This window comes from Oncorhynchus mykiss, chromosome 13 (assembly GCF_013265735.2).
Source record: "Oncorhynchus mykiss isolate Arlee chromosome 13, USDA_OmykA_1.1, whole genome shotgun sequence".
Classification (NCBI taxonomy): Eukaryota; Metazoa; Chordata; class Actinopteri; order Salmoniformes; family Salmonidae; genus Oncorhynchus; species Oncorhynchus mykiss.
Genome location: NC_048577.1, coordinates 30,979,706 through 31,123,884, shown reverse-complemented (window position 1 = coordinate 31,123,884; position 144,179 = coordinate 30,979,706). Strand labels below are relative to the sequence as shown.

Genomic DNA, 144,179 nt, shown 5'->3' with positions numbered 1-144,179 from the left:
TAATGAACGACAGAGCAATAGCGCCATTGTGTCCATTATCAGTGTGCCAGTGTGTGTTGGTCCTGTGCGTTGCAGATGAAGAAGATAGCGCGCAGGCAGCAGCAACAGCAGCAGCAGCAGGAACAGGAGCAGCTGGGAGGGTCCAGGAGAGGGCCGACCAGGGGGGGGAGACAGAGCAATGATGACAGTGAGGGTAAGAGAGGGGAGAACAGAGCAGGGGTTTCCCAAAAGCCTTGTAGCTAACTGGTACTTAACTCGCGGGACGGTAGATATAGAAGTGCATAATTTGACAATTTTTGGTCATTCATGCACAGGAAGATTAGTCTTTCGCTACAAAAGTAACAATTAAACAGAGTAGCTTGCCAAAGTAGCTACGTTTCAGGAAACTCACCTCAAGGCAGGTGAAACAATGTCTCTGGAGGTAAAGGGGCAGGACAAGAGGAAGAGATGCAGGGATTGATTCATGTTCTGTCTCTCTCTTCCCAGACGGTTCTAGTGGTCACGGATTGGACGGTCTGTTGTCGTACCCTTCGTTGCCACGACAGCAGCTACTGGCTCTGGACCCCAACATCTACGGAGGAGAGCCCTTCCGCCATGGCCTCACACCCCCTCAGCTGGGCTCTGAACATCTCCACTCCTACGGTGAGAGAGAGGGAGAGAAACATAAAAAGAGAGCGAGATGGACAGATGGACCAAACAGACAGACACACTAACTCTATTTCTCCCTTTAGATTCAGAGACTGTGTTCCACGATCTGGACAGCGACGGGAGCCTCAGTCACCTCGGCGACTGTCTCCTGGCAGTGGCGGACAGTGGGCTCCTGGCGGGGCGGGTGGGAAACCCCATCGACCGCCTCTACTCCATGCAGAACTCCTACTTCACATCCTGACCCCTCACCCTTGATCCCTGACTCACTCCACTAATCAACACTCAGAGAAGCAGCTAATGGCCAGTTATCCTACTAGACCCAGAAGGTCATCACACCAACCATGCTTGAGCTGGGTCCATATCCATGACCAGGCTTATTGTACATGACCAAGTAAAAGCATAATAGGAAACACCTGGTCATGTTCTGTAGGGAGGAAACCTTAGGAGTGAAATAGGGATGTACTACCTCGACTTATCCACTAAGAACACGTTTTTCCATACCAAACACGACCCAGGTAGCCATTTAATGTCTCAACTATGACGTAGGGCGTGAACTAAATCTGGCTTGCCCGTTACTTACTTAAACTGCATACTGTGTACTAATCATATTACATACTATTTAGAACATTGTGTTTAGTACAAACGTATGCAGTAAGCAACAATTATCAAAACACTACTCATCCATACTGAGAAGGCATCATCGAATGCGCAATCGCTTTTGTCCCCTCATCTGATTATCAGTTGTTGTCGAACACGCGGGTGTGAAAAGACGATTATAGTGCCTAGCGAATTCTACTAGATGGAAAGCCAAAATGAGTATGACATCCGGGCATTTAAAGTTCACTAGCTCTTCAAGATTTCACATACTATAAAACTTTTTTTCACATACTCAAACGTCCTACTATTTAGGACGCAAGTATGGGTATTCGAACACGGCCACTCTCTTTTGCTTGATCCCAACGTCCTACCTGTAGCAGACAGATGTGAAATCCTATGACATCATACTTTATCTGATACTCTCTCATTTGTTTCATATAAGGGAGGGGAGGATTGCCCAGGAAAGCTTAAATCAAGAGCAGTTAAAGTATTTTGAAGAGAAGAAATACTATTTGAATCCAGGTCTGTCAGGTCTGTGTGTTTGTGAGTCAGAAACCTATGTTACTTACTTATTAGGTTGCTAATGAATGGGGAATGTTTCATTCATTTAGCTCATGATCTGACCTGCTTATGGTGTCCACATGGTTAGGGAGTCTTCTTGGCAGCTGGGTTTAGGAGCAGAGTGAAGACACATACCAGAGAGGTTACAGCAGGCTAGGGGCAGAGCCGCCACCAGAACATGATTCAACCCAAAAACCGTTGTATTGGAGATGGCCACTGGTTCATAGCACGAATGGGGTCAATTCAGCCAAATCAGAAAGTTAATGGAAGTTGAGCCTAAATTAATGACTGGAATAAAGGTACAGGTAGATCTGGAGGAACAGCTTTCATTATAGGTTGAGATGAGTTGAAGGATACAGAGTGGCACGCTCGATTTGTATGTGAATGAGTGAAGTATGTGGGTTAGGTAACTTAGGTCTAGAGTTTGCGCTCAGGTTAGTGTGTTAGAATTTTTAGCAATGTTATAACAGGAAATTATTTACACATCACTCTAACCCCTGATTAGTTCACATTAGTCAACATAGCGAAAGGAGATATTTAGACTATAGATACAATCAGGGTCCTATAGAGTAGGCTAACAGGGTCCGATAGAGCAGCGCTTCTCAATCTTGGTCCTGGTGGGGACCCAAAGGGGTGCACATTGAAAAGAGAGTGAAAGAAAAAAGAAGCAATGTTATGCCTGGTCTGCTTACCTTTCTGCATGGTTTGGAGGACACCTCGAAGGAGGCCTTGAAAGCTCTGCGCTGCTGTGTGGTCAAGATGGTGCGTTGTCAGGTGCAAAAGGAAAAAAACAAAAATGTGCACCCCTTTGGGTCCCCAGGACCAGGATTGAGAAACACCACTACAGAGTAGGCTGACAGGGTCATTTGGAGAACCTTATAAAGGAAACAGGGTTGTGTAAAGGAAAGTGTAACGCTTTCATGTAGCTCTGGTTCAGGGGTTTATGTGGGGCTTGCTTGGGAATGCTCAGCATCAGCAAGCCGTATGTGATAACATGGACCAGAGCTAGCCTTCATGTAATTATTTCTTTGATACTGTGAAGTATTCACTAATAAAGGTGCAGGAGTTTGTCCTTGGCTGGAAAAACTCTAGGCCCTAACTAAAATGTAGAAGTTGAATACTAATTGGTGTGTAACACTTAAGTAAAAAGTATGATTAGGCCCAGGAGTCTTTCCTGGTCAGGTCATGTGGTCAGGAAAACTACTGGCCCTAGCTACGATAAACAAGTATGTATTCCAATGTAAAATAATTGTGTTAATATTATTGTTGTTACAATGAATAATACAGTACTACTATAGGTATAATCACTGTAATTATTTATCTTTGATCGAAAACACACCTTACAATAGACGTTGTTCAATATTTTGTACTCTTATGGTTAAGTATTTATGTTGTAGCATGAGCTGTGTGCCACACTTTCAAAATGTAAATAATTATTACTATGAACATAGCACTAATGATAGTATTTTCCTATAGCATATACCCACACTGGGACCATCTTGTGGAGTCCGCTTCCTGTATGATTTCTCATAATTGACCGATGATATATATTTTTTACAGTATAGTATTTACGTGGATATAATTTATTGTGGGATACATTTCTCTGGAAGGTATGAGAAATTATTATTCTTAGATTGTCTGAAAGAAATTGTTCCAAGTTTTTGTTCTGTGACCTATTCCAGTGTATGTGCTTTTTGCGTGTAATGTCGCCTTTCTTCAATATAACCTGTCAATTCAGAGTCAGACTAAATATGCCTACATTATTCTGAGTATGTGTAAGATGCTGATGATGCAAGGCTTCTTCTGCTACAATGAGTGCACAAAACATTATGAACACCGGCTCTTTCCATGACACAGACTGAAGAGGTGAATCCAGTTGAACTATGATCCCTTATTGATGTCACTTGTTAAAATGAAGAGGAGACGGGTTAAAGAATGATTTTTAAGCCTTGAGACATGGATTGTGTAGATGTGCCATTCAGAGGGTGAATGGGCAAGACCAAATATTTAAATGCCTTCGAACGGGGTATGGTAGTAGGTGCCAGACGTGCTGGTTTGTGTCAAGAACTGCAACACTGTTGGGTTTTTCATGCTCAAGTTTCCCGTGTGTATCAACAATGGTCCACCATCCAAAGGACATCCAGCCAACTTGACAACTGTGGGAAGCATCTCTGTGGAACGCTTTCGACACCTTTTTAGAGTCCATGCCCTGACGAATTGAGGGCAAAAGGGGGAGGTGCAACTCAATATTAGGAAGGTGTTCTTAATGTTTTGTCACTCAGTGGTATGATAGAGAGCTATAATGTAATTGTAGAAAAGAGCCTCTGCATGTTGTTTGTGTCAAAGTGTTGACCTTTTTGAAGACGGACAATTCTAAGGAAGAAACTCTCCACTTGATTGCGTCTACCTCAGCCTTTAATAATTGAAGCAGAAAAGGTGGCCTGTTCCGGTTAGTAGTCAAAGGGCACATAACTCAACATCCTCCCCCTCGTCTGTCTCTCTATGGTCAAACAGATTATAACTCCACAGCCTCCACCTTCTCCATTTTCCTGGTCTCTGTTCCCTCCGGCCAGTGGAAAGCCTCTTGTTTCATCCACCTTTCCTTAGCTCCTTCAAATTCAAACTTTCCAGCCACCTTCCCCTCCTTCCTGTGCTCCCTCCTTTCCCTCAACAAGTGAGTAGCCAAGGAGAGATGTGTGGGAGAGATATCATACATTCCACGGTTGAATATTCTACCATGACTTATTCCAACCTGAAGAAAATGAGCGTGGGAGCGAGAAAGGGGCACCATAACATCAGAGTATGTATCCAAACTGGATGAGTAATAGGACTGAAATATAGGAGTTTAATGATAAACTTCCCCCAAAATAACATTTACAAGAGACCACTACACCACAAACCAGGGATAATTGGATAACACGCAGTTGTGCACAGATGTGAGGTTGCAAAGCTAACTCCTTTACACACATTCATTATCAATATAAATTGTAGAGGAAAAGAGAACCATTTATGCTGCTATCCGAGGTTACTACAGTGTTATAAATATGTATTACACACAACCTGCTGCACAGTGAATATTTTCACATATAGAAAAGAGGACACCTCTGAATCCCATTGTCAGAGAGCTGTAGCATCGAATAGTTATTAAATAACTTCAAGAAATAACCTGTCTTGAATCTTAACGGTCTCAGGCAGAAATCAGTCCCAGTAACTTGTAAATGTCTAACATTCCGAGTTCTCTTGACAAATCCTAAAGTAGCCATGGACAAGAGTCCACTTTATTAATGTACAAAGTCAGGATGTTATGTTATCAATATGACTTGGGCAGTGATTTATCCATGATTGATAGAGCAGTCCGGCGTTAGTATTGCAGGAAGGAGATATCTTCTCTGAGAGGGATGGATGATGGTCACTGCTGGGTCCTAAGAGGGCTGAGGAACCGGGTTCACTGCTGAAAGAGGAGATCTATTCACTTCTTCAACTACTACACCAAGTATTCAAAAAGGTAATCTCTCAGAAACAGAATACCTAAACAAATGACAAAATGACACAAGATGTTTGTTCTGGGATAACCGAGATTAACAAATACATTATGGTGTACGGACACTGGACAGGTTACACTATGTAGTAAGATAGTGCTTTAATGTTTACCTTTGGGGGTACTTGAAGACCGAATATGAAAGACACTGATGTAAAGCACTCTCTTAAGGCCAAGGAGTACCAGTCTAAAGTTAGAATAATCACAAGAAAAGTGAGGGCTGTGAACGAGCCGGAAACTGATCTACAATCAGTGAACACTCACCCACTCCGGCAAGGTCCACTGTCTCGGCACAGCCGAGGAAGCGTGCCACGTGTGCTGAACAAGAGGTAGGTGAGTTCTGGTTCTCTAGTAAGCAGCGTTCAAACTCTGTGAACTCTTTTGAACAGTCTGTCCGGATCTTCTGGATCACAGGGCTGCAGAAACATTGATCAAGAAGATCTTGAAGAACACATTTTCACATCAACAGTTCTTTACAGTAACCCAACCTAGACCCTCGAAGAACAAGCAGCAGCACAGTGGAAGGGATAGGGCCTGGGCCTAGAAGGAGAACCTGTGCAAAGCCTGTGGTCTAGCGTTAACGCTCCTGGCTAGTCACACATACTGTTCCCCACTGGAGACCAGGGTTCATTCCCCACGTCCACCTTACTGTTCTCCTACTTGCCTGTTTTTCCCCCGTTTAACTGTCAAAATAGGAGTAAACCTAGAGAGGAACCAGAGGGGGCCCACTTTGCTCTGTATCGGGTTTACATATGACCATCTCGGCCAGTCAGTTATAGCCTGGGTACTACCAGTCTGTTTGCTGCTATCATTCTACTCCTTAACATGCAAAACAATGACACAGAGTACAAGGAGTTGAAAGTTAGGTTATGGATTTTAGGCTATTTAGCTAAGACAGTTATACATGCGCAACTGATAGTCAGGGACAACGGCTTATTCCTTACTGTGAAGAGGTACACTGTGCCACCTTCATCTTTAGGTCTTGACAGTGCTGTTGCCATGTTGACGGGTGAGCGGCCACACACTGCCCATAGCTCTCCATCTCCTTATGGCAATACTTGGTGGTGATATCCATGGCAACCTGCCTGAAGGATGACACAGACATGCAGAACAGTTTCTGTGATATGCATAGACAATTACAGTGATGTCCAATCATGGACTGTGTGTCCTCTTCTGTGACAATGACAATTGTGGAAGGAATGAAAAATAAAATTGCCCACTAAGCCTTTGTTTATTGTAAAAAAAGAATTGTCGGAGTAGAGGTCCTTGTGCATTTCAGGTAAAATAACAACTCAGGTAAAATAGCTAAATAGGACAAATAAATTAGCTTGCGGCTCTACGTCTTACAGGAACGCGCTCACCGGGCAAGCACACGCACTGTCATGGATGCAAGGTCCGATCCCTTCTGAAAACAGTGTAATGAAACAGGCAGGGAGCAGGTCTCGAACCCTCGACCTTCTAGCCCAAGGTCCGGTGCGCTATCGACTGTGCCGCAGAGTCGATTTCCGCGCGTATAAACTCAGGGTCGTTACAATATATATAAAAACAAATAATAAATATACAAAAATTATATATATATATTTTTTTTTAAATATATAAACACACATTTTTTTAGTTCTCCCACTTAAAAAGATGAGAAAGGCCTGTACACTTCAACTATGACAGACAAAATGAGAGAAAAAAAATCCAGAAAATCGCATTGTAGGATTTTTTATGAATTTATTAGCAAATTATGGTGGAAAACTAGTATTTGGTCAATAACAAAAGTTTCTCAATACTCTGTTATATACCCTTTGTTGGCAATGACAGAGGTCAAACGTTTTCTGTAAGTCTTCACAAGGTTTTCACACACTGTTGCTGGTATTTTGGCCCATTCCTCCATGCAGATCTCCTCTAGAGCAGTGATGTTTTGGGGCTGTTGCTGGGCAACACGGACTTTCAACTCCCTCCAAAGATTTTCTATGGTGTTGAGATCTGGAGACTGGCTAGGCCACTCCAGGACCTTGAAATGCTTCTTAAGAAGCCATTCCTTCGTTGCCCGGGCGGTGTGTTTGGGATCATTGTCATGCTGAAAGACCCAGCCACGTTTCATCTTCAATGCCCTTGCTGATGGAAGGAGGTTTTCACTCAAAATCTCATGATACATGGCCCCATTCATTCTTTCCTTTACACGGATCAGTCGTCCTGGTCCCTTTGCAGAAAAACAGCCCCAAAGCATGATGTTTCCACCCCCATGCTTCACAGTAGGTATGGTGTTCTTTGGATGCAACTCAGCATTCTTTGTCCTCCAAACACAACGAGTTGAGTTTTTACCAAAAAGTTATATTTTGGTTTCATCTGACCATATGACATTCTCCCAACCTTCTTCTGGATCATCCAAATGCTCATGTACTGGCTTAAGCAGGGAGACACGTCTGGCACTGCAGGATTTGAGTCCCTGGCGGCGTAGTGTTACTGATGGTAGGCTTTGTTACTTTGGTCCCAGCTCTCTGCAGGCCATTCACTAGGCCCCCCCGTGTGGTTCTGGGATTTTTGCTCACCGTTCTTGTGATCATTTTGACCCCACGGGGTGAGATCTTGCGTGGAGCCCCAGATCGAGGGAGATTATCAGTGGTCTTGTATGTCTTCCATTTCCTAATAATTGCCTACAGGAAGTCTACAGGAATTGTTAGCATGCTAGCTGTTTTTTTATCACGACTAGGGAAGTAGATAAGTGGCTTCATTGCCAAAATCTCGAACTATCCCTTTAATATGGAGGAAAATACAATCATTGGAGCTAATTACATAATCTTTCTATATAGAACATTTTTAAGCAAGCCATCTAAGAAGTGGTCATTTTCGGGATGGAAAAGAGGTTTCAGTGTCAACTTAAATTACCAAACCAAGACAGAAAGCAGGCAGAAAAAATATTGAACTATATATATATATATATATAGTTATCTACTTCCCCAGTCATGTGATCAAAAACAGCTAGCATGCTAACGATTCCTGTAGACTTCCAGTCATTGCGCTAAAGCTAGTTAGCATTGGCTCGTGAAACTACCTCTAACTTCCTTCACATTGGACGCAGACATAAAAAAAAAAAAAATGGTATCCACGATGGCATTCTGTACTATATTGAATAAAACAACTGGCCTGGCCTCTACTGTACTGTTCAAACTTGTGAAACGTAGCATAGACGTCTATGATTGGTTCAGGTCCGCACCTATCAAATATGTACTTGTTTGGGGGCGGAGCTCATTAACTTAATACCCAGCATGCTTTGCAAGTGTTTATTTTTTACATTTACAATTTGGTTATTCAGCAGATGCCATTACACAGAGCGACTTAGTGCATGCAACAAAGGTAGATAAAAAAACAACATGACAGTCATAGCAACAACAAAAAAATTAGAACATTAATGAGAAAGTTATTGTAGCTGACGTGGTCTGTTCATTTATTCTTTAGTTGCGACTACTTTGAACATCTTTATTAACAGTTTTTAAGCTTTTTAAAAAGCTAACACAAGTGCGTGTGACAGATAGGAGCAATAATAAACATTCTCTTGCAATCTTCAATTGGATCCTCTTTCCTAACCCGTTACGAAAAGTCAGATTTGAAGATAATTTGACAAACTGTATGGATCCCTTCCAGCCGTGACCATGCAGAAGAGCATTTTTGGGGGGGAAGTACATACTGGCCGTAATGGTAGTAAACTAAGATTCTCATCGAAACTCCATATTTGGTAATCACCGAACGTATCTTGACATTATAATTGTAGTTTGAATTTGAGCTATCTGGACGTTAATGTCTCGAACGCATAGATACTGGTCAAGTCACAACTGTATTTTATTGGTGTAAATGAGTACAGTTTACAAAGTAGATTTACTCAAATAGATAGCTATGAAACTGAATTAAATGCATAACGTTAAGACACTTACATGTTTGTGGTGGAGGTAGTTTGAAGGCTTGTTTAAAAAGAAAGTAAAAAGAGAATCAAGGTTATAAAATGTGTTCACAGCCATACACAGAATATCTACCGCATACACCCTCCTCTATTTCGACTGGTCGAAACACGTTGCATACTGCCATTGTTCTATACCATTGGTCCTGGGTTGTTGTCAATTCCAGATTTGACATCGATTTCTTAAAGGAGAAACAACCGATTGTCCTGTGCTATTTCAACCTGTATTTTGTTAACCCCTGCTTTTAAAATGCTAATTTTAATATGCACTCGATTGAGGATATTTGATGTCAAACAAATGTGTTCAAATCGGCAGGAAGTAACCATACGAGAGCAAAAATGGCACGTTTCCTTACGTGGTTGCGTACACGGAAGCAGCTGTGAGAATGAGCCGATTCAGAAACTGGACCTGACACCGGACTAAAACAACTGGATTGTGTGAAACTGCCTTGCCACCGACACTAATAGCTAGGTGGAGGATAGAGGGTGCCCGGAGAGAGAGGGTCAAAAACGAACGCGACTAAGAAACGGGAATATGGTTGGGGAGGACGGAAATAAGGGGCCGGGGAACCAGCAAAAGCCCCCCTCAATGAACAGCCAGCATGACAGCGCCGAGACTGACGACGAGAATGTTAGCTCAGTGTCGCTGTACCGGCGCAGGCCCCGGATATTCCACGGCACGGTTCTACCTTTTTTAGCCGTGCTGTACCCTGGCTGGTTGTACGTGTGGCTCGGAGTGTACGGTACTTCCGAGTACCCAGAAGCCGGCCTACTTGCTCTCGCCGCCATCGGGATCGCGCACGTCCTCACAGCGCTCTCCGGTTATTGGTCCGTGCACGCGCACTGTTGGCTCACCTGCTCCAAGGTAAAGTGGATGGATCATCTGCAGTTGTTTTGGAATTAGGTGTTGGAGATTGAACTAACACTGCCCAACATAACTGGTGATCACTCTAGTTAGCATTATTTTATGCTCTACACAATGACATTTTGAAATGATGTGTAATAGAGTTGTGCCCTTGTCCAGAAAGTTTTGACCTGATTATAAGGCTGTGTCTGTCAGAGTATGTGAATTGCTCACATGCTGTGAATCGATGTGTATAAACAGGAGCCAGACCCACACAAGGCCACCTTGGCTAAGGTTATACCCACCCCCAACAACGGTTCTGCTGAGCTGGTACAACTGCATAGAGACAGGGTGAGTTTGCCTTGTTCCCCTGGCCTACACCTTGTTTACTTAACCCATGGTTGTGTTCAATGGGGAGAAAACGTTTGTAACTGTTGCAAAACGTTTTGCTGTGGTGTGCTGTGCTGAACATGACCCAGGTACACTGGTTGAAACTTGTGGGCAATGCATGGTGTCAGAATGGTCCTCTTAACATCTCTATGCTAGTCAGTTATACTGCTTTTTGGATGGCACATTTTTGTGTGTGTGTGTTTTAACTCATGTACACGCTTGCTCTCTTTCTATATCTCTCTCTCTCTCCTGCTCTCTCCTCAGGATGAGAACGGTGAGGGAATCCTTTCGTTTGAGTTCCAGAAGATCTGCTACATCTTCGACAGCAAGGAGAGGAAGTGTTTCCTCCCCGTGTCGTTCCCCGTCAGACAGCCAATGGGCTTCTTCCAGGCCTGGCGAGGCTACCAGGAGGAGACAGACCTGCATTCCGCCGAGAAGCGCTATGGGACCAACCGCGCTGAGATGGTGGTGCCGGACTTCCTGGAACTCTTCAGGGAGAGAGCCACCGCTCCCTTCTTCGTCTTCCAGGTGTGTGTGAGCGTGCTTGCGTATTTGCGTGTTGTTTTGTCCAGTAATATGACACGTAGTAAAATCACTCAAGTCTCTTTCACTTTCTATATTGATCTCTTTAAGGGCATATGGGATAGTATTGACTCAATAATAATACCCTTTCAGTACTATCGTGCTAACCTGAACCGTACTGCACAAGCTCAGATATTTTCTTTTCACATGATCCTTTCCAGTACAGTTCTAGCAACTATGGTGGATGCCGATGCGTCAACCAGGCCAGCAAAGTACCGCTCAACAGGTGTACAGATGGACGCTCGCTCTCTCTCTCCTCTCCTCAGGTGTTCTGTGTTGGTCTGTGGTGTCTGGATGAGTACTGGTACTACAGTGTGTTCACTCTCTTCATGCTGGTAGCCTTCGAAGCCTCTCTGGTACAACAGCAAATGAGGAACATGTCTGAGATACGACGCATGGGGAACAAACCCTACATGATCCAGGTGAACTACAGTATCTTTATCGGAAATTATCATGTCGTTTGATATTTGATGATATGATGCATGCACAGGTGCCTGTTCTTCTTGCTCAAGTGCAGATCAACAAGTTCTCACCAGAGCCTTGTTATTCTAGAGTTGTAGAACGAAGGCCCTGACTTCCATTATATACTAGCATCAGACTCATTTACCCAGGGGTTCCTAAGCTTTTTTGGGCTGAGACCCCATTTCGGGAAACTTTTTTTGTATGATGTAATGATGTAATCAACAGCCAATATTTACTTTTTATTTGGGTCTATGGCAAATATGTCTGGCAGTACTTCAATCTGAGAGAAGTATGGTTTGAAGTGATTGAAATGCATCAGAAGATCATCAGCCAATAATTGTGTATGATCTCTGTAGAAAAGAACACCATCATTGCTTTCAATTATGATCATCTTTTCCCCCAGAATATCCCCCCCAGTCTGATTTGGTGGCTGGTTCTGTCCACTCGGTTCTAACGAGTCATGCTTTTCTGCGTGGTAGAGGGAAATAGAAGACACATACTTGTTCCTGAGAGTCTTAGCTTGCAGGTCATAATAGCGTATAGCCCATATCGTTCACAAGTTAGAGCCACAATTGGGGGAAAGGGGGATACCGAGTCAGTTGTAAAATTGAATGCATTCAACTGAAATGTGTCTTCTGCATTTAACCCAACCCCTCTGAATCAGAGAGGTGTGCGGGGCTGCCTAAAATCGACATCCACGTCATTGGCGGCCGGGGAACAGTGGGTTAACTGCCTTGATCAGGGGCAGAACGACAGATTTTTACCATGTCAGCTCGGGGATTCAATCCAGCAACCTTTCAGTTATAGCCTTTCGGTTACTGGCCCAACACTCCTACCCGCCAGGCTACCTGCCGCCCATGTAGGAGTCTTTCGATCCCTAGTTTGGGAAATGCTGAATTAACCAAATTATCGATTTGATCTGGATTCATATTGATCTGTCCGTCTCGTGTTCAGTAGGGCACACCGTGTAAAATGTTTTGAAACGGAAACGAACGTATTTGTGTGTTCTTATTATTGAACAAGTGTAGCTAGTAAAACCCTGTTTTACTCTGTGTCAAAACATTTTCTCCCTACTGAACAGGCCCCTGATATTTACACGTTTGTGCCCATGATTCCCAACAGGTTTACCGCAACAGGAAGTGGAGGCCTGTGTCCAGTGATGAACTAGTCCCCGGGGACATCGTCTCAATAGGTAAGGTTCCATTGCTTGAAAGGCAGCCACGATTCTTCCTTTATTTAAAGGGGGAGATCAAGCTGATCCTAATTGCTATAGACCTATTTCTATTTTGCCCTGTATATCAAAAGTGTTGGAAAAACTTGTCAATAATTAACTGACTGGCTTTCTTGATGTCTAGTATTCTCTCGGGTATGCAATCTGGTTTCCTCTCAGGTTATAGATGTGTCACTGCAACCTTAAAGGTCCTCAATGATGTCACCATTGCCCTTGATTCTAAGCAATGTTGTGCTGCTTTTTCTATTGACTTGGCCAAAGCTTTTGATACAGTAGACCATTCCATTCTTGTGGGCCGGCTAAGGAGTATTGGTGTCTCTGAGGTAGGGATGGGCGATATGGCCTAAAAGTAATATCTCTATTTTTTTTTTAGAGGTGTGGACGATTCACGATATATATCTCAATTTCTTGTTTTTCTCTAAACAAATTAAAAAAGGCCAAGACATAATTCTTAACTGAATTTTCTTTATTAAAATAAAAAATATACAAGTCCTCAAGGCCAATTTGTGCAAAACAAATGAACAACACAAATGAACAACACACACCCACACTTCTATTCTATTGTTTAGGAATGTTTGACCACTAGCTGTTTGAATATGTCATTTATATAATCATTTTGATTGAAATGTATTAATTTAGTTAATTTGTTGTTATAATTAAAACAGCCTGTGGTTATTTCCTATTCGATTGGCAGAATGACACCACTACTAACACATTAGCCTACAGCTGGCCTGAACATAACTTTTTTGAATGCACTTTAATTATCCAATGTCACACTTACCAATGGCGAGGTGATGCCTGTGCCCAAAGTACTGCAGGCGGGTCCAGTTGTTCAATCGCAATGCTTTTATCATGTTGCTCCTGCTGTCAGTTGTCATGCACACCTGCCGGTCTTCGCTCATCTTCCACGATGCCAGAGAGTCTTTGAGACTTCACCCGTATGTCTTTTTAGCAGACGTTTTCGGAATCGGGTGACTGGAATCGGCATTGCGTAGTCTCACGCAGTCCTTCCATTCCACCGCATGTTTCAGTTGCAGGTGATGGAAGGGGTTGGTTGTACTGCTGCTTTTCGTAGCAATTGTCTTTCGACACATTTTGCACAGGACATTCGTTTGCTGAACATCAGACCTCTTGAACCCGAACCACTTCCATATTACTGAATAAACATTGCTGCCCTATTTGGTGATGATTTCATCCTCATGAGAGGCTAAACTCACATCCTCACTTTCCATTTTGGTGGAACGCTTACCGCCGCTACACTTCTCTGGCGTGGTTACAATTTGTTGTAACGTGTTGTCACGCAATTTGGACATGATTCGTCATTGGGTTGACAGAGAAAAGACAGTGAGATGCTGCATTTGTAAAACATTATAACAGAACTTTGATTCTTGCGATACAGGCATTTTCCATATCGTGCTGAATATATTGAAAAAACTCTATATATTGCCCAGCCCTACTCTGAGTGGTATTTGGCCTGGTTTGCTAACTACCTCTCTCAAAGAATGCAGTGTACAATGTCAGAACATTTGCTGTCTCAGCTACTGCCTGTCACCAAGGGTGTACCCCAAGGCTCGATCCTAGGCCCCACGCTTTTCTCAATTTACATCAACAAAATAGCTCAGGCAGTAGGAAGCTCTCTTATCCATTTTATATGCAGATGATACAGTCTTCTATTCAGCTGGCCCCTCCTCAGATTTTGTGTTAAATGCTCCACATCAAGCTTTCTGTGCCCTTAACCCTGTTCTGAACACCTCCAAAACAATGGTCATATGGTTTGGTAAGAAGAATGCCCCTCTCTCTGTGTTGTTACTACATCTGAGGGTTTAGAGCTTGAGGTAGTTACCTCATACAAGTACTTGGGAGTATGGCTAAACAGTACACTGTCCTTCTCTCAGCACATATCAAAGCGGCAGGCTAAAGTTAAATCTAGACTTGGTTTCCTCTATCGTAATTGCTCCTCTTTCACCCCAGCTGCCAAAATAACCCCGATTCAGATGACCATCCTACCCATGCTAGATTACGGAGTTTATAGATCGTAATTTATAGATCGGCAGGTAAGGTTGCTGTCGAGCGGCTAGATGTTCTTTACCATTCAGCCACCAGATTTGCTACCAATGCTCCTTATAGGACACATCACTGCGCTCTATACTCTTCTGTAAACTGGGCATCTCTGTATAGCCGTCGCAACCCACTGGTTGATGCTTATTTATAAAACCCTCTTAAGCCTCACTCCCTCCTATCTGAGATATCTACTGCAGCCCTCATCCTCCACATACAACACCCATTCTGCCAGTCACATTCTGTTAAAGGTCCCCAAAGCACACACATCCCTGGGTCTCTCGTCGTTTCTGTTCGCTGCAGCTAGCATCTGGAATGAGCTGCAACAAACACTTAAACTGGACAGTTTCATCTCTTCATTCAAAGACTCAATCATGGACACTCTTACTGACAGTTGCGGCTGCTTTGCGTGATGTATTTTTGTCTCTACCTTCTCGCCCTTTGTGCTGTTGTCTGTGCCCAATGATGTTTGTACGATGTTTTGTGCTGCTGCCATGTTGTTGTCATGTTGTGTTGCTACTATGTTGTGTTGTCATGTGCTGCTGCCATGCTATGTTGTCATCTTAGGTCTCTCTTTATGTAGTGTTGTGTTGTCTCTCTTGTCGTGATGTGTGTTTTGTCCTGTATTTAATTTATTTTTATTTTTAATCCCAGCCCCCGTCCCCGCAGGAGGCCTTTTGGTAGGCCGTCATTGTAAATAAGAATTTGTTCTTAACTGACTTGCCTAGTTAAAGGTTGTGTGTGTGTGTGTGTGTGTGTGTATATATATGTGTATATACAGTGCCTTGCGAAAGTATTCGGCCGCCTTGAACTTTGCGACCTTTTGCCACATTTCAGGCTTCAAACATAAAGATATAAAACTGTATTTTTTTGTGAAGAATCAACAACAAGTGGGACACAATCATGAAGTGGAACGACATTTATTGGATATTTCAAACTTTTTTAACAAATCAAAAACTGAAAAATTGGGCGTGCAAAATTATTCAGCCCCTTTACTTTCAGTGCAGCAAACTCACTCCAGAAGTTCAGTGAGGATCTCTGAATGATCCAATGTTGACCTAAATGACTAATGATGATAAATACAATCCACCTGTGTGTAATCAAGTCTCCGTATAAATGCACCTGCACTGTGATAGTCTCAGAGGTCCGTTAAAAGCGCAGAGAGCATCATGAAGAACAAGGAACACACCAGGCAGGTCCGAGATACTGTTGTGAAGAAGTTTAAAGCCGGATTTGGATACAAAAAGATTTCCCAAGCTTTAAACATCCCAAGGAACACTGTGCAAGCGATAATATTGAAATGGAAGGAGTATCAGACCACTGCAAATCTACCAAGACCTGGCCGTCCCTCTAAACTTTCAGCTCATACAAGGAGAAGACTGATCAGAGATGCAGCCATGAGGCCCATGATCACTCTGGATGAACTGCAGAGATCTACAGCTGAGGTGGGAGACTGTCCATAGGACAACAATCAGTCGTATATTGCACAAATCTGGCCTTTATGGAAGAGTGGCAAGAAGAAAGACATTTCTTAAAGATATCCATAAAAAGTGTCGTTTAAAGTTTGCCACAAGCCACCTGGGAGACACACCAAACATGTGGAAGAAGGTGCTCTGGTCAGATGAAACCAAAATTGAACTTTTTGGCAACAATGCAAAACCTTATGTTTGGCGTAAAAGCAACACAGCTCATCACACTGAACACACCATCCCCACTGTCAAACATGGTGGTGGCAGCATCATGATTTGGGCCTGCTTTTCTTCAGCAGGGACAGGGAAGATGGTTAAAATTGATGGGAAGATGGATGGAGCCAAATACAGGACCATTCTGGAAGAAAACCTGATGGAGTCTGCAAAAGACCTGAGACTGGGACGGAGATTTGTCTTCCAACAAGACAATGATCCAAAACATAAAGCAAAATCTACAATGGAATGGTTCAAAAATAAACATATCCAGGTGTTAGAATGGCCAAGTCAAAGTCCAGACCTGAATCCAATCGAGAATCTGTGGAAAGAACTGAAAACTGCTGTTCACAAATGCTCTCCATCCAACCTCACTGAGCTCGAGCTGTTTTGCAAGGAGGAATGGGAAAACATTTCAGTCTCTCGATGTGCAAAACTGATAGAGACCTACCCCAAGCAACTTACAGCTGTAATCGCAGCAAAAGGTGGCGCTACAAAGTATTAACTTAAGGGGGCTTAATCATTTTGCACGCCCAATTTTTCAGTTTTTGATTTGTTAAAAGAGTTTGAAATATCCAATAAATGTCGTTCCACTTCATGATTGTGTCCCACTTGTTGTTGATTCTTCACAAAAAAATACAGTTTTATATCTTTATGTTTGAAGCCTGAAATGTGGCAAAAGGTCGCAAAGTTCAAGGGGGGCGAATACTTTCGCAAGGCACTGTATACTTAGTGTTTAATATGATTAAAACAGTTACAGCTGTTCAAAGTGTGAGGAAAGGTCCGTGTGTGTGTGTGTGTGTGTGTGTGTGTGTGTATATATATGTTTTCTTTTAAAGTCTGTTAACCTTTCCCTTTCCAGTGTATTTCCTCCATCTAGAACCTGGCTCTTTCTCAAATCATCTTTCCTTAATTTCACACATCTTATATCCTCGCCTCCTTATTAAAATGCATTGGAGAAAAAGGGGAGGAGAGGGACCTTGGACTTTGTCCTCGAATACTGTGGAGAAGGATGCGAGTAGATGAGATGTGAGAAATCGTGGAGAGACTAATTGAGATCGAGCCCCAGCCAGTTTGACACAGTGTGAGTATGACTTTGTCTTCCCCCCAGGATGCTCACACCAGGACAATTTAGTTCCGTATCTCCTCTGGAATAGCCTTCATTTCTCAGAACAAGAACAGACTGATGAGTTTTGGAAGAAATATCTTTGTTTCTGGCCATTTTGAGCCTGTAAATGAACCCACAAATGCTGATGCTCCAGATTCCATAAAAAATCTGCCGTTTCCAGCTACAAAAGTCATTTACAACATTAACAATGTCTACACTGTATTTCTGATCAATTTGGTTATTTTAATGGACAAAAAAAAAAATTCTTTAAAAGACAAGGACATTTTCTAAGTGACCCCAAACTTTTGAACAGTAGTGTATATATATATATATATATATATATATATATATATATATATATATATATATATATATATATATATATATATATATATATATATATATATATATATATATTTTACCCCTTTTTCTCCCCAATTTTGTGATATCCATTTGATAGTTACAGTCTTGTCCCATTGCTGCAACTGCCCTACGGATATGGGAGAGGCGAAGGTCGAGAGCCATGCGTCCTCCAAAAACACGACCCTGCCAAGCCACACTGCTTCTTGACACACTGCTCGCTTAACCTGGAAGCCAGCCGCACCAATGTGTCGGAGGAAACACCATCCAACTGGCGACCGAAGTCAGCTTGCAGGTGCCCGGCCCACCCCAAGGAGTCTCTATTGCGCGATGGGATAATGAAATCCCGGCCGGCCAAACTCTCCCCTAACTCGAACCTGGGCCAATTGTGTGCCACCTCATGGGTCTCCCGGGCACGGCCGGCTGTGATCGAACCCGGGTCTGTAGTGATGCCCCAAGCACTGCGATGCATTGCCTTAGCCCACTGCGCCACTCGGGAGGCCCCAACAATGCCGAGTTAAAGATAAGATACAAAATTGTAAAATATAAATGATGACGAGGAAGAAATACACAGCGAATAACGAGAAAAATAACATGGCTATCTATATATAGGGAGTAGAAAGTAAAATGTATATATACAGGGAGTGTGAGTATCCAGTTGATGTGCAGGGGTACTAGGTAATTGAGGTAGCCATGTACTGTACATATACAGTGCATTTGGAATGTATTCAGACCTGAACTCAATTTCGAGTCTCATAGCAAAGGGTCTGAATAGTTATGTAAATAAGCTATTTCTGTAGTAAACCTTGTAAAACTCACGGACGATTAGTAAAGCTTAAACCAAGTTCATTCAACGGCATAAGACAAAGACATGGTTCCACCAGTGGTAGTATTAATACCCCAACCACTTAATACTACCACTCGTCCTTTTCTCAAAATATGACATCGTTGTTGCTAGGCAGGAAAGTATGTGATGCAGGCTATAAACTGTTCATTCTCCCTTAATGTGACCTGATCTGACCTCTGCCCCCTTCCACTAAACCACATCTCTCCATCCTTATAAGTGCCTGCCACGTGATTGCACTTCCTTTACTCAATACATTTCAAGCTTACAGGTAACCATTATTCACAGGTATTCACTTCTGGTGTGGAAACTATTTTCAATATTTCAATAGGATACCTGATAATTAAGAATACTTCAAGTTTGTAGTCAGAACTCATCAGTGGTGTTGATGAGGATTTTTATTAGTACATTTTAGAAGAAGTCTAATGTAACAAAATGTGGAAAAGGGTATGGGGTCTGAATACTTTCCGAATGCATTGTAGGTAGGGGTAAAGTGACTAGGCAACAAGATAGATAATAGACAGTAGTAGTAGCAGCAGCATACACTAGTAGCAGCAGCATACACTACCGGTCAAAAGTTTTAGAACACCTACTCATTCAAGGGTTTTTCTTTATTTTTACTATTTTCTACAGTGTAGAATAACAGTGAAGACATCAAAAAAATGAAATAACACAAATGGAATCATCTAGTAACACAAAGTGTTAAACAAATATATTTGAGATTCTTCAAATAGCCACCCTTTGCCTTGATTACAGCTTTGCACACTCTTGGTATTCTCTCAACCAGCTTCATGAGGTAGTCACCTGGAATGCATTTCAATTAACAGGTATGCCTTGTTAATTTGTGGAATTTCTTAATGCTTTTGAGCCAATCAGTTGTGTTGTGACAAGGTAGGAGTGGTATACAGTGAGGGGGAAAAAGTATTTGATCCCCTGCTGATTTTGTATGTTTGCCCACTGACAAAGAAATGATCAGTCTATAATTTTAATGGTATGTTTATTTCAACAGTGAGAGACAGAATAACAACAAAAATATCCAGAAAAACGTGTGTCAAAATTTTTATAAATTGATTAGCATTTTAATGAGGAAAATATGTATTTGACCCCCTCTCAATCAGAAAGATTTCTGGCTCCCAGGTGTCTTTCATACAGGTAACGAGCTGAGATTAGGAGCACACTCTTAAAGGGAGTGCTCCTAATCTCAGTTTCTTACCTGTATAAAAGACACCTGTCCACAGAAGCAATCAATCAATCAGATTCCAAACTCTCCACCGTGGCCAAGACCAAAGAGCTCTCCAAGATGTCAGGGACAAGATTGTAGCTCTACACAAGGCTGGAATGGGCTACAAGACCATTGCCAAGCATCTTGGTGAGAAGGTGACAACAGTTGGTGCGATTATTCGCAAATGGAAGAAACACAAAAGAACTGTCAATCTCCCTCGGCCTGGGGCTTCATGCAAAATCTCACCTAGTGGAGTTGCAATGATCATGAGAACGGTGAGGAATCAGCCCAGAACGACACAGGATCTCAAGGCAGCTGGGACCATAGTCACCAAGAAAATAATTGGTAACACACTACGCCGTGAAGGACTGAAATCCTGCAGCGCCCGCAAGGTCCCCCTGCTCAGGAAAGCACATATACATGCCCGTCTGAAGTTTGCCAATGAACATCTGAATGATTCCGAGGACAACTGGGTGAAAGTGTTGTGGTCAGATGAGACCAAAATGGAGTTCTTTGCATCAACTCAACTTGCTGTGTTTGGAGGAGGAGGAATGCTGCCTATGACCCCAAGAAACCATCCCCACCGTCAAACATGGAGGTGGAAACATTATACTTTGTGCGTGTTTTTCTGCTAAGGGGACAGGACAACTTCACCGTATCAAAGGGACGATGGACGGGGCCATGTACCGTCAAATCTTAGGTGAAAACCTCCATCCCTCAGCCAGGGTATTGAAAATGGGTCGCGGATGGGTATTCCAGCATGACAATGACCCAAAACACACGGCCAAGGCAACAAAGGAGTGGCTCAAGAAAAAGCACAAGCATATTAAGGTCCAGGAGTGGCCTAGCCAGTCTCCAGACCTTAATCCCATAGAAAATCTGTGGAGGGAGCTGAAGGTTCGAGTTGCCAAATGTCAGCCTCGAAACCGTAATGACTTGGAGAAGATCTGCAAAGAGGAGTGGGACAAAATCCCTCCTGAGATGTGTGCAAACCTGGTGGCCAACTACAAGAAACATCTGACCTCTGTGATTGCCAACAAGGGTTTTGCCACCAAGTACTAAGTCATGTTTTGCAGAGGGGTCAAATACTTATTTCCCTCATTAAAATGCAAATCAATTTATAACATTTTTGACATGCGTTTTTCAGGATTTTTTTGTTGATATTCTGTCTCTCACTGTTCAAATAAACCTACCAATAAAATAACAGACTGATTATTTCTTTGTCAGTGGGCAAACGTACAAAATCAGCAGGGGATCAAATACTTTTTTCCCTCACCTCACTGTACAGAAGATAGCCCTATACCGCCGCAGGGAAGGAAGACCCATAGTTACCTCTGCTGCAGAGGATAAGTTCATTAGAGTTACCAGCCTCAGAAATGCAGCCCAAGTAAATGCTTCAGAGTTCAAGTAACAGACATATCTCAACATCAATTCTTCAGAGGAGACTGTGAATCAGGCCTTCATGGTCGAATTGCTTCAAAGAAACCACCACTGAAGGACACCAATAAGAAAAAGAGACTTGCTTGGGCCAAGAAACACGAGCAATGAATATTAGACTGGTGGAAATTTGTCCTTTGGTCTGGAGTCCAAATTGGAGATTTTTGGTTTCAACCCCCGTGTCTTTGTGATACGCGGTGTGGGTGAACGGATGATCTCCGCTTGTGTATTTCCCACCGTAAAGCATGGAGGAGGAGGTGTGGGGGTGCTTTGCTGGTGACACTGTCATTGATTTATTTAGAATTCAAGGCACCCTTAACCAGCATGGATACCACCGCATTCTGCAGCTATACACCATACCATCTGATTTGCGCTTAGTGGGACTATCATTTGTTTTTCAACAAGACAATGACCCAACACACCTCTAGGCTGTGTCTATTTTACCAAAAAGGAGAGTGATGGAGTGCTGCATGAGATGACCTGGCCTCCACAATCCCCTTACCTCAACCCAATTGAGATGGTTTGGGATGAGTCGGACCGCAGTGAAGGAAGTGCTCAGCATATGTGGGAACTCCAAGACTGTTGGAAAAGCATTCCAGGTGAAGCTGGTTGAGAGAATGCCAAGAGTGTGCAAAGCTGTCATCAATGCAAAGGGTGGCTATTTGAAGAATCTCAAAAACAAATCAAAATATATTTTATATAACACTTTTTTTGGTTACTACATGATTCCATATGTGTTATTTCATAGTTTTGACGTCTTCACTATTGTTCTACAATGTAGAAAATAGTCAAAATAAAGAAAAACCCTCGAATAAGTAAGTGTTCTTCAACTTTTGACCGGTAGTGTATGTGGTGAGTTTGAAAGTGTGTGTAATGTGTGTTTGGGCATATGTTGTGTTGGTGTAAGTATGTGTGAGTGTGTGGGTAGAGTCCAGTGTATGTGCATTGTCAGTGCAAAAAAGGGTCAATGCAGGTAGTCCGGGTAGCCATTTTGAATAGCTATTTAGCAGTCTTTTTTTAGAAGTCTTATGGTTTGAGAGTAGAAGCTTTTCAGGGCCCTGTTGGTTATAGACTGTGCGGTAGTAGAGAGAACAGTCTATGGCTTGATTCTTTGACAGTTTTGGGCCTTCCTCTGACACCGCTTGGTATAGAGGTCCTGGATGGCAGGGAGCCCGGCCCCAGTTATGTAATGGGGCATATGCACTACCTCTAGCGCCTTGCTGTCTGATGCCAAGCAGTTGCAATACCAAGCAGTGATGCAGCCAGTCAAGATGCTCTCGATGGTTTAGCTGTATAACTTTGTATTTATTTTGTATTTTATTTTATAAAACATTTTTTTTACCCCGTTTTCTCCCCAATTTCATGGTCTCAAATTGTTTAATAGCTACTATCTTATCTCATCGCTACAACTCCAGTACGGGCTCGGGAGAGACAAAGGTTGAAAGTCATGCGTCCTCCGATACACAACCCAACCAAGCCGCACTGCTTCTGAACACAGCGCGCATCCAACCCGGAAGCCAGCCGCACCAATGTGTCGGGGGAAACACCGTGCACCTGGCAACCTTGGTTAGCGCGCACTGCGCCCGGCCCGCGTCAGGAGTCGCTGGTGCGCGATGATTTGGCCCATGCCAAATCTTTTCAGCTCCTGAGGGGGAGGAGACGTTGTTGTGCCCTCTTCATGACTGTGTTGGTGTGTTTGGACCATGGTATATATATCCTTAGTGATGTGGACACCGAGGAACTCTCAACCCGCTCTACTACAGCCCTGTCGATGTGAACGGGTGTGTGCTTGGTCCTCCGTTTCCTGTAGTCCACGATCAGCTCCTTTTGTCTTACTGACTTTGAGGGAGAACTTGTTGTCCTGGCACCACACTGCCAGGTCTCTGACCTCCTCTCTATAGGCTGTCTCATCGTCGTCGGTGATAGGGCATACCGCCGTCGTGTCGTCTGGAAAACTTAATGTGTAAACAGTCAGTACATGAGGGGACTAAGCATGCACCCCTGAGGGGCCCCCATGTTGAGGGTCAGCATGGCTGATGTGTTGTCGCCTACCCTCACCACCTGGCGGCGGCCCGTCAGGAAGTCCAGGATCCAGTTGCAGAGGGAGGTGTTCAGTCCCAGGGACTTTAGCTTAGTGATGAGCTTTGAGGATACCATGGTGCTGAACGCTGAGCTGTAGTCAATGAACAGCATTCTCACGTTGGTTTGACACAGTATATATCTGTCTTTCTCTTCACCCCAGGCCGCTCTCCCCAGAAGAACTTGGTTCCATGTGACGTGCTGCTGCTGAGAGGGCGCTGCATCGTGAACGAGGCCATGCTGACGGGAGAGTCAGTTCCTCAGATGAAGGTCAGACATACGGGAAGCCTGTCCTATACTAGATAACAACCATGTAAAACAATGCAGTCTATCTGGACAATATACAGTGCCTCCGGAAAGTATTCAGACTTTTTCCACATTTTGTTGCGTTACACAGCCTTATTCTAAAATTGATGTAAATTGTTTTTTTCCTCATCAATCTACACACAATACCCCATATTGACAATGCAAAAACAGGCTTTTAGAAATTTTAGCAAATGTATTAAAAATACAATAAATATCACATTTACATAAGTATTCAGACCCATTACTCAGTACTTCAAATATTCTTGGGTATGATGCTACATGCTTGGCACACCTGTATTTGGGGAGTTTATCCCATTCTTCTTTGCTGATCCTCTCAAGCTCAGGTTGAATAAGCTCAGGTTGAATAGCATTGCTGCACAGCTATTTTCAGGTCTCTCCAGAGATGTTCGATTGGGTTCAAGTCCAGGCTCTTGCTGGGCCACTCAACGACATTCAGGGACTTGTCTCGAAGCCACTCCTGCATTGTCTTGGCAGTGTGCTAAGGGTTGTTGTCCTGTTGGATGGTGAACCTTCGCCCCAGTCTGAGGTCTTGAGTGCTCCAGAGCGCTCTTCGTCAAGGATCTCTCTGTATTTTGCTCTGTTCATCTTTACCTCGATCCTGACTGGTCTCCCAGTCCCTGCTGCTGAAAAACATCCCCACAGCATGATGCTGCCACCACCATGCTTCACCGTAGGGATGGTGCCAGGTTTCCTCCAGACGTGACATTTGGCATTCAGGCCGAAGAGTTCAATCTTCGTTTCATCAGACCAGAGAATCTTGTTTCTCATGGTCTGAGAGTCTTAAGGTGCCTTTTAGCATACTCCAAGCATGCTGTCAAGTGCCTTTTACTGAGGAGTGGCTTCTGTCTGGTCACTCTACCATAAAGGCCTGATTGGTGGAGTGCTACATAGATGGTTGTCCTTCTGGAAGGTTCTCCCATCTCCACAGAGGAACTTTAGAGCTCTGTCAGTGACCATCTGGTTCTTGGCCACCTCCCTGACTAAGGCCCTTCTCCCCCGATTGCTCAGTTTGGCTGGCCGGCCAGCTCTTGGAAGAGTCCTGGTGGTTCCAAACTTCTTCTATTTAAGAATGATGGAGGCCACTGTGTTCTTGGGGACCTTCAATGCTGCAGAAATGTTTTGGTACCCTTCCCTAGATCTGTGCCTCGACACAATCAGAGCTCTACGGACAATTCCTTCGACCTCATAGCTTGGTTTTTGCTCTGACATGCACTGTCAGTTTTGGGACCTTATATAGACAGGTGTGTGCCTTTCCAAATCATGTCCAAGCAATTGAATTTGGTGGACTCCAATCAAGTTGTACAAACTTCTCAAGGATGATCACTGTAGATTGTCAAAACAATGGGAATGTTACTATATATCATTCATAAAGACTTCATAAGCATAGAATATCAAAGATGCTCCACAAATCATTTAGCAAAATCATATGCTTTCTAAATCATAGGCTCTATTTATCCTTTAAAATACGTTTTTAATTTGATGTTCCACCATGTTGTGTGTTTAGGAGCCGGTGGAGGATCTGGACCCAGAGAGGGTATTGGACCTCCAGGGTGATGCCCGCCTCCACATAATCTCTGGTGGGACCAAGGTGGTGCAGCACAGCCCCCCGCTCCGTGCCACTGTAGGACTCAAACGTCAGTTCCTACCTACTGTTTAGTATATTATTCACTTATAAGGCAGAAATGTCCTGAATTTTTTGCACTTTGAGATTAACAGTTCTAATTATAAAGCACTTTAAATCTATATTTAGTTATCCCTTATCAATATAAAAACAAATCTATATTTTAGATCAGTTATGTTTCAACTGTCATCTCCCTCAGCCTCAGAATAGATGGATTGAATCTGCCCTGCTCTTGTCTCACTAAGAGCAAATTATAATAGTTTGTTTTTCTTCTTTTTCATTTTTCTGCAGCTGTGGACAATGGCTGTGTGGCTTATGTGTTGAGAACCGGATTCTATACCTCTCAGGTGAGGGGCTGCTGCCCTTGACTACCGAACTTGTCCAATAAGAACCACTTGTTTTCATTTTCTGTTGCAAAATGTTTTGCTACGGTGTTCAGTAATGAATACAACCCTGGTGTTGTTAACCACGCCTGTCTACAGGGTAAACTGCTGAGGACCATCTTGTTTGGAGTGAAGAGGGTGACAGCCAACAACTTGGAAACATTCATCTTCATCCTCTTCCTCCTGGTGTTTGCCATTGCTGCTGCTGGCTATGTGTGGGTGGAAGGTGAGGGATGCAGTGAAAAACGCAACGAAATCAATCAATTAAATGTGTTTTATAAAGCCCTTTTTACTTCAACAGTTGTCACAAAGTTCTTCACAGATACCCATTCTAAAACCCCATGGAACAAGCAATGCAGAGGCAATGCAAAGTACAGTTGGTCCTACTTAGAGCATTTCTCCATTATACAGTTGTTTATATCTTGGCGGTAGTTTATTAGCCAAGAGACAATTTAAGGAGATAATATTTTATTCAATTAACATTTTTACTGAACATTGACAGTCTTGCCGAAGGGCCCTATTCACAAAAAAACAAAAACATGACCTATTAAACACAAATTCCTCCTTTATAAAATGTTATAAAACAAGTTGTTGAAATAGGCCCTGAGGTCAGGAGAGAGCTGCAGGTTTTTCCTGATTACATGCAGTATAACTGTATTTTTTCTTATTATTAATAATAATAACAATATATGCCATTTAGCAGATGCTTTTATCCAAAGCAACTTACAGGCATGTGTGCAAACATACTGCATAGCTTTCTCTGTGTGAGTAACTATTACGAAAAACTCAGCAAAAAAAGAAAAGTCCCTTTTTCAGGACCCTGTCTTTCAAAGATAATTCATAAAAATTCAAATAACTTACCAGATCTTCATTGTAAAGGGTTTAAACAACTGTTTCCCATGCTTGTTCATTGAACCAGAAACAATTAATGAACATGCACCTGTGGAACAGTCGTTAAGACATTAACAGTTTACAGACGGTAGGCAATTAAGGTCACAGTTATGAAAACTTAGGACACTAAAGAGGCCTTTCTACGGACTCTGAAAAGCACCAAAAGAAAAAAGACAGCACTACAGGGAGACAAGACGGACAGCTGATCGTCCTCGCAGTGACAGATACCCAGGGTCCCTGCTCATCTGCGTGAACGTGCCTTAGTCATGCTGCAAGGAGACATGAGGACTGCAGATGTGGCCAGGGCAATAAATTGCAATGTCAGTACTGTGAGACGCCTAAGACCGCGCTACAGGGAGATAGGACGGACAGCTGATCGTCCTCGCCGTGGCAGACCACGTTTAACAACACTTGCAAAGGATCGGTACATCCGAACATCATACCTGCGGGACAGGTACAGGATGGCAACAACAACTGCCCGAGTTACACAAGGAACGTACAATCCCTCCATCAGTGCTCAGACTGTCTACAATAGGCTGAGAGAGGCTGGACTGCGGGCTTGTAGGCCTGTTGTAAGGCAGGTCCTCACCAGACATCACCGGCAACAACGTTGCCTATGGGCACAAACCTACTGTCGCTGGACCAGACAGGACTGGCAAAAAGTGCTCTTCACTGATGATTTTGTCTCACCAGGGGTGATGGTCGCATTCGCGTTTATCGTCGACGGAATGAGCATAACACCGAGGCCTGTACTCTAGAGCTGGATCGATTTGGAGGTGGAGGGTCCGTCATAGTCTGGGGGCGGTGTGTCACAGTATTATCGGACTGAGCTTGTTGTCATTGCAGGCAATCTCAACGTTGTACGTTACAGGGAAGACATCCTCCTCTCTCATGTGGTACTGCAGGCTCATCCTGACATGACCCTCCAGCATGACAATGCCACCAGCCATACTGCTCGTTCTGTGCGTGATTTCCTGCAAGACATGAATGTCAGTGTTCTGCCATGGCCAGCGAAGAGCCCGGATATCAATCCCATTGAGCACATCTGGGACCTGTTGGATCGGAGGGTGAGGGCTAAGGCCATTCCCCCCAGAAATGTCCAGGGACTTGCAGGTACCTTGGTGGAAGTGTGGGGTAACATCTCACAGCAAGAACTGGCAAATCTGGTACAGTCCATGAGGAGGAGATGCACTGCCGTACTTAATGCAGCTGGTGGCCACACCAGATACTGACTGTTGCTTTTGATTTTGAATACCCCTTTGTTTAAGAACACATAATTCCATTTATGTTAGTCACATGTCTGTGGAACTTGATCAGTTTGTCTCAGTTGTTGAATCTTATGTTCATACAAATATTTACACATGTTAAGTTTACTGAAAATAAACGCAGTAGACCGTGAGAGGACGTTTCTTTTTTTTGCTGAGTTTAGTTGTGTAACTGTCTCTGTGTGCTCTCCCCTGCAGGAACTAAGGACCCTAGCAGGAACCGGTATAAGTTGTTCCTGGAGTGTACTCTCATCCTGACCTCTGTGGTTCCACCTGAGCTCCCTATAGAATTGTCTCTTGCAGTCAACACATCCCTCATCGCTCTGGCCAAGCTCTGTGAGTCAGCAGTGTGTGTGTGGTGGGCGGGGTGGTATGTGGATGTATGTGTTGTGAAAGTGGTTCTGAAACTGGCATAGTAATGTTTGTAGTACTTAATGATGCCAGTCCACCTCGCTGTTCTGCTATTTGACTCACCCCTTTCTTTCTTCTCCCTTGCTTAGATGTGTTCTGCACTGAGCCCTTCAGGATCCCATTTGCAGGCAAGGTGGAGGTGTGCTGCTTTGACAAGACGGGCACCTTGACCAGCGACCATCTGGTTGTGCGGGGGGTCGCAGGACTCAGGTACACTCTCTTTTTTTAGATTTCTTTGTTGCTAATTTTTCCAAAGTCTGACTGGACCTGATGATATTAAGACGTTTTAAAGGCTTCATAATGGCATCATAATGCATTGTAACGGTCTGGGTTAAGTAAAGTGTCTACCAATGCCCTTATGCACTGGTGTCATACTGTGAGTATTGTCATATTGAGGAGTGACATTTAAAGAGAAACTGACACGTTTTTAGCATTAATTAATCATATTAAAATCTTTGGAAGTATATGAAGTACGTTTTTACATTTGTTTGTAAACCTTTTCTAAACTCCTCCAGAAAAGGGAAAGAAGTGATGCCTGTGTCAGAGGTCCCAGTGGAAACGCATCGGGTGGTTGCTACTTGTCACTCACTGGTTACCCTTGACGACGGACAGCTGGTAGGCGACCCCCTGGAGAAGGCCATGCTCACTGCTGCTGACTGGACCCTCACTAAAGGTGTGTGTGTGTGTGTGTGTGTGTGTGTGTGTGTGTGTGTGTGTGTGTGTGTGCGCGTGCGCACGTCTGTACCTCAGGATTTCTGCTCTGTCTCCTCTTTGTACACCAGAAGTGAGAGTGTGTGTGTGTCTCCATATGTTTGCATCATCTCTACCCTTCTGTCCCTCTTTCTCTGTGTGGTGTAGATGAAAAGGTGTTTGCTCGCGGTATAAAGACCCCAGGCCTGAAGATCCACCTGCGGTTCCACTTTGCCAGTGCTTTGAAGAGGATGTCCGTCCTCGCCTCCTATGAGAAGCTGGGCTCCACTGACCTCTGCTTTGTCTCCACTGTCAAAGGAGCTCCAGAGACACTCAGGGACATGGTAAAAATCATTGTTTTAAATAGAATACTAACATTTTAAATGTATAATTGAATATACAGTTGAAGTCAGAAGTTTACATACACCTTACCCAAATATATTTAAACTCAGTTTTTCACAATTCTTGACATTTAATCCTAGTAAAAATTCCCTGTTTTAGGTCAGTTAGGATCACCACTTTATTTTAAGAATGTGAAATGTAAGAATAATAATAGAGAGGATGATTTATTTTATCACATTCCCAGTGGGTCAGAAGTTTACATTCACTCAATTAGTATTTGGTAGCATTGCCTTTAAATTGTTTAACTTGGGTCAAACGTTTCAGGTAGCCTTCCACAAGCTTCCCGCAATAAGTTGGGAGAATTTTGGCCCATTCCTCCCGACATAGCTGATGTAACTGAGTCAGGTTTTTAGGCCTTCTTGCTCACACACGCTTTTTCAGTTCTGCCCACAAATGTTCTATAGGATTTAGGTCAGGGCTTTGTGATGGCCACTCTAATACCTTGACTTTGTTGTCCTTAAGTCATTTTGCCACAACTTTGGAATATAGGTCGACCGATTATGATTTTTCAACACCAATTATTGGAGGACCAAAAAAGCCAATACCGATTAATCGGACAATTTTTATTTTTAATTTACATTTTTTGTAATAATGACAATTACAGCAATACTGAATGAACACTTATTTGAACTTAATATAATATATCAATAAAATCTAAATCAAATCAAATAAATAATGAAACATGTTCAATTTGGTTTAAATAATGCAAAATCAAAGTGTTGGAGAAGAAAGTAAAAGTGCAATATGTGCCATGTAAGAAAGCTAACGTTTAAATTCCTTGCTCCTAACATGAGAACATATGAAAGCTGGTGGTTCCTTTTTGAGTCTTCAATATTCCCAGGTAAGAAGTTTTAGGTTGTAGTTATTATAGGAATTGTAGGACTATTTCTCTCTATACGATTTGTATTTCATTAACCTTTAACTATTGGATGTTCTTATAGGCACTTTAGTATTGCCAGTGTAACAGTATAGCTTCCGTTCCTCTCCTCGCCCCTACCTAGGCTCGAACCAGGAACACATCGACAACAGCCACCCTCAAAGCAGCGTTACCCATGCAGAGCAAGGGGAACAACTACTCCAACTCTCAGAGCGAGTGACGTTTGAAACGCTATGAGCGCACACCCCGCTAACTAGCTAGCCATTTCACATCGGTTACACCAGCCTCATCTCGGGAGTTGATAGGCATAAACAGCGCAATGCTTGAAGCACAGCGAAGAGCTGCTGTCAAAACGCACGAAAGTGCTGTTTGAATGAATGTTTACGAGCCTGCTGGTGCCTACCACCGCTCAGTCAGACTGCTCTATCAAATCATAGACTTAATTATAACATAATAACACACAGAACTACGAGCCCTAGGTCATTAATATGATGGAATCCGGAAACTATCATCTCGAAAACAATACTTTTATTCTTTCAGTGAAATACGGAACCGTTCCGTATTTAATCTAACGGGTGGCATCCATAAGTCTAAATATTCCTGTTACATTGCACAATCTTGTGCATAATTACGTAAAATTAGTTCGCAACGAGCCAGGCGCCCCAAACTGTTGCATATACCCTGACTGCGTGCAATGAACGCAAGAGAATTTACACAATTTCACCTGGTTAATATTGCCTGCTAACCTGGACTTCTTTTAGCTAAATATGCAGGTTTAAAAATATATACTTCTGTGTTTTGATTTCAAGAAAGCCATTGATGTTTATGGTTAGTTACAGTCTTGCAACGATTGTGCTTTTTTTTGCAAATGCGCTTTTGTTAAATCATCCCCCGTTTGGCGAAGTTGGCTGTCTTTGTTAGAAAGAAATAGTCTTCACACAGTTTGCAATGAGCTAGGTGGCCCAAACTACTGCATATACCCTGACTCTGTTGCAAGAGAAGTGACACCATTTTTCCTAGTTAAAATATATTCATGTTAGCAGGCAATATTAACTAAATTTTGCAAGTATAAAAATATATACTTGTTTATTGATTTTAAGAAAAGCATTGATGTTTATGGTTAGGTACACACACAGTCCTTTTTCGCGAATGCCACCACATTGATTATATGCAACGCAGGACACGCTGGATAAACTAGTAATATCATCAACCATGTGTAGTTAACTAGTGATTATGATTGATTGATTGTTTTTTATAAGATAAGTTTAATGCTAGCTAGCAACTTACCTTGGCTTTTTACTGCATTCGCGTAACAGGCAGGCTCCTCGTGGAGTGCAATATAATCAGGTGGTTAGAGCGTTGGACAAGTTAACCGTAAGGTTGCAAGATTGAATCCCTGAGCTGACAAGGTAAAAATCTGTAGTTCTGCCCATGAACAAGGCAGTTAACCCACCGTTCCTAGGACGTCATTGAAAATAAGAATGCGTTCTTAACTTCTTATGGCTGAGATCCCTTTACCGGGAGCGATATAACAACATCCAGTGAAAGTACAGGGCGCCATATTCAAAAGAATAGAAATCTCATAATTAAAATTCCTCAAATATACATGTATTTTATATCGTTTTCAAGGTAGTCTTGTTGTTAATCCCACCACAGTGTCCGATTTCAAATAGGATTTACGGGGAAAGCACCACAAACTATTATGTTAGGTCACCAACAACTCACTAAAATACACAGCCAATTTTACCAGCCAAAGAGAGAGAGAAAAAGCACAAATGGAGATAAAATTAATCACTAACCTTTGATAATCTTCATCAGATGACACTCATAGGACTTTATGTTACACAATACATGCATGTTTTGTTTGATAAAGTTCAAATTTATATCAGAAAATCTAAGTTTACGTTGGCGCGTTAGATTCACTAGTTACAAAGAAATCCAGTGATTTTGCATAGCCACATCATTGAACAGAAATACTCATCATAAATGTAGATGATAATACAAGTTATACACATGGAATTATAGGTATACCTCTCCTTAATGCAACCGCTGTGTCAGATTTCAAAATAACTTTATGGAAAAAGAAACCCATGCAACAATCTGAGACGGCACTCAGAAGTAAAAACACCACAGCTGCAAAGATGGCGTCAACATAAACAAGAAATGACATGATAAATATTCCCTTATCTTTGATGATCTACATCAGAAAGCACTCCAGGAATCCCAGGTCCACAATAAATGTTTGTTTTGTTCGAAAATGTCAGTTATTTATGTCCAAATAGCTTCTTTTGTTAGCGCGTTTGGTATACATATCCAAATGCTAATTCTGCAATGGAACGCAAGTGACTACCACGAGGAATAAACATGATCAGAAAATAGCTAATTTCTATTGATGGTTGACATCTAGTGGAACCCCTAGGCAGTGCAACATCATTCATATCTCAAGGCGATTTCATTGGGGACTCTGAATACATACAAAGCTCAGATTTCTGACTTCCTGTTTTGATTTCAACTCAGGATTTTGCCTGCTATATGAGTTCTGTTATACTCACAGACAACATTCAAAGTTTTAGAAACTTTAGAGTGTTTTCTATCCAATACTAATAATAATGCATATATTAGAAACTGAGACTGAGGAGCAGGCCGTTTACTTTAGGCACCTTAATTCAGCCAAACTACTCAATACTGCCCCCCAGCCATAAAAAGTTAACTGACTTGCCGAGTTAAATAAAGGTGTGTACATTTTTACAAATTTCCGATTGTTATGAAAACTTGAAATCGGCCCTAATTGTCCATTCCGATTAATCGGTCGACCTCTACTTTGGAAGTATGCTTGGAGTCATTGTCCATTTGGAAGACCCATTTGGGACCAAGCTTTAACTTATTTTCTATTTTGTGAAGTGCACCAGTCCCTCCTGCACCAAAGCATCCCCACAACACGTGTTTCACGGTTGGGATGATGTTCTTCGTCTTGCATGCCTCCCTTATTTTTCCTCCAAACATAACGATGATCATTATGGGCAAACAGTTCCATTTTTGTTTCATCAGGCCAGAGGACATTTCTCCAAAAAAGTACGGTCTTTGTCCCCATGTGCAGTTGCAAACCGTAGTCTGGCTTTTTTATGGCGGTTTTGGACAGTGGCTTCTTCCTTGCTGAGCGGCCTTTCAGGCAATGTTGATATAGGACTCGTTTTACTGTGGATATAGATACTTTTGTACCTGTTTCCTCCAGCATCTTCACAAGGTCCTTTGCTGTTGTTCTGCGATTGATTTGCACTTTTCGCACCAAAGTACGTTCATCTCTAGGAGACAGAACGAGTCTCCTTCCTGAGAGGTATGATGGCTGCGTGGTCCCATGGTGTTTATACTTGCGTACTATTGTTTGTACAGATGAACGTGGTACCTACAGGCATTTGGAAATTGCTCCCAAGGATGAACCAGACTTGTGGAGGTCTACAATTTTTTTTCTGTGGTCTTGGCTGATTTCTTTTGATTTTCCCATGATGTCAAGCAAAGAGGCACTGAGTTTGAAGGCAGGCCTTGAAATACATCCACAGGTACACCTCCAGTTGACTCAAATTATGTCAAGTAGCCTATCAGAAGCTTCTAAAGCCATAACATAATTTTCTGGAATTTTCCAAGCTGTGTAAAGGAACAGTCAACTTAGTGTATGTAAACTTCTGACCCACTGGAATTGTGATGCAGTGAAATAATCTGTCTGTAAACAATTGTTGGGAAAAGTTACTTGTGTCATGCACACAGTAGATGTCCTAACCGACTTGCTAAAACTATAGTTTGTTAACAAGAAATTTGTGTAGTGTTTGAAAAATGAGTTTTAATGACTCCAACCTAAGTGTATGTACATTTCCTGACTTCAACTGTATCTTTATGGTCAATATAATACATGTCTACTGTACTACACTTCACATACAAGTACATCATCTCAGTGTTGAGTAGATACGTCACTGCTGCAGTTACAACCTGCTTATTACACTTTCTTTGTGTCATTATCATTATTCTATCTGTTTGTTTCTATAGTTCTCAGAGTGCCCAGCCAGCTATGATCAGGTGCACAGTGAGATGTCCCGAGAAGGGGCCAGGGTTCTGGCCTTGGGATACAGAGAGATCGGACACCTCAGCCACCAACAGGTAACTCTACCTGTCCTGTTTAATTCACCTACCTGTCCTGTCCTATCTAACTCAGGGTTTCTCAAACTTTTTGCGGCTGGGGACCCCTTTTGTGATAGCAAATTCATCAGGGACCCCCTCATACACCTCCGCTGTCTTCAACCAGGATCAAAGCGATCACTGCCTCATTGCCTGTATCCGCTACGAATCCGCAGTCAAACGACCACCCCTCATCACTGTCAAACGCTCCCTAAAACACTTCTGTGAGCAGGCCTTTCTAATCGACCTGGCCCGGGTATCCTGGAAGGATATTGACCTCATCCCGTCAGTTGATGATGCCTGGTCATTCTTTAAAAGTAACTTCCTCACCATTTTAGATAAGCATGCTCCGTTCAAAAAATGCAGAACTAAGAACAGATATAGCCCTTGGTTCACTCCAGACCTGACTGCCCTCGACCAGCACAAAAACATCCTGTGGCGGACTGCAATAGCATCGAATAGTCCCCGCAATATGCAACTGTTCAGGGAAGTCAGGAACCATTACACGCAGTCAGTCAGGAAAGCAAAGGCCAGCTTCTTCAGGCAGAAATTTGCATCCTGTAGCTCTAACTCCAAAAAGTTCTGGGACACTGTGAAGTCCATGGAGAACAAGAGCACCTCCTCCCAGCTGCCCACTGCACTGAGGCTAGGTAACACGGTCACCACCGATAAATCCATGATTATCGAAAACTTCAACAAGCATTTCTCAACGGCTGGCCATGCCTTCCTCCTGGCTACTCCAACCTCGGCCAACAGCTCCGCCCCCCCCCCCTCCTTTACCCAAATCCAGATAGCAGATGTTCTGAAAGAACCTGGACCCGTACAAATCAGCTGGGCTTGACAATCTGGACCCTCTATTTCTGAAACTATCCGCCGCCATTGTCGCAACCCCTATTCCCAGCCTGTTCAACCTCTCTTTCATATCGTCTGAGATCCCAAAGGATTGGAATGCTGCTGCAGTCATCCCCCTCTTCAAAGGGGGAGACACCCTGGACCCGAACTGTTACAGAGCTATATCCATCCTGCCCTGCCTATCTAAGGTCTTCGAAAGCCAAGTCAACAAACGGGTCGCTGACCATCTCGAATCCCACCGTACCTTCTCCGCTGTGCAATCTGGTTTCCGAGCCGGTCACGGGTGCACCTCAGCCACGCTCAAGGTACTAAACGATATCATAACCGCCATCGATAAAAGACAGGACTGTGCAGCCGTCTTCATCGACCTTGCCAAGGCTTTCGACTCTGTCAATCACCATATTCTTATCGGCAGACTCAGTAGCCTCGGTTTTTCTGATGACTGCCTTGCCTGGTTCACCAACTACTTTGCAGACAGAGTTCAGTGTGTCAAATCGGAGGGCATGCTGTCCGGTCCTCTGGCAGTGTCTATGGGGGTGCCACAGGGTTCAATTCTCGGGCCGACTCTTTTCTCTGTATATATCAATGATGTTGCTCTTGCTGCTGGCAATTCCCTGATCCACCTCTACGCAGACGACACCATTCTGTATACTTCTGGCCCGTCCTTGGACACTGTGCTATCTAACCTCCAAACGAGCGTCAACGCCATACAACACTCCTTCCGTGGCCTCCAACTGCTCTTAAACGCTAGTAAAACCAAATGCATGCTTTTCAACCGTTCTCTGCCTGCACCCGCACGCCCGACTAGCATCACCACCTTGGATGGTTCCGACCTAGAATATGTGGACATCTATAAGTACCTAGGTGTCTGGCTAGACTGTAAACTCTCCTTCCAGACTCATATCAAACATCTCCAATCTAAAATCAAATCTAGAGTCGGCTTTCTATTCCGCAACAAAGCCTCCTTCACTCACGCCGCCAAACATACCCTAGTAAAACTGACTATCCTACCGATCCTCGACTTCGGCGATGTCATCTACAAAATAGCTTCCAACACTCTACTCAGCAAACTGGATGCAGTTTATCACAGTGCCATCTGTTTTGTTACTAAAGCACCTTATACCACCCACCACTGCAACCTGTATGCTCTAGTCGGCTGGCCCTCGCTACATATTCGTTGCCAGACCCACTGGCTCCAGGTCATCTACAAGTCCATGCTAGGTAAAGCTCTGCCTTATCTCAGTTCACTGGTCACGATGGCAACACCCATCCGTAGCATGCGCTCCAGCAGGTGTATCTCACTGCTCATCCCTAAAGCCAACACCTCATTTGGCCGCCTTTCGTTACAGTTCTCTGCTGCCTGTGACTGGAACGAATTACAAAAATCGCTGAAGTTGGAGACTTTTATCTCCCTCACCAATTTCAAACATCTGCTATCTGAGCAGCTAACCGATCGCTGCAGCTGTACACAGTCTATCGGTAAATAGCCCACCCAATTTACCTACCTCATCCCCATACTGTTTTTATTTATTTACTTTTCTTCTCTTTTGCACACCAATATCTCTACCTGTACATGACCATCTGATCATTTATCACTCCAGTGTTAATCTGCAAAATTGTAATTATTCGCCTACCTCCTCATGCCTTTTGCACACAATGTATATAGACTCTCTTTTTTTTCTACTGTGTTATTGACTTGTTAATTGTTTACTCCATGTGTAACTCTGTGTTGTCTGTTCACACTGCTATGCTTTATCTTGGCCAGATCGCAGTTGCAAATGAGAACTTGTTCTCAACTAGCCTACCTGGTTAAATAAAGGTGAAATAAAAATAATAAAAATAATCAGAACACAACTCACGTGAGATAAAAAAATGCATACAATGAGTTTTACTATGACTTCAGTATTACTTGGCTGGACGAACCAAATCTTGGGCCCTGAAAGACCTGCCTCTTAGCATCGGAGAGAAAACTTTCGTTTTCAAGTACATTTCCTGCAATTCTACACATTTTGTCATGTGGCAGAGATAATTGTTGTTGTTGCAGCTTTAAAGCTAATATCCTGCAACGCTACATATTTTTCCATGGGGCAGAGAGGAAAACGTAGCAATTTTAAGGATTAAATGACAGTGCACTTGTGTAAAAATACATTTGGGGGAATAAAATAAGTATTGAGTGAGAAATGGATAATTGGTGGAGTACTGAGGATACCAATATCCCTGTTAGCCTCTCAGGCCCATGTTGCCCATGTTTAAGAACAAATTGTAGATGAATAATATTACATTGTATTGTATTGCACTCTCCATACTTATTCCACGGATCCCTTCGTCAAAAATTGTTACATTTTGTTGTTGTTGTTAGTAATATTTTTTTCATAAAATAAACGTTTATTAGGTACACCACCCTGTTCACGAAAATAGATTGTTATATAAAGCAGGGAGACGGGCTTCGAGGTGTTTAGTTACTGTTTGATTGAACGTTGGAATGGGCAAAACGAGTGACCTAAACGACTTTAAGCGTGGTCTGATCGGCGGTGCCAAGTGCGCCGGATCCATTATCTCAGTCACGACCGCCCTCCTGGCCTTTTCATGCACGACAGTGTATATGGTTTACCGAGAATGGTGCGACAAACAAAAAACATCCAATTAGCGGTAGTCCTGTGGTCGAAACGAGCTCGATCATGAGAGTGGTTGAAGGAGAATGGCAATTATCTTGCAAACTATCAGGCGGGCCACAAACAGGCAAATAACGGCGCAGTGCAACAGTGGTGTGTAGAACGGCATCTCAGGACGCACAACTCGTTAATCCTTGTCACGGATGGGCTGTTGCTGCAGATGACCACCCAGATGACCACTTCTATCAACTAAAAATAAGAGGCAGTCTTCTACGGATGTGGATTTCTGGATCTCTCCAACTCTATTCGCAAATAAATTTTGATATCCATAACTGTCTCTCTGGATTGCTCCCAACACAGTTTGACTGTTGTTGCAGGAATTAAATTCCTCTGTTTTAATACCCAATTAAAATCAAACACTCTGTCAATTCATAAGGATATGTATGACCCTTATTAGTATAAAAATGGACAGAGCCCAGTCTTAAAGTCAAACAGCAGCCTTTATTCACGAGAGTACTGCTCCTTACACATTTTACCACAGGTTATAAACTTAAAATGACGTCATTAGTTTCAGTACCAACCCGTGCCATCTCCGTTCTAGTACAAAGGCTGTATGGTTCTCACATCGTCTCCCCCTATTAAGTTGATATACAGTGCCTTGCGAAAGTATTCGGCCCCCTTGAACTTTGCGACCTTGTGCCACATTTCAGGCTTCAAACATAAAGATATAAAACTGTATTTTTTTGTGAAGAATCAACAACAAGTGGGACACAATCATGAAGTGGAACGACATTTATTGGATATTTCAAACTTTTTTAACAAATCAAAAACTGAAAAATTGGGCGTGCAAAATTATTCAGCCCCTTTACTTTCAGTGCAGCAAACTCTCTCCAGAAGTTCAGTGAGGATCTCTGAATGATCCAATGTTGACCTAAATGACTAATGATGATAAATACAATCCACCTGTGTGTAATCAAGTCTCCGTATAAATGCACCTGCACTGTGATAGTCTCAGAGGTCCGTTAAAAGCGCAGAGAGCATCATGAAGAACAAGGAACACACCAGGCAGGTCCGAGATACTGTTGTGAAGAAGTTTAAAGCCTGATTTGGATACAAAAATATTTCCCAAGCTTTAAACATCCCAAGGAGCACTGTGCAAGCGATAATATTGAAATGGAAGGAGTATCAGACCACTGCAAATCTACCAAGACCTGGCCTTCCCTCTAAACTTTCAGCTCATACAAGGAGAAAACTGATCAGAGATGCAGCCAAGAGGCCCATGATCACTCTGGATGAACTGCAGAGATCTACAGCTGAGGTGGGAGACTCTGTCCATAGGACAACAATCAGTCGTATATTGCACAAATCTGGCCTTTATGGAAGAGTGGCAAGAAGAAAGCCATTTCTTAAAGATATCCATAAAAAGTGTCGTTTAAAGTTTGCCACAAGCCACCTGGGAGACACACCAAACATGTGGAAGAAGGTGCTCTGGTCAGATGAAACCAAAATTGAACTTTTTGGCAACAATGCAAACGTTATGTTTGGAGTAAAAGCAACAGAGCTGAACACACCATCCCCACTGTCAAACATGGTGGTGGCAGCATCATGGTTTGGGCCTGCTTTTCTTCAGCAGGGACAGGGAAGATGGTTAAAATTGATGGGAAGATGGATGGAGCCAAATACAGGACCATTCTGGAAGAAAACCTGATGGAGTCTGCAAAAGACCTGAGACTGGGACGGAGATTTGTCTTCCAACAAGACAATGATCCAAAACATAAAGCAAAATCTACAATGGAATGGTTCAAAAATAAACATATCCAGGTGTTAGAATGGCCAAGTCAAAGTCCAGACCTGAATCCAATCGAGAATCTGTGGAAAGAACTGAAAACTGCTGTTCACAAATGCTCTCCATCCAACCTCACTGAGCTCGAGCTGTTTTGCAAGGAGGAATGGGAAAAAATGTCAGTCTCTCGATGTGCAAAACTGATAGAGACATACCCCAAGCGACTTACAGCTGTAATCGCAGCAAAAGGTGGTGCTACAAAGTATTAACTTAAGGGGGCTGAATAATTTTGCACGCCCAATTTTTCAGTTTTTGATTTGTTAAAAAAGTTTGAAATATTCAATAAATGTCGTTCCACTTCATGATTGTGTCCCACTTGTTGTTAATTCTTCACAAAAAAATACAGTTTTCTATCTTTATGTTTGAAGCCTGAAATGTGGCAAAAGGTCACAAAGTTCAAGGGGGCCGAATACTTTCGCAAGGCACTGTATGACTAAGCTTAGGACAGCTGGTGTAGATAAGCCTTCTAGCCAGTTTGGCTATAAGTTCATTCATTTCTACCATGGTACAGACAGTCATTGTTCTAATTCTTGATTATATTTGCACACATTATATTCAGTACTAAGATTAAAAAGATAATTCATACATATACAGTAACATAATAGTATTCTCATTAGTACACATACAGTAACATAATAGTATTCTGATTAGTCAGCCCTGATTGAAATGTATACATAATTAGTCATCATTGATAAAAAATTCCCTTAACACTGTCCATTAGATGGAGCCATTGTTCAATTTCTATTCGACTGTGCTTTTCAACGTACTTTCGAAGTCGTGCTGCATAGACAGCACCACAGATTTCAGCTTTTACTGGTTCTCCCTTTTGGTCCAATGGTGTGAGCTTTGGTGTGAGCTCAACCAGTCTGACTTTGATGCCTTGCTGGGTCTCCCATCTTAAGTACACTACGGCTCCATAGCTCTTGTCACTTCCCCAAGGTTTTCCAATCCAGTTGACTGGTGTGAGGCTTCTGTGAAAGGTGATTTGGCCAACACATGTGTATTCCTCAAATAATTGGATGGTTTCTTCCCTCAAATTTTCAGACAAAGCTTCCTGAAACGCCTTTCTGACAAGAATGGCGCCCTTTTGTTTGGCAGGTGTGGCGAGGCCTATTGGGTCATACAGGCTAGTTACCTCGCTCAGCAGTTCTCTTCTAGTCAGTGGGTTTGGAGTTTTCCCTCTCACCTCTTCATCAAGGAGATTTTGGCCGACTCTCATTTTCTTTTTCCTCTTTGAGAAATTGATTGAAGTCATGAGGTACAGTTTATCTTCCTCAACAAGGTATCCAACTCCAAGGGCTTTATTGTCTCCTTCCCTCATTTGGTTTGGGAGAATGAGTGCTGTGCTTGACTGCGCTCCTTGTTCTGCTGGTACGATCTCCTGCCTCCCACTTTGATCTGACCGGACCCAGGGCTTGAGGAAGAAGCCGCTTGCCTTCAGGATCTCTTCAACCCTTTTGGTGTTCTGGTCCAGCTTTTACAAGTCATTATGGGGAGTCAGGATGTCATCGACATAGGTATCCTCTTCAAGGATCCTACGTTCCTCCTCCAGGTGAGCAAACATGGGCAATTTGGCTGTCTCTCTCATAGCCAATTGCGCAATGCACCCTGCTGGTCGATCGCCAATGTTGACTCTGGTGATCGCATACTCTTCAATCTCTTCCTCCTCAGTGTCTCTCCATAGAAATCTGTGGCGGTGCATCTCCAGGTCTTCCAACCACACAGAATTGTACATTTTCTTAATGTTGCCGAGGGCAGCATGGACGCCTCTCCTGAACCTGAGTAGTACTGCTCGGATGGGATTGAGGACATCAGGCCCTTTCAGCAGAAGGTCATTCATGCTGACCCCTCTAACCTTCTGGCTGCTGTTCCATACCAGTCGCACAGGTGTTGTGACAGAGTGCGGGTTTGGCGCCACCAAGTGGCTGACATACCATACTGGCCCCTTCCAGCTGGCAATGAGCTCTTTGGTGAGTTTCTTTGCTGCTCTTCTCTCCACCACTTCATGGACTTGAGCTGTGTATGCTATTCTCCACGCTGGCTCTTTTTTGAGTTGCTTTTCTGTTCTCAAGAAGGTGGCTTCCACCCCACTCCTGTTGTCAGGAAGGGAACTTGGATCTTGAATCCTGGGGTATTTTGTGTCCCAGTGGGGTTCATCGCTGTGAGCATCTGCTTTGATGTAGTTGAGGCCTTTCCTTATGATCTCCAGCTCTCTTTCCTCACTCAGAGTCATTTCCTTGCCTCCTGGTTGACAGTTGCCGCACCGGCATCCTCCACACTTTGGGTCGCAAGCTGCTCCAATGCTGTCCCATTTCCTCCAATGCAAGAACTCTCTGCGAGCAACTGTGCCTTTGGTTTCAGCTGTGAGCAGCTTAGCTATCTCTTGATACTTGACAGCGGTTGCTCTCATGGATCGAGCAAAGTGTGTTTCAGACCTGTGTGCGGCTATATCCACTTCTTCAAACAGATCTGGATGTGCTCCACCAACAGTCTTTCCTAGCGGGCCTTCCCACAAGACAAGGTCTCCAATCACCTTCACTCTTTGCGGAGCAAGTCTTCCTTCGCGGTGGCTTATCAGTAGCTCAATACTCTCCGGTCTACTCAGATCTCCTAGATTGACTTCTGGGAAGAACTTCTTGAGTTGCTCAGGTTTGATGACTCTGTGGATGTTGGCAATTTCATTCAAACCATAGCACATAAGCTCATGAGCTCTTTCCATGCCTATGGGCGTTTTGACCCTCACTCTGAGGAGATATCTTCTGGTTCTAATCTTCATGGCCATTCCTCCGACTCCATGAACGACTAAAGTGATGTTTTCATTTCGAAGATTTAATCTTCTGGCAGCTCTGTGAGTGATGTAGTTTGTGTCCGATGCCACGTCGATCAGGGTTCCAATTTTTTTTGTCCTGCATTGTTAGTTACCTTGAGCAGCATTAGAATAACTGCCAATTCTTCTACTGCACTTGACTCAGTCACTCCCAGCTGATTCTTTTCGACACAGTTTGTTTTCGCAGTGATGTTGGTGAATGCTTTCTTGAATTTCTCTGTCATCTCTGGGGAGAGCTTAGATACAAATTCCTCCTGCTCCTCTGTACGTGTATACCTTCTCACATTGGATTGTCTTCTGTCTGAGTCACTCCTCTTGAAATCTCCCTTCAGACAAAGAAAGAAATGATGGTCTTTCTTACAGTCTCTTTTCTTGCACAGGTAAGTGTCTTGCATTCATCATCTTCTCCATGACAGACCAAGCACCTCTTGCAGGCCCCCATCTTTTCTACAGCATCCAACTTTTCCACAGGCTTCAGTTCTTTGAAACGCTTGCAAAATAAGATCTTTTCTCTATGCTTTTCATCTCCACAGACAACACAGCCGCCTTTCCTTGTGGAACGTGTGGACGCATATTTTCTTTCCACACAAGCATATTTCTTTTCTGGCTTTTCACTCACTCCCAGCTGCTCTAATTTTTCAAGAATTTCCTCCTGTGTTTTCAGGAATTTAAGAAGGTTCTCAAAGTGATTGTCCGGCGTGACATTATTCCTCGGGTTAACCATGAAGACAAGCCAATCTCGCTTGATGTTGTCAGGTAACTTGCTTTCTATGGATTTGATCACTAGAGGGTTGTTGATGGCTCCTGTGCCTCCAAGCTCTGTGAGATCATCCAGTGCCTTCTCTATAGTTTGGATCATGTCGATAACTTTCCTTGACTGATTTACTCTTAAAGCAGGATTTTTCTCCAGATCCTCAATTATCTCCAAGGCAATTGTAGACTTGTTTTCATACCTGTTCTCAAGCACCCTGAACATGTCCTCAGCAGTATTGTAAATAGACAAACGGAGGTCTCTGCACATTCTCTCATCTATACTGTCAAGGAGTTGGATCTTCTTTACTTCGACTGAGCCTGTTGGTTCCCCCTGGTTCTGTAGACTCTCCCAGTCTCTCCTCCATCGATGGAAATTCCTTTTATACCCACTGAACCTGGGTAAACAGGTTGGTTTTATTCTCAATGTTGGCTGTGGAGCTGGCGCTTTGAGAAATCCTGCCCTCCTTTCTTCAGGGTTGTTTCTGAATGCTTTCAGATCTTTTACTCTGGCCTCCAGCCATTCTTTTTCTGCTACTGGAATCCACATCTCCCACTCTGCTAGGCTTGTGATTGCATCTTGGACTTGTGCCTTCGCACCATCCCACCGTAGCTCGAAGCCATCTCTATTTACAGTAATAACAGGTATTCGAGCAACTCCATCACAGGCGGTCTCAGCTTCTTTGATTGCAAACTTCACCTCGTCCTCCCCGTATCTAGGCCATAGGTTGGACTGGATCATCCCCCTGACCTCATCCAATCGTACTTCGCATTCTTGGAATGTCTTCTCAAGTTCAGTCTGCTGCTGCTTGCTCAGGTCAGGCTCAGGCTTCTTCACCCTCATCGGTTTCAGCTTCAATGTCTGCCAGAAGTCCAGCCCTGTATTCATAATTTGTCTCACTGACCTTCCTTGCCTCCGACGTGAGCTTCTTGAACTCCTCTCGCAGTTCGCTCTTAGTCATGTGTTTTGCACCTCTGCTAAGGAAGTTTGCTTGCTTGGTAAAAGCACTCTTAGCCAAAGTTCTTTCTTGCTTCAGCTCCTTCACCGTTTTCTTGCAAAAGAAGATCTTTTCAGTGTCTCTCCAAAGAAATCTCTGGCTTCCAGCCGTTCTTTTGACAGAGTCAGGATTTGGTGTAAGCAGCATGAATCTATGGCCCCATTCTGCCTAGTGTCAACGGTACAGGCTGGTGGCATGGTGTAATGGTGTGCAGAATTTTTTCCTGGCACACGTTAGGGCCCTTGATACTAATTGATCAACATTTCCATTCCCCGAAGAATTTGGGCTGATCTGGAGGCGAAGGGGGGGTCTGACTCGGTACTAGATGGGTGTACCTAATTAACTGCCCTGTCCTGTCTAACTCACCGGTCTTGCCCTGTCCCCTCTAACTCACCTATCTCACCTACTTGTCCTGTCTAACTAACCTACTTGTCCTGTTTAACTCACCTATCGGTCCTGCCCTGCTCTGTGTGAGGGGATGAGTTTCCCGAAAGCCTCATAGTTAACATGGCACGCTATTTCAATACTCTCAACAACCCAGCTGCTCAGCCAAAAGAGGGGGTGGGGTAGTTCTGGGTCTTCAAGATAAATAAAGTACCACGTTAGCTACAAGGCTTTCGTGAACCTCAGCCAAGCGGTTAGTTGAGGGTGTCTCTCTTTTACAGAAGTGGTTGGTTGTTTGTGTGACTTGCTTTGCTTTGTGGCTGTATGTACAGGTGCGGGAGGTGACTCGTGATGCTCTGGAGTGTGACCTGCAGTTTGCCGGCTTCATGGTCGTCTCGTGTCCCCTGAAGACCGACAGCAAGACTGTCATTAAAGAGATCCAGGAGGCATCGCATCATGTGAGCAGGCTGTCTCAAAATACACACGCACGCTCACACACAATGATACAGATTACAATTATTACAATAATATCAGGCACATCCATGCACGCAGTCACTCAGTCACACGCACACACACACAAACTACACATACACATAACCCTCCTCTCCTCTGTCTCTCCCTCAGGTGGTGATGATAACAGGCGACAACCCTCTAACAGCGTGCCATGTGGCCAGAGAGCTCCACTTCATCCAGAAGGAACACACACTTGTACTGCAGGCCAGACCCAACCAGGGTATGCACACTAAGAGCCAATTTATGCTTGATCTGAAAACTGTCCTGTCGGTTTTCACTCCAACCCTAATCTAGTGCACCTGATTATAATAGCTGGTTGATAAGCTGAATCAGGTTAGTTACAACTGGGGTAGCACAGAAAACAGACAGGATGGTAGCTCTCCGAACATGGTTGGAGGGCTCTGTACTAGACTAATCTACAGACTAATGCACTGATGATATAACCATGTGATTGTTGTAATGAAGGGATCTATAGTGCACAGTGCATGTGTTGTAGACCTGGGTCAAATGCATATATATTATACTTGAGCTGCACTTGATCTACTTCGCCCCAGTGCAATGAAATAATATGCAAACCAAATCAAGCGCACCTTAAGTACTTGAGACTATTTGACATAATATGTATGTTTTTAACCCAGGTGTAGTGTGTCGCTTTTTTAAGAATGCACTATAATATGGTAACTTGTGCCGTTGTTCCTTCCAGGTGAATGGCAGTGGGAGTCTATAGACGGCAGTGTGTGTGTTCCGCTTCCCCCGCCATCTGTCCCCTCGTTGGTTCATCAGTATGATCTGTGTGTGACGGGGGAGGGGCTAACCAGACTGACCAGTGACACCCGGTTGCTCCACGCCCTCCTGCCACATGTCCGGGTGTTCGCACGGGTCAGCCCTAAACAGAAGGTCAGTCTTCTTGCCTCCATGTAGACGTTAGCTAAGTCAGAAATGGCACCCTACTATTTTTCTAGTGCACTACTTTTGACCAGGGCCCATAGGGCTCTAGTCAAAAGTAATGCACTATACAGTATAGGGATTAAATAGGCTTACATTTTGGACACTACCACTGAATTCTATTTTTGTGTCAATAAAGCTTTGTTCGATTTGATTACCCTTCAATTCCAATTGTTCTTATTTTACTCCATTTTTGTTGATGTAATGAATTTATTAGATTATAAAAGATAGACTACATATATTCTTGAGTGTACAAAACATTATGAACACAGGCTCTTTTCCAGGTGAATCCAGCTGAAAGCTATGATCCCTTATTGGGGAGTGTAGATGAAGGGGAGGAGACAGGCTAAATAAGGATTTTTTTTTTTTTTTTTGAGACAATTGAGACATGGATTGTGTATGTGTGCCATTCAGAGGGTGAACGGGCATGACACAATATTTAAGTGCCTTTGAACGGGGTATGTTAGTAGGTGCCAGACGCACTGGTTTGTGGTTTTTCATGCTCAGCAGTTTCCTGTGTGTATCAAGAATGGGGGGGTGCAACTCAATATTAGGAAAGTGTTTTCGGGTTTTGTACACTCGGTGTACAACCAACACACTCAAGAACTGGCGGTACATTTTGAGGCTAGTTTTGTGCTAACTGTGTGTATTCTTATTGTGTTGCAGGAGTTTGTAATCACTAGTCTTAAAGGATTGGGCTATACAACATTAATGTGCGGAGACGGGACCAATGACGTCGGAGCACTCAAACACTCTCATATCGGTGAGGTCACTCGACATGTCAAAGTTGCTGAATATTGTGCACAGCGTTAACGGACACACCTGTCTTAGACCATGATATCTTCAATTCAACATTTATTGTCTCAGTAGGAAAATTTATACCATCCTCTTATCAAAAACAATGTCGCTATATGTGAGTCATTTTGTGACCATTCTCTCTCTCTCTCTCTCCCCTCCCTCCCTCTCCCTCCCTCCCCCTACCCTCTCTCCTTCCCTCACCCTTTCCCCCCGACAGGTGTGGCTCTGTTGGCCAACGCTCCAGAGCGTATGCCTGAGAGGAGGAAGAGGGGCAGAGAGAAGGAGACCCCAGCAGCCGACTCAGGGGTCAAACTGACCTCCAGGGCAGCCAGGCAAAGGGTCATGGCCCAGAGAGAGGAGCAGCTAGCCGCACAGAAGGTGGTGTGTGTGTGTTGGGGGAGGGAGGGAGGGAGAGGTGATTGTGCGTGTTGTAAACCATTTGGTGTTAATTCTGTTGTAGGAGAGGATTAGTCAAGTCTTAAGGGAGCTGGAAGAAGATCAGATACAAGTAGTGAAACTGGGAGATGCCTCCATTGCTGCCCCCTTCACCTCCAAATTATCCTCCATACAGTGCAGTGAGGAACATACATACACATAATCAATACACATTTTATTTTTTTATAAAATGTGTGTTTTTGTTTACACCCACACTGTATACAAACACAAATTAACACTCACTCACTCACTCACTCACTCACTCACTCACTCACTCACTCACTCACTCACTCACTCACTCACTCACTGTCTCTCTCCCTCACACACTGTCTCCCTCTTTGTCATCTCCTCCTGCCTAGTCTGCCACGTGATAAAGCAGGGCCGCTGTACGCTGGTGACCACACTACAGATGTTTAAGATCCTGGCACTGAACGCCCTGGTGCTGGCCTACAGCCAGTCTGTCCTCTACCTGGAGGGGGTCAAGTTCAGTGACTTCCAGGCCACCCTACAGGGCCTGCTATTGGCTGGCTGCTTTCTCTTCATATCCAGGTCAAAGGTGAAAGGTCACATGGCGGGAAAAACACTGTAGTGCTTTCTCTTGATAGTTTTTCCTCCTTCAGTTCCTTTTGTCCTCTCCTCCCTGCCTCCTCAAAACGTCAGAGGGAAGCGTTTGTTTTCCTTGAGTCCTTTCATCAGTTCCCGACAGACATTTTTTAGGAGGAAAGGACATAAGGAATCGAGGAAATAGTATTGCGAAAGAACCTGTGACATCCATGTAATGCATGTACTGAAGTTGTGATTGGTAGGAAACCATACTGTGGGGCAAAAAAGTATTTAGTCAGCCACCAATAGTGCAAGTTCTCCCACTTAAAGATGAGAGAGGCCTGTAATTTTCATCATAGGTACACTTCAACTATGACAGACAAAAGGAGAAAAAAATTCCAGGAAATCACATTGTAGGATTTTTTATGAATTTATTTGCAAATTATGGTGGAAAATAAGTATTTGGTCAATAACAAAAGTTTATCTCAATACTTTGTTATATACCCTTTGTTGGCAATGACAGAGGTCAAACATTTTCTGTAAGTCTTCACAACGTTTTCACACACTGTTGCTGGTATTTTGGCCCATTCCTCCATGCAGATCTCCTCTAGAGCAGTGATGTTTTGGGGCTGTTGCTGGGCAACACGGACTTTCAACTCCCTCCAAAGATTTTCTATGGGGTTGAGATCTGGAGACTGGCTAGGCCACTCCAGGACCTTGAAATGCTTCTTACGAAGCCACTCCTTCGTTGCCCGGGCGGTGTGTTTGGGATCATTGTCATGCTGAAAGACCCAGCCACGTTTCATCTTCAATGCCCTTGCTGATGGAAGGAGGTTTTCACTCAAAATCTCACGAATACATGGCCCAATTCATTCTTTCCTTTACACGGATCAGTTGTCCTGGTCCCTTTGCAGAAAAACAGCCCCAATGCATGATGTTTCCACCCCCATGCTTCACAGTAGGTATGGTGTTCTTTGGATGCAACTCAGCAATCTTTGTCCTCCAAACACGACGAGTTGAGTTTTTACCAAAAAGTTATATTTTGGTTTCATCTGACCATATGACATTCTCCCAATCTTCTTCTAGATCATCCAAATGCTCTCTAACAAACTTCAGCTGGGCCTGGACATGTACTGGCTTAAGCAGGGGGACACGTCTGGCACTGCAGGATTTGAGTCCCTGGCGGCGTAGTGTGTTACTGATGTTAGGCTTTGTTACTTTGGTCCCAGCTCTCTGTAGGTCATTCACTAGGTCCCCCTGTGTGGTTCTGGGATTTTTGCTCACCATTCTCGTGATCATTTTGACCCCACGGGGTGAGATCTTGCGTGGAGCCCCAGATTGAGGGAGATTATCAGTGGTCTTGTATGTCTTCCATTTCCTACTATTTGCACCCACAGTTGATTTCTTCAAACCAAGCTGCTTACCTATTGCAGATTCAGTCTTCCCAGCCTGGTGCAGGTCTACAATTTTGTTTCTGGTGTCCTTTGACAACTCTTTGGTCTTGGCCATTGTGGGGTTTGGAGTGTGACTGTTTGAGGTTGTGGACAGGTGTCTTTTATACTGATAACAAGTTCAAACAGGTGCCATTAATACGAGTGGAGGACAGAGGAGCCTCTTAAAGAAGAAGTAACAGGTCTGTGAGAGCCAGAACTCTTGCTTGTTTGTAGGTGACCAAATACTTATTTTTATTGTAAATAAATTCATAAAAAATCCTACAATGTGATTTTCTGGATTTTTTTTCTTCTAATTTTGTCTGTCATAGTTGAAGTGTACCTATAATGAAAATTACAGGCCTCATCTTTTTAAGTGGGAGAACTTGCCCAATTGGTGGCTGACTAAATACTTTTTTGCCCCACTGTATTATTATGTAGCCCTAGTGCTAACAGGTGTAGTTTCAAGTTAAGCCTTTAATTCAACTTAGGGGGTTTTCACATTAAATGTGGTGCCCTGGTCCGTTTTCCTGGAGAGTGTGAGAATTCTACAAAATAACTTTTGCTTTCACAAGATCTGAAAATACCCATTTCAGGGTGCGATTAGCAAGACGCACATTTTACATGATGTTAGCGAGCTAGCTTGTTTACAACGGGCAAAAATTTCCATGCGACTCCTGATACTCTGGTCCTGCATCTTGGACCCGCTACAAACGCAGGTCCAGGATTTGTTTTAGCCAGGATTAATTTGTGTTTCACACGTGCTTTATAGTGCGGCTCAGGGCACCAAACGCTCCAGGAAATGGATCATACAGGGGAGATGTGAAAGCGCCCTTTTAAGTTTTCATCCTATTTTCTCTTGTCCCGTCCAGCCCCTGAAGACTCTGTCTAAAGAGCGGCCCTTACCTAACATCTTCAACCTGTACACTGTTCTGACAGTACTGCTGCAGTTTGCTGTTCACTTCTGTAGTCTGGTATACCTGTACAAAGGAGCGCAGAGCAAAAGTCCTCCAAGGTACACATACATGCATACACACATGCAAACACACATTCTCTATCACACACACACACTATAGATACCTACAGACTTGTTGACACTGTATTTGCACCCACATTGTACTAACTGGACATGTTCACCTTACAGTTATTGACATTGTCTTGTTTCCAACCTGTCCAAGTATCCCCTCTCATAATCCTCTGTCTGTTGTCCTTTATCTTTTAGGGCGGAGCGGTTTGCGGACCTGTACAAAGAGTTTGAGCCCAATCTCATCAACAGCACAGTGTACATAATGTCTATGGCCATGCAGATGGCTACCTTTGCCATTAACTACAAGGTACTGCTCTTCCTCCTCCGTGTCTTAGGTTTAATGTAGCCTTCATGATCCCTTATAAGGCCTTTCTTTGCATATAAAATATTTTTGAGGCTTCTATGTAGGGCTTATGAAGGCTTCATTAAGCGATACCTAATAAAAAATGTGCCCCATTTTATGCAGTACTTATCCTAGCCATCATTGAATAACACATGTATTCCACTAATACTATGTGTTTTTCTAGGGCCATCCTTTCATGGAGTCTCTGAGTGAGAACAGACCGCTGCTATGGAGTATCGCCCTTTCAGGTCTGGCAATCGTGGGCCTTCTCTCAGGATCCTCGCCTGAATTCAACGAGCAGTTTTCTCTTGTAGATATACCAACAGAGGTCAGCATATATTATACAGATATTGGATCTTAATTTGATCACATAAATGTCCTGCTCATTAGGAAATTCAAATGAGCTTCGTGATTTATAGTAGTTATGTTTCTGAAAAGCAGCAGTTTTCTTTCTCCTTGCGGGAGCAGTCGAGTTTTTCAGACCAGTGGGGCTATATTTGTTCATATTCTGTAGGCTAACCATTAGCCTATCTATTGTCACATAATGAAAGGTGTGAAAACCGATAATAGGCTACTGTTTGTTTCACAGTCTATTGTTACTTGCTAGGTCTGTGCATTTTCTATTAATCAATTTAGCATACCTTGTATTATTTATAATTATGTTTTATGTTGGATGTGCGCTCACAATCTAATTGTTATTTGTCCGATTTATTATTTCTTAAAGGTATTTTTTAAAGAGTGGGGCAATCCCACTCCTTTCGTAATTGTTTTGCTTTTATTGAAGAGGCAGTGGGATGGATTTGAACCAATGCCGACACAGGCATATATGTCCCGGGGTCAGCGGCTGTAGACGCTGGACCACACAGGCACTGAGGCCACCAATAATTGATTTTGCCTATTGCTTGCCTTGAACATATATTAAAACAATTGATAAAAAAAGGATTTTCCCTAATGAAAAATACATATACCCCCTACAAATATGTAAATGTTTTATAATCCACATAAGAATTCACACGAGATGCGCTGTAGCCTGCATAGAGCCTGCATAGGCTACTTGAACTGGCACACAGTGGACCTGCAGGCTAAGGTACACTGTAGGTACTCTATTGCATTGTACATAAACACCGCTTCCAGCTGCCCCCTGGCGGTGATTCTAAATATTTCTTCAAACATTCAAACATAATCAAACACTTGATTATTTTCCTTCTGCAATGAAACGGGTCAAATTAGGATCCAACACTGTACTTTCACACACATTTTGTGTGATTGCTTTATAACTTGTTATAAGCTTGTATGATCCTTTTTATAATGAAGTAACTGAGTTAATGTAAGTTCTCCATTTAACTGCTTTTTAGTCTAGGACTAGACTTAATCTGTGTCGGAAACCGGCGCAAAAGGATGTATAAATTATTATTATGTATGTGTTTTTTCCCCTGCAGTTCAAGCTAGTCATTGCCCGCGTCCTGGTGGTTGACTTTGTCGCTGCCCTGCTGGTCGACCGCGTTCTGCAGTTCCTGCTGGGCAAAGGAACCCCGAGGCTGCCTTCCTGAATCGCCATGCCAACAGCTGCCTTGATCAACCCTCTGCCCTCAGCAACCAATCTGTAAAGGGAAAGGATTGAGGAGACTTGTGGAGGGAGGAAAAGATTAAAGGCTGATGTGATGCACAAGACAGCTGAGGAGATGGACTAGGCATGTCAGGCAGACGCGCAGTACTGTACCCCTACCACACCCCTAAATGTTATCCCATCTCTCTGCTTTGTCCCTCTGTTCCCCCTCTTCACTAATGTATTTAAAATGATATTTCTTCTATGCTAGAGACAAACTTGGGCTCAAATGCTATTTGCTTTCTTTCAAATACTTTGAGCATTTTGGTTGATCCTGCCAGGAGCTCCAGATAAGCAGGGTTTGCACTTTTGGGACTGTTCCGTTGCGCCAGGCAAGCTGAAACAAGTGCAGCTAAAGTATTTGAAAGAAAATAAATACTATTGGATTCCCAGGTCTAGTTAGACTCCCCCTCTTGCCTTCCCGTTCCCCCTCTCCATCCCTCCCTCTATCACCGAAGGCCAAGAAGACAGCAGTATTGTGCAGTATTGTGTGGCGTTTGAGATTGTGTGCCGGCCCATGTGAAATGCACACACACACACACACAACAGGGCGTTCTCCAAGAGAATTGCGAAGTGTTTGATTTTTTTACATTTTGTTTTTTCTTCATTTTGTAAAAAGATAAAAAACTCTTACAGACTTATAAAATACCAAAAAATTCAAGTGGTGCTGTTTGTGTCAAGTGCTACTTTGTCATGTTCCATTTACCTATGCAGTGCACTGCCTACTATACCTACATAGGGATTGAACATATATTTTTTTAATTGATGAGTGAGCTGCATACATTTTAACTGGAAGTTAAGTTGAGAGGCCACAAGAAAAGCCTGATTTATGTTTGAGAGGACTTTAAGTCCCGTGTGGCTCGCTTGGTAGAGCATGGCACAACCCAGGGTTGTGGGTTCTATTCCCATGGGGGACCAGTATGAAAAATATATGCACTCACTACTGTAAGTCGCTCTGGATAAAAGTGTCTGCTAAATGACTAAAATGTAAAAATGTCTGGTGCACTCTTGCTTGCTACACTGGCATTCTATTGGGACAGATTCAAATCTAGTTGATTTTAGTGATGAGATTACTACACTGACAACAGAGGTGGGATGATGTCATGATGACTGTGGTACAGGCCACCCATAGACCAAAAATATAAACATAAAGTGTTGGTTTCATGAGCTGAAATAAAAGATCCCCGAAATGTTGCACAAAAAGCTTATTTCTCAAAAATGTTGTGCAAAAATGTGATAATGATGACACACAGCTGTATATTTCAATGAAACATGGTGAAGCCCCAAAAGCATGTGTTTCAGACATAAGGAAGTGGATGGCTGCAAACTTTCTACTTTTAAACTCGGCCAAAACAGAGATGCTTGTGCTAGGTCCCAAGAAACAAAGAGGTCTTCTGTTGAATCTGACAATGAATCTTAATGGTTGTACAGTCGTCTCAAATAAAACTGTGAAGGACCTTGGCGTTACTCTGGACCCTGATCTCTCTTTTGAAGAACATATCAAGACTGTTTCGAGGACAGCTTTTTCCCATCTACGTAACATTGCAAAAATCAGAAACTTTCTGTCCAAAAATTATGCAGAAAAATTAATCCATGCTTTGGTCACTTCTAGGTTAGACTACTGCAATGCTCTACTTTCCGGCTACCAGGTAAAGCACTAAATAAACTTCAGTTAGTGCTAAATACGGCTGCTAGAATTCTGACTAGAACCAAAAAATGTGATCATATTACTCCAGTGCTAGCCTCCCTACACTGGCTTCCTGTCAAGGCAAGGGCTGATTTCAAGGTTTTACTGCTAACCTACAAAGCATTACATGGGCTTGCTCCTACCTATCTCTCTGATTTGGTCCTGCCGTACATACCTACACGTACGCTACGGTCACAAGACGCAGGCCTCCTAATTGTCCCTAGAATTTCTAAGCAAACAGCTGGAGGCAGGGCTTTCTCCTATAGAGCTCCATTTTTATAGAATGGTCTGCCTACCCATGTGAGAGACGCAAACTCGGTCTCAACCTTTAAGTCTTTACTGGAGACTTATCTCTTCAGTGGGTCATATGATTGAGTGTAGTCTGGCCCAGGAGTGTGAAGGTGAACGGAAAGGCTCTGGAGCAACGAACCACCCTTGCTGTCTCTGCCTGGCCGGTTCCCCTCTTTCCACTGGGATTCTCTGCCTCTAACCCAGGGGCTGAGTCACTGGCTTACTAGGGCTCTTTCATACCGTCCCTAGGAGGGGTGCGTCACTTGAGTGGGTTGAGTCACTGATGTGATTTTCTTGTCTGGGTTGGTGCCCCCCCTTTGGGTTGTGCCGTGGCGGAGATCTTTGTGGGATATACTCGGCTTGTCTCAGGATGGTAATTTGGTGGTTGAAGATATCCCTCTAGTGGTGTGGGGGCTGTGCTTTGGCAAAGTGGGTGGAGTTATATCCTTCCTGTTTGGCCCTGTCCGTGGGTGTCATCGGATGGGGCCACAGTGTCTCCTGACCCCTCCTGTCTCAGCCTCCAGTATTTATGCTGCAGTAGTTTATGTGTCGGGGGGCTAGTGTCAGTTTGTTATATCTGGAGTACTTCTCCTGTCCTATCCGGTGTCCTCTGTGAATTTTAGTATGCTCTCTCTAATTCTCTCTCTCTCTCTTTCTTTCTCTCTCTCGGAGGTCCTGAGCCCTAGGACCATGCCTCAGGACTACCTGACATGATGACTCCTTGCTGTCCCCAGTCCACCTGGCCGTGCTGCTACTCCAGTTTCAACTGTTCTGCCTGTGATTATTATTATCTGACCATGCTGGTCATTTATGAACATTTGAACATCTTGGCCATGTTCTGTTATAATCTCCACCCGGCACAGCCAGAAGAGGACTGGCCACCCCACATAGCCTGGTTCCTCTCTAGGTTTCTTCCTAGGTTTTGGCCTTTCTAGGGAGTTTTTCCTAGCCACCGTGCTTCTACACCTGCATTGCTTGCTGTTTGGGGTTTTAGGCTGGGTTTCTGTACAGCACTTTGAGATATCAGCTGATGTACGAAGGGCTATATAAATACATTTGATTTGATAATCATCCCTGTTAGTGAGCATTTCTCACAAAATGATCCATCCACCTGACGGGTGTGGCATAGCAAGAAGCTCATTAAACAGTATGATCATTACACAGCACCTTGTGCTGGGAACAATAAAAGGCCACTTTAAAAAGTGCAATTTTGTCACACAACACAACACCACAGATGTCTCATGTTTTGAGGGAGTATGCAGTTGGCATGGTGACTGCAGGAATATCCACCACTGTTGCCAAATAATTTAATGTTAATTTCTCTCCATAAGCCGCCTCCGTCGTTTTATAGAATTTAGCAGTACGTCCAACTGGCCTCGCAGACCACGTATGGCGTTGTGTGGGCGAGTGGATTGCTGATGTCACCGATGTAAACAGAGGGCCCCATGTTGGCGGTCGGGTTATGGTATGGACAGGCATGCTATGGACAATGAACACAATTGTATTTTATCTATGGCAATTTTAATGTACAGAGATACCGTGACGAGATCCTGAAGCCCATTCTGAGGCAACATTATTTTTTAAAGATATCAAATCACATTTTATTGGTCGCATACACATATTTAGCAGATGTTATTGTGGGTGTAGCGAAATGCTTGTCTGCAAAGTTGCTTAGGAGCTAGAAGCAGAGCTTCCATGTCTGTCAGTGCCATCTTACTTTTAAACATTTTTTGGTGAACAACAGATCTGTGTTCCCAGTCATGTGAAATCCATAAATTAGGGCCTAATGAATATATTTCAATTGACTTATATGAACCGTAACTTATTAAAATCTTGTTGCGTTTATATTTTTTGTTCAGTATTATAACGGTGCCACCTCCGTTTCCATTTGGTGCCAAACCGTGCTAAAAACTATGGCTTGTTTCAAAAGCTGAATTATGGTAACACTTTGGTTGTTATCTTGAGAGGAGTAGAGCGCAACTCGTCCCCAACCCCCCAAACTCTGCTTAAGGGACGATTCATGCAGAGAAATGGTAACTGGAGCCTAAGTAGTGCAAAGATGCTCCTAGTGGGCCACGTCGCTCAACACTACATTTCCCGAAATGCATATCTGTAAATGGGAGGGGACGATTTTGTTTGTGGCGGGTAGATTTTTAAAATAAATATGGCGGATATTCGTTCTGGAATGCAGTCGGAAAGGTTTGTATCTTTTTAAAATGTATTTTAAGTTCATAACGTTACTGAAAGTTTTCCCGAAGTTCACTGCTTTGCTGTGAAGAATTGGGTGGAATTAGCGCGCTATCTCAGAGGATCGTATTGTGTTTTACATCAAAGTAGGAGCTTGCTAACGTTAACTTTCCTACCTCACTGCCCGGGTAACGTTAGCTACTAGCTAACACCCCCTATTTTAAAGTAGTCTTAGTGGTAGGCACGTCTATAGACAGCAAACTAGCCATTTCAACAAACTATGCTCATGTGGTTATGTTAATCTTTCTCTCTTTTTCATTGATGTTATCAGCAGCTGCGACAGCTCTGCTGAACACCAGAAGGTAAGACAATCAACAGCTGATTGTTTGTGGTGTAGGCGGTTTTGGTTGCACATAAGGGCCAATATACATACTATAAATTCACTAAAATGGTAGCTAGCTGATGAAGTTAGCATAGCACTGACGATAACACACAAATGACCTAAAAGCCCACTTAGTTGATCAAGGTCCACGAGGAAGAAAAGCCTCAGCAGGGACTCAAAATAGTTTGCCCTGGGAGTCCAAGCCCAGCAGCTCTTCACCCCAAATCTCCCTGCAGACACACTCCTGCCTCCACCACCAACATACAGGTGTCAGAAACAAGAGGCACAGATGGAGCAGTGTTCTGGAGAAGAGCGGCATGGAAGGGATCCTGAGGGGGATGTTCTAACAGAGGGTCGGTCGTTGAGCCCCAGCAGCACGCGAAAGAATTCCTGGAGGTTGACCAGGGACCGACGTTCTCTCCCTCCCCAACACCTCCCAGAGTGAGGCCCAAAACCTGTATTTTTCAATATTGACAACATTGGTTGTGGTGTCTGGGATGAGTGACACTAGAGTATTGTTTTAAGTCTTCTTGAGCCGTAAAACATATACTCTTTCCAAGCTATGGCTAGAGTCGGCCACCTATCCCAGGTTGACCCATAAAAACAATGAATGACAGTATGGGAAGGAGGCACAATTGGGGCTAAGTGATTTACAAAATGCTCTCTTGTAACCTGTAAATGCTAAGCTTCTGTCTAAATGCCTCCTATCCAGCTATATGCAGGTCAATCAGCCAATCCCTACCAGAGGAGGAGAGGCAAGAGAAACTGATAGAGGCTTCTATGGAGGTATGTTTAAGTGATTGCAATTCGCTAGTGTCTGTTTTGAAAGTCAGGCTAACTTCAACCTGGAGGTTATTTCAATGTCTAGGATCCTGGCTGACAATTTAGCTGACTTTGTGTCCCATCTCTCTCCTCTTTGTCTCCAGCTGGCAGTCAAGAAGTTACAAGACTCACTGAGCACGACACCCAAAGGCAGTTTAGAGTCACTTCAGACACAAGGTTGGTAGGATCCTCGTAAGTATCAAATAAGTAGTGGTTTTGGATTGTAACATCCAGCAAAAAAAACATCCAATGTTTACTTCTGCCCCCTACTGGTTCGGTGCTGTGTTTTGAATAGAGCTTTAGTTGTGCCTTGCAGTAGGTATACAGTGTATTCAGACTAGAGGTCGACGGATTATGGTTTTTCAAAGCCGATACCGATTATTGGAGGACCAAAAAAGCCTTTTTTTTTTTGTTGTAATAATGACAATTACAACAATGCTGAATGAACACTTATTTTAGCTTAATATAATACATCAATAAAATCAATTTAGCCTCAAATAATGGAACAAGTTCAATTTGGTTTAAAAAATGCAAAAACAAAGTGTTGGAGAAGAAAGTAAAAGTGCAATATGTGCCATGTAAGAAAGCTAATGTTTCAGTTCCTTGCTCAGAACATATGAAAGCTCCTTTTAAAAAAAGTTCCTTTTAACATGAGTCTTCAATATTCCCGGGTAAGAAGTTTTAGGTTGTAGTTATTATGGGACTATTTCCCTCTATCATTTGTATTTCATTAACCTTTGACTATTGGATGTTCTTATAGGCACTAGTATTGCCAGGGTAACAGTATAGCTTCCGTCCCTCTCCTCGCTCGAACCAGGAACACAACGACAACAGCCACCTTCGAAGCAGCGTTATCCATGCAGAGCAAGGGAACAACCACTCCAAGTCTCAGAGCGAGTGACGTTTGTCCCCGCTAACTAGCTAGCCATTTCACATTGGTTACACCAGCCTCATCTTTTTTAAATTTGATTTATTTCACCTTTATTTAACCAGGTAGGCAAGTTGAGAACAAGTTATTTTCCAATTGCAACCTGGCCAAGATAAAGCAAAGCAGTTTGAAACCAACAACAGTTACACATGGAGTAAAACAAACAGTAGAAAAGGTCTATATACAATGTGAGGTGAGATAAGGGAGGTAAAGGCAAAGGCCGTGGTGGCGAAGTAAATACAATATAGCAAGTATAACACTGGAATGGTTGATTGCAAAGTAGAGAAATAATGGGGTGCAAAGGAGCTAAATAAATACAGTAGGGAAAGAGGTAGTTGTTTGGGCTAAATTATAGATGGGCTATGTACAGGTGCAGTAATCTGTGAGCTGCTCTGACAGCTGGTGCTTAAAGCTAGTGAGGGAGAAGTGTTTTCAGTTTCAGAGATTTTTGTAGTTCGTTCCAGTCATTGGCAGCAGAGAACTGGAAGGAGAGGCGGCCAAAGGAAGAATTGGTTTTGGGGGTGACCAGAGATATACCTGCTGGAGCGCGTGCTACAGGTAGGTGCTGCTATGGTGACCAGCAAGCTAAGGGGGGACTTTACCTAGCAGGGTCTTGTAGATGACCTGGAGCCAGTGGGTTTGGCGACGAGTAGAAAGCGAGGGCCAGCCAACGAGAGCGTACGGGTCGCAGTGGTAGGTAGTGGATATGGGGCTTTGGTGACAAAACTGATGGCACTGTGATAGACTGCATCCGATTTATTGAGTAGGGTATTGGAGGCTATTTTGTAAATGACATTGCCGAAGTCAAGGATTGGTAGGATGGTCTGTTTTACAAGGGTATGTTTGGCAGCATGAGTGAATGATGCTTTTGTTGCGAAATAGGAAGCCAATTCTAGATGCAACTTTGGATTGGCCATGTTTGATGTGAGTCTGGAAGGAGAGTTTACAGTCCAACCAGATACCTAGGTATTTGTAGTTGTCCACATATTCTAAGTCAGAGCCGTCCAGAGTAGTGATGTTGGGCAGGTGCAGGCAGCGATCGGTTGAAGAGCATGCATTTAGTTTTACTTGTATTTACGAGCAATTGGAGGCCACGGAAGTAGAGTTGTATGGCATTGAAGCTCCCCTGGAGGGTTGTTAACAGTGTCCAAAGGGCCAGAAGTTTACAGAATGGTGTCGTCTGCGTATAGGTGGATCAGAGACTCACCAGCAGCAAGACCGACGACATTGCTGTAAACAGAAGAGTTGGTCCAAGAATTGAACCCTGTGGCACCCCCATAGACTGCCAGAGGCACAGTATTGTTTCTTATCGATGGAGGTTAAGATATCGTTTAGGACCTTGAGCGTGGCTGAGGTGCACCCATGACCAGCTCTGAAACCAGATTGCGTAGCGGAGAAGGTATGGTGGGATTCGAAATGGTCGGTAATCTGTTTGACTTGGCTTTCGAAGACCTTAGAAAGGCAGGGTGGGATAGATAATAGGTCTGTAGAAGTTTGGGTCAAGAGTGTCCCCCCCCCCTCTTTGAAGAGGGGGATGACCGCAGCTGCTTTCCTTTTTCTTTGGGAATCTCAGACGAGACAAAAGAGATTGTCTAGGCCGGCTGATTTGTAGGGGTCCAGATTTTGCAGCTCTTTCTGAACATCAGCTGACTGGATTTGGGAGAAGGGGAAATGGGTAAGGTTTGGGCGAGTTGCTGTGGGGGGGGTACAGTGCTGTTGATCGGGGTAGGGGTAGCCAGGTGGAAAGTATAGCCAGCTGTAGAAAAATGCTTATTGAAATTCTCAATTATAGTGGTGGTGACAGTGTTTCCTATCTTCAGTGCAGTGGGCAGCTGGGAGGAAGTGTTCTTATTCTCCATGGACTTCAGTGTCCCATGACTTTTTTGAGTTGGTGTTGCAGGAAGAAAATTTCTGCTTGATAATGCTAGCCTTGGCTTTTCTAACTGCCTGTGTATTGGTTTCTAGCTTCCCTGAAAATGTGCATATCACGGGGGCTGTTCGGCGCTAATGCAGAACGCCATAGGATGTTTGTGTTGGTTAAGGGCAGTCAGGTCTGGAGAGAACCGAGGGCTATATCTGTTCCTGGTTCTAAATGTCTTGAATGGGGCATGCTTATTTAAGATGGTGAGGAAGGCATTTAAAAAAAATAATAACCAAGCATCCTCTACTGACGGGATGAGATCAATATCCAATATCCAATCAGTTCACATATGGTGTCCAGAGCACAGCTGGGGCCAGAGGGTTGTCTATAGCAGGCGGTAACGGTGAGAGACTTGTTTTTAGAATTGGATATTTAAAAGTAGAAGTTCAAATTGTTTGGGTACAGACCTGGATAGCGGGACAGAGCTCTGCAGGATATCTTTGCAGTAGATTGCAACACCACCCCCTTTGGCTGTTCTATCTTGTCTGAAAATGTTGTAGTTTGGGATGAAAATGTCAGAATTTTTGGTGGTCTTCCTAAGCCAGGATTCAGACACGGCTAGAACATCCGGGTTGGCAGTGTGCTAAAGCAGTAAATAAAACAAATTTAGGTAGGAAGGCTAATGTTAACATGCATGAAACCAAGGCTATTATGGTTACAGAAGTCATCAAAAGAGAGCGCCTGGGGAATAGGAGTGGAACTAGGCACTGCAGGGCCTGGATTCACCTCTACATCACCAGAGGAGGAGTAGGATAAGGGTACGACTAAACTCTCGGAGTTGATAGGCTTGAAGTCATAAACAGCGCAATGCTTGACGTACAACGAAAAGCTGCTGGCAAAACGCACTAAAGTGCTGTTTGAATGAATGCTTTCAAGCCTGCTTCTGCCTAACACTGCTCAGTCAGATGCTTGTATGCTCAGTCAGATTATATGCAATGCAGGACACGCTAGATAAACTAGTAATATCATCAACCATGTGTAGTTAACTAGTGATTATTGATTTTGTTTTTTTATTAGAACTTTAATGTTAGCTAGCAACCTACCTTGGCTTACTGCTTTTGTGTAACAGGCAGTCTCCTTGTGGAGTGCAACAAGGCAGGTGGCTATTGCGTTGGACTAGTTAACTGTAAGGTTGCAAGAATGGATCCCCCGAGCTGACATTGCCCGAGCTGACAAGGTGAAAGTTAACCCACCGTTCCTAGGCTGTCATTGAAAAGAATGTGTTAACTGACTTGCCTAGTTAATTAAATATTTAAAAAGGTGTAAAAAAAAAATACAGATTTCCGATTTTTATGAGAACTTGAAATCGGCCCTGATTAATCGGTCGACCTCGAATTCAGGCCCTTCCATTTTTCGACATTTTGTTACGTTACAAACTTATTCTAAAATGTATTAAATATATTTTTTAAATAATACATCTACACACAATACCCCATAATGACAAAGTGAAACCAGGCCTAGATTTTTTTTTCTCGCAAATTTGCATAAGTATTCAGACCCTTTCCCGTGAGACTCAAAATTGAGCTCAGGTGCATCCTGTTTCCATAGATCATTCTTGAAATGGTTAACTTTATTGGAGTCCACCTGTGGTAAATTCAATTGATTGGACATGATTTGGAAAGATCCCCCTGTTTATATAAGATCCCACTGTTGACGGTGCCTGTCAGAGCAAAAACCAAGCCATGAGGTTGAAGAATTGTCCGTAGAGCTCTGAGACATGATTGTGTTGAGGCACAGATCTGGGGAAGGGTACCAAAAATTGTATGCAACATTGAATGTCCCCAATAACACAGCCTCCATTCTTAAATGGAAGAAGTTTGGAACCACCAGGACTCTTCCTAGGGCTGGCCGGCCGGCCAAACTGAGCAATTGTGGGAGAAGGGCCTTAGTCAGGGAGGTGACCAAGAACCCGATGGTCACTCTGACAGAGCTCCAGAGTTCCCCTGTGGAGATGGGAGAACCTTCCATAAGGACAACCATCTCTGCAATACTCCACCAATCAGGCCTTTATGGTAGTGGAAGCCACTCATCAGTAAAAGGTACATGACAGCCCGCTTGGATTTTGCCAAAAGGCACCTAAGGACTCTGAGCGCATGAGACCAGATTCTCTGGTCCGATGAAACCAAGACTAAACACCTGGCACCATCCCTATGAAGCGTGGTGATGGCAACTTCATGATGTTTTTCAGCCGCAAGGACAGGGAGCCTAGTCAGGATCGAGGGGAATAATGAACAGAGCAAAGTACGGAGAGATCCTTGATGAAAACCTGCTCCAGAGTGCTCAAGACCTCCGACTGGGGTGAAGGTTCACCTTCCCATAGGACCCTAAGCACACAGCCAGGGCAAGTCTCGGAATGTTCTTGAGTGGCCCAGACTTGAACCCAATAATAGCACCTCTGGAGATGTAAATAGCTATGCAGCGACACTTGCCACCTTACCAAGAATGGGAGAAACTCTCCAAATACAGGTGTGCCAAGCTTGTAGCGTCATACCCAAGAAGACAAGGTTCTAATCGCTGCCAAATGTGCTTCAACAAAGTACTGAGTAAAGGGTCTGAATACTTTGTAAATGTTTTTTATTTTTTTGCAAACAATTCTACAAACTTGTTTTTGCTCTGTGTATAGATAGCTTGGGGGGACAATTTAACTAATTTTAAAAGGCTGTAACTGAAGAAGTTAAGGTCTGAATACTTTCCGAATTCACTAAGAGTTGTCTAATAATAATATTTTCTTCCCTGTTTCAGTGGAGGCTGTACAGAAGGAGTGGTGTTGCCTGGCCAAAGACACGCAATGAGCCGCAGTGTCAGCAACCTCCCACTAGCACAGCCAGGTAATGCTGTCTCGTCACAGCCCTCAACCTCATTTTGTTCCTTGACTTAACGTCCTTAAACATACTTACCTTTTTCCTGAGCAGTCTATTTTACTATTATGTATTTCCAGCACTGATTTTTATTTTTTCCCCTGATCCTTTAACATGAGAAGGGTCCGGGACGATCCGAGTATCATGATACTAGCCCGTATTATGGCAAGGAAACACAAAACCGATTTTTAACTTCTGTTGAAAACAAGCAGCGTCATGTCATCCAGAGTCGTCGTCGTCGTGTCCCCCCCCCCCCCCCCCCCCCCAAGCTATAGCACGCAATATTTTACAAACGGCAGGTTTTTAAAGGAAGGCTTCTTGTTTTTTGGCATGGAAAAAATATTGCGATACTAGTATCGGCACAGCCCAAGAGAAAAAGGGCTGTCATTCTTCTGTATTGTCCTTTTATTTCTAGTTCAGCCCTTTCTGTATTCATTCAGTCATCTGTTATGGCTCCCTTTTGACTCTTTCTCACTAGTGACACTGAAATGCAGAACACCATGGAGCAGGCCAGGAAGACTATACACGGGTAACTGACTTCCTCATCACTGTGTGTGAGTGCCTGTAATAAATATTGTCTGGAATATTTCAATTTTGGAGAATCTCTTTTTATAAAATGGTTTAAAGTTATGTTGAAATGTTAGCTGTTAAGCTAAATTTTAACAATAATATTAAGGGGCTAGTAATCCAGGGCTTGAAAACAAAGGTCATGTTTCCTTTTAAATCCACAATTTGGATCCCTCCACAGCCTCATAGATACTTAAAAAAAAACTTTAAAAAAAACTAGATCCTCTATCTAAAATAACCCTAATTTATAAGACTAATGTTGGTTGGAAACACCTAGCCACAGTAAGGATTTGCCACAATAGTGGACTTTGCTGTTAGCCTTCAAAATAAAAGTGTCATTGACAGTGATGCAAATTAATACAAGCAGTATAATTATGCCATAATTGAATGCATCATGCTAAACGAGATTAATGTTTTATATAAAATCAACAAACTAATTGTTAATTTGAAATCACAATGCAGGAATCCAAGATGGTGTTGCAGTCTTTGTCTTGTATGTATGTAATATATATATATATATTACCTAAACTTCTAAATACTCTCCTGCAACTCACCTCACCCGATGTGGTGTGGATCTGTTTTTTTTGTTAAAGTATTTATATTTACCTCCGAACTGGAATAACTCAACTGAAGCTAGCCAGCTATTAGTCATCTAACCACTGCTAGCGGTCATCAGCTAACCTTTAGCTCGGAAAGCTCTCGTCAGTTCGTACAATGCGTTTCAAACCAGAGCATACTGGACCTATTTTTCTCTCCATATCCCCGGATTCCTACCTCAAACTCTGAACCGATTCATCGCAGCTAGCTAACCGCAACCTGGGTTGACTACTCCTGGCTAACCTTTCTGTCCCGGCGCAAGCACCAACTATCCTGGAGCCTACCCATGCTTAACCCATCTCCTGGACTACTCCTGAAGCCCACTCCTCGGCTACAATATCTGGACCCCTTCTACTGCCGGTACGGGGCACGGAACCCTGCCGATCCTTCATGGCTGGAATACCGACAATCTGCTCGAGGACCCCAACAGGCCCCTCAGGTGCGATGTCCCCTGAAGGCCCATTCTGCTAACCGCGACCTGCAAGCTATCTAGAGCATATTGGATTGTTAGCTGATCCATCGGCCAGTTTCTTGGACCACTATACCCATTTCTCCAATTGGACTTGAACCCCTCTGGTACTTGGAAACCTACTAATTCCAAGACTGGTCTATCGACGACACAGCTCGAGGAGGCAAAAACAGACCCCACCCCATAGCTCGCTAGCCCCGGCCTGCTGTCTGAATCGCCGTGTCCCCTGCCGGCCCAACCACTCACTGGACCCATACGATCACTTAGGTACGCATGCCTCGCCCTAATATCAATATCCCTTGTCCATTACTGTCCTGGTTAGTGATTACTGTCTTATTTCACTGTAGAGCCTCACTAAGCCTTAACCAACCATGTTGTTCCACCTCCCACATATGCGTTGACATCACCTGGTTTAAACGTCTCTGGAGACTCTCATCGTTACTCAATGCCTAGGTTTACCTCCAATGTACTCTTCCTATGATACCTTTGTCTGTACATTATGCCTTGAATCTATGCTATTGTGCCCAGAAACCTGCTCCCTTTACTCTCTGTTCCGAACGTGCTAGACGGCCGGTTCTTATAGCCTTTAGCCGTACCCTTCTCCTACTTCTCCTCTTCCTCTGGTGATGTGGAGGTTAATCCAGGACCTGCAGTGCCTAGCTCCACTCCTACTCCCCAGGTGCTCTCAATTGTTGACTTCTGTAACCGTAAAAGCCTTGGTTTCATGCATGTTAACATTAGAAGCCTAATCCCTAAGTTTGCTTTATTCACTGCTTTAGCACATTCTGCCAACCCGGATATCTTAGCCATGTCTGAATCCTGACTAAGGAAAACCAACAACCCTGAAATTTCTATCCCTAACTAACATTTTCCGACAAACTGCCAATGGGGGCGGTGTTGCAATCTACTGCAGCGAGAGCCTGCAGAGTTCTGTCTTACTATCAGGTCTGTACTAAAACAATTTGAGCTTCTACTTCTAAAAATTCACCTTTTCAGAAAAAAGTCTCACCGTTGCCGCTTGCTATAGACCACCCTCTGCCCCCAGCTGTGCCCTGGACACCATATGTGAATTGATTGCCCCCATCTCTTCTGAGCTCGTGCTGCTAGGTGACCTAAACTGGGACATGCCATCCTACAATCTAAGCTTGATGCCCTCAATCTCACACAAATTATCAATGAACCTACCAGGTACAACCCCAAATCTGTAAACATGGGCACCCTCATAGATATCATCCTAACTCGCCCTCCAAATACACCTCTGCTGTTTTCAACCAGGATCTCAGAGATCACTGCCTCATTGCCTTCATCCTTAATGGGTCTGCAGTCAAACAACCACCCCTCATCACTGTCACATCACTCTCCCTAAAACACTTCAGCGAGCAGGCGTTTCTAATCGACCTGGCCGGGGTATCCTGGAATGACATTGACCTCATCCCGTCAGAGGATGCATGGTTATTCTTTAAAAGTGCCTTCCTCACCATCTTAAATAAGCATGCTCCATTCAAAAAATGTACGCCCAAACGGCTTTCCATGTAATGTTGTGAAGCTAATAGCAATGACACTATTACTGTAACTCCGGTAGGGCGACATCTAAAAAAATTGCACACTTGGTAACGTTAGTGTGTACCTGTGCTCGACCAGTCGCGAAAGCCAACATCATCCACGACAGAACGTTTTCTTGTAATTGGCAATGAATTCCATTTTCTTGGTGTTAATGAGTTTTGTCTTTGAGTTGTCTCGCTGACATGTTCTTACTCTTTCAAATAACTGCTCGACTTGTTGACTGCTCGATCCACACAGCAGACATTGTGGGCTAGGTTAGGAATGATGTGTAGCCTTTACATTTTATGTACAGTCATTACCGACTGTCCCTATGTTATATAGGTATGCACGTCAGCTTTGACATTGGTTTTGCACATCGGCATTAAACTACATATCTGGCCAATACAGATGTTGGCATTTTAGCTAATATCGGCCGATTTCTGTTATGTTCACCGATTTTTATATTGTGCATCCCTATATAACACATGTAACCAAAAAAGTGTTAAAATAACCATCCTTTGCCTTGACAGCTTTGCATTCTCTCAACCTGGAATGCGTTTCAATTAACAGGTGTGCCTTGTTAAATGTTAATTTGTGTCATTTCTTTCCATAATGCATTTGAACATTATCAGTTGTGACAAGGTAGGGGTGGTATACAGAAGATTGCCCTATTTGGTACAAGACAATGTCCATATTATGGCAAGAACAGCTCAAATAAGCAAAGAGAAACGACAGTTTTAGACATGGTCAGTCAATCCGGAAAAAAATCTAACTTTGAAAGTTTCTTCAAGTACAGTCGCAAACCCTATCAAGCGCTATGATGAAGCTGGCTCTCATGAGGACTGCTGCAGGAAAGGAAGACCCAGTGTTACCTATGCTGCAGAGGATGCGTTCATTAGTTACCAGCCTCAGAAATTGCAGCCCAAATAAATGCTTTGCAGAATTAAGTAACAGACACATATCAACTAACTTCAGAGGAGACTGCGTGAATCAGGCCTTCATGGTTGAATTGCTGCATAGAAACTACTATTAAAAGACACCAATAAGAAGAAACTTGCTTGGACCAAGAAACACACGCAATGAACATTGGACAGGTGGACATCAGTCCAAATTTGAGATTTTTGGTTCCAACCGCCGTGTCTTTGTGACGCGGAGTAGGTGAACGGATGATCTATGCATGTGTGGGTCCCACCATGAAGCATGGAGGAGGTGGCGTGGGGGTGCTTTGTTGGTGACACTGTCAGTGATTATTATTTTTTTATTTTTTAACATTTATTTAGAATTCAAGGCACGCTTAACCAGCATGGCTACCTCTGCATTCTGCAGCAGTACTCCATCCCATCTGGTTTGTGCTTAGTGGGACTATAATTTGTTTTTCGACAGGACAGTGACCCAACACACCTCCAGGCTGTGTAAGGGCTATTTGACCAAGAAGAAGAGTGATGGAGTGCTGCATCAGATGACCTGGCCTCCACAATCACCTGACCTTAACAGAATTGAGATGGTTTAGGATTAGTTGAACCACAGAGGGGAGGATAAGTAACCTAGCAAGTGCTCAGCATGTGTGCAAAGTCCTTCAAGACTGTTGGAAAAGCATTCCAGGTGAAGCTGGATGAGAGGATGTCAAGAGTGTGCAAAGCTGTCAATGCAAAGGGCGGCTACTTTGAAGAATGTAAATATATTTTGATTTCATGTGTTATTTCATAGTTTTGATGTCTTCACTGTTATTCTACAATGTAAAAAGTATGTGTATATACTAGAGGTCGACCGATTAATCGGAATGGCCGATTTCAAGTTTTCATAACAATCTGTATTTTTGGACACCGATTTTTGCCTAAATACATATATTTATTTTTCTACTCCATTTAACTAGGCAAGTCAGTTAAGCACACATTCTTATTTTCAATGACTGCCTAGGAACTTTGGGTTAACGACAGATTTTCGCCTTGTCAGCTCGGGGGATCCAATCTTGCAACCTTACAGTTAACTAGTCCTTGTGCAATCCTCAAGGAGAATGCCTGTTACGCGAATGCAGTAAGCCAATGTAAGTTGCTAGCTAGCATTGAACTTATTTTGTCAAATCACTCATCACTAGTTCACTACACATGGTTGATATTGCTAGATAATATCTAGTAATATCAACCGTGTCCTGCACGCTCTGACTGAGCATACAAGTATCTGACTGAGCGGTGGTAGGCAGAAGCAGGCGCGTAAACATTCATTCAAACAGGACTTTCGTGATTATTTAAACCAAATTGAACTTGTTTCATTATTAATTTGAGGCTAAATTGATTCGATGTATATTAAGTTAAAATAAGTTCATTCAGTATTGTTGTAATTGTCATTATTACAAATAAACACAAATTGGCAGATTTGTATTTTTTTATAAATCTGCTTTTTTTTCCCTCCAATAATCAGTATCGGCACTGAAATCATAATCGGTAGACCTCTATTTTGTATGTATGTCTACATATGAATATCCATATGATTGGAATTTGTGCAGACAATTTCATTGATGGAAGCTACCATCTATCTGTAATATTAAAGCTGATCTTCCCCCCCAATGATTGTTCATTGTTCAGAATGGCATGATAACGATACTAGAGTTGGTTACGGCCCATTTTAGGACCGTGGTTTTTGCCTAGTGTAAATGTGTTGGTACATCTCATCTTTCCCTTTGCAGGCAATTTGAGCAGTGCCTGGAGAATGGGGTGATGTTAGACCCTAGCTGCCTGGCCCAGTCCTCACAGCCAGCTCATCCAGAACAAACCTGATTACCACAGCGTGCTCCGCAGACAGCGGTCTGTACTGTCCACTTTGGAACTGGTGGTAATACGGACAAACTTGTGTTATTCGACTTGGGGATGGTTTCTTGAACACAGTTTAGTCCTAGACTAAAAACAAGCTCAATGGAGAATCTCTGTCGTAATAGTTTTGTTGTCCAGTATTTGGCCAGGAAAAAGGCCTTTGGGAGTTTTTTAAATTTAATTTCTATTGAGCAAATCTTAACTTGCATTTAAGTCAGATTTCCACTTAGTCATGCATTGATGGCATTTTTTATTTCACCTTTATTTAAACGGGTAGACCAGATGAGAACAAGTTCTCATTTACAACTGCGACCTGGCCCAGATGACGCAAAGCAGTGCGACAGTTACACATGGATAAACAAACGTACAGTCAATACAATAGAAAAGTGTAGTAAGATTAGGGAGGTAAGGCAATAAATATGCCATAGTGGTGAAATAATTACAATTTAGCAATCAAACACTGGAGTGAGATGTGCAGAAGATGAATGTGCAAGTAGAGATACTGGGGTGCAAAAAGTAATATGGGGATGAGGTAGTTGGGTGGTCTACTTAACAGATGCGCTGTGTACAGGTGTAATGATCAGTAAGTTGCTCTGACAACTAAAGTTGAAGGACTACAATGATCGACTACGAGTAATTACACATTTGACTGAAGTGGAAGTTAGAATTCACCCCTCAGTGTTCCATGTCCCATGCTCAAAGTAAGATGGTAGCTGCAGTGCACACATTATAGTTCCAATGCAATAAAAACATTTGACTACTGTGTGAAGTGTCCACACTTGCCTTTAGGGTAGAGCGATTATTTTATTCTCCATCTTTATCACACCCTTGTGTGTTAATGAATCTAACATATGTCCATTAACAGCCCGAGATGGGGTTAGGCGTTATACTGTATTTTACTAAATACTGGTATTGATGCAGACGAGTTTGGGTCTTTAGTTTACCTTTGTATACCAGTATTTTTAATGTTTGATTTGTTTAAATGTTACTCCACTCCTCTGTGTGTAATGTCAGTTTTTATAGTTTACTCTGTTTGATATTTGAGTCTTGTCTCCTTCCACACACAGCCAGCCAATTGTCACTCAAGGAGACTTGTTTTTGCTCTTCCACTAGTCAAGTTAAAATACTAGCCGTTCACTCGCAGTGACAGTCTACATGGTCAACGCTTCAGATGCAACAAGATGTTGACAACTATGCTGCTTTCCACTTTGCTTTATGTAAATCCACAAACATTCTACAATTACACTTTTAGTTTGTGTCTTAGTGTCTGCAAACGGTTTGACTTTTTTTGTTTTGATTTGTGCCTCAAATTGTTAGCTGCAAATAGCTACTTAGCTGGCAAGCTAGCCTGATACCAAAGATTTTTACAACTAAACCAAGATGGACCAAAGCCTGTTTCCAATGGGAACAATTGAGTCATAGTGGGCAGAGCCAAGCACGACCTAGCGCGATCCTATTGGCGTGTTCTAACATGCATTTGCATATTTCCGTTAGGGAACGCCTACTCAAGTGTGCGTGTGCAATAACTCAATTCCCCTTTGCACTCCTTCTTAAAAAAAAATATATACATATATATATATATATATATATATATTTTTTTTTTTTTTTTACTTTTGCAAAGGGTAGTCCGCTCTGTTCATAACTGATTTAATAGTTTTGGGAACAGAACTGTATTGAGATCAAATGTTCAGTTGATGAGAAATTGTAGAATGTCAGCCAAAATCCATCTTCTCCCCCTGCTGGCCAGTGGGCTTCCAGTGAGTGGAAACGCCAAGCGGATACTTCATATTTATATGTCCGGTGAAATATCTATCTGTGCTGATACCAGTGTGTTTGTACAATGGTATATTCTAAATCTGAGAGGAATTAGGCAACGCCTGGGCTCCCGAGTGGCGCCACTGTATCTCAGTGCTTGAGGCGTCACTACAGACACCCTGGTTCAATTCCAGGCTGTATCACAACTAGCCGTGATTGGGAGTCCCATAAGGTGGCGCACAATTGCTCCAGCGTCGTCCGGATTTGGTTGGTGTAGGCCGTCATTGTAAATAAGAATTTGTTCTTAACTGACTTGCCAAGTTAAATAAAATTCCAAATGTATAACACATTAATATTTTAGCTACATCAAGTAAGAGTGCATGAAACGTAACCTCTAATTAGGATCCACTAGAAAACAGTGACCAACATTTGGTTCATACCCTGTCACCTTGCTTTTTGATTCCTTGTCATGTCAAACACTTCGAAGTGCCCAGTCACTATATTCAATATTTTTGTTGAACTTTGATTTGTTTTATATTGTTCAACCAGAATGGAGAAAGGCCCATTAAAACACTTAGAATTCATGTTGCCACGCTAGTCATGCACATCTAGAAATTGTATTTATTTTTTTAATACAAAAAAGTATTGACATTTTGGCCATATTGCCCAGCCCGAGAGTTTATTTGCCTCAACCACGGTAATGCCCTGGCTTTTGTTGTAGATGAGTGCATATCGAAGGCCGTTTTTTTTTTTTTATTACTGTTGAAGTTGTGAAACGCTTATCACCCTCTTAAAATGTGAGTTGCACGTAATTAAAAAAAAAAAAAAACATCTGTTCCTCCATAGATGGACACCCAGTGTAAGATGGTCAGGGAGCTGCAGTCCAGACAGGAACAGGCTCAGTTACTGGTGAATGAGACAAGCAGCAGATTGGGTAAGGGCATGTCTCGATGGATGGATGGCTGTAGTGGTTCTCAGGGTAGTGTTCAGTAGGGCAGAACCTTTGCAACAGAACATTTAAATCTGTTTCAATTTAGGTAGTACCTTCCCCTTCTGTTTCAAAACGTTTTCTCCCTGCTGAACACTTCTTGACTTAAAGGTCTTTAAATCATCACTGTTTTATTTAATGAAAAATAACTATTTTGATCATTTTATTCCCTGAGCCTCGTTTGGCTGTTTTGAAATGTTCAGTCTGATCTTGTGGGTGTTATGAAGCAAATTTTAAGATATTTGCATACACATCCCTGATAGGATGGTCTAGAGGTTTGATCCAGCAACCTTCTGGTTACTAGTTCAACACTCTAACCACTAGGCTACCTGCAGCCTAGTGAGTTTATTCTCTTTGTTGTGTTTATTAAATGTACACACTTAATACATGATCACAAATACATCTGCTCCCATCAGCGGCTGATGTGGGATTCCAGTATCTCTCCTCTGAACCAGTCAGAGATCTACTGGCAGGACCCGTATCAACCAACACATCATCCACCGTATAATTCTAGTACCTCTGTTTTAGGGTTATCGCAATACAGTATCATGGTACAACCAAACTAGATTTTTCATGGCAAAAAAAGATGACTAAGCAAACCGAATTCTGGCTTTGTACAAGCAGGACAAGGCACACCTTTAATAGCACAGACTCTATTGTGACCTTTGGTTTCATCCAGGTTCACTCAATGAATGAGCTATGAGAAAGATCAGTCTGGCTTTTTCTGTATTTATGTAATGTCTTAACTCTACCCATGGCTCCCTAATTTAGCTGTTCTCTGTGGTGGCTTGTGGTTGTTTGTAAATACGTCTCTGGTATCTTTCTTCACGGGATGAATGTGGATTATTTCAGCGAAAACTTTCTATCTGTTCTATTCCACCACTATACTATTTGGGTCCTCCCAAATGGCACCCCATTCCTTATATAGTGCCCTACTTTTGTCCAGAGTGCTATGGGTCCTGACGGATACCGGTCTCCCTACGAAACGTATGCTGTTGGCCACCAGAGGGCGATCTCATCCTTTATTTAAAAAGCTAATGAATATTCACCTACAGTAAAAGATGTAGAGAAAAATATGAACTTGCAGTGGACGAATTTTGGGGGTTTGTTTTGTAAGATACCTGCTTTCCTTAATTTTCCTGTACATCCTTGTTTATGCTAAAAAAATATATATTTATTATTAAACAGTAATTATCAGAATTTGTCTTGCATTTTCTGACCATTGAATCAGTTGTAAGACCAGGTCCAATCCTGTATTTGTTTTTAACCCTTCATAAACAAGGAAATGTGAAACCATTATTCCATCCCAACTCCTTTGAAACATCTCTTGGTTTCAGTGTGTAACAAGGGGAAGAATTCTCTGTACACACAACTTGATAGTTCTCTCAACACACCCTTGTATAATACTTTACTCCCTGACCCTTTCTTATCCCTCAATCTTTTCTGTTTTGTCCAGAGATTCAGTCCTCTTTTCTCTCCTCCAGCACTGCTGTCTTCTGTCCCTTCTCCTGTCCATCAGGGAGCAGGCCCCTCCCCCACCTCATCTTGACTCCATCCCTTTCTTTTCACCAGGTCACTGGCGCAGAACGAAGGCCTGACATTATGCCTGGTGTGTCATAACCCCCCCCTTTTTTTTTCTCAATCGCTCACTATCACATCTTCAGTTCTCACCATCTTTCATGTTATAAGGTTGAGCCTTCCTCTTACCAGGAGAAACATGATGAACAACTGAATGTGGCCCCAACGAGGAATATTTCCTCAGAAGTTTAACAGTCAATAGGGTTACACTTGCATGAACAAGATGTCTTTTTTTAAAGAAATTGTGTAAAAGGAATCGGACAGGTTCAAGTTCTGACCACCAAATACTGACTCAAATCACCATGATATTTCATCTTATTTATTGCTGTATTACAAACATACGTATTTTCTGTGGGTTGTTCTTGCAGTGGGGGGGTGCATAGTAAGAATGAAAGGATAGAGGAGTGGGAGAAAAGTGAGGTTGTGACCGTGAGTGCTGGGGAATCACGGAGGGAGGGTGGTGCACGGCAAGAGATTGATTCTTATTTAGATTAAAATAAGGCTGGGTGCTTGTGGGATGAGAGAGGGCTTCTCCTGCTTACAAATTGAAAGTAGTCAAGACACACATTCATGCACTGGAGAAAACAACATTCACAGCAGGGATATAAATAGAAAAATAACCGAACTAGATACAAAATATGGATTACTTTATTTATTGATCATGTATAGTTTATTTAGATATTTTGACATCACTGCTTAACATTACTCTTACAATATAGAGTTAGCAAATGGACCAAAAATGTATTCAAATAAACAGGGTTAAACGTGATGGTTTCTTGTGACCATAACAGGCCTGGGCCTACTTCTGATGTGTAAATGCCTGTTGGTGCTGTAAAAATGATTTTTCTCCCTGTTAGGCCAGGTCTTTGTAAAAATCTACCCCCTCTCCCTTCTCTAACTTCAGATTGATTAGGCATAGACTGTAGAAGATGGATGCGCCGAGCATCAGCATAATCCACAGCCAGTTTTGTCCTGTGCACTCCCCTTCGTGGTGTATACACCCATCATTCCAGCACAGCAGTCAGCCTTCCCTCCATGTCTATTCAGTCTCCCAATTCATCTAGTGGAGCTGCTCTCTCATCTGAGTGATAAATGACAGCAAAAACGTCCGCGTTTGTGTAAAAAAATAAAAAATGAAGACGCTTGTATTCAATCTGTGCTGTCCATATTTCTCACACTAAAAGAGGAAGTTTCATTCATTGAATGTTTCTGAACACAGCCTGTTTAATAGTGGCCTATTTGATGGTGTGATTTGTTCCAATTTGACACATTTGTTGTAGATTAATAATAAGATGCTTCAATATGGGTCCCAGTACTGTATGATTGTCATTGATTTGGTCAATGGGTTGAGCGTGGTGGTAATTCAATCGATTGACATTTCAGGGTTGAGGTGATCTTGACAGTAAAGCAAGCTTGCACTACTAATTACAATTGTCTCAGACTGTCCAATAAGTACACTTATTCAAACTCATCCCCTTGATCTGTCCCCTGCAAATGTAGTGTATCACCTGTGCCACTGAGGTCAAGACCTCTTGGCAGTATACTATTGTAGCAGAAGTGCTTCCTTGAAGTCCTTTGACATAAATAGGAACCATGCCTGTAACCTGAATGCCTAATTGCCAGCCTTAGCTCAGTGGGCTAACACTGTTCAGTGTCATACAGATGACATGGGTCATCTGCATGTCAGGGAAGTGGTTCAAAACAAAAGTCTAAAATAGCCGACTGAAGTTTTTCATGTCGCCCTGGATTAGTTTATATGAAACAGGAAAATATTTCAATAAAATGGACGGTAAATATCTCATCAATAAGATCTGACAGCCTAGGTGCGGTGACGCAGTTGCATGATGAATTGAACGCGCGATATTGTATAGTCAGTTTGCTGTGGCTTCGTAAGCAGAAGGGAGGAAATGACAACCTTTGTCCTGAAAAAATAAAAGGATCAGAGAAAACACACACTCTACTGCAACCGAGAGTGTAATGGCATTCAACTTGCCGTGGCTGACCGGTGGAAAATGCCATTATAACTTTCAGCAAACACACTTTTTTTCCCCCCTCAAACGTGGTTTTTATGTGGGAGGAGAGTGACTGTCCCACTGAGGACCCGTGAAAATACACCGGTGATCATCCTGTTAGCTAACTATTTAGCATGCCAGTGTCGTTGCCTTAACTAGTATTGCCCACTTGCTAAATTTGTTTGGAATTGATCAATAATTTGCGATGATGTGATTCTATTTTAGCACACATCAACTTAGCTATGTTTTGAGCTTCAGCATTGTGGTCCCACTTAATATATATATATATATATATATATATATATATATTTTTTTTTTTAAACTTAGCTAGCGTTATTTACTTGCGACAGCATAGTTATCTAAATGAACCCACATGTTGCCTGTTATTTGCATAGCTAGTGTTATCAAATTATAATCAGTTATTTTCTTTACCGATGCCATACGAGTTTGTTTTCTGCACAAGAAGTGTCTAGCTAACTGGCTACTTAGCCAGCTAATTTGGTCATTAGCTACACCAGCTAGCGCGAGCTGGTATGTGAACGACGCACACTTGTCCTCGCGCAGCTTTTTCCCTGTCTGGGTAAACAATATATATTTTTTTTTGATAAGCCCCTTCTGAACCACCGCGAGTGTGATTTATTGATGTATGCATCTAGCTAGCAAGGTGTTGCCACATTTAGTTTTGTCTTTATTTTTTGCATTATTTTGAATGCATATTTTATTTGCCGGACATTTTCTTGTATTAGCGCAAGGCGCTGTCTGCCAGCTCCCTACTTAGGTGCATGTGTCCGTTGCTTTTTTTCCCCCCTGTATATTTCTTAGGGCTACACAGCTAGCTTGACAGTTGCTTAGCTAGCAGCATTTATTCGCTATAGCAGCTTGCCCCGGTTGACATCGGCGAGTAGCACAAATCGTTTATGAATGTGGAACTGCTTTGGAATTCTTTTTTTTAGGTTAACTAACGTTAGCTGGCTGTAATTAATTACTATCAGCCAGTGGCGTATGATTTGTGCTGGGGGTTTCATTGTTAGCTAGCTATCTGGCTAACTGTGTGAATTCGATTGTGAGGAAAGGACCTACGTTTTTTTAAGTAGCTATGGATGATCAAACGCGAATGCTGGCGGGTCTCACCGGACTCGGCGGGTTATCACAAGGCGACGTTGGCGACCCAGACTCGGTTAGGAAACAGCTCGGTCAACCTCAACAAGACATTGGGGATATTCTACAACAGATCATGGCCATCACAGACGAAAGCCTGGACGAGGCGCAGGCCAGGTAAGAAACGAGCTGCGAGGGAAATTTGGAGCGAAGATGAGACGATATGTTTTCGTCGTGTTCTGTTGCTCGCTTGTTGCCTGGTACAGTACAATGATGGACATTTTTTGATGTGATGCACGCTGCTTTATTCAGTCACTTGTGGTTTGTCAACAGAAGATTTAATTTCTGACTAATAATTTAATGGAGGGCTACACGAATAAAGAAAGCAGGCTCCTCACACACAGAATATTTATATAGCCTAGCCCATTGGTGCCAAACATACGGCCCAGGTGCCATATCCGGCCCACGAGGGGTCCAATCATGCATGCGTTGAGTAAAATCGTTTGTATTTGTGTGGAGGAAAACAGTCAAAATAATTTAAATTACTAAAACAAAATCTTAACTGTATAAATGATAATGGAGCTACACTCATACAGTTTGACTGTATTTAGGTCATTTATGAACATTTGAACATCTTGACCATGTTTTGTTATCTCCACCCAGCACAGCCAGAAGAGGACTGGCCACCCCACATAGCCTGGTTCCTCTCTAGGTTTCTTCCTAGGTTTTGGCCTTTCTAGGGAGTTTTTCCTAGCCACCGTGCTTCTTCACCTGCATTGCTTGCTGTTTGGGGTTTTAGGCTGAGTTTCTGTACAGCACTTTGAGATATCAGCTGATGTACGAAGGGCTATATAAAATAAATTTGATTGATTGACTGTCGAGCTCTCAAAAAAATAAATAATAATAATAATAATAATAATTAAAGCTAAACAGAGCATCAAATTCCGATTTTTGAAGGCAAGGAAATATAACATTTTCAGTGCAGCTCTCCGTACCTCGTTGAACACAGAATGCGGCCCTGGGACAAAATTAGTTTGACACCCCTGGTTTAGCACATTCATAGATGCTAACCACCTTTAACGCCTAGTGACAATGGTGTCTTCTGGCTAGTGGAGTTGCGTTAGGTGCCCCACGCATAAGCTAAACGGTAACATGCATCGCTTGTTACAGTTTTGGAAACATAATGATTGTAGCAGTTTTCATAGCAGCAAGAAATCATTTTCAAAAAACAAAAGGTTAAATTACCGCTCACTTTTTTTTACTGTGCTTTAGGGTTCCCACGTGGCCATATTTCAAAGTTAAAGCGCTTGTTTTACGGAAGACAGTTGACTACCTGTGCTAATTGGCAGCGTATCCAAACACCTGTGTGTAAACAGAAGACTGACGCCACACAAACGTGTTGTCACTGAAAAATACTTTCGGCTGCAACTGTTACAACCGGTTAAATCAGTATACAGCAAGTGTAAATTTAGCATTTGTGAAAAATGTTTTGATGTGATATGAAAGACTGCTTTATGTTTCTCGAAACGTACCGCAATTGAGAATCTATTCACGTTTAGATGGAGTATTTGGTTGTTTTTGGCTGGCAGAGCCAAGGTCTTTTGGACTAAAGAGTTAACGTTAGGCTCCTATTTTACAGCTCAAGATTAGAACATCTCTCATTGCATTGTGGTTTTCACACATCGTGGCATCTTTGCCTGATTTCATGTTTTGATTTACAGTTACAGTTGAAGTCGGTACTTTACATATGCCTTAGCCAAATACATTTAAACCCAGTTTTTCACTATTCCTGACATTTAATCCTAGTAAATATTCCCTGTTTTTGGTCAATTAGGATCACCACTTTAATTTAAGAATGTGAAATGTCAGAATAATAGAGAATGATTTATTTCATGTGTTTATTTCTACACATTCCCAGTGGGTCAGAAGTTTACATTCACTCAATTAGTATTTGGTAGCATTGCCTTTAAATTGTTTAACTTGGGTCAAATGTTTCGGTTAGCCTTCCAGAAGCTTCCCACAATAAGTTTTGGGGAATTTTGGCCCATTTCTCCTGACAGAGATGGTGTAACTGAGTCAGGTTTTAGGCCTACTTGCTAACACAGGCTTTTTCAGTTCTGCCCACACATTTTCTATAGGATTGAAGTCATGGCTTTGATGGCTACTCCAATACCTTGACAATGTTGTCCTTAAGTCATTTTGCCACAACTTTGGAAGTATGCTTGAGGTCATTGTCCATTTGGAAGACCCATTTGCGACCAAGCTTTAACTTCCTGACTGATGTCTTGAGATGTTGCTTCAATATAATATAGTCCCTCCTGCAGCAAAGCACCCCCACAACATGATGCTGCCACCCCTGTGCTTCACAATTGGGATGGTGTTCTTTGGCTTGCAAGCCTCCCCCTTTTTCCTCCAAACATAACATTGGTCATTATGGCCAAATCGTTCCATTTTTGTTTCATCAGACCAGAGGACATTTCTCCAAAAAGTAAGATCTTCGTCCCCATGTGCAGTTGCAAACCATAGTCTGGCTTTTTTACAGCGTTTTTGGAGCAGTGGCTTCTTCCTTGCTGAGCGGCCTTTCAGGTTATGTCGATATAGGACTCGTTTTACTGTGGATATAGATACTTTTGTACCTGTTTCCTCCAGCATTTTCACAAGGTCCTTTGCTGCTCTTCTGGGATTGATTTGCACTTCTCGCACCAAGTACGTTCATCTCTAGGAGACAGGACAGGTCTCCTTTCTGAGCGGTATGACGGCTGTGTGGTCCCATGGTGTTTATACTTGCGTACTATTGTTTTGACAGATGAACGTGGTACCTTCCAGGCATTTGGAAATTGCTCCCAAGGATGAATCAGACTTGTGGGGTCTAAAAAAATGTTTTTTTCATCTGAGATTTTGGCTGATTTCTTTTGTTTTTTCCCATGATGTCAAGCAACAAGGCACTGAGTTTGAAAGTAGGCCTTAAATACATCCACAGGTACACCTCCAATAGGCTAATTGACATAATTTGAGTCAATCAGAAGTTTCTAAAGCCATGACATCATTTTCTGAAATTGTCTAAGTTGTTTAAAGGCACGGTCAACTTAGTGTTTGTAAACTTCTGACCCACTGGAATTGTGATACAGTGAAATAATCCCTCTAAACAATTGTTGTAAAAATGACTTGTGTCATGCACAAAGTGGATGTCTTGACCGACTTGCCAAAACTGTAGTTTGTTAACAAGAAATGTGTGGAGTGTTTGAAAAACGAGTTTTAATGACTCCAACCCCAGTGTACTTCCGACTTCAACTATGCAAATAGCACGTCTGATTTAGCTCCTAGGTAGTTGGAAAGCCAGGGCAATCAGTGTTACCCGGGTTATGTAAAATGTAACATTCAGATCTATGATACCTTGTTGGTTCACCTCGATCTCTTGAAGAGTGGGCATGACTACATGAAAGCTGAAGTTTTCCCCAATGTGTTAAGTTTAAACACGTTTTTGGCTGTCGTCAAATGACCATGCCATGTGACAGTGCGTGTAGTATAAATACATTTTCAGTTCACACTTTTAAAGACACATTTCAACTTGTTTAACTCTGCTAAGGGTTAGTATTTAATCTTGACAGATTGTACTATCTACGATTGTTCAACCTACATCCTAATGAAGGTGTGTCAGACCACCATTTTTTAAAATAAAAAGTGGATGAAGGTTGTGAAGTTACTTTTCCTCTTTCAATTACATTAGCATTCATTTAGTGTTTTTTTTTATATATATATTTTTAAATTATTTTGGGTTACATCACTGAACACATGCAAGCGCAATCAAACCATTTGTTCCCATCACAGGCCTGCCAAATTGTTAGCCCTGCTAAATAAATGGTGTGTTATTGCTATCCGGGATCCCATAAGTCTTACCGAACCTTAACTCTTACCTTAGCCATTGTAAATGTTAACATCCATGTGGTAAGGACGTCCCAAAGAACCCAGATAGCAAGGACCATTTAGGAATGCGTCCCAAATGGCAACGTATTACCTATATAGTGCACCATTTTTTTTGTTGCATATTGCACTATATAGGGTGCACGTTTGGACACATAAATACACTTGATTAATCTCCAACATTGTCATTAGCATAGATAATCAGGTTGCCTTTAATTGAGCCGTCGCTGTCGTTGATCTTTTGAAATTCAAATGGTCGTTAGTTAAAATGTTAGAGGGACTTCACTTGTGTGGGCTTGTAAAAGTTATTTCTATTGCCAGATCTGATATGACACATCAACATGACTATGGAAATATAATAGCATGGTGTATTTATAGGACATGTTAATCAGTCACTTGTTTTGACAGAGCAATCATTCATATTTTAGGTCTTTCACTTCACTTGTTAATGCATGCATAATATATGTTTGCATATCATGACTCTTGGTGTGTGCATGACAATAAGCAAATTGCCCATATTCATATGCCATGTGACTTTGAGGAGCTGTAGGTTAGCTGAATTCAGGGGGGGGTTCAGAATTGTGAACAAAAGATTGGGCTGTCCCAATACGAGACCAGTGTGTGTGATGTCATTTGCTAGTGATTTTCCACCACACATTTGACCACCTGGTTCTCTTAATTAATTCACTCCCTCCCGTCCTCGTGGTGTGCATCCTTTTCATTTTGCAAGGGGTGCAATCAATTCTCCTAAAACGTGTACGGGAGTGCAGCTGTCCGAAAATCTAGTTTCTATTAATGAGATGGGGGTGCTGGACGCTACACCCACAGCTTATGATGATTCTGATGAACTCAAGGATATTACCTTTTACTGTTAAGGGTATAACTTTGAAGACGTAACTAACTGGAATATGTGTTCAAGAAAAAAATTAGGCCCAAAATAATGTTTGTGTGTACAATGTTGAAGACCTTTCTTTTTTTTTTTTTTTTTTTTTTTTTCTCCCCCCAATGTCTATGGTGTGTGCATGATGTGGTTGTGAGTTTTTGGATGTCTGTGCTATAGATTTATACTCTGTCTGAGAGATGTTCAGAGTTAAGCAGTTAGTTCATTTTTTTTATTTATTATTTTTACTTGCCTAGCATTTTTCGGCGCATGATTAGGTAGGCCTAGCTTTTTTTTTTTTGAGTCTGGGATTGGATTAGTCCATCGAGTAGAGGTCGACCGACTGATTAATCGTAATGGCCTATTAATTAGGGCCTATTTCAAGTTCTCATAACAATCGGTATTTTTGGGGGACGATTTTTTTATACATTTTTTTTATTTAAAAAAATATATATTTTTATTTAACTTGGCAAGTCAGTTAAGAACACGTTCTTATTTTCAGTGACGGCCTAGGAACGGTGGGTTAACTGCCTTGTTCAGGGGCAGAATGACAGATTTTCACCTTGTCAGCTCCAATCTTGCAACCTTACAGTTAACAAGTCCAACGCAATAACGACCTGCCTCTCTCTCTCGTTTCACTCCACAAGGAGACTGCCTGTTACTCGAATGCAGTAAGCCAAGGTAAGTTGCTAGCTAGCATTAAACTTCTCTTATAAAAAAACAATCAATCATAATCACTAGTTAACTACACATGGTTGATGATGTTACTAGATATTATCTAGCGTGTCCTGCGTTGCATATAATCTGACTGAGCATACAAGTATCTGACTGAGTGGTGGTAGGCAGAAGCAGGCGCGTAAACATTCATTCAAACAGCACTTTCGTGCGTTTTGCCAGCAGCTCTTTGTTGTGCGTCAAGCATTGCGCTGTTTATGACTTCAAGCCTCTCAACTCCCGAGATGAGGCTCGTGTAACCGAAGTGAAATGGCTAGCTAGTTAGCGCGCGCTAATCGTTGTTGTGTTGCTGGTTCAAGCCCAGGGAGGAGCGAGGAGAGGGACGGAAGCTATACTGTTACACTGGCAATACTAAAGTGCCTATAAGAACATTCAATAGTCAAAGGTTAATGAAATACAAATGGTATAGAGGGAAATAGTCCTATAATTCCTATAATAACTACAACCTAAAACTTCTTACCCGGGAATATTGAAGACTCATGTTAAAAGGAACCACCAGCTTTCATATGTTCTCATGTTCTGAGCAAGGAACTGAAATGTTAGCTTTCTTACATGGCACATATTGCACTTTTACTTTCTTCTCCAACACTTTGTTTTTGCATTATTTAAACCAAATTGAACATGTTTCATTATTTATGAGGCTAAATTGATTTTATTGATATATTATATTAAGTTAAAATAAGTGTTAATTCAGTATTGTTGTAATTGTCATTATTACAAATAAATACATTTTAAAAATCGGCCGATTAATCGGTATCGGCTATTTTGTCCTCCAATAATCGGCATCGGCGTTGAAAAATCATCATCGGTCGACCTCTAATCAAGAGGATACTTATAATTCCCACCCCCTACCAGACTACAGCATGCCAATCCATATCAGGGCATCTCTGGTACTAATTAAAGAGTTGCACCACACCACCACTACTCTGACTTGGATAGCATTTTTGGAACAATTAAACATAGGCAACATTTTTCTGAGAAGGAATTCAGTGACTCCGTCAAGAAGGCTCTTAATGTTTGCCCTAGGATAGACCGAGCATGCGTCTCTGGCACTCCTAAAGGAGTTCTACCACTACTCCTACTCCTGTTGTTTACATGTCTCCGGCCTTCTCATCTGAGGATGGAGTCAGAAACTCTTAGGCAGCAGCTAAAGCCTATTCTGAGGTGTAAGGTTGTCACGATACCAGTATCAGACTGAACTCTTGGGTCCTTTTAAGAAAAATCTACTGCATGTAAAATATTGTGTGCTATAGCTTGGGAAATAAACATGATTATGGGTGACAACGTAAGGCTATTTGTTTTCAGCATTAGGACTGTTTTCTTTAGAAAATGTAGTCCGCTTCATGTTTTTTGTTTTTGCCATGATACTGCTGAGTATCGTGACAACCCTAATTAGTTGTATATGCAGGTCTGAAGACCTGAGATGCTCTAGATCAGTGAAATTACTCACTAGTAGTTTCTCTCAGCAGAGGTAGGCTAGATTGATTCGTTTTTTATTTGAAAGTTTAACAAAATACAAACACAGTATACATTTGAAAACGTGCCAGGGATGAAAGTTAATTACGTATTTCAATACAGCAGCAAGATGGAGAAAGTCAACTGTTTTTGACTTGGACATGATATAGCCCATCATGGATTAGCCCTAGTCCATGATTTTAGATGGTCTGATAAAGGCCTATTCAATCCTATGATTTACATTTTAGCCTTTGATTTTGGACTAATTGCTCTCCTATCACTCAAACTTTAGACGAGAGGGCCAAAGAGGTGACCTCCACTTTTTTTTTTGGCGTATCTCTGCACACGCAGACACACGCCATCAAATGTAGCCTGCCTAGGCCACCTGTGGGGCCCCTTGCATGCATGCATACATACATAGTCCCCCTCCCCGGGTCAGTATAAGAGCTGTCTGGGCTGGGTGGCAGGAGAGAACAGATGAGATGGCTGGACAGCACAGTGCCCTGCTGGTGCACTATGTACCGGGTCTGACCCAGTGTGGTAGGATGGCTGTTTTTCTATCTGGGGTGGCATCGGAGATAACAAATGAGGAGGAGACGACGACGACAACAACAGTGCCATACTAGTGCACTACCACTCAACCTGTCCTGCCCGCCCCTCACCCTCTCCCCCTATTACCCCATATCCAGATGCTGGCCAGAGGAGTCGCCGGCGCACTGGGGCAGATCGGATGACCCCGCAGAGGGAGGGGGAGCTGGGGGGGGCACGGCAGGGGGTGGCCTGCCACTCAACTTCCAGCACAGGTCAGTAGTGTACAGGACCCACAGGACTGACCGCATGCCCCATGAGAGCACGAGCACCACACCAGCTCCTGCTCATACCCCCCCTGACCCCCATCTCCCTCCATGGCCCCCCTCCCACTGAAATCCTCTCACTTGCAAAATAAAAAATGTTGCTCAGTGAGACAAACCTGTGTAATTAAAGGTTAAATAAAAATATAGAATTAAGACTGACACACAGGTGGACATATTTATGCACTCGCTCGAACAAGTAATGTAACGAGCAATTCCCTCGTTATCGGCAGACACATCAATATACACTTCTTCTCGGCGTATAAATACTCACGCATTTCCCCATATGATATAGCCGAGGTTAGGCCTCCTACATGGTAGGGTGTTGAGGTTAGGCGTTGCCTACTCATTCATATGTTGTATCATGGTTGTTTCCTTCTCTCTCTGATGCCTGTGTCGGGAATGTTTCAAAACAGCTCATCAGTTGAACACCTTTTTACCTTTGTCATGCTCCCCTTTTGGGTAGTATTATTTTGACCTGTATTTTTTGGTCAACTTATTTTATCCATCAAATCCATGACTGTATGTTTTAGCTGTTGCATATTTCAGCACGTGATTCCCCAATGTATTTCATGAGTTTGAGTATGAGATGTTTTGTGGTTTTATAAATAGGCATAGATGCAAAAAAAATAAAAATCAAAGGTTCCCTTCAGTTGAGGATCACAGCTCTAGGGAGTTATCATGACACTCTGGAAGGGCTCAATATTAAGCTCTTCACTGACGCTGCACAGATCAGAGCAATGAGGAATATGTGAGTTATGTTTCTGTGTGTGTGTTGTGTCAGGGATTTTCAAACTTTAATGTCAAGGCCTCCTAAATATTATGAGCCCCTGGGCAAGGACCCCCTACTAAAATTGAATTTTCAAGAGCTGCCATTTAAATTCCAGAGCCGCATGCAGCTTTGCAATCTTTGCGATGACTACCAGTGGTAAACCTGCAATCCTACACATTTTGCAATGAGGTTGAGAGAGAATTTAGCCGTTTTAAAGCAAATTTCCTGCTATTCTAAACATTTTGCCATGGCTTATGCCGTGTTCATATGCTATCCAAGCAGTATTGGGTACCTAACTAAGTTTTGTTTGGGTGCCCGCCGCTGGAAATAATAATCATTTGGATGGGTACCCTTGGAGGTTGGGGCCCCAGGGCACATGCCCTGCGTGCTCGTTAGTAATAAGGCCCTGGTCTACCAGTGATGGCGCCTGGCCCATTTTTAGTTTGTGTTTGCATAATTTAATTTTCTAATTGAGAGTTTATAATATAATTAAAAGTCAAGTGTCGCTGAGTGGGTGTTCAGCAGAGTATGCTTTCACCCAAAAATTACTGTGTGTATAAAAATAACATGGCTTTGGCGGTAACTTAATAACAGTGCTTATGGGGGACCAAGATATTAAGCTCAATGTGAAACTGAGTGTGTGATAATATAACTACTTTTTTCTTTTTTTAAATGAGCTTTTATAAGTCCATTAATACAGAACCTTGCACTACTAGATCAATGCAGGATGGACGAACCTCATCGACTCTAATTTAGCTCGCTTTTCCATGGCGCGGCATATGCTATGAAATGACTAGGACAAGCAGGCATATATTCTAATCTTACCTCCAACTCCCTCTCTTCCTCGCTCTCTTTCTTCTCCCTCTCTCGCTCTCTCTCCTTTCTTGCCGGCAGGAAACACGCCCTGAACTGTCACAGAATGAAGCCTGCCCTCTTCAGCGTTCTGTGTGAGATCAAAGAGAAGACCGGTGAGTCTCCACTTTTTGTTCTCAACTATCATCCCAGTCTGCCTGAATCTCAGTTCTACTAAAATGTGCACTCAATAGGAATTGTTTTATAACTTAAACCCACATTTCTGTGAAAATAATACAATTTTATTGTCAGTTACCTTACTTCTCTCCACACATTTCAAAGCATTGGATTGGTGTAAGCATGAGCTGGGGAGTTTCCACAATCTCTTATGCCAGTGCTTTCCTTTTTAAATCGATGAAGGGAAGTGCAGAACTTGAACGAGCACTCGTTCACTGGGTCCATTAGGCCCTGGTCAAAATAAGTGCTCTATATAGGGAAGAAGGTGCCATTTGGGTTGCGGACCAGAACTCTACACCAATATTTTCAGGTTGTTTCAGACATATAGGCCTTATGGGTGCTTCTATTGGTTTGTTAATGGAAACCTTGGCACCTGGTTCATTACCTATTGATACCTCCGAACACTATTGACTGGATATTGATTTCATTGGTTGATTTGGTAACTAAGATTTGAAAGGAAAGTAGGTGGTTGTTTTTGTTATGCTGAGCTGATCTTAACCTGCTGGAAGCAAACGAGCTAATATCATCAATTTGAACTACATGTTCTGTGTCTGAGCAATTTCAAAGGGCAGGGATAGAATCTGCGACAGTATGCTATATATACAAAAGTATTTGGAAATCCCTTTGAATTAGTGGATTCGGCTATTTCAGCCACACCTGTTGTTTACAGGTGTATACAGTTGAGCACATAGCCATGCAATCTCCATAGACAAACATTGGCAGTAGAATGGCCTTCCTGAAGATCTTAGTGGCTTTCAATATGGCACCGTCATAGGATGCCACCTTTCCAACAAGTCAGTTAGTCAAATTTCTGTCCCGGTCAACTGTAAGTGCTGTTATTGTGAAGTGGAAATGTCTCGTAGCAACAACTGCTCAGTTGCTTCGTGGTAGGCCTCACAAATCTCAGAGTGGGACCACTGAAGCGCATAGCGTGTAAAAAATAATTTGTCCTTGGTTGCAACACTCGAGATCCAAACTGCCTCTGGAAGCAACGTCAGTACAAGAACAGTTCATTGGGAGGTTCATGAAATGGGTTTTCAAGTCCGAGCAGCCGCACACAAGCCTAAGATCACCATGCGCAATGCCAAGAGTCGGGCTGAGTGGTGTAACCACCGTTGGACTCTGGAGCAGTGGAGACGCGTTTGATGAATTGATGAATTTCGCTTCACAATCTGGCAGTCCGACAGACAAATCTGGTTTTGGCAGATGCCAGAAGAACACTAACTACCCAATGCATAGTGCCAATGATAAAGTTTGGTGGAGAAATAATGGTCTGGGGCTTTTTTCTATTTTTTTTTTCGTGTTAGGCCCTTTAGTTCCAGTAAAGGAGAATCTTAACGCCACAGCATACAATTACATTCTAGACGATACTGTGCTTCCAACTTTATGGCAACAGTTCAGGGAAGGCCCTTTCCTGTTTTAGTATAACAATGCCCCCTTTCACAAAGCGAGGTCCATACAGAAATGGTTTTGTTGATCGGCGTGGTAGAACTTGACTGGCTTGCACAGAGCCCTGACCTCAACCCGATCGAACACCTTTGAGATGAATTGGAATTCTGATTGCGAGCCAGGACCATTTGCCCAACATCAGTCCCTGACCTCCCTATTGCTCTTGTGGCTGAATGGAAGCCAGTCCCCGCAGCAATGTTCGAACATCTAGTGGAATGCCTTCCCGGAAGAGTGGATGCTGTTAAAGCAGCAAAGGAGGGGACCAACTCCATATTAATGCCCATAATTTTGGAATGAGATGTTTGATGAGCAGGTGTCCACATACTTTTGGTCACGTAGTGCAGCTTTTCCAGACCAGCCATGGCTCTCATTAAAAAGTTCTTAGTTCCTATCTTATTAGCTATTCTAGTCAGCTAGCGCTCTCTGGTATGGTTCAAAGGAGGAGGCCGGCTCAGGAGTGGAGGGATGGATGGATGGCAGATTGATGGTTATGGTGGCTAGCGTGGGAGGAGAGAGGCTGGGCTTTAGAGCTACCTGCCCTCCTCCTTTCTCCACTCTTACCTCTCCTTTTCATGGATTCTCTCTTTTCCCTGCCTTAATTACTTCCCCATCCTCCTCTACTCTCCCCTTCTCTTGCCCTCTCTCCTCTCCCCTTTATGTCGCTCTCCTTTTGTAATACAGTTAGAAAGTGCTGCTGCACTGCTGCCTGTTATGGCAACCTGTCAGCAGTGCATTATTGCTCTCTCCTCATAGGAACAGAGTAGGCTGGAAGGGGTAGGATAGCCTGTTGCCCAGGCAACCCGCGGCCTTGTTTACCCTGATGCCTTTGATTTTTCACATAAGCTTTCTGGTGGACAGAGGCCTGAAAATGTGTGGCTGGATGGAATGGAGGCATAGAGCACCAATGGTTATAGGTTAAATCAGTTTGGTTTGGATGTCACCTTTAGCTTTGCCATGGTTATTACTTGAAATACACTAAACAAAATATATAAACGCAACATGCAACTATTTCAAAGATTTTACTGAGTTACTGTTCATATAAGGAAAACAGTCGATATTAAATGAATGCATTTGACCCTAATCTATGGATTTCTTATGACTGGGAATACAGATAAGCATCTGTTGGTCACCGATACCTTTTTTTAAAGTAGGGGTGGGGATAATAAGTCAGTATCTGGTGTGACCTCCATTTGCCTCATGCAGCGTGACACATCTCCTTCTAATAGAGTTGATCAGGCTGTTGATTGTGGCCTTTGGAATGTTGTCCCACTCTTCAATGGCTGTGTGAAGTTGCTGTATATTGGCGGGAACTGGAACGCACTGTCGCACACATCGATCCAGAGCATCCCACACATGCTCAATGGGTGACATGCCTGGTGAGTATGCAGGCAATGGAAGAACTGGGACATTTTTAGCTTCCAGGAATTGTGTACAGATCCTTGCGACATGGGGCAGTGCATTATCATGCTGAAACATGAGGTGATGGCAGCGGAGGAATGGCACAATAATTGACCTTAGGATCTCGTCACAGTATCTTTGTGCATTCAAATTGCCATCAATAAAATATTTGTTCATTGTCCATAGCCTGCCCATACCATAGCCCCACCGCCACCATGGGGCACTCTGTTCACAACGTTGACATCAGCAAACCGCTCGCCCACCCAACGCCTTACACGCTGTCTGCCTTCTGCCTGGTACAGTTGCAACTGGGCTTCAACCCTGAAGAGTACACTTCTCCAGTGTGCCAGTGACCATCGAAGGTGAGCATTTGCCCACTGAAGTTGGTTACAACGCAGAACTGCAGTCAGGTCAAGACCTTGGCGCTTTGAGCTTCTCTGAGACGATTTCTGACAGTTTGTTGTGCAAACCCGCAGTTTCATCAGCTGTCTGGATGGCTCATCTTAGACGATCCTGCAGGTGAAGAAGCCGTATGTGGAGATCCTTGACTGGTGTGCTTACACGTGGTCTGCGCTTGTGAGGCCGGTTGGACGTACTGCCAAATTCTCTAAAATGACATTTGAGGCGGCTAATGGTAGAAAAATGAACATTAAATTCTCTGGTGGACATTCCTGCAGTCAGCATGCCAATTGCACGCGCCCTCATATGTGGGTTGCGTGACGACTAGAGGTCGACCGATTTATGATTTTTCAACGTCGATACCGGTTTTAATAGGCCAGTTTTTGTATGTGTGTGTAATAATGACAATTACAACAATACTGAATGAACACTTTTTTAACTTTAATATAATACATAAATAAAAATCTATTTAGTCTCAAATAAATAATTAAACATGTTCAATTTGGTTTAAATAATGCAAAAACAGTGAAGAAAGTGAAAATGCAATATGTGCAGTAAAAAAGCTAACGTTTCAGTTCCTTGCTCAGAACATGAGAACATATGAAAGCTTGTGGTTCAATATTCCCAGTTCTTCAATATTCCCAGTTAAGTTTTAGGTTGTAGTTTTATAAAATGATTCATAGGACTATTTCGCCCTATACCATTTGTATTTCATATACCTTTGACTATTGGATGGTCTTATAGGCACTATAGTATTACCTGTCTAATCTCGGGAGTTGATAGGCTTGAAGTCATAATAATAAGTCGCCGTATTCAAGCATTGCGAAGAGCTGCTGGAAAGTGCTGTTTGAATTAGTGCTTACGAGCCTGCTGCTGCCTACCACCGCTCAGACTATACTATCAAATCAGACTTAATTATAATATAATCAACACACTTGGGTCATTAATATGGTCAAACTATAATTTCGAAAACAAAACTTTTATTCTTTCAGTGAAATACGAAAACGTTCTGTATTTTATCAAATGGGTGTCATCCATAAGTCTAAATATTGCTGTTACATTGCACAACCTTCAATATTATGTACAATCTGGCAAATGATTTACGTGTTTTGCTAGGAAGAAATGGTTACACAGTTCGCAACGAGCTAGGCGGCCCTAATGTTGCATATACCCTGACTCTGCTTGCATAGAACGCAAGAGAAGTGACACAATTTCCCTAGTTAATATTGCCTGCAAACATACATTTCTTTTAACTAAATATGCAGGTTTAACTTCTTCGGGCTAGGTGGCAGTATTTGGGAGTTTGGATGAATGAGGTGCCCAAAGTAAACTGCCTGTTACTCAGGCCCAGACGCTAGGATATGCATATAATTGGACATATTGGATAGAAAACACTCTAAAGTTTCCAAAACTGTTAAAATAATGTCTGAGTATAACAGAACTGATATATGGCAGGCGAAAACCCGAAGACAATCATCCAGTTTTTTTCCCCCCCTCCAGCCCACCTCTAATTACAATGGATGGGAATATAGAAAGAAGTCCTCCCAGATTGCAGTTTGCCCTTCCACTAGATGTCAACCGTCTTTAGAAAGAGTTTCAGGCTCGTTTTTTTTTTAAAATGAGCTAGAATTTGTAGTTTTTCTAAGTGGCTCCCATTTTGGCTGTAGTGTGCGTTCCGGTGAGTTATTTATCTCCGGTGTTCTGTCTTAAATTGTATCGTAATATTTACTTAATATGGTACATGACGATTGAGTAGGAATGTTGTTTGACTTGTTTAGAAGTTTATTGGTAACTTACGGGATTCATTTGTATGCATTTTGAACGAGGGGAAACCGTTGGATTACTGAGTCAAGCGCACCATTGAAATGTACTTTTTGGGGGATATGAAGAAGGGCTTTATCGAACAAAATGACCATTTGTTATGTAGCTGGGACCCTTGTGATTGCAACCAGATGAAGATATTCAAAGGTAATTTATTGTATTGCTATTTCTGACTTTCGTGACGCATCTGCTTGGTTGGAAAATGTATGTAATGATTTTGTGTGCAGGGCGCTCTCCTCAGATAATCGCATGGTGTGCTTTCGCCGTAAAGCCTTTTTGAAATCTGACAACGCGGCTGGAGTAACAAGAAGTTAAGCTTTTAAATGATGTATGACACTTATATTTTCATGACTGTTTAATAATACGATTTCTGTCATTTGTATTTGGCGCTCTGCAATTTCACCAGATGTTGGCCAGGTAGGACGGTAGCGTCCCAATGATCCGTAGTGATGATGTTAAGATTTTTATTTATAAGGTAAGTTTAATGCTAGCTAGCAACTTACCTTGACTCCTTGCTGCACTCGCGTAACAGGTGGTCAGCCTGCCACGAAGTCTCCTCATGGAGTGCAATGTCATCGTCCATAATCGGCATCCAAAAATGCAGATTACCGATTGTTACGAACTTGAAATCGGCCCTAATTAATTAGCCGTGCCGATTAATCGGTCGACCTCTAGTGACAACTGCACATTTTAGACTGGCCTTTTGTCCCCAGTACACGTTTGCACCTGTGTAATTATGCTGTTAAATGGGCTTCTTGATATGCCACACCAGACAGGTGGATGGATTATCTTGGCAAAGGAGAAATGCTCACTAACAGGGATGTAAAGAAATTTGTGCATAAAATTGGAGAGAAATTAGCTTTTTGTGCAAAAGGAAAATGTCCGGGATGTTTTAGTTTAGCTCTTGAAACATGGGACCAACACTTAACATGTTGCGTTTTTATATCTTTGTTCAGTGTACTTGCATCCATGCAAAACAGCTTGTTAAAGAGTTACAATACCTGTGGTTGTATGTAGGCCTATGCTATTGTCAAGAATCTCAGCCACTGCTCCAGTCTGCCGGCTATTTTGTATTTAGTGGCCCTCTTCCTACCAGCTCTGTATAGGCCTACCTGATCTGCCATTTCCCTGTTCCCTTCTTCTCCACAAGACACCCTGCAGGCTCCATTATGTGTCTCTGGAATAGTAGAAGAAGGCATCCCTTCCTCCTGCTCTCTGTATCCCTTGCTCTCTCTCAATTCAAACATATGTTTACATTGCCAAAGCAAGGGAAATTAACAATCAGAAATTAACAGTAAACATGATACTCACAAAAGTTTAAGGATAGACAATGCAGATGTGCAAATAGTTGAAGTAGGAAGAGAATCAATAAATATAGGTTGTATTTACAATGGTGTTTGTGCTGCACTGGTTGCCCTTTTCTTGTGGCAACAGGTCACACCTTGCTGCTGTGGTTGTACACTGGTATTTCACCTAATAGCTATGGGAGTTTATCATGATATGAATTTGTTTTCCAATTTTTGGTGTGTAATCTGAGGGAAATATGTGTCTCTGGTCATAAATTTGGCAGGAAGTTAGGAAGTGCAGCTCGGCTTCTACCATATTTTGTGGGCAGAGGGCACATAGCCTGTCTTCCCTCGAGAGGTCTACTTATAGCGGCCTCTCTTGATAGCAAGTGCATGCTCACTGAGCCTGTACATAGTCAAAGCTTTCCTTAATTTTGGGTCAGTCACATTGTCAGGTATTCTGCTATGAAAGTAGAAAATACGTTAATTTATAGACATCAGTTTGGGCAAAATCAAAGCTGTTCCAGACTGAACAAAATCTGAACCACAGATGGTCTCTGACTGGTTTGGACTGGACCAAAAACCAATGTCCGTGGATGTGTAAATCAACGCCAGTTCGGACTGCACCAATAAAAATGCCCAAAGGGTGTTGGGCTGTGCTTACTGAGGTGTAGCCTACACTGTTGCCTGAAGAGCATTCATGAAAATCAACATCTTATGTGGGAAGCCTACCATTTGTAAAACACAAAAAAAAGAACATCTGGACAAGACCAAAAAAAGGTCAAAAGTCGTTGGCTCGTATTTACTGGGGTGTAGCGTACCATTTCGGCCAGCAGTGGAATTTTATGAATGCCCATCCATGTGGTAGGCCCACCATTTGTAAAACAGTCAGTTGCATTGGCTTTATTAGTCCTGATTCCTGTGACAAATGGATTTGTCTATTTAAGTTCTGAATATCAGCTACACAAATTTATCATGAGCCTATTTGCAATGTCTTTACACAGTGGGAAATGCAGATTTTTCTTTTTTGCTATGATCAGCTTGTCAAAAATGGACACATACAAACTTGAAACTACAAATCATGACAATGGAGTGAAACTCCTGGAAAACACTATTGTACATTTTACTTTAACCCTGACCTGTTTTTAAGGATATGTTGTTTGTTAACATGACGGTGCATTTTTTTGTTGATAGGGCGCCGTTTGGCTATTTGATCGGAGAAACCTGCATGATGTAAAAAGTGTCCGTCATACATTTTATCTCCAGCCTCTAGGCTACAGAAAAGGCCACATACTCTTTCTACCGTATTCTATATCTGCAATATGATTTATGCTAGATCATTATTTTTGTACTTCTTACCCCATTTTCTCCCCAATTTTGTGATATTTAATTGGTAATTAGTCTTGAAACGCCATACAGCTGTTGACTGAAGTCAAAGTGCACGCGCCAGGCCGCCGAAAGGAGTCGCTAGAGCGCAATGGGACAAGGACTTCCCAGCCAGCCAAATCCTCCCCTAACCCGGATGACGCTGGGCCAATTGTGCACCGCCTAATGGTTCTCCCGGTCACTGCCGGCTGCGACACGGCCCGGGATTGAACCCGGATCTGTATTGACGCCTCAAGCACTGCGATGCAGTTCCTTAGACCGCTGCACTACTCGGTAGGCCCTTAGATTTATTTTCTTTTTTTCTGGAATGTTGTTGGAGCGCCGCAGTGATGTCTCTCCAACAGCACCATGGAAAGGTGCGCTGGGAATAGACAAGTAAAATATTTTGCACCCCTGTGTATCATCAACGCTCACCTTAACCAGCAGCATAAGGGCTTCTGAGAGAGATGTCAATGTTTTGGGGCAGAATTATGTGAGGTTTTATGTGTTGTTGGAGGTGTGTCATGTCTCCCTCGTCAATCTGCCACCATTGGCGGGCACTTAATGAGCGGGCTGACCGTGCTTGTAGACAAGCACCATGTGACTGGGTACTACCGTAAGTTTCAAGATAAAAAATGTATGAAATTAACACACTCTTTATCACCTAACGTATAGCACAAGTTGACTGCAATTTTTTACTTAGTAGCTACAAAAAAAAGTCAAGTAAATCGTTTTAACGTTATTAAAAAATACCATCAGGCTGTAGATGAAGGAGAGGAAACTGGTTAACTTAAGGATCAGAATTATATCAACGAGACAGTTGTTAATCATGCAGCTCGTTATGTCAAGATCGCAGATTTTAGAGAAACAAATGTCGGTACCTATGTCTTATATCGGCTGAAAGCTTAAGTTCTTGTTAATATAACTGCACTGTCCAATTTACAGTAGATATTACCGCTAAAAAATGCCATGCTATTGTTTGAGAGCTCCTAACAACAAAACACTTTTTTTCCACTGCTCTAGGTTTGATAAATTCACTTCTGAATGTGAAATGTGTACTTAAATTAGGGCAAGATTTCAGAATGTATCATCCAAAGGGTCCCATAACATGAACATTGTCGTTTTGTTAGATAAAATCCTTTTTCATACCCTAAAAAGGTCCATATAGCATGCGCGATTGATTTTGTATTTCCACTCGTTCAATTAGCAAAAAAAGGAATCTGTGAAAATCTCACCCTAAACGTTGTTTCAACAAGTCAAATCACATTTGTATCTATTCCTCAGAGATCCAAGAAGATAAGACTTCACTATTTCATTAGGGGTGTAGTATATCCTATAGGATGACATATTTGGTCAGAGAGTGACGCCTTCATGGCACGCCGATGACGCGTCAGCCATCACTTGAACGACTATCTTTGTCAAATGAGCAATCGGGGGCAAACAAAGCTAGCTAGATAGCCAATGAGCTGGGATTTACAGGAAACCATGTATATGTCGTAAAATGTAACTACTAATCTTGTACGACAGCATGCCTTTTCATTTTGGACGAAAACTGGTTTTGCAATGGCTACTAATACTTGGAAAGCTAAATCAAAGTCCAAGTATACATATTTGATGATATACTTGCAGAAAATGGAATATGAATGTGTCTCCTTCACGATTAGCCCAAATGTACCTGGGGAAGTCTTGTAGTTCACTCATACTTCCAAGTTTATCCATCTGAAACGTTGCACGTACACTACTGCCATCTTGTGGACACGATTGGAATTACAACCAGAGTGATGGCTAGAATGATGACCTTTCTCTTGCATTTCAACGATGGTGGTAGAAAATTATTTTTTTAAACGGGTATTTATCTTTATTTTCTACTACCAGCTCTTGTGTGTTATTCTCCTACATTCAATTCACATTTGCACCAACTTCAAAGTGTTTCCTTTCAAATGGTACCAAGAATATGCATATCCTTGCTTTAGGGCCTGAACTACAGGCAGTTGGATTTGGGCAAAAATTGGAAAAGGGGGGCTATCCCTATAAAGTTTAAAGAAGCCTTGTGTAAGCCCTATTTCCAAATATCCCGGTATACGGTATGCCACCAAAGCCTAAATTACATTGAGCTGATTTCTGACCTGTTCTTTCTTTTTCCTTAGCATGTTACTTTACTGTTTGTTTCAATATAGTGAAGGCGTAGCCTCTCTCTCCTGCAGCCTATGGAAGGCCCCAATCAGTAGTCCTCTAGTATCTCTACTAGATTTTCTGCAGTCTTCACACACACACACACACACACTGAACAGCAGGGATAAAAGCAAAGTCCGTGCTCTGGTCTACTCCTGCTGCTTCGGTCTTGTCCTCTACCCCTCCTTCTCTCGCTTCGCCTAGCTCCTATTCTTGAAAGGGAAGACTTGCTCTGAACTCCGGGCTTTGATATGGTAATAATGGAGGAGGGGAGGTGAATTCCTCTGAGTGCTGCAGTTGGGTAGATTGTTTTCATTGTTAAGGAAATGTTCTGCTCAAAATACCAGGACCCCCTCTCCCCCTTCACTTCTCCACCAGTCTCTCGTTCTTTATTCTTATTTTTCTATTTTCTTCTCTCTCTATCCCTCTTTCTCTCACATTAAACATTACCTTCATACGTGTGAACATTTCATTTTGTTAAAATCTTTTGAAGACTCACTCTGACACATATTAAAAGCCATCGGAAGGGAGAGACAGGAATTGATCAAAGTTGAAGAGAATTCCTTTGCTTCCATTCTGGGTTGACGGCTTGTTCTGTTCCTTCTCTCTCTCTTGGGCATTGGCAGTGAAAATAGCTGCTGGGGAAAGTTTTGTCAAAGGCCACTGCTATTACTTTTTAATGTTAGTTTGCTTGCGTGCTCTCTTGCCTTTTCTGCAGCTAAGTTCTCTCTCGACATGACACTACACATTTCTTTAATTCCTCCACCCTCTCTCTGCACTGTTGTTTTTCCTGGTTAATATGCCATTTAGCCGAGGCTTTCATCCAAAGCGACATGCATGCATGTGTACATTTTTACGTATGGGTCAGCTGGAAACAAACCCACGTCCCTTGGCGTTGCATGTGCCATGCTCTACTGAATAAGCCAGCGTAGAGGTTTGACTGAACCAGTGTTGTAGAATGTTTTCAAGATCTAAGCCGTAAAAACTAATGGCGGAACATGACTAACTCAAGCACGTCTATTTATTGAAATATTTCTGCCGAGGTGCAAGCCAGGGTTTTGAAATCGACTTCAAGCCACTTAAGCAACAGCCATGTTGTTTTTTAGGCTCCAGATGAAGTTGTTTTTCTTTTATTGGTGGTTGATTGAAAAAAGCAATAAGCTGTCATTTTTTCCTGAAGTGAGCCTAGTTGTCTAGTACTAGACAATTTAAAATCGATAATATAATGTATGTGGTTTAGCAGCTGCTTTTTATATAAAGCGACTTAATAATGTGTGCAAACGTTGGCTTGAATTGAATCCACAATCCTGGCGTTGCAAGCGCCATGCCCTACCAACCGAACCATAAAGGACAACACCGTTAAATATTGAATGTCTCCGACCATAGACATCCTTGACTGTTCTAGATCAGTGTTTGTCAACCTCCAGTCTGGATCGCTACTGTTACCTAAGATGATGCTGATCGCTGCTTGAGCTAGTTCAGACACTTATTTAGGCGGCTTTCAAAAAAAGCTTTCGGCTTTTTTAGGCCTAGATTTATTGTAAAATGTTCTCCAAGGAGCAAAAGCCCTATCTTGCCCGGTTAAGTACAGAAAATGTTGAGAAACTTGTCTATGGCTGTGTCCGACCAGACTAGTCATCAGCCCTGCCGTCCAGTGAATCACAGGACTAATTAAGCCCTTTTAATTATTATTATTATTTTTCAAAGAGCTTCATTTGAACCTAGCTGTAAAACTTAATGAGTTGTTGGAGAAAACTCAGACTTTTAATGCGTTTTTTACGAGGTTGAAGCTTTAGGTGTCTGTTGGCTGAAGAGCAGGCCGAGCCCAAGGTTTGGGTAAAGGGAAATTCATATATGCCTTGCACAGTATGCCACTTGGGACAAAAGAGAAACGCAATATTTACAACACATTAGGACAACTGGGTTGAAGCTTGTTAACTGAATGTAGAACAGAGAATTGTTCTCAACTTGGTTTGTAAATGAAACCCTTTACAACTTGAACAAAGCAGGCTGACTACTAGTGCTGCACGGTATACTGAAACTTCTGTACTTTTTCTATACTAGAAAATTAAATATGGTTTGCTACTAGAATTTGGTACTTTTGGTTCCTCTGTCAAATGGCTCATGTCATATACGGAATGAGAGGATCGAGACGGTCTAGTAATTTTTCTGAATCTTCTCAAGGGGGTTGTAGTAAACTAGCCAGGCTACTTGCGCATGCAGTTGACACAGCGCAAGCCACTTTTGAAAAGCGAGAGGAGAGATAGAAAATACTGACGGCATGGCTTCTTATAACAAACATTGGACCTCCACGCCCGCAACTTGACAAAGTTCGCTTCTGGAGCTAGTTCTGGGAATACTTTGCTTTCAGAGCAGATGAGGGCCAGCCCATCAAAACAACTATGTGGAAGGAGTTACAAAGCAGTACAGTGCAAGGGAGGTTTTGTTGCGACAAAACGACAAACTATTTTACACATGACATCTGCATTGTAATGTTATTCTACTAGCAACAACATTTGATTAAGGTTTGAGTGACAGTGACCATGTTTTTATGTGAGGTAAGGTCGTAACGTAAAAAATTAATCACAACAGCTCTGATGGAAACGGGAAGTTTCGGTACATTTTTCTAAATGTCGACAGATCATGTTTGTTCGACGTGTCTGTACAATTAATTGTGCGAGGGGACGGTGGAAACTCCTTTTATGCACCAATACTGAAATAATAACCATATTGAAGTAAACTTGGAATCACGTGATCTGGTGTGTTGTCCTCCCATGTCGACTTGGGAAAACACAGTTTATTAGGCTACAAGATTAAATAAATTATGAACTTCAGAGTGGTGAAAGTGCACAGTGGTGTGTATGGCCATGATGCTCTTTCCAATAAATATCCAGGCTCTTATTCTGGTGACATAATGATTTCACGTTTGGCTGCCGTTTTGTCAGATAAATAACGTTCTTCGTCTTATCAATAATATTCTCATGTAGACTAGCCTACCTGCGCAGTATCTGCAAGCTTTTGGCTAGAGCACACGTGCTCCGACCAGAATAGGCTATTTAACGCAACAGTTTTTGTAACAACTATTGGTGGAGTTGGAAATGCAATGGAAACACATTGAATGTTAGCTTTTCATTCGGTAAATGAAAACTTGAGCGAAATAATACATTTTGTGTGCATGTCATCAAGCACAGATTTGTATCCATAAGTCTGTTTGGTGGAAACACCGCTGGTGGGAAAATATGCATATTTCCTTTATGCTGATTCTAGAATATTGTCATATCTGTTGCCAATTGGATGGAAACCTAGTTGGTGACATGAACATAGTGTATTCAGCATGACATTCATGTGAGCATTATACTATGATTACAACCCAAAAGTTTTGGGAAATGCACTCATAACTTATCTATAATAGCAATATATTAAGACTACTTTGCGTTTGTCTGGGCTTGCTAGCAGTAGCCACTAGCCAGCCAGCATCCCATGGGAGTTGAAATGCACTCTGGAAATCGTAGCATGCTGTGTAAAATCCATTGTATTTCTAGGGTGCGTGTGTAGACTATTGCAATATAGACACTTAAGAAACGAGCTAAAGTGTTTTTATGTTTTGGAACTAAACTATTAATTTAATACAATAATAAGCTGTAATGAATCAGGTCTAATGTAATTTTACCTAATAGTATGGCCATAGAAGAGCAAATTAACCCTGCTATATGTATCAAATTAAAAAGTTAAAACGGTTTTAGATGTAAGACTATTTTGTATGCGCTGTGTCTCACAGTTTTAAATATATTCTGTTATTTAATAGGGTGTTTTTATTTTTTTGAAATAAATGTAATATAGAAGATATTCTATTTGTTCTACCAGTTATCAACATATTCAAATTTATTTATATAGCCCTTCGTACATCAGCTGATATCTCAAAGTGCTGTACAGAAACCCAGCCTAAAACCCCAAACAGCAAGCAATGCAGGTGTAGAAGCACGGTGGCTAGGAAAAACTCCCTAGAAAGGCCAAAACCTAGGAAGAAACCTAGAGAGGAACCAGGCTATGTGGGGTGGCCAGTCCTCTTCTGGCTGTGCCGGGTGGAGATTATAACAGAACATGGCCAAGATGTTCAAATGTTCATAAATGACCAGCATGGTCAAATAATAATAATAACAGGCAGAACAGTTGAAACTGGAGCAGCAGCACGGCCAGGTGGACTGGGGACAGCAAGGAGTCATCATGTCAGGTAGTCCTGAGGCATGGTCCTAGGACTCAGGTCCTCAGAGAGAGAAAGAGAGAATTAGAGAGAGCATACTTAAATTCACACAGGACACCGGATAGGACAGGAGAAGTACTCCAGATATAACAAACTGACCCTAGCCCCCCGACACAAACTACTGCAGCATAAATACTGGAGGCTGAGACAGGAGGGGTCAGGAGACACTGTGGCCCCATCCGATGACACCCACGGACAGGGCCAAACAGGAAGGATATAACCCCACCCACTTTGCCAAAGCACAGCCCCCACACCACTAGAGGGATATCTTCAACCACCAACTTACCATCCTGAGACAAGCCGTGTATATCCCACAAAGATCTCCGCCACGGCACAACCCAACCCAGACAGGAAGATCACATCAGTGACTCAACCCACTCAAGTGACGCACTCCTCCCAGGGACGGCATGAAAGAGCACCAGCAAGCCAGTGACTCAGCCCCTGTAATGGGGTTAGAGGCAGAGAATCCCAGTGGAAAGAGGGGAACCGGCCAGGCAGAGACAGCAAGGGCGGTTCGTTGCTCCAGAGCCTTTCCGTTCACCTTCACACTCCTGGGCCAGACTACACTCAATCATATGACCCACTGAAGAGATGAGTCTTCAGTAAGGACTTAAAGGTTGAGACCGAGTTTGCGTCTCTCACATGGGTAGGCAGACCATGCCATAAAAATGGAGCTCTATAGGAGAAAGCCCTGCCTCCAGCTGGTTGCTTAGAAATTCTAGGGACAATTAGGAGCCCTGCGTCTTGTGACCGTAGCGTACGTGTAGTTATGTACGGCAGGACCAAGTCAGAGAGATGGGTAGGAGCAAGCCCATGTAATGCTTTGTAGGTTAGCAGTAAAACCTTGAAATCAGCCCTTGCCTTGACAGGAAGCCAGTGTAGAGAGGCTATAGCACTGGAGTAATATGATACAATTTTTAGGTTCAATGTTTTCAAAAATAAAGCCCAGTGGTTATTCTGTGACTAAGCTAATACATATTATTTTTGCCATGGTATCGTTTCGGTATTGAGTATCGTGATACTTAACCTGGTATCAACGTTCTGCTAACATTCTGCTATCGTGAAATTGTGATGCACCGATATTACATTTTTGGCCGATACGATATCCAATATTTTCCTTGCCAAAAAAAACAATACCGATATTTCAAATTTTAGCAGCCTATTTTAAGCATTCTCGTACAGTTAAAAAGTTAGACCGCTGCGTCCATGTGTGTTTTAAGGCACTGCATCTCAGTGCAAGAGGCGTCACTACAGTCCCTGGTTCGAATCCGGGCTGTTTTACATTCTGCCGTGATTGGGAGTCCCATAGGGCGGCGCACAATTGGCCCAGCTTCGTCCGGGTTTGGCCGGTGTAGGCCGTCATTGTAAATAAGAATTTGTTCTTAACTGACTTGTCTAGTTAAGTAAAAGGTTACACACACCACACTGACCCAAAAAATATTTTGTTGGCATTTAAAGTGGCTAGTGAAAAATGTATTACATAAAGATGGCAAGATGCAGTAGATGGTACAGAGTACAGTATATACATATGGGAAGGGTAATGTATAGGGGTCGGCCGATTATGATTTTTCAACGCCGATACCGATTATTGGAGGATCAAAAAAGCCGATACCGATTAATCTGCCAATTTTTATATATATATATATAATTTATTATTTTTATTATTTGTAATAATGACAATTACAACAATACTGAATGAACACTTATTTTAACTTAATATAATACATCAATAAAATCAATTTATCCTCAAATAATGAAACATGTTCAATTTGGTTTAAATAATGCAAAAACAAAGTGTTGGAGAAAAAAGTAAAAGTGCAATATGTGCCATGTAAGAAAGCTAACGTTTCAGTTCCTTGCTCAGAACATGAGAGCATATGGAAGCTGGTGGTTCCTTTTAACATGAGTCTTCAATATTCCCGGGTAAGAAGTTTTAGGTTGTAGTTATTATAGGACTATTTCACTCTATACCATTTGTATTTCATATACCTTTGACTATTGGATGATCTTATAGGCACTTTAGTATTGCCAGAGTAACAGTATAGCTTCTGTCCCTCTCCTCGCTCCTACCTGGGCTCGAACCAGCAACACATCGACAACAGCCACCCTCGAAGCAGCGTTACCCATGCAGAGCAAGGGGAACAACCAAGTCTCAGAGCGAGTGATGTTTGAAATGCTTTTAGTGCGCATCCTGCTAACTAGCTAGCCATTTCACATTGGTTACACAAGCCTAATCTCAGAAGTTGATAGGCTTGAAGTCATAACAGCGCAATGCTTGAAGCATTGTGTAGAGCTGCTGTCAAACTCACGAAAGTGCTGTTTGAATGAATTCTGACGAGCCTGCTGGTGCCTACCACCCCCCCAGTCAGACTACTCTATCAAATCATATAACCTAGTTATAACATAACACACAGAAATACGAGCCTTAGGTCATTAATATGGTCGAATCCGGAAACTATCATCTCAAAAACAAGATGTTTATTCTTTCAGTGAAATACGGAACCGTTCTGTATTTTATCTAACGGGTGGCATCCATAAGTCAATATTACTGTTACATTGCACAACCTTCAATGTTATGTCATAATTAGGTAAAATTCGGGCAAATTAGGCGGGCCAAACTGTTGCATATACCCTGACTCGGGGGGCAATGAACGCAAGAGAAGTGACACAATTGAACCTGGTTAATATTGCCTGCTAACCTGGATTTATTTTAGCTATATATGCAGGTTTAAAAATATATACTTGTGTATTGATTGTTTTTTATAAGAGAAGTTTAATGCTAGCTAGCAACTTACCATGGCTTACTGCATTTGCGTAACAGGCAATCTCCTCGTGGAGTGCAATGTAATCAGGTGATTAGAGTGTTGGACTAGTTAACTGTAAGGTCGCAAGATTGAATCCCCGAGCTGGCAAGGTAAAAATCTGTCGTTCTGCCCCTGAACAAGGTAGTTAACCCACCGTTCCTAGGACGTCATTGAAATGAAGAATGTGTTCTTAACTGACTAGCCTAGTTCAATAAAGGTGTAAAAAAATATTATTATTTTTTTAATCGGCCAAATCTGTGTCCAAAAATACAGATTTCCGATTGTTCTGAAAAATTGAAATCGGCCCTAATTAATCGGTCGACCTCTAGTAATGTAGCGTATGTAAACATTATATTAAGTGGCTAGTGCTAAAAAAAAAAAAAAATACATACATTTTTCCAATATTAAAGTGGCTGGAGTTGAGTCAGTATGTTGGCAGCAGCCACTCAATGTTAGCAGTGGCTGTTTAACAGTCTGATGGCCTTGAGATAGAAGCTGTTTTTCAGTCTCTCGGTCCCTGCTTTGATGCACCTGTACTGACCTCGCCTTCTGGATGATAGCGGGGTGAACAGGCAGTGGCTCGGGTGGTTGTTGTCTTTGATGATCTTTATGGACTTCCTGTGACATCGGGTGGTGTCGGTGTTCCGGAGGGCAGGTAGTTTTCCCCCGGTGATGCGTTGTGCAGACTTCACTACCCCCTGGAGAGCCTTACGGTTGTGGGTGGAGCAGTTGCCGTACCAGGCGGTGATACAGCCCGACAGGATACTCACGATTGTGCATCTGTAAAAGTTTTAGTACTTTTGGTGACAAGACTAATTTCTTCAGTCTCCTGAGGTTGAAGAGGCGCTGCTGTGCCTTCTTCACCACACTGTCTGTGTGGGTGGACCAATTCAGTTTGTCCGTGATGTGTAGGCTGAGGAACTTATCTTACTACCCCCTCCACTACTGTCCTGTCGATGTGGATAGGGGGGGTGCTCCCTCTGCTGTTTCGATCATCTCCTTTGTTTTGTTGACGTTGAGTGTGGACCATTCTTGATACACACAGGAAACTGTTGACCTTTTGAGTTGTCTCGCTGAAATTTTCTTACTCTCTCAAATGACTTGTTTACTGCTTGATCCACACAGCAGACATTGTGGGCTAGGTTAGGAATGCTGTGTTGCATGTGTAGCGCAATTTTCAGTGGCGTCATTACGCCACGTTATATAGGTATGCAACGTCAGCTTTGACATCGGTTTTGCACATCGGCGTTAAACTAGACATCGGCCAAAACCGCATTTTTAGCTGATATCGTCTGATACTGATAGTCCATCCCGAGTGACAGTGACATCTAAATAGACAAATGGGGATAACCCAGTCAGATACTTGTATACACAGCTCCTTGACTTCGTACGAAGGACAATTTTATTTTATTGCATTTACGTTCACGCTGGTATATAAGTCGCACCCACACACACACTAGATTTCATTCTGTTTGTCTCTGTCACTCAATCTGTTTGTTCCGTCACGGAATGAAGAGAATGAAAGAGAGAGGGGTGGGGGAGAGAAGGAGCGATATAGAGATTGATGAGGCAGTAAGAGCAGTAGTAATTACTGTGTCCGTTCCCCCATGCCAGATTGGCAGACGGCTAATATCACACAGACCCCTGGACCTGACAGACACCCAATATCCCCCCAGCCCCCAATACAAGCCCCCTCACCGGGGAGGGAAGATCAACCCCAGGCTTGGTTGGGCCCAATGGTAGTTGGGCTGACTGATCTGTGGTGTGGTTAACCCCCTTGTTTTATTCCTCCAGGAATTAAAGGCTCTCATCTCGATGCTGTTGTGACTCAAAAGACACTGTCTCCAAAATGGGCCCTGGTCAAAAATTGTGTACAATATAGGTAATAGGGTGCTATTTGGGATATAGTCAACTTGTCACTGCAGTTGCTTTACAATGAGCATGGAGCTGCTTCACGGACACAGTCAGCCTATTAAATCAAACGGGAAACAGATTTGTGAAGGCTTTGGATTGGACCCCACTGCTGTCGTTTGTTAAAGGCCCAGTGCAGTCAAAAACGGGATTTCCTGTGTTTTTATATACACTGAGTGTACCAAATGTTAGGCACACCTTCTTAATATTTAGTTGCAACCCCCACTCTTGCCCTCAGTACAGCCTCAATTTGTCGGGGCATGGACTCTACATCTACAAAGTGTCAGTAGCGTTCCACAGGGACGCTGGCCCATGTTGACTCCAATGCTTCCCGTAGTTGTCAAGTTGGCTGGATGTCCTTTGGGTGGTGGACCGTTCTTGATACACACAGGAAACTGTTGAGCATGAAAAACCCAGCAGCGTTGCAGTTCTTGACCCAAACTGCTGCGCCTGGCACCTACTACCATACCCAGTTCAAGGCACTTACGCTTTGAGCACACCAACAGCGTCATTGCACAAAATAGTATGCAGCATCATCTGGATATGTATGCAACAATTGTTCAACATTCACCTTCTGCTACCATTTCTGTCAAGCCGTCTACGCATACAGTTTGACGCATACGTCCAATAAATCCAACGTATGCACCGAGCGCACTGCAACGCAATGCATCAACGCAAACGCAGCGTTTCATTGGAAATTAATGTAATTGTGCTGTACCAAAATGCTGTGACGCTGTCTGTAATTGAAGCTTTACATTTTTTGTGTTGCCCATTCACCCTCTGAATGGCACACAATCCATGTCTCAATTGTCTCTAGGCTTAAACATCCTTTTACCTGTCTCCTCTCCTTCATCTACTCTGAAGTGGATTTAAAAAGTGACATCTGGGATCATATCTTTCACCTGGCAAGTCAACCTTTTTTGGGGGGTGTCACCTAGGGCTGCGTATCGGCCAGGACCTGGCCTGATCAGCGTTGATCAGTCAAAATGAAGTAAGGACTCTTATCAAATTATACCGGAGAGGATTGGCGCGTTGTCCCTTTAATAACACATTATAGGCCTCAGAGCCAGAACAATCTCAACTGCTGTTGAATAAATTAATAGTCAGACACATCCAACCTTCTTTTTAAAGACTACTTTTATTCATTTACTAGCAAGCAATGACAATGTGCAATGTGTAAAAGAAAGTCCACACATCCCCCCCAATTCTTTTTTTTTACTGCAGTGCCATAGCCTATAGCACTTTACAAACCCACGCAAGACCATTATTATCTAGTCTCTCAGTCAAGGTTTAGTTACAACTCTGGACTAATGCAAGATGGACATATTATTATTTATTTATTTATTGAATTGTTGATTAGCTGGGCATACTGAGCAATATGGATGCACATCTCTCAATAAATAATAACCAAGTATTCAGCCAAGCCATAGTATAAATAGTATTTTATATTTTTAAATGTATAAAAGGAAATCTGTGGGATCCAGGTTGAAATGGGCCTGATGCAGCTGATAACATTTTTAATAGTATTATCTACAGGTGCTATGCTTACGTTTCAGTAGAGGAGATGCTGGATCATCAGCCAGTACAAGTACACTTAGTTGATCCACATCCAGCCTCAGCCAGTACCAACACAGACCCAGTACAGCCAGCTTCAGAAAGTACCAACACAGACCCAGTACTGGCAGCGTCAGCAAGTACCAACACAGATCCAGTACTGGCAGCGTCAGCAAGTACCAACACAGACCCAGTACTGGCAGCGTCAGCAAGTACCAACACAGACCCAGTACTGGCAGCGTCAGCAAGTACCAACACAGACCCAGTACTGGCAGCGTCAGCAAGTACCAACACAGACCCAGTACTGGCAGCGTCAGCAAGTACCAACACAGACCCAGTACTGGCAGCGTCAGCAAGTACCAACACAGACCCAGTACTGGCAGCGTCAGCAAGTACCAACACAGACCCAGTACTGGCAGCGTCAGCAAGTACCAACACAGACCCAGTACTGGCAGCGTCAGCAAGTACCAACACAGACCCAGTACTGGCAGCGTCAGCAAGTACCAACACAGGCCCAGTACTGGCAGCGTCAGCAAGTACCAACACAGGCCCAGTACTGGCAGCGTCAGCAAGTACCAACACAGGCCCAGTACTGGCAGCGCCAGCAAGTACCAACACAGGCCCAGTACTGGCAGCGTCAGCAAGTACCAACACAGGCCCAGTACTGGCAGCGTCAGCAAGTACCAACACAGGCCCAGTACTGGCAGCGCCAGCAAGTACCAACACAGGCCCAGTACTGGCAGCGTCAGCAAGTACCAACACAGGCCCAGTACTGGCAGCGTCAGCAAGTACCAACACAGGCCCAGTACTGGCAGCGTCAGCAAGTACCAACACAGGCCCAGTACTGGCAGCGTCAGCAAGTACCAACACAGGCCCAGTACTGGCAGCGTCAGCAAGTACCAACACAGGCCCAGTACTGGCAGCGTCAGCAAGTACCAACACAGGCCCAGTACTGGCAGCGTCAGCAAGTACCAACACAGGCCCAGTACTGGCAGCGTCAGCAAGTACCAACACAGGCCCAGTACTGGCAGCGTCAGCAAGTACCAACACAGGCCCAGTACTGGCAGCGTCAGCAAGTACCAACACAGGCCCAGTACTGGCAGCGTCAGCAAGTACCAACACAGGCCCAGTACTGGCAGCGCCAGCAAGTACCAACACAGGCCCAGTACTGGCAGCGCCAGCAAGTACCAACACAGACCCAAATAGAATAGTTGCTGCTCCACCAAAATACCCAGCAGATTGGCCCCCAGTCTTAACATACTTTATAAGGACTGAGTTAGTGCGCAGAGGTCCATTTTTAAACCAGGCCTGTATTTTTCTTACCCTAAAGACAAGTCTAGAAGAGATCCAGTACCCATTCAGGCTTATTACAGAGACCGCTGTCAAATGGGGAAAAGATTACCAGGAGCTGACTTTCATACCCAATCAAAAACAACGCTGTGTTTTTGTTATAAGCTCTTCTACAGAAGACCACAAAATAATAAAGGAATGCATGAATGACTGGTCAATTGATCTGTGCTTAAGTTGGGGACAGACTCTTGACCAGATACAAGTTACAATTTTGGAGGCTGAAAGAAAGTGATGGCGGGATATCCTTACACGTTTTAATAAGAATCACCCAGTCTCTTGCTAAAAGAAACGATGGCGGGATATCCTTACACGTTTTAATAAGAATCACCCAGTCTCTTGCTGAAAGAAATCTAGCAATCGGGTTCATCAGACAAACTCTTTCAACCAGATAAATGGTAACTTCCTAAAAGAGGTTGAATTACTGGCAAAATTTGACCCCCGTTATGGAACATCTCAGCAAAATGAAAGATTGAGACACCTGCTCATTACCTTGGGAAGAGCACACACAATGAGCTGATACAGATTGTGAGTGACAAGATTCTGGAAGCAATAGTGACTCGAGACTCAAAGTACTTTTCCATGTATCTTGGACTGTACACCTGACATAAGTCACCAGGAGTAAATGTCCATTATTCTGAGAAGCGTGGCTTTAAAGGGAAAGCCAGAGATCAAGGCGCACTTCCTCTGCTTTGCGAATGTTGAGGTTACAGCAGGCTTGAATCTGTGCACTGTCATCTTAGATAAGCTGAGCAAGCTGAAGATTCCATTTGAAGACTGCAGAGGGCAAGCTTATGATAATGGGGCCAACATGAAGGGCAAGCACCAAGGAGTACAAGCCAGACTGCTCAAAAAAAATCCCAAAGCTGGGTTTGTCTCACGTGGAGCACATACAGGTTTTTGGGGCATTTGCAAAATCAAATTTATTTATATAGCCCTTCGTACATCAGCTGATATCTCTGTACAGAAACCCAGCCTAAAACCCCAAACAGCAAGCAATGCAGGTGTAGAAGCACGGTGGCTAGGAAAAACTTCCTAGAAAGGCCAAAACCTAGGAAGAAACCTAGAGAGGAACCAGGCTATGTGGGGTGGCCAGTCCTCTTCTGGCTGTGCCGGGTGGAGATTATAACAGAACATGGCCAAGATGTTCAAATGTTCATAAATGACCAGCATGGTCAAATAATAATAATAATAATAATAATAAGGCAGAACAGTTGAAACTGGAGCAGCAGCACGGCCAGGTGGACTGGGGACAGCAAGGAGTCATCATGTCAGGTAGTCCTGAGGCATGGTCCTGGGGCTCAGGTCCTCCGAGAGAGAGAAAGAGAGAATTAGAGAGAGCACGCTTAAATTCACACAGGACACCGAATAGGACAGGAGAAATATTCCAGATATAACAAACTGACCCTAGCCCCCCGACACAAACTACTGCAGCATAAATACTGGAGGCTGAGACAGGAGGGGTCAGGAGACACTGGCCCCATCCGAGGACACCCCCGGACAGGGCCAAACAGGAAGGATATAACCCCACCCACTTTGCCAAAGCACAGCCCCCACACCACTAGAGGGATATCTTCAACCACCAACTTACCATCCTGAGACAAGGCAGAGTACAGCCCACAGATCTCCGCCACGGCACAACCCAAGGGGGGGGCGCCAACCCAGACAGGATGACCACATCAGTGAATCAACCCACTCAGGTGACGCACTCCCCCCAGGGAAGGTATGAGAGAGCCCCAGTAAGCCAGTGACTCAGCCCCTGTAACAGGGTTAGAGGCAGAGAATCCCAGTGGAAAGAGGGGAACCAGCCAGGCAGAGACAGCAAGGGCGGTTCGTTGCTCCAGAGCCTTTCCGTTCACCTTCCCACTCCTGGGCCAGACTACACTCAATCATATGACCCACTGAAGAGATGAGTCTTCAGTAAAGAACTTAAAGGTTGAGACCGAGTTTGCGTCTCTGACATGGGTAGGCAGACCATTCCATAAAAATGGAGCTCTATAGGAGAAAGCCCTGCCTCCAGCTGTTTGTAGGTAGGTAGGTATGTACAGCAGGACCAAATCAGAGAGATGGGTAGGAGCAAGCCCATGTAATGCTTTGTAGGTTAGCAGTAAAACCTTGAAATCAGCCCTTGCTTTGACAGGAAGCCAGTGTAGGGAGGCTAGTACTGGAGTAATATGATCACATTTTTTGGTTCTAGTCAGGATACTAGCAGCCGTATTTAGCACTAACTGAAGTTTATTTAGTGCTTTATCCGGGTAGCTGGAAAGTAGAGCATTGCAGTAGTCTAACCTAGAAGTGACAAAAGCATGGATTAATTTTTCTGCATCATTTTTGGACAGAAAGTTTCTGATTTTTGCAATGTTACCTAGATGGAAAAAAGCAGTCCTTGAAATGATCTTGATATGTTCTTCAAAAGAGAGATCAGGGTCCAGAGTAACGCCGAGGTCCTTCAGTTTTATTTGAGACGACTGTACAACCATTAAGATTAATTGTCAGATTCAACAGAAGATCTCTTTGTTTCTTGGGACCTAGAACAAGCATCTCTGTTTTGTCTGAGTTTAAAAGTAGAAAGTTTGCAGCCATCCACTTCCTTATGTCTGAAAAGCTCTTCACCTTCTTTTCAGCTGGTGCACAAAGATGGAGGGTTTTCAAGAAACATGTGAACATAACTGTGAAGACATGGAGTGACACAAGATGGGAGAGTAGGTGTGAGATACTGACAATGGCAAACAAGGTGAACAGACTCCTAAATGCAGTTGGATATCGCAGAGAATTTAATCACAAATGCAAAGGCCTCCCTCACTACATACCGGGAAACTGGATTCTCGGCCCAGACAACAAAAAGCATTTGTGAAGAAATGAATGTGGAGGCCGTTCTGAAAGAGACAAGACTGAGAAACAGCAAGGGACATTTCAGCTATGAGGCTCCTGATGAACCAGTGACTGATGCACTGAAAAACCTTGAAGTCAACTACTTCAACATTTTAGTCGACTCATTGTAGTGACATCCATGGATGTCTGAAACACTCAAGATATTTGAAACACTCAAGCAAATATGGAGTGCTGCTGAACTTCAGCACTGCCTCTCAGATGTCCAGTGAATCTTTAAAGGCTCTCTGCATGGAAGTTTAAAACTCTCTAGCATTCAGAGATGACTGTGACATCAGTGGAATGGATCTGGCACATAAGATTCAGATAAGATGACTGCCTTTTGTGCTGCTTTCCTTTCTCTGTGGGGAAAAACCTGGAGGAATTCTATCCGAACCTTTGGATAGCCCTAAGAGTTGCAGTCATCCTACCAGTAACAGTAGCATTGGCAGTGAGCTCATCAAAAGCTACCTGAGGTCTTCCATGTCACAGGAAGGTTGTGTCACAGAGTGGTCTGGCCATCATGAGTATAAATCGTAGGGAAACATGTCCTATGATGATGACATTGATGATTTTGCCTCAAAGTGCAGAAGAGGAATATTTTGATGGTAAGATTTTAATTCAAATGTTTACACACTTCGTAACATTTTAAGATTGTATGGCAGAAATGCGGTTTGTGTAAATGACTGCTTAACTGTGACCTACTTTCTCAATTTCTTCCAGACAGTCCAGATAGACTGGTACCATGCTGATCAATCAAATGTATTTTATAAAGCCCTTATTACATCAGCTGATGCTGAAAATGCCTAGGCTGTAGAGGGAATCTAAGTTAATCACATAGCTGTATGGGTTTTATTTTACTATTTTGAGACTTATAGCTGCAGCCATACCCTACATACATTGTATAGCCAAAGCTAATTGTATAATATTGTGAGGACTGGACTTATTACCAGGCAGCAGAGCCAAAGCTCAGTGTTATATTTTTACATCTTATATCTTCTACAATTTCTTGATGTTAAGTGAATATTTTCTTAAGATTCTATAGAAAATATTCAGTTCTGTTCTGCATAGGTCTACTTATTCTTAGACTGAGAGATGGAGCAAACTGTTTTAAAGGAGGGAGGATTGTAGTGGGAGCACTGGGGTGTCAGGTGTGACTGTGGCAATGGCAAATGGTTTACATGGGTCAAGTAGGAGGACCCCATAGCAGAATTTTGCTTAGGGCCCCAGAGAGGTCAGGATCGGCTCTGAGCAAGGTTGGTGTTACATTCACTCTCCATACTCCCATGCTGCCAGTGCCAGCCCATAGCCAAATGTTTAGCTAGCTAGCTAGCTAAAGTTAGCATATTCCATAGCTAGCACAACATAGCTAGCTAAGGACACTGCACTAACTCGGCAGCTAACACAAGCAGCTGTTACATGGAAACTAGCTAATCCATTGTCATTTAATTATGTTAACACTAAATACTTCCTCCAAACTAGCTAGTGTTGTGTGCATTGCGTCTGTGCACTTAGCAAGCTACCATTCCATAGCCTAATTGCATGAGAGGTGTGACTAGCATGTCTGTGGATGTATGGAGAAAATGGCCACTTTTTGGGGGGGGGGTTGTGCTCTTGGATTGGCCCAAAGTTAACTTGTTGGCCACTGAGCATTACGCTTCTGCAAGTAGAATCAGTAGGTTTGTTGCTACTGGTTCAGCATGCAGCAGATACCACTATTGTTCTTGCAAAAACAAAAAAGTACCTATTGGCAGTGAGATTCTGTGTTTCATTCTTTAAAGGCCCTCTCCTCAATTTGAAACGAGACAGCCTCGTCACTTGGTTTGCTATAAAGCTGAGTGATACCGCTGGAGAAATTTAGGCCTACCTACTCTCAAATTCATAGATGCAAGGGATGACAGTATGATCTATCCTACATCGGAAGCCATGCCTGTGTTCCAGTGATCTTAGCCAATACGCCTCAGCTTGTTTCTCCTCTCCCTCTCTCCCGGTCAGTGTAAAAGCCCTCCCTCTCTCCCGGCTTGTTGTAAAAGCAGTCACTGTCAGTCCTCTTAATTAAAGACATGTAAATGTGGCCTCCCCTGGATTGCATTATTGGTGGCAGTGGCAGGCAGTTGGAGTGTCAGAGCTCCCAGTGCCCTAATCCCCACTAATTGAAGGATTAATTACAAATGATGGGAGGGAGCCTTCTAGCTTGGTTCCAGATATGTTGGTGCTGTCTTGCAGACAATGACCATAAGAGCTGGCAAGATGACACACAAACAGATCTGGGTCCAGAATAAGCGCTTGTAGGACTCCTCCACACCAACCGGAGTCCCAGAGAGAGTATGTTTTTGTATATTTTACACACACACACCATGACTGTGTCCAAAATGCCCCCCCCCCCCCCCCCCCCCCGTGCCTTTTAAAGTGCATTACTTTTTAACAGACATGTAAAAAAAAATATATAATAATAAATAAATAAAATGGGCATAGTAACTTGATTTAATAGACCACACACTGGTATATGTTGTGGCTTGCACCTTCCTTATGTGTGTGTGAGACTGCCCAGGATTAGGTAGTGGCTTATTGGCAGTATTAGGACTTCTTCTCCTGGTTAACATGTGGAGCTGCTGTGTTGTTCTCCGGAGAGGGAGTTTAGATTGGTGACACCTTGGATTTAGGCATTGGATACTAATTGGTTGGTTAATCTACTCTAATCTGGCAGTCTCCCACAAAGGTGTAAACACAACACTCATACAATAATACACATAAACAAAACTCGTCTGCAGCAGGGATCATCAACTAGATTCAGCCACGGGCGGATGGTCAGGAGGCCGGAACATAATTACCGCAAATTCATCGCAAGAAGTCCAAAACGATATAATTGGACTAAACACAATTTCAAACCTTGTTAACATTTTGTATAGAATCACTTGTCTCTTGTCTCATGGGAGTACTTTTGGAACAGATTTCCTCAATTAAAATCACTTGGAGCTGATTTCCTGGTGTTTTACAGTCTACTGTCCAACAATTCATCAAATTATTTTTTGCATAGACCACTTGGAGGGACAAATAAAACCACTTGGGGAAACCTGCTCTACAGGCTGTATAGGGTAGCGTAGTGGTTAGAGCGTTGGGCTAGTAACCGAAAGGTTGCAAGTTCAATTCCCCGAGCTGACAAAGTACAAATCTGTCGTTCTGCCCCTGAACAAGCAGTTAACCCACTGTTCCTAGGCCGTCATTGAAAATTCTGTTCTTAACTGACTTGCCTAGTTAAACAAAGGTAAAATAAATAGTTTGTTTTAAGCAGGCTGTTTGTGAGTAGCTTAACTAATTAGAGTACATTGTAGTACCTACTTACCAGTTCCATAGATCTGTGCTATAATACTATTTTAATATAATCACTGTGTTTGATTAGAGTGAGTGCTAGTGTAATCAGACAACCACCATCCAGCTCTCTCCCCGGTAACATCTGACTGTCATGGTACTCGTTGGTTTGTTATAAATGGCCGCTGCTCCTCTGATCTATTGCTTAATTGGCACCTCATTTGCATTACGCTGCAAATTAACAACCTCTCAAATGAGAGTTCATTTTTCAAAGTCTTTAGGAGCTCCTTCAGAGGTGACTAACGAGCACGGGAAAGCAGGCAGCTGGGCTGATGAAACAGAAGAGGGGGAAGGAGGGGGAAGATGAGGTGCCTACATGTACATATCACCTCGACTAACCTGTACACCCCCCCCCCCCCGCACTCCTTTTTATATAGCCTTGTTTTATTGTAACTTTTCTATTAAAATATTTTACTTACTTATTAACCAACAACGCTGTGTTATTTATATATATACATACATACATACATACAGTGGGGAGAACAAGTACAACATTTTGCAGGTTTTCCTACTTACAAAGCATGTAGAGGTCTGTAATTTTTATCATAGGTACACTTCAACTGAGAGACAGCATCTAAAACAGAAATCCAGAAAATCACATATGATTTTTAAGTAATTCATTTGCATTTTATTGCATGACATAAGTATTTGATCACCTACCAACCACTAAGAATTCCAGCTCTCACAGACCTGTTAGTTTTTCTTTAAGAAGTCCTCCTGTTCTCCACTCATTACCTGTATTAACTGCACCTGTTTGAACTCGTTACCTGTATAAAAGACACCTGTCCACACACTCAATCAAACAGACTCCAACCTCTCCACAATGGCCAAGACTAGAGAGCTGTGTAAGGACATCAGGGTAAAATTGTATACTGTGTATATATATATAAAAATGTAAGGGCCTGTAAGTAAGAATTTCACGGTAAGGTTGTGTTAGGTGCATGTGACATAACATTTTATTTGAGGGAGAGGGATGGAATGGAGAAGGAAGGATGGAGACAGACGGGGAAAGGGAGAGATGTCGTGTTGTACGGTATACTGAATCGTCATACCTTTTTGATATTAGAACATGAAAAACGGTTCGGTACTAGAATTTGTTACTTTCGGTACTTCTACTTGTGTTCTACGTTGTATAGTGATTGAGAGGATCAAGTCTCTTATCAGCGCAACCAATGTCTCCTTATAGCTCGAGCTTCCTGCTTCTTGTCTGCTCCACTTACTCATTCGCTGGAGTCTGGGCTGCATCATGTTAGCTCCCCACTCATGCTGCACAGAAGTTAACACACTTGAATAATGCGACACAGCATGTAGAAATGTTGAAACTGTTAATTACTGTTTGCAAAACTGTCCATATTGGCTAGAACACATTCCAATGCAAGAAGATACCGGTAGCTTCCAGCTTTGTAGGCTAACTTTCCTTTCTAGCTTACTGCTGAAGCTAACATCAATTCACTACCCTATTACTTTTTGTGCTAAAATACAATCATTTGTCACCAAAAACTTTAATTCACTTAATCGTCTCTCCATCATGTCCAACGCTACTTTCCCCCATCGCCTGTCATGTCTCTTTTTCACGACCTCAACTGACTGTGTGCATTGTCATGAATGACATCATTACTGGGTTTAAAGAGACAGCGCAAACTTATATAAAAGAAGAGATTGCTACTTCTATGCAAATGTTGTTGATCAGTACAATAAAATAAGTCCCAAATGGAAGGCAAACCAATTTTTCATCTACAGCTACATGAAATCAGGTAAAACAAGCTCAATAACTCAATGCATTCACCTGTTTTGTGAATAGGCCTCCTAGCCTACATCTTGATTTACCCAGTATATCAATAGATATAATGCTTAATGGTGTTCGGTGTGTGTTTGCCCAGGGTGGGACATCTTCCATTCACACTCCTCATCACACTGTGTTGACATTGACTGCTCACCACTCCCTCACTCAGGAAGGAAGCACACTGACCGTTTGTTTGTTTTTTTGTGTGTGTGTACCTGGGTGTGTGCCACACGGTTTCAGTAAGGAGGACCAATGCAACCACAGACACTGCTTAAAGCAGGACCTGACGCATCCTTCCTCACTACTGCCCCTCTCCAAAAAGTAACACTCAAAACGTTTGGTGGAATGAATCATTTTTAAATGTTTTATTTAACTAGGCAAGTCCGTTAAGAACACATTCTTATATACAATGACGGCCTACTCCGGCCAAACCCAGAAGACGCTGGGCCAATTCTGCGCCGCCCTATGGGACTCCCAATCACGGCCGGTTGTGATACAGATTCGAACCAGGGTGTCTGTACTGACGCCTCCAGCACTTAGACCGCTGCGCCACTCGGGAGCCCGAGAATGTAGTCCAAATGTACACCCTGTGTACTTTAAGATGTTACGATGCCCTCAGCTCCCTACTTATGAACCGCTAGCCTCACCTTTTGTACAGCATGTTTGCCAGTGGACGTAACCGACTGGGTTTCAAGACTGTGTTAGCCTGTTGAGCTAAAGCCTTGCTTCAGGTCTCAGGCAAGGTTCGTTGTCATCTGAGCATGCTTCACCACCTCTGTTACACCAGGGATATGTTATTATTTGTGTTAGAAGGAGGAGGGAAAATGGAAGAGGATACCCCTGGAGTAGGAATACTACTGCAGACAGCACTCAGATGACTCCCGCTGTAGCATAGGGATCCTAATTCAACCTGTGGGTTCAGTAACAGTCTTCAATTTCCTCCCGGGGCCCAGAGTCACTTTTACACTCCTTCCTTCCTGATGCCACAGAACGCTCACTAGGTTGCTTTCATCATAACATTTCAAATGACGAGTACTCATTATAGAATTATATGGGTGTCATAGAACTGAGTTGAAAATATTTAAAATGTTGTTTTATATATATATATGTGATATTTTTATCATATTTTCTACCTCGTCTTAGACTGGGAAGTTTGCTCATAGTGAATTTATTTCACAAAGTTTACTGCACATCCTTTCACTTGGTACTGGCGGCGAATTCGCCTGAATGTCAAGCCTCGACTCGTATGTAGTTTTTTTTTTCTTGTGTAAAGGTTACATGTAGCTTTTAACTTTCTTTCTGTTCAACCATTCTTTTCCTCTGGATTTATTTATGGCCAGTTATGGAATAAGTAAGAGCATTTCCATTCTTATCATTCTGCTGTTCCCTCTTGCCACTTTTTTTTTTTCTTTTTTCTGCCTCTCTCTCTGCTTTTATGTCTGCTCCTGTGACTTCCTTGTTTTTCCAATTCTCCTTGGTTCTCCTTCTAGGCTACCCTTTCTCCTTACCTTTTTTATTTTTCCCTTCTCCCCCTCTCCCTGGTTTTCTCCCTCAGCGAAAGGCTGAGAATACTCAAAGGAGCTGATGCAATTAAAATGCTAATCCTGTCTGTCTACAGGGAGGAGAGGAGGAGGAGAGGTGGGGGCTGACAGCATGAGGGATTGCAGCTCACATGGAGAACTCGACTGAAATGGAGAACAGAGGGAGGCGCTGGGAGAGAGGAGAAAGGGGGATACAAGAGCGTGTGTGTGGGGGGGGGGGGTCGTCAGAGTGAAAAGGGGATGCAGGACAGAGCGAGAGAAGACAGAAGTGTGTGTGTGCGCCATGAGCTGAGGGATGGATGATGGCTTGAATGTGTTCGGGGTACATGCATCTCCCCCTAATTTACTGAAGACACTGCTGCTCTGTTAGGGTGGCCTTCAACCTCACCCTGCCACACATGTAGCCCGAGAGCCAGGGCTTCTCAACTCTGACCCATCGAGGTCAGCTGCTTTTCTGTTCTACCTGATCATTAATTACACACCTGGTGTCCCTGGTCTAAATCACTCCCTGAATAGAGAGGAGCAATTAAAAACCATGTAAAAAAAAAAAACAATATTTAAAAAATGCAGTGGAACTGGCTTTGAACTCCCGAGTTGAGTTTGAGGGGCTTAGAGAGTGGGTGTGTACCTACCTACCTGCGCTACCTACTAGGTCTACTACGCACAATTGTGTTCTAGCCTGTGTGCAGAAACCAGGTGTGTCTACGACACAGCATAGCGATTTTGGCTGTGAGGCAGAAATGAGCTTCGGTATTATGTATGCAGTGGAAACCCCAGCTGGAGAGCCTGAATATTTCATAGTATGGCTGTAGCTCTCCTCTATTTCTCGCCTTGTGCCTCTTCTCTTCTCCCTGCCAGTTTCTCAATGCCACACAACCTGCCTAACCCTAGGGTGCTATTGTGTGGTTTTTACTATAGAATTGTATTGTGGCCGCACACACCAGCTCCTTATTGCTTTATTGGAAAATGCATTACGACTGCTCAGTACTGAGTGCGTCGGCCCTAATAGTTTTGTGTGTGTGATTGTCAGAAATCACAGCTTAATAATTGTAGTAATTAGTGGAATTTGAGGTCATTAGGGGCTACAGCTGGGGGCTATAATAATGCCGGGTGGGAGGGTGTGTCTCAGCAGAGAGGTTGGGGGCCGGATGGAGGGGAAAGACCCGGAGAGGCATGATTGACCCTTTGGGCTGTAGGTCAGTTGGCTACTCCTTCTATGATCACTGCATCCATGTATAACACTACCTGACCACATTTATTTGATTAAGTGTGTTTTGCCTGGAGTGCTAGATGGGTGGGGTTTGTACCTTTGGGACTATTCCATTGGCGTTGTTGGTCTACACAAGCTCAGTCAAGCGCAGCTAAAATATTTGGTAGGTAATAAATACTATTTCAAGTTTTTCGAGCCAATGTCTGATGAATATTCTGAGCCTCTAGTGTATTGCACTGGCTGCTGCCTCTGCTGGATCGGGAAATGGTTAGTCTGGAACAGTGTCTGGGACCGGACAGCTCACACTGACTTCTACACACACACACTCTGGAAGCTACAAACTTACTGGAGAGCACAGATGCACAACACACACAGGATAGCAGGATAGGCTAATCCTCTAACACTATTAAAGCAATCTACTCAGACCAGCACACACCAAACTTTAGAAAAAGTAGGAAGTGGTTGCATAGTTTGCATACACATCTTAAAAGCACTTTCTCTCTAACTAGCCTATAAGTACTAAAGTACAGCTTTGTTAGTGGAGAGGGAGAGAAAAGGAGGGAGAGAGGGATGGGCCAATCGGGGTCATTCGTTCAGTCCGCTGGGTCTGCTACATTCCTGAGCCATGAGAGGGGGAGCAACAGAGAGAAGGAATGTGTCTCGGAGAGAACCGAGAGAAAGCGGATCTAGATGGTGAAAACAACAGGCAAGAGGGAACAAGAAAAAGGAGGGCAACAGCAGGGGAGGAAAAAAGTTTATAGAAAAGGAGGGAAAGTTGGATAGAAGTTAAGAGAAGAGAGCATTGTTTAGGGGATGTGAAGACTGATGGGGGAGAGAGTGGGCAGAATTGTTAGGATGCACTTTAAAGTAGTACACTAAAAGAAGGGATACTGACTTTATTGTGCAAACATCCTTACCTCAAGTGTTCAGTAACTACATGTTAAAGCCACAATCCAGAGTTTGTGTTGTAGTCCAACAGCAACCCTGCCACTTGGTTGTGTATCATTTTCAAGAATCAATTGGTAGGCCTATATCATTAACATTGAACTGCAGGAAATATCCCAGAGGATGCATTTACTGTTCAGCATAACTCTCTCCCGTGGCTGTGGTAACCCAGAGAGAACAAATCTGGTAGAAATAGAATTGTCCTGTTTTTCCTCTGTTCCAGAACTGTAAGCTGTGCAGAACAAGGCATTTACAGCTGCTAGTAATGGCTTTAACAAAAATACTTTATTATTCCATGCAAGAGGGAAATGTCTCCAGCTGTACCCAACCCCGTCGACATACACACACGTTTATATACTGAACAAAAATATAAAAGCGATATGCAACAATTTCACGGATTTACAGTTCATATAAGGAAATCAGGCAATTGAAATGAATTCATTAGGCCGTAATCTATGGATTTCACATGAATGGGCAGGGGCGCAGCCATGGATGGGCCTGGGAGGGCAGAGGGTGTCCGGGTGGCTGGTCTCAGATCATCCTGCGGGTGAAGAAGACGCATGTGGAGATCCTGGGCTGGCGTTGTTTCACGTGTTGTGAGGCCAGTTGGGCGTTGGGCGTACTGCCAAATTTTCTTAAACAACGGCTGCGGCTTATAATAGAGAAATGAACATTACATGTCAGCAGCTCTGGTGGACATTCCTGCAGTCAACATGCCAATTGCACGCTCCCTCAACTTGAGACATCTGTGTTGTGTGACACAACTGCACATTTTTAGTGTGTAATTACCATGCTCTTTAATCAACTTCTTGATGCCACACCTGTCAGGTGGATGGATTATCTTGACGAAGGAGGAATGCTCACAAACGGGAATGTAAAGACATTTGTGCACACAAAAGATCCAGAAATGTCCCATATGCACAAAAAGCTTATTTCTCAATTATTTCAGCTCATGAAACATGAGGCCAACACTTTTACATATTTTTGTTCAGAATATATTCCTGTACTGTTAGCAGCAGAACAGTAAATTGGACAGAACAGGCTCAGAAAGCTACTGGTCTTGGCTTTTAGTACAGGAGTGCTACAGGCCCCTTATACCACCTTCACTCTACTGAGCCAAACCAAGCCAAGATGCTTGCCTGGGTCGTTTGCACATTGACCATAGTTGCTTACATTGCCCTTTCAAGCAACTATGGTCAATGTGCAAACGACCCAGGCAAGCATCTTGGCTTGGTTTGGCTCAGTAGAGTGAAGGTGGTATAAGGGGCCTGTAGCACTCCTGTACTAAAAGCCAAAACCAGTAGCTTTCTGAGCCTGCATGATGGTGTTAAAACAAAGGCTGTGAGTCAGAAGTTTGTGTATAGGAGTCTGTGTGCATTGAGAGCAGTGTGTACGCGTGTTTTTGCACCTGAGTGTACTGTGTGCCTCCGTGTGTGTGTCTATCAGTAAGAGAGAGAGAGAGAGATGAGTGCATGGCTGGGGGCTGACAGAGGTCCTGGGTTTAATACAGTGGAATAGCGCAGCGGCTGAAAGCTGTACTTATGGCCAGCCGAGCTTGTAGTGACAGCACATGCACTCCCATTACTCCGCCCATGTCTCACATTGCTGCTGCCTGCCTGCCTCTCTCTGCTCTGTACTGGCAGCTTGCCACTAACTGAGGCGCCACACTGCCACCTGGTGTTAGAATACGGTACTGCTACTTTAGAACCCTATCCCCTTTATAGTGCACTGCTTTTAGGGTGCCATTTGTGACTAATAGCTAAGTGACGAGAGAATTGGCAGGGTTGTTTGTACAGCTTTTACTGACCGTTTTACTACCATATTGCCTATACCTATCCAACTTCCTCAGATCTACTTTAAGTTAAGTGTAAGGGGCGGCAGGGTAGCCTAGTGGTTAGAGCGTTGGACTAGTAACCGGAAGGCTGCAAGTTCAAATCCCAGGGCTGACATGGTACAAATCTGTCATTCTGCCCCACTAGGCCGTCATTGAAAATAAGAATTTGTTAAGTTCTTAACTGACTTGCCTAGTTAAATAAAGTTTTTTTTTTAAAGAAGGGAAAAGGGGGGGTTGAATCTGAATGAGCCTGACGTTGCAGTTGAGACAACCCTTTTTATCCTTAATGCCTGATTGATTTGATATATTGAATTTCTTCTTTTTTTTCGCCTCAAGTGCTGAGTATCCGAGGCATTCAGGATGAGGACCCCCCAGACCCCCAGATCATGCGCCTGGACAACATGCTGCTGGCTGAGGGCGTGTCTGGCCCGGAGAAGGGCGGGGGCTCGGCTGCAGCAGCTGCGGCCGCAGCAGCAGCAGGAGGGTCACCCGGTGCCGACGGCGGCATCGAACACTCAGACTACAGAGCCAAGCTGGCACAGATCAGACAGATCTACCACTCTGAGCTGGAGAAATATGAACAGGTAGGAGAGAGGGAGAGACTCATTTACACAGATTTCCCAATCTAAGCTGGAGAAATAGGAACAGCACACACATTTCGCTGTCCTTCAAAGATTGGTTTGTTCCTGAGAATTTGTATTATTTTGTATAACTGAATTTAAGTTTCAAATTTGTTTTGAAAGTCCCATCTCTCCCTCCTCCTCCTCCGCCCTACACCCCAGGCGTGCAGTGAGTTCACCAACCACGTGATGAACCTGCTGAGGGAGCAGAGTCGCACGCGGCCCATCTCTCCCAAGGAGATCGAGCGCATGGTGGCCATCATCCACCGCAAGTTCAGCTCCATCCAGATGCAGCTCAAACAGAGCACTTGTGAGGCCGTTATGATTCTACGCTCCAGATTCCTCGACGCCAGGTCTGTGTGTGCTTTTCAAGAGTTTTGCAGTAATTTAATTTGTAATCTGCAGCGCGTTTTAAAATTGTTCCGAGATTATGAATATTGTCTGACTGACTTTGTGTGTGTGTGTGTCGTATCGATGTCTCTGTCAGGCGTAAGAGGCGTAACTTCAACAAGCAGGCTACAGAGGTGCTGAACGAGTACTTCTACTCCCACCTGTCCAATCCCTACCCTAGTGAGGAGGCCAAAGAAGAGCTGGCCAAGAAGTGTGCCATCACAGTCTCACAGGTACCGTACCGCACCACACGCTTCTGCTGCCAGTGGACTTATCAGTACTGAAACCAGCTTTTCCCATTCTAGTGTATAGATGGGGGCCGGTTCCCCTGCCTAAAATAATTTGGCTTTATTTGGTTTCAATTGAAAGTGTCAGGTGACTGAAAATGTACTGAAACAGAGATGGACTACCTGACATTTTCCAGTAAGAACGCTTGTTTTCGTTTTCCGTTGGGAAACCTTTTGCTACGGTGTGCACTGATGAATACAACCCTGGAAAGAAATCTAAGGGAAACACTGACTAATACACTGGTCTATCCGTCTCCCCGTCAGGTTTCTAATTGGTTCGGCAACAAGAGAATACGGTACAAGAAGAACATTGGTAAGTTCCAGGAGGAAGCGAACCTCTACGCAGTTAAAACAGCGGTGGATGCTGCCAGCGTGTCGGCGCAGGCTAGCCAGGCTAACTCTCCGGCGACGCCCAACTCAGGTACCGTGTGCCCCTTCCAACCACCCCTGACCCCCACCCCTCCATCCATATCTCAATCACCCTGCCTCCTCACACCAATCAGCTGATGTTCATGCTATTACACACACACAGTGTAGTTCATACACACTGGCAGAAGTGTAGAACCACATACATGGAACGAGGACTCTCTGTCTGGCTCGCTCTCTGTCTGGCTGTATGCCTCTGTCTGGCTCTCCATCAGACTTTTCTACTGCTCTTCTGCTTGTTTGTTGTCTGCGTTGCTGTGATGTTATTGCACTCACAGGTTTTCTATAGAGGAGAGATTATTTACACTATCTTACTTTGAGCCAGATTGATAATCTCCTTGTTAAAAGTTGCTTTATTGTTGTAGAAAGTGGTCATTTTCAGGGTTAAATGTATCTTGACTCAGCAGCATCTTTGATGTAGTAGGAAATGACCGTCATCCCCCATCTGATCATAAATCCAATTCCAATCACTAACCAATGTGTTTTTTTTCTTTTCTGAATGGTCTCTGTTCAATTTCACCACTTCCTCTTTCGATGTCATCATTTTAACATTATTTATTTAGCCTACTACTACTGCAAACTGTCTTTATGTAGGGGCCAGCACACCTTTACATTAGTGTACAGTATACACACACACACACACACGAGTGTACAGTATATACACACACGCAAGCACACGCAAGCACACACACACACCCTTATGTACCAGCTACCCCTATTTGCTCAGGAAGCAGACAGGAGCAGGTAGGTGATGTACCATTCAGTCATTGTGAGCCGTGCTGTATGCCTGCCTCATGGAAATAGAATCTATTATCTGGATTCTATTTCTATGGTCTGCCTCTACCGCAGTAAGATTACAGCTCGCTGGTGGACTGTCGAGTGTTAGGACTCAAGACTTGCCAACTGATTATGTCTGACTTCCACTTTATGATGCTCACTTGTTACAGTGTAACTAAAACGTTGACCTGATTTTTTTAATCTAATAAGACATATTTGTGTTGTCTTGATTTTGGTCCGTTTCAAACAAGAAAGTTGCAGTTGGCCTATAGTTTGGCCATTTTCATATTCTCCTGCGCTCGTCTCATACTTAATTCACAGCAATGTGAGGAAGTTGGGAATTGAGGATCCGTCTGTACATGTATTGGATCATCTTGACACCCAGAAGGCTGTGTCATGAGGGACTAATTCACTGCTCAACCCATTCTAAATACTCTGACTGTGGTCCACGATCCTCATGTTTTCAATACTAGCAAACAGTGTCCTTTAACTTCCTGGTTGAACTCTGATCTCTGACCCCTGGCACAATGCGGTGCCTGATTTGGCTGACACGGCCGCACAGAGGTGTCTGACTGACAGAGCCACACTGAGATGCCTGATTGGCTGACACAGCGTGTGTTGCCTGCAGGGTCGTCGGGGTCATACAGCTTGTCTCATGCAGGCGACGCTGCAGCTGCTGCCTACCTCGGCCTGCACCCCTCAAACCTCAACGGGGCTGGGGAGGCCGTCCTCAACATCGCCCCCTCTCTGCAGCCCCAGGTAGGCACTGAGGACCTCTAGGAAAGCCTGCCTCAATACCACAACTCCCTCCAACCCAGTCCCTATAGGGTTGCACAATTCCTGTAATGTTCCCAAAATGTCCTGGTTTTCCTGAAATCATGGTTGGAGGATTTCTGGAATCAGGAGTGAATTGTGAAGGCAATCCTGGAATTTGTTCAAACAAGATTTCTGGAAGAAGAAAAAAACAGGGCATTTTGGGGAGGTTTCCAGGATTTTGCCACCCCAAAACCAGTGACCCAAAAAATCCTGGAACAGCAGCTCCTCCTAGCACCTACTAGCTATGATGACCCCAACCTCCCTCTCCTCACCCCTGCCCTAGCATCACCCCTGATTCTTTAACACCCAACCCAAGACCTCCTGTCCCTGGTCCACTTAGTAGAGAAACACACCTCGTGGTGCATTTTGAACAACCTCCCGTCTCTCTCCAGCCCCCTCCACATAACCTTGTTTCAGTTAAGCCTTTGGTGTGCCTACCTTACCATTCTCCCCCAGTTATTTATCCATCCATTTCATCGCTCTATGTCCACATTTGCTTCTCCAAATGGCACCCTATTCCCTATGTAGTGCACTACTTTTGAGAGAGATGGTGCCGTTTTGGACGCATGCAGCCCATTGCTATCTCTCTCCATCCTGTCACCACAGAAGCCTGAGGCCCCCTCTACTCCCCCATTACTCTGCCGTTGTTGTTGCCCTCCACCTCGTCACTGTTCTGTTTGTAAACCTGTGGAAGTGCGCTGTTGTTGTTGAAGAGGATCCACAGATTTCTGCTGTAAACAGCCTGACGGTCAGTGTCAGAGAGGCTGAGGGAAAATCCTTTCCTTGAGTCGTCGTGTCCGCTGCTCCCCTCGCATCCTTCTCAAAACCCATTGGAGGAGAATGTCAGAGGGGAGAGACCGCTGGCCTTCTCATCCCAGAGAGAGGTTTTGATAAGGAGGCGAGGAGAGAGGACAAATGCAATTTTGAGATTCTCCCTGGCTAACCGGACGGTAGGCAGCGTTTTGTGACTGCAGAGAGGCAGAAAGTGAGGGTTGTACAGACAAGTGATTAGAGGTTAGCTAGTAGGGAACCAGAAGTCCGAACCAAGAGCCATGCTGTTTTTGCGTTGACAGATACAGCAGAGGTTTGTGGAAGCTTTAAAGTTCCTTTCATGACCACCTGTGTTTGTGTGACACTATCCCCTGATTGATCCGCAAGTACGTTTATGTGCGTGCCAGACCTGGGTTCAAATGTTATCTTCCAAACATGCACAAAGTATTTGAAAGGAAACAAATTATTTTTGAACCCATGTCGTGTGTGTGTGGGGGTGTTTTTCTATGCTTGTGGGGACCTAAAATTCCCCCCAAGGATAGTAAAACAAGGAAAGTGTGTGTGTGTGCATGCATCTCGCCTGATGGCGCCTGTCTTGTCTCCCTCCAGGTGGATACCCTGCACCGTGCTACACACCTGACGGCAGGCTATGAGGAGCTGACCACTAGCTCACTCTACATCCCACGCCGCCTCGACGTGAGTCAAATCTCCCTAATTGTCTTTCTTTTTGTATCCCTTTAATTTAGACCGAAAGAAATGCATGCCTATCAACCAGGTATTTGTAGTCCAGGCAAATGTATTTGCAGTGTTTTACAAGTGGATTTTACTAGGGTCACAACACACCTGTATTAACAGGTGAAACAAAACTGTCTTTGTTTTTCTATCCTGGTTCTTTACTTCTAGCCTAGCAACAGCTGGCAGGACAACACCCAACCCCCCTCCGTCACCTCTCCACCAGGCCCCCCTGGCAGCGTTCACTCTGACACCTCCAACTGAGACACACCCCCCTTTTCTTCCACCCCTCCATCCTGCCCGCCTCTCCACTCGGTCCGGACTGGGCAACTCATGCCAGGCGCTGTACACACACTTCTGTGGACCGTTAAGATGGACAAGTGAACAGAAGACATTTACCTTCCTTCCATCCTACAGAAATTCTGGAGGCTCCTTTGTCTTCATGATGAATTTTAGGGGAGGAGACTGACTGGCGCCTGATCATGACATCATAACCCCTCGCCGCCTCCAGGACCTTTGGGGAACTACTAACCCAACCAACCTGGCTGTGTAGGGCAGGTGATGATCACTGATGACTGTACGTTACCTGTGTATATGTTCATGTCAACTCCAGTGTTCACAGCCTGTCCATTACCTGTCCCCTGTGAGGTTCTGGTGTTGATGCATGTGATAGTGGTCACACACACACACTAACGCCAGGCGCTGTGGCGAAAGGGATCACAAAACGAGCTCTGCTCACCTTGCTTGTACCAAAGTGATGTCCTCTCTCCTTCCCCCAACCTGATAATTGTCACCCTCCTTCTATTCCTCTGAGAACCAACTAGTAACACAGGCACCTTCCATCTTTTAGTATTGCTGATGCTTTCAGTTTGGGGGGAATATTTTTAAGTGAGTGCTTTATAGGTCAGATATGCACACACCACCCACCTTTTACAACCCCTCATATGGAACATGGACACAGATCTGTCAAGCACAAACTTTTGCACCTTTTTCCAGGTGCTTCTACCCGGTGACAGTAGTTCTGGGGAGTTGAGCATACAGTAGGCTTGAGGACAGGACTGAAGATGAAGGGAGTGGCGAAATTAATGATCCTCTTTAGTCCTCCAGAGGTCGTTTCTATTGCGTCCCCCTTCGCTTAGTCATCAAAAGCTATAGACTCTTTGTAGATGTTATTTTCCTCTGTCTGTCAACTACTTTTAGTTGATTGTAGCTTCCCCCCCCCCCCCCCGCCTAACGTTGTTTCACAAAGAAATGCACCAGCCACCAAATAAACACATTTTGTTGATAGAACCTAAATGTGGTGTTGGGACGGTGAAATGGATGACATGAAATACGTTTTGGGGCAGAGATAGCTATGTCATTGGGGGGGGGGGATGTGACATGATTTTTTTTTTTTTATATTTGTGACAGTCTTCCAATGCATGTAGGCTTTTTTTAGGTGTTCAGTGATGGGTCTCATTTTAAATATTCAAGTTATTTAGCTTCTTCACTTTTGTTTTCTCAAAGACACAGACCAAAAAGGAGTAGATGTGTTATGCTGTATGTACAGAGTTCTCAGATGTCTCAGTCGGGAAGGCTTAATAAATACGGCCCAGCCTTATGGGGTAAGGCTGGGCTGTATTCATTAGGAACAAAACTGGCTGAAACGGGGAGCGACTTACCTGAATTTGTCCAACAAGAAATGCTTGTTTTCGTTTGCCGTTGCTATACATTTTTGCTACGGTGCAAAATATTTAGCTTACGGTGTACACTAATGAATAGGACCCTGGGTTTATACTCCACCAAACGGTCTCTGGATCAGAACATTCCTGGGGTGTGCAACATGCACCGAAGTGCGTGAAGTCACAAAGAGGTTATGGAGTACATCTAGTGTAGATTCAGCCTTTACATTAATTTTTTTTATCAGTTCTTCTTTGGTGTATTTAACAACTGTGGCCTCACCACTAGCAGGGTATTGTTCATTAGGGCCAAAACCTTTTAAAACCGAGTGATATGGGGAGATGCTACTGCCTGAACTTAGCCAAAAGGGATAAGTTTTTTTGGTCGCAAACCGTTTTGCTACGTCGTGCCCTACTGAACAGGACTCTGGTGGAAGTCCCCAGTCCAGACAGGGCTTGAAAAGTAGCATCTACTCATAATAATCTGTTTAGCTCACAGGCCACACTAGAACTTTGCATCGTACCAAAAATACCAGTTATCAATAATGTAATTATGATGATTATATTTCACACCAAAAAGTTGGTGAATAAAAAGTCTCCCATTTTGGTAGAGGGAATTGTATTTGTACTTTTTTTAATGGTTTTGTCAGGCCTCGTGGCATTTGAGTTTGGGGTAATATGGGGGGGGGGGGGGGGGCTGTTATGTCCGTCACACCAGTGCTAAAGAATTGGTTGTATTGGTGCCGTGGAGACCGAGCATCGTTGCCGCAGAGAGCCAGAGCATTGTTGCCTTCCATGGGAAGGCATGTTTTCTCCCTTGACTCCATCTCAGAATCCGCTGGTAAAAATAGGTCCTATTGGTAAGCCCTATGATTTGGCCAATCAGCAAGGGCTTTAACTGTTCTTAATAACTTTTACCAAAAAGGCAGCGCTGGTTTTATGATAAACAAGGTAGTCTTTAGAGTCAAATCAGAGTTTCTCTGATTTTAATTTCCTTTGTAGTTTAAATTCAGCTTTTTTTTTTTTTCTTTTTACAATCATACATCACTTGTTAAGAGTACCGGGCATTTTGATAAAGAAAGGACAAACTATATATTAAACATATATACGGACATTTTCAATGTAAAATTGGAGTTTTGTTAAATACAGACATCGTTACAGAGAGCTCTTATATTGTATTACCCAAATTAGTGTCCTTGTTTACTGTTATATTATAAACATTTCATATGGCTTATTATAACTTACAAATAATGCTGCCACTACTACACCAAATTAGTTCCCTCTTCCTGTCTTTTTCTACCAGTCGTAAATGGATGTCACTGTACAGATTGTGGAATGTTTGTTTTTTATCTTTTTATAAACCCAATGCTTTATTTTTGCTTTTCTTTTTGGGAGAATTGCCTGGTTGTTTGGTCATTAACATTCTCCTGAGGTTGGGATCGAGTTATAATTTTTTTTTTATGATTATTTGCATATTTTAATTTGGGATAAATGTTCGTTGAGGTTGCAGTGTGGGGGTTATGGGTATTGTAGTTTGGTGCTGTGTAAATTCCAATTGGAACTTGAGAATTTGTGAAACCGCATTTTAGCAATAACTCCTGAATTAATGCTAGAGCCATTGTTGGCCATCTTGAATGCATTTAAATCAGCCCTTACCTCAACAGCTGGGGGAAAAACGTCCTTCACACACATTTTAGAAATCCCTCGATTTCCCTTATCCATTTAATTTCAGCCATTTAGTCAGGATTGACCCCATTGATATGGCTACCTATAATTGGTGAATTTGAGTTCTCCCAGTATTTTGTAGCAACAGTACAGTTCAATGCAAAAATAGAGCTTCACAGGTTGAGCCAATACTGAGTCAACCTACTGTAGGATTCTACCACAGAATATTCTACCATTCTAATTCTTTGATTCTACCTGCGGCCATAGAATTCCACAGCACCAAATCAAACGATAAAAGGTTTAATGTAATGTGTCATTTTTTGTTTTATTAGTATCTTTGTATATTTCTCCCTCTTCTTCGTCCCACTGTATTTTAAATACCACCTTGTCTCTCTACCTCTCTCTCAGTTTCTCTTGTATATAAAACCCCACTGTTTCAAGACCTGTGAGTCTGTATGAACTCCTTTTATACCTCAACTTTAGAATTGTTCTAGAACGAGTATTAAGAATGACAAGTTGTAGTGCTCCTTATTAGAAGAAAAAAACTAATAAAATATTTGTGCTTTTCATTATTTGGGGTTGGTTAAGTTTTTTTTTATTTTTATCACTACATATGCTCTTGTGACATTTACAAATAAAATAATGACACCATTTAATGGTATTTTACCTAATCACAGTATTCTGGCAATGTGTGTATTCAACACTCAAATTAAGCACAAAGTATAATTAATCCTGGACACAGCACTTAGCTGTGGTACATTGGCCACATCACAAACCCCCGAGGTGCCTTATTGCAATTAGAAACTGGTTACCAACGTAATTAGAGCAGTAAAAATAAATGTTTTGTCAGCATTCAGGGCTTGTACCACCCAGTTTATAATAGCCTGTAAACACCTGCAGGAGGACTTGATTTGAAACCTGATAAGTGGTCCTCTAGCTAAGTTGGTAAAGGTGGAGCATGGCACTTGCAATGCCAGGATTGTGGGTTCGATTCACGGGACCAGTCGTACTCTAAATGTATGCATGCGTAATCGAATATCACAGTTTCAACTATAGTTTCCTTTGAAGTAAATGTTGAAACAGTGATATTCAGTTTAAATTCCAGGCTTCCCAATATCCCCATGCTAGTATTTTTAAAGCATCTCATGGCTCTTTTTTTATAATGTATCACAGAATTGAACTGTGGCATATGGACGCAGTCTTTCCCTAGACAGTTAGAATTTTTCTGAGTATCCCAGTGTTAATGTAACACATCTAGATAAACAAAACATACTGTGCACGTACAAACAAGCATCCCAAAATATACACATGAAAGTATGGTGTCATAAATAACCATATTTTCCAGTGCCCTCCTGTTTCTTCAACCCCACTAAGGACTTTATTCAATCTGTATCGTGGAAGTTCAGTGTAACAGTGTGCTAAATGTAAAGGCAATGTTGCGGGTATGTCAATCGTAAATTACCTTTTAAATTTCTATTGTGCAATCTGAAACGCTTTAGCGACATTGAATAGAGCCCTAAATTCATGAGTGGCTGTTGATCTCATGTCCAAGATGTCTATAGGACTCCTGATTCTTCAGGCTGAAGAGGCTTGTCACCACTCTCTTTATCAGCTGGAGGGCAGTAAAAGTTGGCTTTCTCCTCTGATTTTTACTTCACAACCATTGGGAGCAGTGGGAGCAGACACACAATATCAATTGTATAGTACCCTATGCATTCAGGAAGTATTCATACCCCCCCAAGTCAATACTTTGTAGAAGCACCTTTGGCGGCAATTGCAGCTTTGAGTCGACTTGGGTATATCTATCAGCTTTGCACATCTGGATTGGGGATTTTCTCTCATTCTTCCTTGCAAGTTTTCTCGAACAAAATTATAGATGCAACAATTTCAAAGATTTTACTGAGTTACAGTTCATATAACGAAATCAGTCAAAATACATGAATTAGGCCCTAATCTATGGATTTCATATGACAGGAAATACAGATATGCATCTGTTGGTCACAGAAAACCCGTCAGTATCTGGTGTGATCACCATTTGTCTTATGCAGTGCCACATCTCCTTCACATAAGATTTGATCGGGTTGTTGATTGTGGCTTGCGGAATGTTGTCCCACTTCTCTTCAATGGTGTGTGAAGTTGCTGGATATTGTGGGAACTGGAACATGCTGTCATACACATTGATCCAGAGCACCCCAAACATGCTCTATGGGTGACATGTCTGTTGAGTATGCAGGCCATGGAAGAACTGGGATATTTTTAGCTTCCAAGAATTGTGTACAGATCCTTGTGACATGGGGCCGTGCTTTATCATGCTGAAACATGAGCTGATGGCCTCACAATCTCATCACGGTGCATTCAAATTGCCATCGTTAAAATATGATTGTGTTTGTTGTCCGGAGCTTATGCCTGCCTGCCCATACCCCCACCGCCACCACTGGGGCACTCTGTTTACAGCTTTGACATCTGTGGTTGGACGTACTGCGAAATTCTCTAAAACGACATGGTAGAGAAATGAACATCTGGCAACAGCTCTGGTGGACATTCCTGCAGTCATGCCAATTCCTGCAGTCATGCCAACTCCCTCAAAATATTAGGCATCTGTGGCATTGTGTTGTGTGACAAAATTGCTAATTTTAGTGGCCCCAGCACAAGGTGCACCTGTATTATGATCATGCTTCTTGACATGCCACATCTGTCAGGTGGATCGATTATCTTGGCAAAGAGAAATGCTCACTAACAGGGATGTTAGTGATAGAACTGCAATCTACTGTCTTACTATCCAGGTCTGCACCCAAACAATGAGCTTCTACTTTTAAAAATCCACCTTTCCAGAAACAAGTCTCTCACCTTTGCCGCTTGCTACAGACCACCTTCTGCCCCCAGCTGTGCCCTGGACACCATATGTGAATTGATTGCCCCCCCCCCATCTATCTTCAGAGCTTGTGCTGTTAGGTGACCTAAACTGAGACATGCTTAACACCCCGGCCATCCTACAATATTTGCTTGAAGTCCTCAATCTCACACAAATTATCATCCATCCAAGATGGCGTAGCAGTGAAGACGTGTTTTGTTCGTGTCTCGTATACTTTTGTATTTTTGTATGTATATTTCAATTTTATTTTCAATCTCTTTTCGATTTTTAATTTGATTATACCTTCCGGTAACCTGCCTCACCCAACGTGATATGGTATCGCTATTATTTTAAATTTTAGAACACATTCAAGAACCTCCAGAAGCTAACCAGCTAATTAGCTATTCAGTCATTGTTAGCCACTGCTAGCGGCTTTTACCTTCTGCACAGATACCAGCCCTGTTCTTAGCCTGGATAATACTCGCCAGTCTACCAGTATTGGACTGTCCCTCCACAACAACGCCGGATTCCTGCCGTAATCCCTGGACCACTACTTCTGATCTTCACAGCTAGTTTGCAGCTAGCTAGCTCACAGCTTGCAGCTAGCTAGCTCACCGTGGCACCCAGTACCGAAGCTATCCCTGAGGCCCACCTCCCGGCCTACTCAGCTGTTCACCCGAACCCCACTCATACACGGCTAGAGCCCGATACTCCACCGGATCCTTGCTGTTAACTCTAGACCTTGGCACCGGATCACCGCTGCTACCGATTGGCTATAGTGGCTAACGCCACTGCCACGAAGCTAGCACCAGTTAGCCGTGAGCCAGGCGCATCTCCCGGCCAGCAAACTAAATTCTACAATACCTCTTTCGCCATCTGGCTTGGATTCTGTCGACACGGCGCCCCGCCGCACCACCACGACTGGTCTGCCGACGAATACTCCATCCGCTGTGCCTTCAACCGGCCTCCGTCGGAGGGCTACTAACTTTAAACGCCTTGTCGCCTGCTAGCGTAGTGGCGGGTTCCCTGTTCCATCTACTGCTGCCCCCTGGACACTATGATCACTTGGCTACATAGCAGATGCCTGCTGGACTGTCCATTAATCACGGTACTCCATTCTGATTATTTATTTTTTATCTGTCGGCCCCAGCCGCGAATTCAGGCTCTGTGTGCAGTTAATCCGACCCTCTCTGCCTAGTCATCGCCATTTTACCTGCTGTTGTTGTGTTAGCTGATTAGCTGTTGTTGTCTCACCTGTTGTTTTAGCTAGCTCTCCCAATCAACACCTGCGATTACTTTATGCCTCGCTGTATGTCTCTCTCAAATGTCAATATGCCTTGTATACTGTTGTTCAGGTTAGTTATCATTGTTTTAGTTTACAATGGAGCCCCTAGTTCCACTCTTCATACCTCTGATACCTCCTTTGTCCCACCTCCTTTTATGCATGTCAACATCAGAAGCCTCCTCCTTAAGTTTGTTTTACTCACTGCTTTTTAGCACACTCTGCCAACCCTGATGTCCTTGCTGTGTCTGAATCCTGGCTTAGGAAGGCCACCAAAAATTCTGAGATTTCCATACCCAACTATAACATTTTCCGTCAAGACAGAACTGCCAAAGGGGGAGGAGTTGCAGACTACTGCAGAGAGAGCCTGCAAAGTAATGTCATACTTTCCAGGTCCATACCCAAACAGTTCGAACTACTCATTTTAAAAATTACTCTCTCCAGAAATAAGTCTCTCACTGTTGCCGCCTGCTACCGACCCCCCTCAGCTCCCAGCTGTGCCCTGGACACCATTTGTGAATTGATCGCCCCCCATCTAGCTTCAGAGTTTGTTCTGTTAGGTGACCTAAACTGGGATATGCTTAACACCCCGGCAGTCATACAATCTAAGCTAGATGTCCTCAATCTCACACAAATCATCAAGGAACCCACCAGGTACAACCCTAAATCTGTAAACAAGGGCACCCTCATAGACGTTATCCTGACCAACTGGCCCTCCAAAATACACCTCAGCGATTACTGCCTCATTGCCGGTATCCGCTATGGGTCCGCAGTCAAACGACCACCCCTCATCACTGTCAAACGCTCCCTAAAACACTTGTGTCCAGGGCACAGCTGGGGGCAGAAGGTGGTCTGTAGCAATCGACCCGGCCCGGGTATCCTGGAAGGATATTGACCTCATCCCGTCAGTTGATGATGCCTGGTCATTCTTTAAAAGTAACTTCCTCACAATCTTAGATAAGCATGCTCCGTTCAAAAAATGCAGAACTAAGAACAGATATAGCCCTTGGTTCGCTCCAGACCTGACTGCCCTCGACCAGCACAAAAACATCCTGTGGCAGACTGCAATAGCATCGAATAGTCCCCGCGATATGCAACTGTTCAGGGAAGTCAGGAAAGCAAAGACCAGCTTTTTCAAGCAGAAATTTGCATCCTGTAGCTCTAACTCCAAAAAGTTCTGGGACACTGTAAAGTCCATGGAGAACAAGAGCACCTCCTCCCAGCTGCCCACTGCACTGAGGCTAGGTAACACGGTCACCACCGATAAATCCATAATAATCGAAAACTTCAACAAGCATTTCTCAACGGCTGGCCATGCCTTCCTCCTGGCTACTCCAACCAATCTGAGATCTCCCAATGATTGGAAAGCTGCCGCAGTCACCCCCTCTTCAAAGGGGGAGACACCCTGGACCCAAACTGTTACAGACCTATATCCATCCTTCCCTGCCTATCTAAGGTCTTCGAAAGCCAAGTCAACAAACAGATCGCTGACCATCTCGAATCCCACCGTACCTTCTCCGCTGTGCAATCTGGTTTCCAAGCCGGTCACGGGTGCACCTCAGCCACGCTCAAGGTACTGAACGATATCATAACCGCCATCGATAAAAGACAGTACTGTGCAGCCGTCTTCATCGACCTGGCCAAGGCTTTCGACTCTGTCAATCACCATATTCTTATGGGCAGACTCAGTAGCCTCGGTTTTTCTAATGACTGCCTTGCCTGGTTCACCAACTACCGTGCAGACAGAGTTCAGTGTGTCAAATCGGAGGTTCATGTTGTCCGGTCCTCTGGCAGTCTCTATGACGGTGCCACAGGGTTCAATTCTCGGGCCGACTCTTTTCTCTGTATATATCAATGATGTTGCTCTTGCTGCGGGCGATTCCCTGATCCACCCACAGACGGCACCATTCTGTATACTTCTGGCCCTTCCTTGGACACTGTGCTATCTAACCTCCAGACGAGCTTCAATGCCATACAACTCCTTCCGTGGCCTCCAACTCTTAAACGCTGCTCTTAAAACGCTAGTAAAACCATGCTTTTCAACCGTTCGCTGCCTGCACCCGCACGCCCGACTAGCATCACCACCCTGGATGGTTCCGACCTAGAATATGTGGACATCTATAAGTACCTAGGTGTCTGGCTAGACTGTAACCTCTCCTTCCAGACTCATATCAAACATCTCCAATATAAAATCAAATCTAGAGTTGGCTTTCTATTCCGCAACAAAGCCTCCTTCACTCACGCCGCCAAACTTACCCTAGTAAAACTGACTACCCTACCGATCCTCGACTTCGGCAATGTCATCTACAAAATAGCTTCCAATACTCTACTCAGCAAACTGGATGCAGTTTATCACAGTGCCATCTGTTTTGTTACTAAAGCACCTTATTCCACCCACCACTGCGACCTGTATGCTCTAGTCGGCTGGCCCTCCGCTACATATTCGTCGCCAGACCCACTGGCTCCAGGTCATCTACAAGCCCATGCTAGGTAAAAGCTCCACCTTATCTCAGTTCATTGGTCACGATGGCAACACCCACCTGTAGCACGCACTCCAGCAGGTGTATCTCACTGATCATCCCTAAAGCCAACACCTAATTTGGCAGCCTTTCCTTCCAGTTCTCTGCTGCCTGTGACTGGAACGAATTGCAAAAATCGCTAAAGTTGGAGACTTATCTCCCTCACCAACGTTAAACATCTGCTATCTGAGCAGCTCACCGATCGCTGCAGCTGTATTTAGTCCATCGGTAAATAGCCCATCCAATTTACCTACCTCATCCCCATACTGTTTTTATTTATTTACTTTTCTGCTCTTTTGCACACCAGTATCTCTACCTGCACATTACCATCTGATCGTTTATCACTCCAGTGTTAATCTGCAAAATTGTAATTATTCGCCTACCTCCTCATGCCTTTTGCACACAATGTACAGTGGGGCAAAAAAGTATTTAGTCAGCCACCAATTGTGCAAGTTCTCCCACTTAAAAAGGTGAGAGGCCTGTAATTTTCATCATAGGTGCACTTCAACTATGACAGACAAAATGAGAGAAAAAAATCCAGAAAATCACATTGTAGGATTTTTTTAGGAATTTATTTGCAAATTATGGTGGAAAATAAGTATTTGGTCAATAACAAAAGTTTCTCAATACTTTGTTATATACCCTTTGTTGGCAATGACAGAGGTCAAACGTTTTCTGTAAGTCTTCACAAGGTTTTCACACACTGTTGCTGGTATTTCCTCTAGAGCAGTGATGTTTTGGGGCTGTTGCTGGGCAACACTGACTTTCAACTTCCTCCAAAGATTTTCTATGGGGTTGAGATCTGGAGACTGGCTAGGCCACTCCAGGACCTTGAAATGCTTCTTAAGAAGCCACTCCTTCGTTGCCCGGGCAGTGTGTTTGGGATCATTGTCATGCTGAAAGACCCAGCCACATTTCATCTTCAATGACCTTGCTGATGGAAGGAGGTTTTCACTCAAAATCTCACGATACATGGCCCCATTCATTCTTTCCTTTTACACGGATCAGTCGTCCTGATTCCTTTGCAGAAAAACAGCATGATGTTTCCACCCCCATGCTTCACAGTAGGTACAGTGCCTTGCGAAAGTATTCGGCCCCCTTGAACTTTGCGACCTTTTGCCACATTTCAGGCTTCAAACATAAAGATATAAAACTGTATATTTTTGTGAAGAATCAACAACAAGTGGGAGACAATCATGAAGTGGAACGACATTTATTGGATATTTCAAACTTTTTTAACAAATCAAAAACTGAAAAATTGGGCGTGCAAAATTACTTTCAGTGCAGCAAACTCTCTCCAGAAGTTCAGTGAGGATCTCTGAATGATCCAATGTTGACCTAAATGACTAATGATGATAAATACAATCCACCTGTGTGTAATCAAGTCTCCGTATAAATGCACCTGCACTGTGATAGTCTCAGAGGTCCGTTAAAAGCGCAGAGAGCATCATGAAGAACAAGGAACACACCAGGCAGGTCCGAGATACTGTTGTGAAGAAGTTTAAAGCCGGATTTGGATACAAAAAGATTTCCCAAGCTTTAAACATCCCAAGGAGCACTGTGCAAGCGATAATATTGAAATGGAAGGAGTATCAGACCACTGCAAATCTACCAAGACCTGGCCTTCCCTCTAAACTTTCAGCTCATACAAGGAGAAGACTGATCAGAGATGCAGCCAAGAGGCCCATGATCACTCTGGATGAACTGCAGAGATCTACAGCTGAGGTGGGAGACTGTCCATAGGACAACAATCAGTCGTATATTGCACAAATCTGGCCTTTATGGAAGAGTGGCAAGAAGAAAGCCATTTCTTAAAGATATCCATAAAAAGTGTTGTTTTAAAGTTTGCCACAAGCCACCTGGGAGACACACCAAACATGTGGAAGAAGGTGCTCTGGTCAGATGAAACCAAAATTGAACTTTTTGGCAACAATGCAAATTGTTTGGCGTAAAAGCAACACAGCTGAACACACCATCCCCACTGTCAAACATGGTGGTGGCAGCATCATGGTTTGGGCCTGCTTTTCTTCAGCAGGGACAGGGAAGATGGTTAAAATTGATGGGAAGATGGATGGAGCCAAATACAGGACCATTCTGGAAGAAAACCTGATGGAGTCTGCAAAAGACCTGAGACTGGGACGGAGATTTGTCTTCCAACAAGACAATGATCCAAAACATAAAGCAAAATCTACAATGGAATGGTTCAAAAATAAACATATCCAGGTGTTAGAATGGCCAAGTCAAAGTCCAGACCTGAATCCAATCGAGAATCTGTGGAAAGAACTGAAAACTGCTGTTCACAAATGCTCTCCATCCAACCTCACTGAGCTCGAGCTGTTTTGCAAGGAGGAATGGGAAAAAATGTCAGTCTCTCGATGTGCAAAACTGATAGAGACATACCCCAAGCGACTTACAGCTGTAACCGCAGCAAAAGGTGGCACTACAAAGTATTAATTAACTTAACGGGGCTGAATAATTTTGCACGCCCAATTTTTCCGTTTTTGATTTGTTAAAAAAGTTTGAAATATCCAATAAATGTCGTTCCACTTCATGATTGTGTCCCACTTGTTGTTGATTCTTCACAAAAAATATATAGTTTTATATCTTCATGTTTGAAGCCTGAAATGTGGCAAAAGGTCGCAAAGTTCAAGGGGGCCGAAAACTTTCGCAAGGCACTGTATGGTGTTCTTTGGATGCAACTCAGCATTCTTTGTCCTCCAAACACGACGAGTTGAGTTTTTACCAAAAAGTTATATTTTGGTTTCATCTGACCATATGACATTCTCCCAATCTTCTTCTGGATCATCCAAATGCTCTCTAGCAAACTTCAGACGGGCCTGGACATGTACTGGCTTAAGCAGAGGGACACGTCTGGCACTGCAGGATTTGAGTCCCTGGCGGCGTAGTGTGTTACTGATGGTAGGCTTTGTTACTTTGGTCCCAGCTCTCTGCAGGTAATTCACTAGGCCCCCCCGTGTGGTTCTGGGATTTTTGCTCACCGTTCTTGTGATCATTTTGACCCCACGGGGTGAGATCTTGCGTGGAGCCCCAGATCGAGGGAGATTATCAGTGGTTTGTATGTCTTCCATTTCCTAATAATTGCTCCCACAGTTGATTTCTTCAAACCAAGCTGCTTACCTATTGCAGATTCAGTCTTCCCAGCCTGGTGCAGGTCTACAATTTTGTTTCTGGTGTCCTTTGACAGCTCTTTAGTCTTGGCCATAGTGGAGTTTGGAGTGTGACTGTTTGAGGTTGTGGACAGGTGTCTTTTATACTGATAACAAGTTCAAACAGGTGCCATTAATACAGGTAACGAGTGGAGAACAGAGGAGCCTCTTAAAGAAGAAGTTACAGGTCTGTGAGAGCCAGAAATCTTGCTTGTTTGTAGGTGACCAAATACTTATTTTCCTCCATAATTTGCAAATAAATTAATTTAAAATCCTACTGTGATTTTCTGGATTTTTTTTCCTAATTTTGTCTGTCATAGTTGAAGTGTACCTATGATGAAAATTACAGGCCTCTCATCTTTTTAAGTGGGAGAACTTGCACAATTGGTGGCTGACTAAATACTTTTTTGCCCCACTGTATATAGACTTTTTTTTTCTTTTTTTCTACTGTGTTATTGACTTCTTTATTGTTTACTCCATGTGTAACTCTGTGTTGTTGTCTGTTCACACTGCTATGCTTTATCTTGGCCAGGTCGCAGTTGTAAATGAGAAATTGTTCTCAACTAGCCTACCTGGTTAAATAAAGGTGAAATAAAAAAAATTAACCTACCAGGTACAACCCCAAATCCGTAAACACGGGCACCCTCATAGATATCATCCTAACCAACCTGCCCTCCAAATACACCTCTGCTGTCTTCAACCAGGATCTCAGCGATCACTGCCTGTGTCCGTAATGAGTCTGCGGTCAAACGACCACCGTCAAATGCTCCAGGCAGGCTTTTCTAATCGACCTGGCCCGGGTATCCTGCAAGGATATTGACCTCATTCCGTCAGTAGAGGATGCCTGGTTATTCTTTAAAAGTGCCTTCCTCACCATTTTAAATAAGTATGTCCCATTAAAAGAATGTAGAACCAGGAACAGATATAGCCCTTGGTTCAATCCAGACCTGACTGCCCTTAACCAGCACAAAAACATCCTGTGGCGTACTGCATTAGCATCGAATAACCCCTGCAAAATGCAACTTTTCAGGGAAGTTCGGAAAGCAAAGGCTACATTTTTTTTCAAAACAGAAATTTGCATCCTGTAGCACAAACTCCAAAAAGTTCTGGGACACTGTAAAGTCCATGGAGAATAAGAGCACCTCCTCCCAGCTGCCCACTGCACTGAGGCTAGGAAACACTGTCACCACCGATAAATCCACGATAATTGAGAATTTCAATAAGCATTTCTCTAAGGCTGGCCATGCTTTCCACCTGGCTTCCCCTACCCCGGTTAACAGCCCTGCACCCCACACAGCAACTTGCCCAAGCTCCCCCATTTCTCCTTCACCCAAATCCAGATAGCTGATGTTCTGAAAGAGCTGCAAAATCTGGACCCCTACAAATCAGCCGGGCTAGAAAATCTGGACCCCCTCTTTCTAAACTGATTCACCGAAATTGTTGCAATCCCTATTACAACCTCTTTCGTATCATCTGTGATCCCCAAAGATTGGAAAGCTGTCATCCCCCTCTTCAAAGGGGGAGACACTAGACCCAAACTGCAAAAAACCTATATCTATCCTACCCTGCCTTTCTAAGGTCTTCGAAAGCCAAGTTAACAAACAAACGTGTCGTTCTGCCCCTGAACAAGGATGTTAACCCACTGTTCCTAGGCCGTCATTGTAAATAAGACTTTGTTCTTAACTGACTTGCCTAGTTAAAAAAGTTTTTTAAAAGGACTTTTACATTCTTGTTCTGAAGCAATTCCAGTGTTGCTTTGGCTGTATGTTTGGGGTCATAGTGTTGGAATGTGAATCTTCAACCCAGTCTAAGGTCGTTTGCACTCTGAAGCAGGTTCTCATCAAGCATTTGCCTGTATTTGGCTCCATTGTACCCTCCAGCCAGCCTACCAGTCTTCCAGTCCCTACTGCTTCAAAGCATCCCTATCGCATGATGCTGCCACCAACATGCTTCACGGTAGGGATGGTGTTAGACAGGTGATGCGCTTTGCATTCAGGCCAATGAGTTCAATTTGTCTCATCTGACCAAATCACCTTTTACCTCATGATCTCAGTAATTCACGTGCCTTTTTTGCAAACTCCTGGCGTGCTGTTATGGGCCTTGTTCTCAAGAGTGGCTTCCATCTGGCCACACCCAAAAATCCCAGATAGGTGAAGTGCTGTTGAGAGTGGTCATTGGGTTGATGGTCACCTCCCTAACTAAGGTCTTACTTGCCCGGTTGCTCAGATGACCAGGCGGAGTCTGGGTAGTTCCATATTTTGGGCCTTTTCAAATGATGGAGATCACTGTGCTCTTGGAAACTGTTTTAATACCCTTCCCCAGATAGAATTGCGATGAAGCTTATCTTTGAGATCTACGGAGTTCCTTGGACATCATGGTATAATTTATGCTCTGAAATCCACTGTCAGCTGTGGGACCTCATTTTATGTGCATTTGGAAAGTATTCAGACCCCTTGACTTTTTTCACATTTTGTTACGTTACAGCCTTAATCTAAAATGGATTCAATAAAAAAAATAGTCGATAATGAAAGTTTAGAAATGTTTGCAAATTTATTACAAATAAAAAACTGATGTTACATTTACATTATTATTCAGCGCTCTGGAGTTTTTGCCTTGTCATTATTGGGTATTGTGTGTAGATTGAGGGGAAAAAACTATTTAATCCACTTTAGAATAAGGCTTTAAAGAAATAAAATGTGGAAAAAGTCAAGAGGTCTTAATACTTTCCAAATGCACTGTAGACAGACAGGTGTGTTTCTTTCTAAATCATGTATAAACAATTGAATTGGCGATAGGTGGATTCCAATCAAGTTGTAGTGGCATCTCAAACAGGACCAAAGGAAATTGGATGCACCTGAGCTCAATTTGTCATGGCAAAGGGATGTGAATATTTACAGTACCAATCAAAAGTTTGGACACACCTACTCATTCAATGTTTTAAAAAAATAAATATTTTACTATTTTCTACATTGTAGAATAATCATTTAAACATCAAAACTATGAAATAACACATAGAATCATGTAGTAACCAAAAACGTGTTATACAAATCAAAATATATTTTATATTTGCGATTCTTCAACGTAGCTTTGCACACTCTTAGCATTCTCTCAACCAGCTTCATGAGGAATGCTTTTCCAACAGTCTTGAAGGAGTTCCCATACATGCTGAGCACTTGTTGGCTGCTATTCCGTCACTCTGCGGTCCAACTCATCCCAAACCTTCTCAATTAGGTTGAGGTCGGGTGATTGTGGAGGCCAGGTCATCTGATGCAGCACTTCCATCACTCTCCTTCTTGGTCAAATAGCCCTGGAGGTATGTTGGGTCATTGTCCTGTTGAAAAATAAATGATAAGTCCACTAAGTGCAAACCAGGTGGAATGGCGTATCGCTGCAGAATGCTGTGTTAACCATGCTGTTAAGTGTGCCTTGAATTCTAAATAAATCACTGACAGTGTCACCAGCAAAGCACCCCCACCTCCATGCTTCACAGTGGGAACCACACAATGCGGAGATAATCCGTTCACCTACTCTGCGTCTCACATGGCGATTGGAACCAAAAATCTCAAATTTGGACTCATCAGACCAAAGGACAGTTTTCCACCCGCCTAATGTCCATTGTTCGTGTTTCTTGGCCCAAGTAAGTCTCTTCTTCTTATTGGTGTCCTTTAGTAGTGGTTTCTTTGCAGCAATTCGACCATGTAGTCCTGATTCACGCAGTTTCCTCTGAACAGTTTATGTTGAGGTGTGTCTGTTACTTGAACTCTGTGAAGCATTTATTTCGGTTGCAATCTGATGTGCAGTTAACTCTAATGAATTTATCATCTGCAGCAGAGATAACACTGGGTCTTTCTTTCCTGTGGCGTTCCTCATTAGAGCCAGTTTCATCAAGTGCAGTAGCAAAAACCTTAAGTTCTTGACATTTTCCGAATTGACTGACCTTCATGTCTTAAAGTAATGATAGACTGTCATTTCTCTTTGCATATTTGAGCTGTTCTTGCCATAATATGGACTTGGTCTTTTACCAAATAGGGCTATCATCTGTACACCACCCCTACCTTGTCACAACAACTGATTGGCTCAAACGCATTAAACAAGAAAATCCACAAAATGCATTCCAGGTGACTACCTCGAAGCTGGTTGAGAGAATGTGAGAGAGAGAGTGTGCAAAGATGTCATCAAGGCAAAGGGTGGCTACTTTGAAGAATCTCAAATCTAAAATATATTTAACACTTTTTTTGTTACT

The 144,179-nt window shown here is 43.1% G+C and overlaps 4 protein-coding genes across 17 annotated transcripts in view; 3 read left to right on the top strand and 1 right to left on the bottom strand.

The window, feature by feature from the left end:
* LOC110486105 (LIM homeobox transcription factor 1-alpha-like) overlaps positions 1-3,545 on the top strand; it is a 26,975-nt gene extending 23,430 nt beyond the window's left edge. The window contains exons 7-9 of the mRNA XM_021557464.2: positions 76-193; positions 487-642; positions 732-3,545. Coding sequence (XP_021413139.1) covers positions 76-193; positions 487-642; positions 732-889 — 432 coding nt within the window. The 3' untranslated portion in view covers positions 890-3,545. The remainder of the gene's footprint in view (positions 1-75; positions 194-486; positions 643-731) is intronic.
* A 658-nt stretch (positions 3,546-4,203) lies between these two features.
* LOC110486104 (coiled-coil-helix-coiled-coil-helix domain-containing protein 5) lies at positions 4,204-10,104 on the bottom strand. Of its 8 annotated transcripts, none has more exons than XM_021557460.2 (6): positions 9,977-10,076; positions 9,265-9,291; positions 6,289-6,429; positions 5,609-5,760; positions 5,458-5,531; positions 4,204-5,257 (listed from the first exon to the last, which is right to left on the bottom strand). In XM_021557460.2, coding segments are annotated over exons 2-6 (375 nt in total). In that variant the 5' UTR covers positions 9,267-9,291; positions 9,977-10,076; the 3' UTR covers positions 4,204-5,251. The 8 variants fall into 8 exon arrangements, with proteins under 8 accessions (XP_021413135.1, XP_021413134.1, XP_021413131.1 ...); XM_021557459.2 differs by having other exon boundaries at positions 9,644-9,992; XM_021557456.2 differs by lacking the exon at positions 9,977-10,076 and adding an exon at positions 9,426-9,654.
* LOC110486103 (manganese-transporting ATPase 13A1) lies at positions 9,796-53,716 on the top strand. Of its 2 annotated transcripts, none has more exons than XM_021557455.2 (25): positions 9,796-10,152; positions 10,393-10,482; positions 10,786-11,049; positions 11,370-11,525; positions 12,688-12,757; positions 23,750-23,856; positions 25,418-25,547; positions 25,826-25,881; positions 26,017-26,143; positions 28,272-28,409; positions 28,574-28,694; positions 29,000-29,157; positions 29,343-29,518; positions 34,492-34,602; positions 45,219-45,344; positions 45,511-45,619; positions 46,103-46,296; positions 47,011-47,107; positions 47,360-47,520; positions 47,603-47,717; positions 47,937-48,133; positions 50,423-50,565; positions 50,773-50,884; positions 51,105-51,248; positions 52,360-53,716. In XM_021557455.2, the coding sequence occupies exons 1-25, from the start codon at positions 9,823-9,825 to the stop codon at positions 52,468-52,470; spliced, it is 3,543 nt and encodes a 1,180-aa protein (XP_021413130.2). In that variant the 5' UTR covers positions 9,796-9,822; the 3' UTR covers positions 52,471-53,716. The 2 variants fall into 2 exon arrangements, with proteins under 2 accessions (XP_021413130.2, XP_021413129.2); XM_021557454.2 differs by having other exon boundaries at positions 47,360-47,523.
* A 22,575-nt stretch (positions 53,717-76,291) lies between these two features.
* On the top strand, positions 76,292-130,689 carry LOC110486102 (pre-B-cell leukemia transcription factor 1). 6 transcript variants are annotated; one of them, XM_036940753.1, is made up of 10 exons: positions 76,292-77,192; positions 84,696-84,809; positions 86,524-86,597; positions 122,312-122,559; positions 122,758-122,948; positions 123,083-123,218; positions 123,537-123,585; positions 125,104-125,234; positions 126,672-126,758; positions 126,966-130,689. In XM_036940753.1, the coding sequence occupies exons 1-10, from the start codon at positions 77,014-77,016 to the stop codon at positions 127,056-127,058; spliced, it is 1,302 nt and encodes a 433-aa protein (XP_036796648.1). In that variant the 5' UTR covers positions 76,292-77,013; the 3' UTR covers positions 127,059-130,689. The 6 variants fall into 6 exon arrangements, with proteins under 6 accessions (XP_036796648.1, XP_036796647.1, XP_036796649.1 ...); XM_036940752.1 differs by having other exon boundaries at positions 76,311-77,192; positions 123,537-123,693; XM_036940754.1 differs by lacking the exon at positions 84,696-84,809 and having other exon boundaries at positions 76,321-77,192; positions 123,537-123,693.
* The last annotated feature ends 13,490 nt before the right edge of the window (positions 130,690-144,179 follow it).

Bases quoted from the DNA above. Each gene is read 5' to 3' on its own strand.
- LOC110486104 (XM_021557456.2), bottom strand. From the start codon at position 9,463: ATGTCAAATCTGGAATTGACAACAACCCAGGACCAATG. The intron at 6,430-9,264 runs GTAAGTGTCTTA...GTCATCCTTCAG, and splicing joins ACTACCTCCACCACAAACAT to GCAGGTTGCCATGGATATCA. The intron at 5,532-5,608 runs GTGAGTGTTCAC...TTCTAACTTTAG, and splicing joins AGTGGACCTTGCCGGAGTGG to ACTGGTACTCCTTGGCCTTA.
- LOC110486103 (XM_021557454.2), top strand. From the start codon at position 9,823: ATGGTTGGGGAGGACGGAAATAAGGGGCCGGGGAACCAGCAAAAGCCC. The intron at 23,857-25,417 runs GTCAGACATACG...TTGTGTGTTTAG, and splicing joins AGTCAGTTCCTCAGATGAAG to GAGCCGGTGGAGGATCTGGA. The intron at 47,108-47,359 runs GTGAGGTCACTC...TCCCCCCGACAG, and splicing joins ACTCAAACACTCTCATATCG to GTGTGGCTCTGTTGGCCAAC.
- LOC110486102 (XM_036940752.1), top strand. From the start codon at position 77,014: ATGGATGATCAAACGCGAATGCTGGCGGGTCTCACCGGACTCGGCGGG. The intron at 86,598-122,311 runs GTGAGTCTCCAC...TTTCGCCTCAAG, and splicing joins TGAGATCAAAGAGAAGACCG to TGCTGAGTATCCGAGGCATT. The intron at 122,949-123,082 runs GTCTGTGTGTGC...TGTCTCTGTCAG, and splicing joins TCCAGATTCCTCGACGCCAG to GCGTAAGAGGCGTAACTTCA.